This window comes from Gobio gobio (assembly GCF_949357685.1).
Source record: "Gobio gobio genome assembly, chromosome: 12".
In the NCBI taxonomy this organism is placed as follows: Eukaryota; Metazoa; Chordata; class Actinopteri; order Cypriniformes; family Gobionidae; genus Gobio; species Gobio gobio.
The window spans coordinates 31117308-31226924 of NC_137105.1; the positions used below are offsets into that span (position 1 = coordinate 31117308).

The following is a 109617-nucleotide window of genomic DNA, read 5'->3' on the forward strand; positions in this document are numbered from 1 at the left end:
AAGGTTTAGGTAACATTTTTAAACTGATTTTTATCCATTAATAACACAAGGACAAAAAAAATATATAACTCAATAGAGAAAAATAAAATACAGTTGATTCAAAACCTGTTCACATCGGGACGATTTTCGCACGCGTTTATCGCCGACGTTTAACGCCTCGGGACTAAACAATGTGCGCCAATGTGAGTGTTCACACCGACGCGCAAAACGCCAGGCGTAAAAGCGTCATTTTTTAAAAAACGCCTCGGGTTCGTTTTTTTATTTTAACGCGGCGCGTAAAAAAACTGGCCGACCAATGAGATCGGCGCTTTTGTTCACGTGCCTGGAGCTGCTGAAGTGACAGTAAAACATGACTTGGTGGCGCTCAAGCACAAAACGCTCTTGCCGAGCACACATTGATACGACGAAGAAGTAGTAAGAAGACAAAGAAGAAGATGAACTGCTAATGCTGCTTGCCAGTTAGCAAAAAGTGTGTGAATGGTTTTGTCCATATACATAATGTCTATGGTTTTGGCAAGCACGTAAATACGGTCTCTCTTCTCCTTCTGTGTGACAAGCGAGTGTCAGAGGCAGCACCATCTTGTGTACCGGGAGCGCATCTACTGAATGTGCACGTTCACTCGGCGCAGCGCCAGTGAAAATCGCTTGGGTGTGAACACTCAAGACGCGCTGAAAAACGTCACGAAAAACGCCGGCGATAAGCGCGTGCGATATTCGTCCCGGTGTGTACAGGCCAGTCTAATTGACTTGAATTTGTGATGTTAGACTTGAATAGTCAATATATTTCCCATATTTGTATATGTCTGATATTAACAATAGATATTATATAGAATTATATATAAAAAAATAAAATAAAAAAATAACTACGTGCTTGTTAGTAAAAAGGTTGTGAACTAGTGTTCAATACCGTGACAAGTCACGTGGCAAAAGAACGAATGACTCAAACGTCAAACCCGAAAGACTCGTAAGAACTAATCTTTTCTGTTTCCGTTACTGACAGCATAGACTCTATGGGACTGACAGGAAGAACGAAAGACTCAAACCCGAGCTCGAAAGAACAAATCTTTTCTGTTTCCGCTACTGACAGCATAGACTCTATGGGACTGACAGGAAGAACGAAAGACTCAAACCCGAACTCGAGACTCGAAAGATGAACTAATCATTTTTGTTCTTTCCAGTACAGATTCAGCGTAATGCGCATGCGCGGTCAACACAAAATGAACGAATCACTCTCTGAGACAACTCGGTAGTCCCGAGTCATATTAAAGATTCGTTCAAAATGAACGAATCGTTCATGAACGACACCACTATCAGGCATTAATAACAAGAGCGGTGAGGAGCAAAGTGAGTGTTTCAACTTTTCAATTAATTCTTATGAAAGTTAAGCTTCCATATGCGATCTGAAAACGCGCCAGACTGGACACGCGCCTTTCGTTCGGCTCACTCACACTTTATTGAAAAGACACGTTCAGTTTTTAATTGTAGTGTTTATTCTCTAACTGATGGAAATGATTGTATTACTATGGAGATCAAAACGACGTTGGGGGCAGTGCTTCCAAGTGATAACCAGTGGCCGTGGCTTTGGGAGTGGCCTCGTATGGCAGCGAAGCAAGCTCATTCTGGGAGTTGTTGTCTTTCATCCACATGAGACAAAAATAATTTTCTGTCTTTTCTTAGTCTAGAAGGCACCAAATTAAAAAATAATTTCACATTTCTACTACATAATTGACCCAGTTTAAATACACATTCATCTTCCCAGCGCTGAAATACCCCATTAAGGTCTTGACTCAGAGGTGCCAAAATGATTCTTCATGCTCCCTCCCAACCTTTCTTTCACAGTTTGAGCCTGATGAATCTTGACCTTGTCATCCTGGAATATGGCCATGATGTGTCTTCCTACATGGTTGTTTAAAAAAATTAAAAGCTATACACGCCATAGGGTTAGAAGAACTGTTGCCAAACATGCATGCTCGAAACATAATAATCACTGCAATAATGATCCAATCATTGACTTATAAGCATTTGCCTATTTAAAGGGTAACCTGCTCAGTGCTTAACAGAGACAGAGACTGGTATCTTATCAAATAAAACATGTTTCACTTGTTTAAAAATAAAGAATGTGTGTCTTTTAGTGTGTCAGAAGATTATCTTCCTTGGTCATTTAAAGAAGAAAGAAAAAACTATAGGATGTAGAAAACTATACAATCTCTATGGTGGAAACATGGGTCTATTGCACAACACATGCATTGGAGCTGTGCTGTTCTGAACTCAGCTGTGCCTCACATATGGCAGTCACACACGCCTGCTGCTCTTCTGCACCGTCTGCCCGCAGCATGAAGGTGCGTTTACTGTCCTTTGGTGTGATTGTCCAGCCTAATGCCCCACCATCACCCTCCAGCATCTCCACCTTTGCTCCAACCAGATTAATGGCCTTTTCTGCTGACTAGACAAAGATTACATAGGAGGGGGAGCAGTTAAAATGTCAGCGTGTAGCCTACCATTGGTTGATGGTAAAAGTAAAGCATTTTTTTCTATGTGTGCTAAAGGGATAGTTCACCCCAACATTTTAATTCTGTCATCATTTACTCAGCCTCATGTCATTTCAAACCTGTATAAATTTATTTTTCCTGCTGAACACAAAAGAAGATATTTCTTCCCCCCATACTATGGAAGTCAATGGGGACCAAAAGCATATTTTGGTTACATAAAAAAATATCTTCATTTGTGTTCCGAAGACGAAAGTCGGGTTTGGAAGGACATGAGGGTGAGTTATTATTCATTAATGACAGAAGTTTCATTTTGGGGTGAACTTCATAAGAGCGTCTCCTTAAGCATGTGTCGTCATGGTAACATAACAACAACATGGTGAGCAGAAACTCAATCCGTGGCATTTAACGTTACTTATTAATTATTTAACGTGCTAAAACAGTATCTGAACTAGACTGCGATCACACCTCTCTGGCAGGTGTAACTTACTTAAGTTTAATGCTGATAAGCTGAGCACTGTTAGAAGTTTCTTAAGAGCCTTAATGAGCAAATCGGCATCATTCACTCTTACCTTTTCATTACAACCATAGATAAGCTGCCCATCTCTGATATGAAACCACATCAATTTCCAGCGCCTACTGTAGAGTGTTTTCTTAAATAACCATCCTTCTTTCCACTTGTCTTTTTCTTCGGGATGGTTTTCATCAGTTGTGCCGTTAGAGGTCGCCGATTCTAACGCCATTACTCTGAAGACGCTCAAGATAGAATAAAAGTCATTTAGTTATTAGGACGAATATACAGTAGATTGAAGATAATAAAATAAATTAAAATATAGATAATTAAATTTATAAATAATGACAACAAATGGGCTGCTTTAATTAAATATTAAAACACTAACTTACATCATATGCTAAATGTCGTTTTTAAATTTGATAAAATATACACGACATGGGTGGACAAACGTTGTTTGTTTTACAGGGTTCTCACAGTCACAGTCATGCAAAATCTGGAGATATCAGGGAATTTTGATTCAAATGTCTAAACTCTAGTGTATTTATTTTTAGTTATGCTCTGCGATATTTAAATAAGCAATATGTAATCAAGTTAAGTTAACGTTACTCCTTGTGAGTTTAATCTCTATTGGATATCTATTCAAATTCTCACTGGAAAGGTAATGGACAAGTCCATTTATTTATTTGTTTTTGTTTGTATATGTTCAAAAAGTTACGCTATAGCCAATTACAACATTTTAAAGATACATTTTAATCTAACAAAATAGCTATTTTGGGATTAAATAAAATAAAAGTCTTTTGTGTACGTCAGCGTCCTGTCCAGCTGTTGAGGAAATGGCGGCCGCAGCGATGGCAGGGGCTGTGGCGGATCTTCCGCACGTCACGGAGGCCAAAAAACTGGAGTATTTCTCCTCCATCAACTCTATGGCCCGTAAGATTATGCAGGAGAGGGAGAAGATAAAGGAGACGTATGGTTCGGCTTGGGATCAGATGAGCCCGGTCGAACAGGACACGGCGATAGACAACGGGATGATGGATCCGCGGATCCGGGCTCGGTACGCCATGCACCGGGTGGACCGAGATGAGGTGATCTGCTACCCGAAACTACTTATCCAGACCGGACAGAAGACTGTACACTTCGGGGAAGAGGTGCTTGTGTTTTGTATTGACGTGTTCATTTAGAGCGCTTATTGTCGGTCTAGTGTTTACCTGCTTTATTTGATTTGCTTTAGAAATGTAACTTAGGGCTTATCAATCCCTAATAAAAGTTAACTTCTAAACACACTGTCCGCTATCAATTAATGTTCGTTTTATTTTCTTGTCTTTTATTATTCATGACAATTAATTTTCTTTATCTTTACAAAGTATGCCTGCTTACAAGAAAGTTTCTTTGTAGGTCTCCATTAAATTGTTTACAAGTAAACAAATACATTATAAACCAGCTAACGTTACTAACTAATTGTAAGCAAATTGTATATTCATTGTCAACTCAATTGAAGTCACATTTAAGGTAAATTTTGTTTATTAAACTTGTATATCATATACATACATATAAATTAAAGTTTACTTGACAAAACCCTCAGGAGATTTAGGATGAAGTTGAACTGTTTACGGAACAAATCTGTCAACTTTCAATAACATAAATTATTTAAAACCTCTCAAATTTCAGTGAATTAATCTGTCATGTGTTATTTATGTGTATACATTAAAACATATATATATATATATATATATATATATATATATATATATATATATATATATATATATATATATACACACACACACTTAGGTGTCAACTAAATAAATATCACATTTCTGTTGATTAAACAAATATCAATAAATTCAACAATTTTACTAAATATATATATAAATTAAACTTTTATTTAACAAATCTATGCCACAAGACATCTTAGGTTTTGTGATACAGTTAAACTGGCTTCTAAACTAATCTAATATGCAAGTGTCAACTAAATAAATGTCACATTTATATAAATGTTTTACTAAACAAGTCTGTACCGAATTTCTATCAATTAGGGTGTGTTCACACTTGCATTTATCCCAGCACACAGCATTGTTTTAGATGTTCGTAAGTTCCCTCACAAAATATACATAATAAAAAGCCGACCAATCAGGTTGTGAACATATCCATATGCCTTTAGGATTGGTGTTCAAATGACAATGTGAACGCTAAGTAGACCAGGTCCAGGACTAAATGTTTTGTTTTTGGTCCGGACCAAATGAACCAAGTAAACTGAACTACAAGTGTGAACACACCCTTAAAGTAAATTTACTATTTTACGTAGATTAAACTTTCTACTCAATATCTATCAACTATTTATTAAACAAATCTTTATGTATTAGATTTTCGGTTAGGCTTACAGCTTTTTTATTGAGTACTACATTTTTTTTTTTTTTTATCCCTACAGAAGCAGAAATAACATTAAACAAGTAATGACGCATCTTATTAACATCTCTGTCTCCTCTGTTTCAAGGACTTAACTTGGCAAGATGAGCACTCGGCTCCCTTCTCTTGGGAGACCAAGGCAAGTAGGCCACCTCTGCTAAAAATACATATTCAATTTGCAAGCAAAGTGTAAACAAATGTAATTTCCCTTCCTAACAGAGTCAGATGGAATTCAGCGTGATCTCCGGTGCAACAGAACCAGCTGTTCCCTCCTCCGTGAATGAATCCAAACCCAAGACCTCTCAGAGTAGCAAGCTGCCCAGCAATGACGAGTCCTCCTTCTGGAAGATCAGTGCTGAACGCTCTAGGCTAGAAGGCGAGAAGGCTGAATTTCAGTCTCTGACGCCCAGCCAGATCAAGTCTCTGGAGAAAGGCGAGAAGCCTTTGCCCTCGTACCTGAGGCCGGAGTCTGGGCCGAGGGAGTCGGAGGAAGCGCCCGCCCCACGGCCGGTTAAACAGAGAGCCCCCAAACCTCATGCTCCTCCTCCGCCCGTTCCCATCAGCGTGACCCCTGTGGCGATAAGTGTGACCCCAACACCTCCGGCTCCCGTGTCCTCATCAGAGGAAGGGTGGGAGAGGGCCCAGAGCACACTTCCTTCTGTAAGCAGCACTATGGATGATGTGTTCAGCCCTGGTCTGGTAACCAGGTCTTCCTCTCAGTCCAACAGCACAGTCAAAGATGCCTCGCCCACCTCCAGTCCTACATTCTCACAGGTTAGACCTTCATTTTTATATAGTTACAGGGCTCCAGTCTGTGACTAAATGGTCACATTTTAAGTGTTAAAGCCTTATGAATTCATTTGATTACTGTTGCTGATTACTGCTTTTGATAATAAATTTGTATTAAATCATAAAAAAAAGAATCCAGAAAAATTTAAACCGACAACACAAAATTTCAGGGGAAAAAAATTCATAGAGACCTATTATTTTTACATTTTTAACAAAAATTATTAAATTGTTATAATAGTCATAAATAGTCATTTCAATTAATCATTTTATTAGATTATTAAAATTTAATTCAACCTTTAAAAATGGAATCCAGAAACATTTAAATGGAAAACAATTTGGGGAAAAAACTAAATGAAATGTGGGGAAAATTAGATTTTTTAACGATGTTCTCAAAAAGAAATCCTTAAAGGGTAACTTCAGTGATTTTGCATTAAGCTTTGTATTTAAACTGGGTCATTTAAGCAGTAGAAATGTGAAATTATTTTTGATTTTGGTGCCTTCTAGACTGAGAAAAGACAGAAAATGTATTTTTGTCTCATGTGGATGAAAGACAACAACTCCCAGAATGCACTTGCTTCGCTGCCCTACGAGGCCACTCCGTACACCGTCGTTTTGATCTTCATAGTAATACAATAATTTTGTTCAGTTAGAGAATAAACACTACAATTACAAACTGAACGTGTCTTTTCAATAAAGTGTGAGTGAGCCGAACGAAAGTCACAGCACAGATGCAGCAGTGTCAGACTTCATTCATCACGAAGAGCTGAGCAGAGCTGAGGTAACGTTAAGCGCCAGTCTGGCACATTTTCAGATCACATATGGAAGTTAAACTATCACAGGAATTCATTGAAAAGTTGAAACACTCACTTTACTCTGCACCACGCTTCGATATTATGATTGTCCGTGCGGTCGTATGTGTCCCACATTCTGTGCGTGAGATCTCTCCCCTGTGGGCAGGTTGATAACATGCGGAACAGCTCTATCTAGTGGCTGTAGTTTTTGCCTCTTGCTCTAGGAATTTTTCCAGAAATAAAATGCATAATTCTCTCGTCTCTGGGGGATATGAGGGGGGAAAGTACCATAATTTGAATATACTACCGGGTTTCTACTGATACAAAGCCTAATGCTAAATCACTGAAGTTACCCTTTAAGTAGTTTGGCAGAATATTTCATAATTATTTCTTAGGAAAATGTTTCATATTTTAACAACTTGCACTGCTTATAAATATTCTATAATAATTAGTGCTGTCAAATCAATTAATCCCATCTAACATAAAAGCTTGTTTATATATACAGTATGTACACACACACACACACTTACTGTGCGTTCACACCACCGCCGGCAAGAGCGTCAAAGTGGCCGGAAGTCATTCATTCTCAATGGGAGCCCGGTGGCGAGCTCCGGCGAGAGCGGCGCGGCGCGTCTTGGACGATTTGGGCGTCGAGGAGAGTTGAAATCAGGTCAACTTTATGGTAATGAGCTACGACGCGCTTCGGCGGCAGCCGGCGGCAACCAATGGGAATGTAGAAGTGCTCCGCTTGAGATGATTCTAGAGAACGCAGCACTGTAAACTTTGGTTCCGACCACATTAGTTCCCAAGCAAAATAGAGGAGAGGTTGATCACTGCTGGTGCAGCGGGTTTGATAAGAAGTTGCGAAACATTATTTATACACCACACAAATGGCTTTTAATTGGTTTATTTCTTTAGCAAACATGTAACTATAATTGTTAAGTTCTTTCTAGGGCTGCTCGATTATGGAAAAAATCATAATCACGATTATTTTGGTCAATATTGAAATCACGATTATGTAACACGATTATTTCACATGACTTTGGGAATGTGTTGTATTTATTAAAAATACACCTTTCAACAATTCAATTGAAATTGTAACATTTGTTGTACTTTTTGAACTATTAAAATAAATAATATAACATATATTCAAATCAAAGTATAAAAGTATTCATGTAAAAATGATAATCACAAATAAATAAGATCAACAATATGGTTCGGCTAGATATGCTTTTCAGGTACGTCTAACCTTAGTTTTCAGGTACAGAAATGTCTCAAATGTAAAATAACATTGCATATTTGAGTGCATAAATTAAAGATGAATCCTATTAAACTTACAAAAGCTATTCAATCCGGATCGGATATGCGTCGTCTTTATCGACTGTATAAAGTTCACTTAAGGCATATACAGACTATGTCTGCTAGGATACTCATCAAGATGGACGTTGACATACGTTTTGTGTGAGTTTGTCCGTTCAAGAGCAAGACTTGAAAGAGAACTCAGTATTTGCGCGCTGAGAGACGTGTGCGCGCTCTCGGATGAGCGCACAGAGATACATTTCCTCACAGCGCGCGCGGCTTCTCATTCGCGTCTTCTGGCACTACACCCGGGTGATGACGGGCAAAACGACTGGTCATATTCAAACATACGGCAGCACTCGCATGCATTGAACAAGGTTTACAAAGAGAGAATTATTTGAAAAATATGAGGGGAAAAAAAGGACGTTTACACGGCACCCCTGCTCTCGTCAATTTTTGTTTCTTTATTAGATTGTCATAGGTCACTGTGTTTAATTTTCAAGTGGTTAAACAAATTCGTGATGTTCCCTTGCGTTGCAGCCACTGCCATGTAGCAAATCTTGCACGTAGCATGTTTCTGCTCGTCGTCTGATTCCTCAAAGCCAAACTGTTCCCAGACAACGGAGTTGGTTTTGCCTTTTTTGCTCACCAAACGCTGCTGTAACTGCCCTCCTTCTGCCATCTTTACTCGCGCAGAGTTTTTAAATTCCAGCGGATGATATGCACACGAGACTCCCGATCTGAGAAAGTTTGTGGCTTCGGGAGGGGCGGATGAGCGCATGCGCGTTTCATTCAGAACGCAAGGCAAAATAATCGTTTTTTCTCGATTGTACTATTTTGGTGATCGTTGGGAGGCAAAATCGAAATCGAAATCGAAATTCGATTAATTGCACAGCCCTAGTTCTTTCCATCGATCTGCTTTTTTTAACTTTCACATTTAAATGATTTCATGAGGTTATATTATACGGTTATAACCCACTTGTGGTCAGTCAGCACAAATGCCGATCAACATGAATGTTTGCTTTGCAGCCCCTTTAAATGCCGTTTCAAAAAAGACCAAGCATTCGATCTACGTCAGAGCGGCAGCGCGTCCACGAATCTTTCTACAGCGTCGATGGCAGGGCGGCCAGAGCGAAGTTTGACGCTCTCGCCGGCAGTTAAAGGGTTAGTTCACCCAAAAATGAAAATTCTGTCATTAATTACTTACCCTAATGTCGTTCAACACCCGTAAGACCTCCGTTCATCTTCGGAACACAAATGAAGATATTTTAGTTGAAATCCGATGGCTCAGAAAGGCCTCCATTGGCACAATGCACTGTACACTCTCAAGACCCTTAAAAAGTACTAAAGACGTCGTTACAAAGTCCATCTCACTACAGTGGTTCTACAATAACTTTATAAAGCGACGATAATAGTTTTTGTGCGCAAAAAAAACCGAAATAACGACTTCTATAGTGATGACCGATTTCAAAACAAGGCATCATGAAGCTTCGAAGCGTTATGAATCAGTGAGTCGATTCAGCGGTTTGGATCGCCAAAGTCATGTGATTTCAGCAGTTTGACACGCGATCCGAATCATGATTCGACTCGCTGATTCATAACGCTTCGAAGCTTCATGATGCAGTGTTTTGAAATCGGTCATCACTATATAAGTCGTTATTTAGGTTTTTTTTGCGCACAAAAATTATCGTTGCTTTATAAAGTTATTGTAGAACCACTGTCGTGAGATGGACTTTGTAACGACGTCTTTAGCACCTTTTATGGGTCTTGAGAATGTACAGTGCATTGTGCCAATGGAGGCCTTTCTGAGCCATCGGATTTCAACTACTGAGATGAACGGAGGTCTTACGGATGTCGAACGACATGAGGGTAAGTAATTAATGACAGAATTTTCATATTTGGGTGAACTAACCCTTTAAATGCTCAAAGCTTTATGGCAGAGCATTAAAGTCGACTAGTCGCTGAACATGGCCTATTGAGGGCGCAACAGGTTAAGAAATCTTTGAAGTCCACTTTTATGTTCTGTTTCCAAACAGTTAAATAACAAATAAATGCATACTCCGAGAGCTCTCCACAAGATGTGTTTGATTATACCATCTGGATGCTCAAAATTGATCAGGTGAATGCACGTTTTAAACAGCTTATTGTACAAGTAAAGTTAATCGCCATTCTAAACTAATGCGCTACTCCTGTATTGTAACATACAAACAGTAGCTCGCACATCACATGCAGATCACAGGCACAGAAACATTCAGTAGTGCAGAATTGTATTGTCAACACTGTTCTGTGATTTATCAATAAAATAGCTTAGAAACTGAAAGGTTCTAGCATATATTCCTTAGTAAATAAAACCCAAAGCTTCATGATTAGTAGAAACTAATCGTGAGGTGCCAGGTAAAAATTAATTCACGCAATCGCTCGCTCATTAATGCATTCATATAAATGTAATCTTTATTGTGCTGCTTTATCTGTATCTGATTTAGAGCGGGCAGAAATCGGTGAGAAATATAACGATCCAAAGACAAAAGAAGTGATAAAAATAAGCTGTTATGTAGCAGCAATAGCCTTGTGGGCAGCGCTGTGTCATATGTCATAGCTGTGCACGAGGCAACCCGCGTTCGAGGTTCAGGCTTATTTGTTTATTAATGACGTCGTCAGTGACTAGTCAACGTCAACTCAACTTTCTTCACGGAAATGTCGACTTTAAAAAAAATCTGAAGTTGTTAAACCCCTAACACACACACATATATAAACAAACTTTTATGTTAGATGCAATTAATCACGATTAATTGACTTGACAGCACTAATAATAAGACAAAGTCAAGTGATCTAAAACAGGAAGTCTTTGTTTTTCTGCCAATACCATATTAGCCATTGACAAACCATAAATAGTTTTTTTTTCACCTTTTAACAGTTCAACACAAGCAGCAGTGTCCTGAAGACTGGATTTGATTTCTTGGATAACTGGTAACGCTTGAAGAACCCATTCCAGATCACAGGACCTACAAGCACCATAAACACTACAGAACACTTTCCTTTTAAATCCATATGCTTTAGTAGTTTATTTATAGTACATCAATATCTCTACGATTGTATTCAAATCTTTCATCTGACCTCATCTCACTGGTTAGAAGTTACTGAATGCATGAGCTATGATACATTGGGAAATCTTCTATCCTTGTTTTTTTATGTCATTTTAACACTTGGTACATTTGTCCAAACCCATTGTCGAACTTCCCTGTTGGTTTGCTTTCCCATTGTTATGTTGTTGAACTGTGGTACATTTGCACAAATTTTCCCCATCAACATTTGTCTGGCTATCACCAGACCAAGCTCAATTTAAGATTGAACATTGGTCTGGGGAGTCTGCTATGTATTTTCTACTGCACAAGAGGCGTGATAAACAAGCATAATTCAAATGACTCTGTATGCAATTGGATAGTCCTTCAACCAATCAGACCACAAGAGGCGTGATAAACATGCATAATTCAAATGACTCTGATTGGTTGAAGGACTATCCAATTGCATACAAACCACAAGAGGCTTGCTCAATGGGCAACGACCCATCACTTCTCTATCCGTCATCGTGTTAAACCCGCCAATTAGCCAGTCTGTGATTGGTTCCCGCAAAGTGTAACAGAAGCAGTAGAAATGAATGTAATCAAATCGCCAGCAGATCAGACTGGGTTTACCCAGTCTAAATCAACATTAGAACTCCCTACAGCTTTTTAATATTGCAACCAGTAAACAAAGCTTGAAATCTTGAAGTTGCAGAACAATGTTCTGATTTTGTTTCGTGTTACTACCAAACTGGCACAATATATTTATTGGTACCAGCCCATTTATTAGTACACCAAACCCAAGACTCAAGTTTAAGAGGTTCGAAAGATGCATTAATCAAACAAGCCAGACATCATGAAGTCAAATTCAGATCCACACTAAAACCGTTAGTGTGAATGCCACGTCACCATCACTGCCATAAATTTGTATCTATATTTATCTAGACCTCGATACTAGTGTTAAGATGCTTCACTGTACATATTAATAAGGACCTAAACGAGATACCGTAGCACTAGCATAGTTTTGAGATGACTTGCGCCTTGCTTGTTTTGTAGACTTTTTATATGCGTGCTGCTTTCATTGTATGCTTTGAAGTGAATCATTTTTAATCATTTATCGTTTTCTTTCTCTCTCTTTCCTGTAGCCCAGCACACCAGAGTTGACTTAATAACTTTAAAGCAATAGTTAGAATTCCCATTCTTTGTTAGGCCCAAAACATACTCCATACAAGTATGCAAATGTAGTCCAGATTTAACATGCATTATGGTGTTACTGTGGCGGTAACAAACTCCAGTACTCAAGGGGGTGATAGTGTTACCTTCTGCACCATTAAAACTGAATGTGCTATTATTCAGGTAGCTTTCTAAAACATGTCGACAGTTGAAAACTTGCGTTTGATGATTTCAAACAGCTCGGTTTTTCAGAATGCAACAACTTGCATCGAGACTATATGGCCCTGTGCCAAATGGCACCCTAAACCCCTGCGATCTTCCTACGAGTCCGCACTTTCATGACGTAACGCTATTTGACTGTCGGGAAGAAGTCTTGACCAAGCGTGCTGCACACGTCCTGAAAAGTGAAGCCAAAGCGTCTCGATCGCCCCCCAGATGGCTGGTCCCAGTATAGCTTACAAATCCCACCCCTCCATGTATTCTAATGTGTCGCGAGACAAACTAAACAATCAAACTACACTTCAAGCTTCTCTAAGCGAAGTTGTCACTGAAGCACCAACTGATTTTTTCCGGGATTTTCGGGAGTAGATTGTAGCTTTAACTTTAATTTCTACATTTCCACAACTGATTTATTTCACACCAACATAATCAGTTGTTCAGCAGTAAACTGTACTAACAGATACTGTGGGAGTGTGGGCGGGGTTTTGATATCGCGGATACTTCCTAGACCCAGGTCCCGAGGTCACTACTGCGCAGACTTCGGTCCCAAATCAGCGCAAGATGTTGGTGGCTTCACTTTTTTTGGCGGCTAGAATCTTTTTTACAGTCTATGGTCTTGACCAGTGCGGGCTCTGCAAAAGTGCGCATCGATGGCGCATATCGACCGCAAAGGGGGCGCCCGCGAGCACCCTTCTGAAACCTAAAATGTCAAAAGAGACACCCCACGGTCTTGTGGACTTACAATGGCTGCCGTGTCCACAAGACCATGAAGTGTGCCATTTGGGACAGGGCCTATAAGCGTTTGCATTCACACACTTGCCTGCCGTATGATTCAGGGCTTAACTAATTAGGTTTCAAGGGTAGGAATCATTTTTGGAGCTTTGTTTTTTTTTGTTGCAAGATGTTTTCTCTTGAATACAAAATATCTTGAATACGTGGCCTGGAGCCAGTGTTTATGCATTCATACATATATCTGTAATGAAAAATAACTACAATAAAAGAAGGACACTAACTCATGTTGTTGGTCTCATTCTTCACTTGGTTGGTAGGGGGCAGTGTAGCACTAATTAAAAACAACTGCGGCAAAGATGGAGCTCTACTCATAAATCCCATGACGGTTTTCTGCCGTTTGTCAAATATTTAAAGAGGTCACTGTCAGCTGTGTTATTCATTTGAATAAAATATGACTGTTGGATGTGCGGTATAATTGGTCGCATATGTGGAATTTTCAAAATGCAACTAATATACTCTATTTTAAGAGTTTTATTCTCTGGGCAGTGATTTTTATTTTGGGGAATTGACGTTAATGCTTCACGTGTTCTGAAAAAAGGCATTGTTAGCATCTGACTGTAAAGTGCCCTGTGGTTTTCTAAGAGGTCTTTCAACATTCAAAGTTTTTTTTTTAAGGGCAATGTTTGGATTATTATAGCTGTAAAACAAGTTAGTTGATAGGTGGATTGGATCAGTCTAACGTAAATATCCTAGTTTTAAAGAGTTCTTTCCCTTACCCTTATTTATTAAAGGTAGATATCTAAGCTGTATATCTGTTTCTGGATATTTTTCTTGTACCATCAGACACAGTCATCTGGGAGAGTTTTGCTTAGTTAGAATTTGTTATGTAATGAACTGGATTCTTTTGGGCACAACTCCATTCTTACATCCTAATTCCCTTCCAAAGTCTCCTCCAGAGGAAGAGAAAAAGAAAGTGTCTTGTTTAGAGGACGAGAAGGCCAAATTCCTTCCATGTGTGGAGACAGAAGTCGGCTGGTAATGAGACGTTCGTCATTTTCCTGTCATTCGGCCACTGTTGACTTCCACAGAACAACATGTTCCCAAGGGACAAAAGCACAAGTTTAAGGAAGTTTAGTCTTAGGCAAGAAAATGAATACTTAGATAAATGTTTATCTAAGAGGGAGACAGAGCTGTGTCAGTAAAACTGCCATGTTAGCACAAAGAATAGAAGTGGGAGGAATGAAAAAAAAATCCTTGTGTTTAGTTACAAAACGCTCCGGATGAAGCGGCTGAAAGAAAGAAAACAGAGAAAGAAAGAAAAAGGAATCTTTCCGACAAGGTGAAAGGAGGAGGAAAAGTGTCCGACAGCTGCAGAGAGGGAGGAGGCTAAAACAAAACAGAGCCGTATAGAGGTGAACAGCAGAGCGAAAGAAAGCTAGAGTAGGTTGAAAGCAATGTGAAAAGAGGAGAGAAGGTTGCTGTTGAGTGAACATCAGAAGGGCTGGATATCTGGGTCTGTATATATACAAAAAGACAGAGAGCTGGCAGAAAGGAAGAAAGAGATTTATGAAGTGAAGTGATTTCAAGTGGAGATGATTCCAACAGTGATTCTGGCGGCTGTAGTGGGCTTCAGCGCTCTGTCCTCCTGTGACTCTGCCGACAGCACCACGAGATCGGCCATCACAACATCTGATCTGTCTCAGGTTAAGATTTTACATTTACTTTTTAGGTTTAATGATGGCCGCTTGTTTAAATATGAATACAATGAATGATTTCCATCAATATAATACTGCAACACTAGGGTTTTATACTTAGGGTTACTGTGTAGCTTTAGAATGATGTGCATGCAATACTGAGGGCAAATGTCAGGAGTATTAATACCTGGCCAGGACCTCCATTGTAATAATGTATGTGTATTCAGCATCAAGTAAAGGCTGGAATACACAATTTTTTAAATCTAAACATTTTAAACACTACGCATTCAACACTTTCCGACTTTAGAGTTACAGAGGAAAAACTGGGCATCGGGCAATTAACTACTGAGGATTACACACTACCACAGTTTCAAGTTGTTCCGGACATAAAATCACACAGCAACATGTGCCTTGTCGCTAGGAGACGCATGGCAAAAATAAAAACAATATGCTCTAAAATATCAGACATGCTCGCTATCCTCCGGCTGGATGGAATAATAAGCCACTTTTCATTACCATATCCATACCGGATTGGCACGGAATGGAACGGTTAAGTGATGAGAACGGTTTGACCCAACAGTGGAAAAGCGGCTATAGTTTGAAGCTAAATAATCAAAGTCTGAGCCCTTCATACACTATGCAATTTTCTGTGAAATCTGCGACTGCCCCAGACATCCTCTGACTTTTGGTACTTAGTTTTGAGTCTTCCAGACCATAAATCTGGGCAAAAGTAGTGTAAGAATATTCTTTAAAACTGGTTTTGATGGAGGTACTGTTGTCGTTTAATTCTACAGGCAAGAGTGTTCAATGAGGAGACGGTTATAGGGCGAGGGGACACTCCTGACATCATAGAACCTGAACCCACCACTGCCGTCTCTGACATGGAGAGCACTTACAACTACATATGTGCGTTACCCAATCACTCATTTCACTTGCGTCTGAAGTGCCATGAACGCAAGCCAAAACTGATGTAACGGAATGTGTATTAAATGCAAATATTCAACATGCACCCCATGTCTGGACTTGCGCAATTGAAGGCTTGTTATTGTGGTAGTATTTAATAGTCTGGGCATGTGAATTATATAATGAAACTTGAGCATGTTGTTTCTTTGTAATTTGATGAACTCAGTAAGATTCTATCTTAAAAAAGAAACCCTGCTATTGAAGGCTCTCCAAGAATCCAGACATTCTATATCATCAGCTACCTACCTTGTCAACCCCTTCCTCCTCCAAAACACAGTTTCTTAATATTTCTATTCATTCTCTGGTATGCAGCTGCATGGCTGACTAATGAAAGACTTGATTCACATTTGTCTATTTATACATTTCTGCAGTGTCTAGACTGGCAGCGATGGATCAGGCTATCCACAGGCTTAATGTGGGACATTACACATTGGACATTAAAGTGACACAACTGCTGGAAAGAGTGTCGCGCTTTGACAATAGACTAGGTGACACTGAGGATGCCATTCAACAGGTCTCATCCTACTGCAAGGAGAATCGCAAAGAGATTGGACGACTAGAGGGTCAGTGGGTCCAATTCTAAATTCTGACCTTTATCCTTTCATCCGACCCTATTCCTACCCTCTTTAACAAACCACTTCCAATCTGAAATATGAATGCTTTTCCCAATGTATCATAATCTATTATACCCGTAATCTCTAACAATTTCATCTAACCCAGGGCTGTCCAATCCTGCTCCAGGAGGACCACTTTCTTGCAGAGTTAAGGCCATTACATACTCCACGATAACAGATAAAAAAGTCCTCACAGCCCTGGTTTGGGAGTTCTCGTAGCTTGTTCTCGACACATCAGATCTGAGCAGAACTTTTTTCTTGTGGGTGTCCGAGAACGTTTGTGTGATTGGTCAGAAATTTAAAGTGGGCGGAGTTAATGCAGAGAAACGTAAATGTGCGGCACCTGCTTTTCTTGTGGAGTATGGAATGTCCTGGCCAGAACGAACTTCGTTCTTGTTCTTGCCACCAGGAGAAAACGAACAGATTTCTTTGTTCTTGCAGAGTATGTACCAAGCTTTATGCTCCAACACAGTTGCCTGGAAATTTCTAGGGATCCGAAAACCTTGATTAGTTGGTTCAGGTGTGTTTAATTAGGCCTAGAGCTAAACTCTGTTGGAAAACGGCACTCCTGGAGCAGGATTGGACACCCCTGCAGCCTACCTCCTTATCTCTAACTCCAGCCATGAACTTCCAATCTTAAAATTCTGACTCCAACTCTTAATTCAAACATTGACCTTATCTCTTATTGTAATTTCTGTTCTTTACCCACAATACCTTCATCCAATCTTCAGACCTAACCCCAATTCCTAATTTCCTACCTTAAACACTAATCCCAACCCTATGCTTATCTGTCAAAATCTTAACCTTTACCTAATCTCTAGTCCAGGGGTGTCCAATCCTGCTCCTGGAGGGCCACTGTCCAGCAAAGTTCAGCTTCACACCTGAACCTGCCAATCAAGGTCTTACTAGGCGTACTAGAAACTTCTAGGCAGGTGTGTTGAGGCAAGTTGGTGCTAAACTCTGCAGGACAGTGGCCCTCCAGGACCGGGTTTGGACACCCCTGCTCTATTCCCTATTTTCAAAACTTTCAAAACTTTTTTTGCCAGTCCCAAACCCAGATCTGAATCTCATAGAGGAAAAGTACACATGTTGCCAATGCTGGTTCTGATGTTTTGATTGGGGCCTAAAACTTAACAGTAAAATGTGATTGGGCAATAGTAATGTTCAAGGACCATAAAGATTGTTGGTCCAGGATTGTGTTCTACTTAAGCAAATCTTGATGGCTTCAAAGTACTCTACTTGAAACTCATAAACTGAATGTTTGTGTACTCTACTTTATTAAAACAATGAAAATGACTGATTCAATCAATTTATGTCGCTCCAGGCTGTCAGAAAGGCCGTAAAATTGGTTACAAATGCTTTCTGGCATACCGTGTGTATGAGACCTACGTAGACGCATCCCAGAAGTGCCAGGAGCGGGGAGGACGCATGGCTATGCCACGAGATCGCAAGGAACAGGAAGCTTTGGCTGAATATGTGAAATCAGTAATCCATGGAAACTGGCCTGTGTGGCTTGGGATTAACGACCAGCGATCCGAAGGCCTCTACCTATTTGAGGACACAACCCGTGTCACTTACTTCCAATGGAGGAAGCACTTCCTGTCAAGCCAGCCAGATGGTGGTAAACGAGAGAACTGTGTATCCATGTCCTCAGATGATGGAGACTGGTGGGATACCTACTGTGAAAGACGCATGTATTATCTGTGCGAGTTTGATGTTTGACCTTGATCAATTACTATACGATGCAGCTTTCTTCTAATTGATTTGATTTTTTTTTGGTATATCAAGAGCAGGTATTTACTGTAAAAAAAATGGAGAATTATGCACAAGTAGAATTAAGGCCAGTGAATTTAGAGATCCCTAAAGCAATTCCATTGGTTGAGACAACTTTTGTATAAGTGCTTTATTTGCTGCCTCACTAGAAATGATAGAAAATCATTTTACCCTGTATTTAGTCTTAATCATGTAAATGTTAATGCCTTTTAAATTAAATATCACATATCACCGAAGCTAAAAAAATGGTCAAATTAAAAATTTCCTTTTCTTTGTTTTCAGCTAGCCTTCGTTGACAAGCTAAATACATAGCCTACTAGCTTAACATAGCACTAAGAAAAGCTCTATTGATTAGCTGGAATAAGATATTATGATAATGCACCTCAAAAAAGTTTGAAACAACAGCCTCTTAAACGTCTACAAACACTCAAGTCTCAGTTAAGCTCAAAAAGGGCATAAGTAAACCAATATCTTTAAAAATAATGTGAACACCCTACAGTCTCATGGGCTGAATTCGACATCGCCCCCTAAACTCTCAATCACTATTCCCTACGTTAGTCCACTAATACAGTTCACTTGTAGGAAAGAATGGAAACGAGTGAGTGAATTCAGACAGCCGTTGCACGTACATCGGCTGTACACTCATTATTGCGGTGCAATGTGGAATTGAATGAGTGCACTCAATAATGGTCGAACACCACTACAAATGGCTGTCCCCTCAAATAATGCCCTATGTGAGGGTATAAGGGTATCGGATTCAGCTATGGACTTAACGGACACACGCACGCCCGTTAAGTCCATGAGACCGCAGGTTGTCCCATTTGTCATTTTAGGTTTCAGAAGGGTGCTCTCAAGCGCCCCCTTCGTGGTCGATATGTGCCCTCGATGCACACTTTTGCCAAGCCCGACTGAGGCACGCTCCGCAGTAGACTTCTTCAGGGGACTCGTAGGAAGACAGCGAGTGTTTAGGGTACCATTTGCGATAGGGCATCACACTCGCATAAAGTAGCCTTGTTGACAAGTTTGGGTGAATAAGGGCAAAAACGCACAAGATATAGTACTTTCAATGCCCTGTAGATGGCGATATCCTTCTTTTGAAGCAGAAATAAACTGCTGCAGAAAAAGTTAGGTGCCATGCAAAATGTAACGATTACTAATCACAAATGTATTGGAATAAAGAGTACATATAATTATTAATAATAATAGTAAAACTTATTAATATGATTAAAACTACAAAGTAGCCAAAAATATACTTAAGTGCACAAATTACATTTACTCAAATACTTTACTTGACTGAATTAAACCAGTATTTCCACCTGCCATTGTATAGCGTTTACTACAGTTGACTAAGTGGATCTGGTAGTCCAAGCTGGAGTGATTGGGTGGAGGAGGAGACTAATTTGTATATTCATATATCCGCATATACTAAATGAAGCAACGATGTAGAGTTAAGGCCTGTTCACACCGGGACGATTTTCGCGCGCGTTTATCGCCAACGTGTGAGTGTGCATACCGACGCACAAAACGGCAGGCGTAAAAGCGTAATAAAAAAAAAAAACGCATCGGGTTCGTTTTTTTGTTTTGACGAGGCACGTTAAAAACTGGCCTACCAATGAGATCGGCACTTTTGTTTACGTGCCTGGAGCTGCTGAAGTCACAGTAAAACACGACTTGGTGGCGCTCAAGCACAAAATGGTCTTGCCGAGCACACATTGATACGACGAAGAAGAAGTACGTACACTCAGGCCCTGTCCCAAATGGCACACTTCATGTGCACTTTCGGTCTTGTGGACTTATAATGGCCGCTGCATGCGCGTATCCGCTAAGTCCACGAGGCCCATTTGTTATTTTAGGTCTCAGAAGGGTGCTCACGAGCGCCCCCTTTGAGGTCGATATGCGCCCTTGATGCACACTTCTGCCGAGCCTGCACTGGTGCGGGTTGACGCAGCGGACTTCTTCCCGGCAGTCAAAGCGGTGTTACGTCGTGAAAGTGCGGACTCAGAGGAAGACCGCAAGGGTTTAGGGTGCCATTTGGGACAGGGCCAAAGAAGAAGATGAGCTGCTAATGCTGCTTGCCAGTTAGAAAAAAGGGTGTGAATGGTTTTGGCAAGCACGTAAATACTGTTTGTCTTCTTCTTCTGTGTGACAAGCGAGTGTCAGAAGCGTAAAGTGGCACAGCACCACCTTGTGTACCGGGAGCGCGATCTACTGAATTTGCACGTTGCCAGTGAAAATCGCTTGGGTGTGAACACTCAATACGCGCACAATATTCAGCCCGGTGTGTACAGGACTTTAAATTCAAGCCATATTAAGGCACAAAGAAATTATTTTCACAGGGAAAAAAAACAAACATTTAAATGTGTAATTTTATTTATCAATGATGAGTTCAAAACGGATACAATTATTGACTGCAGGGGGACTAAAAGTACAATAGCCTATAGATGGCTTTAAAGCTAATAGACTAAAATGCCACAAAACATGCACTGAAAAACGTGGACAAATGAAAACAGTGAAACATACTAAATTATTTCATCTTCTTGATGTTTAATGTTTACATTATTCCAAGGGTGGTCTACATTTGCCCTGGTTCTGACATTACATTAGTGCTGATTTTGACTTGTGTTCAAAACCGTAACAGAAATGTGTTTTCTTTTTGTTCTTCTAAAAAATTCTTTAGAATTATGGCTTGTTGTTTCAACCCTGTCAAGTATTTGTTTTAAAAGCTTGAATCACTTGGCAACTACTCAAACAGGTTTAAAGTGAAACAAGACTCTTGATCTATGCTGAAATGTGGATTAAAGTCCAGTCTTATTCTGGCTAACATCAAGCTCTTTATTCAATGTGGACTTTATTCAATTATCAAAGAAATTGCAACCTATATAAATCGTGTATATATATATCACAGTAAGTAGTAGTTAAACAACTTAAGATTATTTCATTTCATATGACTTTTTTTTTAAAAAGAAAGAAAAGTTAATCATCTGTTTTCATTTAATCAAGAGACTGGTTAATATGTGATGTAGGTGCTGACTCAACAGACGAGCAGCTGTGATGACCAGAGGGTGTAAATATCCATCAGAGATGACTCTTCATAAGTGTATGAGTTTGAGTCAGATCTTCATCCATACAACCTCTGGGGGAGCTGTCTATCTGTGGAGCCAACCTATAGCAACACATTTAAGGCCTTAAGTCAGTGACAGGAAACGTTCTGGCAAAGTTCTCTCAAAGTTATGAACAAACATTCTTGCAGTAACTTTAAGAGTTATCTGGGTAGGGTTGCACCAGCCATTCATAAGTTCTTACTTAAATTGTAACTATTGTAACGTCCACACTAGAGGCTAGTAACTACTAGCTAGTTTGTAACTAACTTTATTCGGTTGCACCATTTATTAAGGCAGAATGTAGCTAGTAGGTCACAAGCTCTCCGTAAAGTAATGTGCAGTCGCATAATTTGACGTTTACCCTCAATATTCCAATAGTAGCCTTCAAATATGTGAGCAGAAGTTGTGTTGAAATGCTGTGAATTTCAGTTTATCCTTCATTCTAACTTTTGCCTCACTTAACCAATGGTAGAAAAAATATATTACTATCAAATACAATGCTACTTAATCATTAATCACACAATAAGTGTTTTATATGTACAACCCCAAATCAGAAAAAGTTGGGACAGTATGGAAAACGCAAATAAAACAAAAAAAAAGTGATTTCTAAATTTACTTTGACTTGTATTTCATTGCAGACAATATAAACACAAAATATTTCATGTTTTGTCTGGTCAACTTCGTCATTTGTAAATATGCATCCTTTCCTGTCATTCAGACCTGCAACACATTTCAAAAAAAGTTGGGACAGGAGCAATTTAGGGCTAGTAATGAGGTAAAATGGTTAAATAATGATGTGATTTGAAACAGGTGATGTCAACAGGTGATTGTAATTATGATTTGGTACAAAAGCAGCATCCAAGAAAGGTCTAATCCTTTAGGAGCAAAGATGGGCCGAGGATCGCCAGTTTGCGAAAAAATATGTGAGAAAATTATTGAAATGTTTAAAAACAATGTTCCTCAAAGAAAGATAGGAAGAGATTTGGATATTACACATTCAACAGTGCATAACATAATTAAAAGATTCAAGGAATCTGGAGGAATTTCAGTGCGTAAAGGACAAGGGCGCAAGCCTAAGTTGAACAACCGTGATCTCTGATCCCTCAGGCGGCACTGCATCAAGAATCGTCATCTATAAGCGATATCACCACATGGGCTCAGGACTACTTTGGCAAACCTTTGTCAAGTACCACAATACGTAGTTACATCCACAAATGCCAGTTAAAACTGTACTGTGCCAAAAGGAAGCCCTATGTTAACAGTGTCCAGAAGCGCCGTCGACTTCTCTGGGCTCGGAGGCATCTGGGATGGACCATCACACAGTGGAAACGTGTACTGTGGTCAGATGAATCAGTATTTCAGGTATTTTTTGGGAGGATTGGACGCCATGTGCTCCGGACCAAAGAAGAAAAGGATCATCCAGACTGTTACCAGCAACAAGTCCAAAAGCCAGGGTCTGTCATGGTATGGGGTTGTGTCAGTGCCCTTGGCAAAGGTAACTTGCACTTCTGTGAAGGCACCATTAATGCTGAAAAGTACATAGAGATTTTAGAGCATAATATGCTGCCTTCAAGAAGACATCTTTTCCAGGGACGTCCATGCATATTTCAACAAGACAATGCAAAACCACATTCTGCACACATTACAAAGTCCTGGCTGCGGAGGAAGAGGGTACGGGTACTTGACTGGCCTGCCTGCAGTCCCGACCTGTCTCCAATAGAGAATGTGTGGCGCATTTTGAAGTGCAAAATGCGTCAACGAAGACCCCGTACTGTTGCCCACCTTAAGACTTGTTTGCAGGAAGAATGGGACAAAATTACACCTGAAACACTTCATCACTTGGTGTCTTCAGTCCCTAAACGTCTTTTAAGTGTTGTGAAAAGGAATGGCAACATTACAAAGTGGTAAATGCTTTACTGTCCCAACTTTTTTTGAAATGTGTTGCAGGTCTGAATGACAGGAAAGGATGCATATTTACAAATGACATGAAGTTGACCAGACAAAACATGAAATATTTTATGTTCATATTGTCTGCAATGAAATACAAGTCAAAGTAAATTTAGAAATAACTTCTTTTTTTTATTATTTGCGTTTTCCATACTGTCCCAACTTTTTCTGATTTGGGGTTGTAAATAACCTTCAGAAACTGTATTTGAGACTAAATTAATAAGGACAAATAAATAAATACTGCTACAAAAAAACATCAGAAACGACAATTATTGATTATGATCGAAAAATATTTTGTAGTGCGTAAGTTGTAACTTAGTACGGAGCCCTGCACATGACGTGCAAGAAAAAAAAAAGTAAATTGTGCGCACAATTTACTAATTCATTCCCTTGATTTATAAATAATGCACACAATTTACAATTTTGTTCCCTCGACTTGCTAAACCGTCCAAACGATTTACTAATTGGTCCCCTCAATTTACGTTTTAAATTGCGGGAACTAAATAGTAAATTGTGCACACGATTTAGCCTACAATTTTTTCCTGCATGTCATGTGCGGGGCTCCGTAACTTAGTGCTCATTTATGTCAAAACTAGACTAAGTTGTAACTTACACACAGCTGGTGCAACCGACCCCTGCGGTGCGTTCAAAATGGCGTACTGTCTGAGTAGGTACTACATTTGAATTTGAACCATGCGGCTGTTAAAATAATTTGTTCCATATAGTATGAATGTGTGTAGTAGGCTATGAATGAAATCCGGACATTCTACATCCGCCATGTTGTCATTATCATGTGATCTACCAGCGTCAGTTGCGTCGCTTTATTATTTACCTACATTGATAAACCGTAGCCACATGGGATAGTGACGTTAACATTGAATTGCGCCGCAAGTACATTATTAGTCTCGGGACTAATAATATATTTGACGCAAATGAATGCAAATATTGTTTGCAAATAGTCCCAAAAGGATTATTTACCAACTATAATTAGACAAGTCAAGTCATGGTTACGGTCTTGACTCTAAACTAAATGTATAAACTAAATATTTACAGAAGCCTCTGATCAGGAGTAACAGTTGGAATAACTGCATCAATAAGCTCTTATCCTTTAGACATATTTGATAATGATGACATTTACACTCGCTTACATTTTAAGAGAGTGAATAAAAACGGTCATAAAGAATATTTGTCATTTCTGAAGTTTTTTTGTAGCAGTATTTACTTATTTGTCCTTATTAATTTAGTTAAATTATATTAGTTTCCTTTTCATTTAGTGTGAGTCTCATAGTTAAACAGCAGCTTCACATTTTTACATTTCACAGATAAGTGAAATGATTTGGGGCAGACTTTCTTTGTAAAGAACAGAGTATAGTTGCTACTCCATGCCAAACCTAGTGTCTGGAATGGCTAATATTACAAACTTTATTCTGGCCATCTTTCTAAATGGAAGTCTGGCATGAACATGAATGAGTATAACTTTTCAGGAACTGGAACTTCTTATGAGGATGGCAAGGAAGCAAGTAATGCAGTTCAACATACCAGAAAGACCAAACCTGAAAGCTCTTTTTCTCCAGGACTTAAGAATGCTAAGAATGAGCAGAGATGGCAGCCAGAATCTGTGTAGATGATGGTCTGTCCACAGGGCTTTTACACCGGTAAGAAAATATCACTTTACCACCCTGGTCCAGCACAAAATCACCTCCCATCTGAGAGAGACAGAGAGAGGGCTTTTAATCCATTTTCAAGAGTCCTAGACTTCAGGGAGACAAATGTTTATTCTCTCGCTGAGTATTATGCAATATTTGGAATGAGTTTTTATGGATTCGGCACATTCTGCAAATAGTCGGAATCTCTTAAAAACATTATTTCTTCTCTTTCAGCAAATCAGTGAAGATGTCAAACGAAATACTATATCAGCTTTTATATTTTCTATTCTTGTTTTATTTTCTAGCACAATCTGGTGTTTAAATGCAGTTTAAGCCCTTATTTAGGGCCAGAGCACCAAGGTGCGATGACCGTCTTGGAATTGCTCTGTTTATTATTTTATGATTGTATTGTCATGCAATAAACATTAAATAAATCTTAATGGGGCAAATTATATGTTACTACACCAGAATTATTTACTTAGTTAGTTGTCTTGGCCATGCTGTGGAAAGGGTCCAAATGATTTCATTTCTTGTGTCACAATTTTAAGGAATGCTCCAGGAAAAAAATCATACAGTAACAAGGTGTAGGACATAAATATAATGTTTTGTATCTATTTAACAGATTATGTGACATACTATTTACATTTTTTGAGCACAGACAAGAAGGTAAACACCTTTGGACCAAAATGGGACATCAAAGTAGGGATGCACGGTATATCGGCAACATATCGTTATCGGCCGATAAATGATTATTTTTGATGTTATCGTTATCGGTCCAATAAGAAAATTTGACCGATATAGTCAAGCCGATAGATAATGTATTATTTCCTTCAGCTGAGACGGACGCGCTGTCCACCATGATGGGTTTGAATTGCTCTAAATATGTTTGGAATCACTTCGAAAAGGAAAATACAGTTATGTGCAACATGTGCAGCGCAAGTCTTCTATAATCTACATAAAATGATAATGAGAATAGAATAGGCTGTAAAAGAGCATTGTGTTTCAGCGCGTTTGTTGAGGGAAGAGCGCGCCCACGGAGTTACACCATCATGACGAGCACAGTCAAGTTCGCTTGTGCATTCACAGCCTTTTGTGCCATTGTAAGTTGTAATATTATATTTATTATTATTCTGTGTATGTAATATCATATAGGATGCGTTTGGTTGAGTTAATAAACGATGCAGTAAAGCACTTCATTGTACCGGTCTTTAGCTTCAGCGCGCGCCCACGGAGTTACACCTTCATGACGAGCACAGTCAAGTTTGCTTGTGCATTCACAGCCTTTTGTGCCATTGTAAGTTGTAATATTATATTTATTATTTTGTGTATATAATCCCATATAGGATGCGTTTGGTTGAGTTAATTAACGATGCAGTAAAGCACTTCATTGTACCGGCGCGCGCATTTCAAACAGAAATGCACAGCATTAATAACTACTGGGACTGTCCTATACATAACACTGCAATGAGAATATTTCTGTTATAAAACGTAGTGAATTCTCTGGGTTTAGTTGTTTTTCAGCGCGCTGTTGTGGGAAGCGTCAACAACGCATTCTGACCAGCACAGTCAAGTTCGCTTGTGCATTCGCGTCATTTTAAGCATATGTAAGTCGTAATATTACGTTTTTGTAGTATAAACATCTGATTAAAGTCATATAGGATGTGTTTGGTTAAGTCAATAACCTGCAGTGCTTCACTGTACCGGTGATCATCTTAAGTTTCAGCACGCTCTCAAACAGGGGAAGAGCATCCACAGGAGTTATAACCCTTCACCTATGCGTGATTTTGTGCTAATATAAGTTGTAATATTATATTTATTTTGTATAAATATCTGATTGTTCTCATATATGATGCGTTTAGTTGTTAATTAAACTTCTAAGCGCTTCAGTTTATGGTTGTTCGTTCATTCTCTCCAGCTTCAGCGCGCTCTCAAACAGCAACATTATTCCTACTAGACTAATATTACAGATGTTTACTATTACTGTAATATTAAACCTATTTTTTTTTCAAAAACACAGAAGCATTATTTTTTATAATTAGCACTTTTATTGTTCTCGTATCATTTCCATCAACAATATGGTTTGATTAAAACCATTTCTTTATCGTCTGTGCGGAGGTTATTTCATGCACTTGCATTCTGATTCTTTATTATGCAGCCTAAGTAATGCTGTTCAATTACTTGTTTGCATTATTTAGGTATATTATTTTTATTTTTTAGACAATATAATTTTTGGTAACATTTTACAAATAAGGTCTCATTTTATTAATGCATTAACTATCATGAACAAACAGAGAGCAATAACCTTTGTTTCTTTTAGTAATAAAATGTTTGTGTTTTGTAACAGTCCATTCACAGTTCATACCTAATGTTAAAAGACACAACTTTGGGTCTGAATATGTTGAGATTAACATGAACTAAAATTAATAAATCCTGTTGAAGTATTGTTCATTCATTGTTGGTTAACTAATACTAACAAAAATTAAACCTTATTGTAAAGTGTAAAAAAAAATAATTTGGCCATAGGAGTGTAAAATTAATTTGAAAAGGTAAGGAATCTCACACTGGTTCAAATAGGCTACTGTAGTGTATAGGTTTGATTTATGTTGAAGTGTTTGGGACATGGCTTTTAATGGTGAGCCTTTTGTTTTTGTAATCAGGCTCTCAGAGTTTATTAAAATTTGTATTTAGATTTATCGGCCAATATATCGTTATCGGCTTTCAAATATTAAGAATTATCGGTTATCGGTATCGGCCAAAATGTTCCTATCGATGCATCCCTACATCAAAGTATGTCCTATCTGTGGAAAATTGCATTAATATGACTCAAGTATATTGTATATCTAGACCAGCCTGCATTAATATGACTCAAGTATATTGTATATCTAGACCAGCCTGCAAAATACAGTTTTGTTGCATGATTTGCATATGCAGTCTGACAATCGTCCTTTTATTGCCCTTGTGCCATACAATCCAGGTACTTTCTCATGGGAAGAAATCCAATCCAATTTCAAGTCAGTGTTTCATTCTTATGTTTTGTACATAATATTTTCAGTAAATGTTCCGAGTCTCACCTGAAATAGATCATCGATGAACTGAGGTGGCACATCGGGTGACTGTTGGTTCATCGGCAGAATTTCAGAGTAGTGAAGCAATAACTTAAACTTCATCACCTTGGTGATGGATGAACCCAGACCGAAAGCTTGATACACCTGTAACCCATTATAAACAGCAACTGACCAAGGTCATCTACAACACAATTCAGCCAAATCTGGACAAAAAAATAATAAATAAATAAGGGGATACTTTTTAAAGCAATTACAATATAGTGTAGTGGCCAAAAGGGATGTCCGACTCCGGCATAGTAAAATTGACATCTTAACCCCTTATCAAATACAACTAAACTTGTGACCATATTGTGTAGTTGTGCTTGGAGTCAATTGTTTAGCCAAATTGTGCGGACATCATTTTTGGCCAGGCTGTCAAACAAAAAATTATGAACAACACATGCAAAAACAAGAGAGAACCAACAAAATATGTTGATTATGTTGAATAACTGATTATGTTGTAATCAATGTATGCGTTTTCCTGTGAGATTTTAGTTTTTCTATGCAGTTTTTTTACGAAGTAAAATGTAGAGTAACAGCAAAATTGTAGAGCACAGTAAAATTGCACAGTAACATGTAGCTGTAGTTTGCCCTTTTTTGGGCAATTTCTATATACAACGATCAGGCATAACATTATGACAGGTGAAGTGAATAACACTGATTATCCCTCCATAACAGCACCTGTTAGTGGGTGGGATATATTAGGCAGCAAGTGAACATTCTGTCCTCAAAGTTGATGTGTTAGAAGCAGGAAAAATAGGCAAGCGTAAGGATTTGAGCAAGTTTGATAAGGGCCAAATTGTGATGGCTAAACGACTGGGTCAGAGCATCTCCAAAAAAGAGTCAGTATCTATCAAAAGTGGTCCAAGGAAGGTGGTGAACCGGTGACAGGGTCATGGGTGGCCAAGGCTCATTGATGCACGTGGGGAGCGAAGGCTGTCAGAATACACAGTGCATCGCAGATGGGAAGAAGGCAAGCCGGTGGAGGCAGTGTGATGCTTTGGGCAATGTTCTGCTGGGAAACCTTGGGTCCTGCCATCCATGTGGATTTTACTTTGACACGTACCACCTACCTAAGCATTGCTGCAGACCATGAAACGGTATTCCCTGGTGGCTGTGGCCTCTTTCAGCAGGATAATGTGGGATGTGCTGAACAAACAAGTCTGATCCATGGAGGTCCAACCTCGCAACTTACAAGACTTAAAGGATCTGCTGCTAACATCTTGGAGCTAGATACCACAGCACACCTTCAGGGAGTGCATGACTCGACAGGTCAGGGCTTTTTTTCGCAGCAAAAGGGGAACCAACACAATATTAGGAAGATGGTCATAATGTTATGCCTGATCAGTGTACATTATCCAAGTTTAGTGTTTTGTTCTTCCCTCATATTTAAAAATATATATATTTTCATCATATTTTGATGGTTTAATCAAACTGAATATAGGGTCATTCAAAATCCCTTCAGACATACATTTTGGCCTCTACTGCTGTATATAAGAGCTTATAATTAAGCAAAGAAAGAACTAATAATGCTTTTGCACACTCAATAGTCCTCACCACTCTCTCTGCATCCAACAGCATGTCAAATTCATAGCCTGTCTGACCAAGCCAGAACGTTGCCCCTTCAAGAGAACCATACGAGACAATCAGTACCCGCAATGACTGAGCTTCCTGAAGTTTCTGCATGAGAAAGAACCAGAAACAGTGTTAATGATTCAAAGAACATTCTCTACAAAATCCAGCACAATATTTTGCCTTGCCAAGTCCACACAGCTGGGTCAACAAGCTTTCAAAAAATATTCTCCAAGCCAGAGTCCGTATGCAGAAATGGCTGAGGTCTGCTACTGACTGTGCTTGCAGCTGTGCAGTCTTCATCTTTATTAATGGCAGGCTGTCTTACCTTGCTGTTCTTCAACTCAGTCAGGTGGTCTCGTCACGGCTGTCATCCAAAATGCCGAAGCAGCACAAGGAGAAGATTCTCTCCCTTCCCCAAGTACTGACTCAGAGACACATTCCTGCAAAAGTACAGGACAACCACGATGTACATTACAGTTCACACATGTCATATCAATCATTGAGCTGGAATTTGAACTGAAATAGCCACAAACCGGCACAGGGCATTGCCGTTGGAATTGAATTTCAATTGGAATGAAATAAAGAGAAATTGCAATAAAAAAGAAATTCAAAAAAGTCACATGAAAGTTTAATTAGGGAATCAATCAAACAATTAATTAATCATGTCTGTTTCGTCCCTGATATATGTAACATACTTATCTCAGCTAAAACTTTTCTCTACTAAGTTCTCTACTCAACTTATAATACTAACATTTGGAGTAAATTAGAGAATGTATGAAGTTTTATGCCACCATGGTCCATAAAACATTTAAAAAGTTACTAAAAATGATCCATATTTTGTTTATTATTTATTTTTCACTATATCTTTGATCAAATAAATGCAGTCTTGGTGAGCATAAGACTTCTTAATACGACTTCTAACAGTATGCATAACCCTGATTGATAACTTTATTTCTTTTCACATTCACAAAACATTAATCATTAGATATAGACTATGGATTATCTATAAAACAAACCAAAAAAATAGCTGGGTTAAGTTTCAACCGATTAATAAAGTTATAATTTTCACATTTAAGGTACAAACACAAAAGTAACTGGCAAAACAACTGTAATACCTCTAAACAAATGGCTTTCACATTCAAAAATCTTATAGACTTTGAATAAATAACCAAGAGTTAAGCACTGATGTAGTTACAGTCATGATGTAGAGTGATAAACTCTTGCAACTGAAGGCCTTCATTTTGTTTCAACAGCGGAAGAACCCTGTTAGTAGTTCTGGATCGTGGCTTCCACTGAATATGAATAGTGATCATATCATGTGTTTATCTTACTCTTTAGTTTGGACGTGCTTAAACTGTGTATCTGAGCTGAGCGTCTGGGCTGCAGGACACTGGGAAAGAATTGTGTCGCTCATTTGCATCTGAACATCCAGGCGTTTCAAAAAAATATCCCACTCCACCTGTCAATCAAACAAACATCCATTCAGCACACTAAACTACTCACGCCCTTTATGGTAAGGTAAAATTATAAAACAATTTGTCGTTTGAAAACAAGCTGTCTACGGAGCGCCTAAGAGGACATGGTGATGGAAAAAATAGAACATAGGAGAAAATATTATATTTCAATGCTTTTGCGTTCACTTGCAAAACGCTGTGTCCATGATACATTACAGGCAACGAAGAATCCGTACTCTGTGCGAGTGTATACAAAGGCCACCTTAACATACTGTACTCTGTGGTGGTGCACGGGTACGGGGCAGTGCCGAGGGTGGAACAGAAGCTTGCGGGCTATCTCTCCGCCTCATCCGCATCATCGTGGAGTAAACCCGCCTTACCCACCAACCCAGTTCGGCCCTTGTGGGTAAGGCTTACGTTGCAACAGGTCAGGCTGGTGCAGGGAGCACACCATTGCGGTTTTTAAGGCTGACTTGCTTAAAGAATTTGACTATGGCAAGGGATTAGCCCCGGAGGCAGTCAAAGAATTTCGTAGGGCCATAGACCTCGCCCTCTGTGCAACCAAGCAGATGGCCTTCTCCATCGGCCATTCAGTGGCTGCTATGGACATTACGGAGCAGCATCTGTGGCTTAACTTCACAGGGATTAAGGAAAGAGACATGGCTTTACTGCTGGATGCCCCGATATTGCCTTCTGGCCTGTTCGGCGACGCAGTTGTCGACAGATACCAGGAGGCTAAAAAGCAGTTGGCAGCATTCAGAGAATTAATCCGTCGCCGTGTTCACAAGATTCTGCCTGGCTGGTCAATCAGTTGTTTTGCTTACATAAGGCTTACTTCCCTCCGCCTTATGAGATGTAAGAGCAAGAACGTCTGCACTTGTTATGTCTGGTCTGTGCTTTGAGGATCTACATCCACCGCTCAGGCCAGTGGGGTATGTCCTTTCAGCTCCTGGTCTGCTTTGGTGGCAGCAATAGAGGGAATGCAGTCACATCAAGCAGCACATCTCGCACTGGATCACTGACGCAATCTCCCTTTCCTATGAGCCACGTGGAATGGCTTTGCCCTTTGGGGGTTAAGGCTCACTCCACTAGGAGTGTCACATCTTTCAGAGCTCTTTCTAGGGGTGCACTATTGCAAGAGGTTTGTGCTGCAGAAGGCTGGTCCTCTCTGCACATATTCATCAGTTTTGTCTGGACACGGATTCAACTCCAGTGTTTTAGGTCCTATAGGGTTAAACCGGTCTTAGCCCACGTTCACAATTGTCTGTGCAGAAGCACAGCCTTGTGGGGCAGGCACTGTCCAGTGGCGTGGCGACATTGGCATTAAAGTTCTCATAGCATCAAGCCACAATGCAGTGTTGATTTCCACTCGAAATGGAAAGTCCCAGGTTATGTATCCTACCAGGTTCCATGAGAGGGGAATGAGACACTGCATCGAGCTGCTACGCCCTGGGCACACCTGCACGTCTTCTTCAGACAATTAGAATCTGGTCGTACTACACTACGTCGCTACGTGATCATGCTCAGCCAATCGCCAGTTGCCGTATGTAAACATGTTCTTCAGACACTGGCTAACACAGAGCATTCCCATAGCATCAAGCCATGACACGGCATCTTGTTCCCATCTCAGGGAACCAGGTTACATACATAACCTGAGACATTAGGTGCGTTTACATGGAGCACTGTAAGCGGTTTAAAAGTTCAATCTAGGGCTGCAACGACGCGTCGACGTGCGTGAAATGCGTCGACGCGTCTGCGGCACATTATTTACGTTCTAATGATCTAATGAAAATGATCATTTATCATATAAAGCCAGACCGCGACATTCAAAAGTGTGGGAGTACTTTAAACAGAAGCCGAATAAAACTGTGCTTTGTTCGCTCTGTAACGCCGGTTTCACACTGCGCGCGGTGGCAGAGCAGGAGCTGTGCGCGTGGAGAGCGGGAGCTTTCACACTGCCAGTCAGTGTTGCCAAGACCCGTTTTTTTCCGCGGAATTGGGCTACTTCTACACTGTTGCCGCGGGCTGTGTCTCATGTCCGCGGGTTGAAGCGATCCCAACTATGTGATATTTAGCCCCGGGAATGAGAATTTTAGCAGGCAGCCCTGCAAAAAAAACACACATATTTAACCCCCCGAACGCGATGTTTACCAGAGAACCTCCCCGAAACGCGATTGGGCTTGTTTTGGGCTAGTTTTGAGTAATGAACCTTTTGTTGTGAAAACCTGGCAACCCTGCAACTGGCAACTGGCAACTGGCAACCCTGGCAACTGGCAACCCTGCTGCCAGTGTTCTCTCGCGCAGCTGAACCATGGCGCGTGTATTGCAACAGACGGTCACATTTTCCGGGGTTCTTCTCCGACCCCAGTACGTCTCGTGCTTTTATTTATTATGGGCTGCTTATATCTCCTGTTAATGCGACCTAGTTCCCCTCTGTCCCAAACACATATGCATAATAACATGCTGTATATAGGTAGTTTACATGATTAAAGTAACATTAAAGTTAAGATATGCCTCTAGCTTTAATAATTTAAATGTGTCTTTGAAGTTTGGGCAAAAACTTCTGGCAGCTTTAGTCGTTGTTTATGCACATGTATCTTCAAAATAGACGACTAGTTATACTATATTAAAACTATGCTGAAAGCTCCTGTATGTGAACCTTTTGCAGATAAATACAAGTGCATTTTCGTTTACTATTGACAAATCAATAAGTAAATCATACTCAACTACTATAGTAAACAACTTTTCCTAATTAGGCCTACTCTGTATACATTTTATGATGAATAGTATCATTATATATTATGTTTAAAAAGCTTCTTGTGTTCATATATTTCATTATAAAATGGCATACTATGTACACTGCCCTTCCTGAAATACAATTAATATTGTCATCATTCATTGATTTCATGTTAAAATAATATACAAATTCACTACCCTCTTTGAAATACAATAATCAGTAAAAAAGAATCATAAGATTAATCCGGAAAAATAATCGTTAGATTAGTCGACTAATCGAAAAAAATAATCATTAGATTAGTCGACAGAAAAAAATAATCGTTAGTTGCAGCTCTAGTTCAATCCGAATGAAAATGCTCCATATAAACACCTCAATCGGAATTAAAATGGCCAAACCGAATGAAATTGTAATTGGTTTGAGAGGAGTGGGATAAACCTTTTTAAGAACCGATCTAACAAATAATTTCACCATGTAAACGACCTGATCCGATTACTTTGAGTGTACGTCTTTCTGTGACGTGATACAGCGCGAGCGCCTCCACAACTGAAGAGCGCACCCCGCGCTTACACCAGGCTGATGTTGACAAGAGAGGAAAGTAATTTTTTCTGAGGTATTAAATGTTTTATTTCGTAAGATGTTATGAACATGATGTTGGAATAATGACACCGACATAGCCTGGCTACACCATCTCATCTTGACAGCGTTTGTCCTATAGGCTTCAACTGCGCCTGACAGAATAATTTATTTTTCTGAGGTTATTCTTACACTTTACAACAAATAATATATAGCTTTTATAAAACTGTATAAGTCCTGGTGGCCGTTGAAAGTTACCATTTCAACGGGGAACATTCAAGCTGCTGGAGAGGACGCGTTGACATTTCTCAGTTTCTCGTAAGTTAGATATTAAAAAAAGTTCAACAACTGCTTCAAATTTTTTAAGTAACATTACCCACAGTCTACTTTACCAAATTACTTTTGTTAATATTTATACCTTTGTGATTATGGTATCTTTCCTTAATCATCTGAAATATCTATGCGTTTAGTACTAGTCTTGCTGAGCACGTCTTGAATGCTTTCATTCATGTTTCACCGTACTTCCTATGTTTTTATTAATAATTTGGGTGCATTTTATTGTTAATTTTGTGCTTTTCAAAATAAATTAATTGAATTAATTTTGATTCCGCATTCATCATTCACAGCTGTTGAAATAGCCATTGTATAGGACATAAATTAGTTTAAACTACTGCATATCTGCCCACAGAAAAATAAATAAATATAAAAATTACCAACACTTGATTGATCCACGAAACTAACGTTACGAATCTGAAGCGGCATACAAACTGTGTGCGCATGTCACAATTCCGGACACAGAACTAGAAAAAAAAAATCAGGGCTTAAATACATGGGGAGACATAATGATTGACAGGTGAACATAATCAGTAACCAAACTAAAGACCAAAACACCATAATAATAAAATACACAACAGTGTTTATCTTGCAAAAGTTTTGCAAGCGAATGCAAATTTTTCGAGAGAATGCAAATGTTTTGCGAGAAAACGCAAAAGCATTGAAATTTAGTATTTCCTCCCATCTCATTTTTATACCACCACCATGTTCCTTTAGTGGCTACATAGATATCTTATACATCAAAAAAAAAAAATTGTATAACTTACTTCCAGTTGCAGTAAACCTTCAACATTATCTCGGACCTCTGTGATTCTGTTAAATTAGGAATCAAACAATACTACTATTATCCTTATACTTTTATGCCATTGATACCTAATATGTTATGGATATTGTAAAGGACACAGATGAGTAGTGGATTGTTTATGACTATGTATTATTCTGTTTATTGCATTGCTGTTTATTACATTGGTACTTGCCAAATAAATGTGGGTTGCCAGGTACATCAGTCAATTAAACAGTTTAGCAGTTATTATGCTAAACATTTGACCACTGAATGCCACGAGTCAACTGACTAATCACAAAATCAAGTATTTCAGAGAATATTTCCATACTCACTGAAAAAAACGTTCCCATAAACGTTCTGCTTCCTTTTGGTTTTTCACACCCAGACTGAAAGAAAACATAATATAATGAAATAGTTTATATATCATAACAAAAGCAATATTTACACATTACACAATATTTAAAGACAAGTATAGGCTACACACCTGTTAAAAAACTTGGCCCCTGCTGACATCAGACCAAATAAAGGACGAATTTTCTTATTTACAATTTCTTGTGAAGAACCACCTAAACAACAATAAAACATATGTGAACTATGTCAATTCTGAAAATACAAGAGTAAATTATAATAATACAAGCCAATTCTAAAACAATGCAAATCAGAAACCTTTTTTTATAGACTCTTGGACCTTTGAACCCCATACAGTATACACATGCACAAATACTGATACAAATACTACCTACATTTGCGCACCCATTAAGAGGTTAATTATCAAATTGTTTAGGATACCTTTGGCCACATCTTTTTCCACATTATCCAACGATGTTCTACCAAATCTTTTCAGTTCTTTCAGAGCCCTTATAAGTGTGTTTTGGTCCACTTCAGTGGCCATGCTGAGCTTACAGCGAGTTACATTGTACTGACCATCATTCAGCAGATCAGGTGATTGCGCGATCACGCAACCTAAACGGTGATTGGTTGAACCCCATCAGCGCTGAGAAAAGAAACAGTTACCACGTGTCATTAGCCCAGCAATACCGGTAATTTATCAGTAAAGACTATGTCTGAAAGGGGCTACCGTCGTAGTATTTTTGGACAATATTTTACGTCTGAATAATGACTGAGAAACTTAAATAAAGATTGAATTGAAAATACAGCGACAAGTTTTAAAAATAAATGTATCCGACCAGCTTCCGGGACGCACGGAGCATTGAACATGTACCACTTAGTGGATGTACTGCATACTACAAGCTTCTTGGTCAGTACAATATTGTAAAACTTAAAATAATATTAGTAATAATAAAAATAAAATAAAGACAAGTATATGTTTTATTTTGCACCCCCCAAAGGGATTAAAAATGGAGTACCGGTAAATACATACAACAACACTGGTTTCTTTCAACTGATTTTATTTACTGTGGCTGTTCCATCAAATGAAGTCATAGATTTTCAATTTTTTCAAGTTTTTTTTTGTGCGTTAAAGAAACCGCCTTTATTTCCCCTCATGGAAAAAAGCCACTGTTGTTCTTACATTTTCACAGGAAAATAATAGAAATAAGTATTTTCCATAAAGCACCAACCAAGGCATGAATAAGAAAACCGAAAAGCTATTTAAAATGAGATGCTTAGAAGATGCTAAAAATAAAATGAGGGATTTATAAGATTAAAGAAATATAAGACTTTTTTTGCCTTTAGTCAACTGCAGATTGAGGTGCAACTGTTTCCAGTGTTTAAGATCACATGAACATCTCCAGATTCTCATCGCACATTATTCAGCTGAGCCATTACAGAACAAAAATAATTATAAACAAGCCAGTGTGGACAGTAAACATGGCAAAATCTGTCTTTCAAACAACAAAAACATTTGCAAACATCTTTCCCCACTGTGTTCAAGTATTCAGAAAAGAACTAAGAGCTGAAGAATATTGCTTGATAAACTCTTCAAAGGACATCTCTGCAACATGTCACAGATTCAATTCTAAAACCAAAACAGTCTCAAAAATGAACAATCAATTGAACGTAACTGATGAATAATAATTTAATAAAGATTTTTTAAATTATATTGTGCTACATTTCCTGCTGTTTTCTCCAACTCAGATTATGCTTGCAATTGCTGAACTTTAATGACACCGTAAACAGCAACACAAATGTATATTTAATTAAAAATTTGAATAAAGAGTCAACTCTCTTCTCCATGTTTGTGGAAATATAAAAGTTAAAATCAAAGAATTTGCACTGAAATTTGATCAGTAAAACTATGTAAAAGTAAGGACTGTGAGCAAAGATGCCCTGAGTAGAGACGCCCTTTGTTTGTATTTTGAATAGTTGGATGGTATTTCAAGTTTAGGATTTCTTGGGACAGTGCGAAGACGAGTCTGTATTTAGAACTTCAATCATGGTCCTCGTTAACTGGAACGTCTCTGAAACCGATGGAAGGTTCTGGTACCAACTCGGCAAACTAGTAAAGGAGAAAAAAGAGAAAGACGAATGTGTTACCAGTATGAATATGAGCATTAGTAATAGAATAGAAGCTTCTTGTCGTACCTTTTTAAATTCATCCAACTCTTGGCGGTCTTACTGAAGCGATCAGGATTGGCTGTAGTCATGGCCTCGAAGTCAAACAGCTGGGTGATAAACCAGAAAAAGTTATGCATTACAACAGATACTTATATAGTAACTGTAAGTGCAGTAACATTATTTATGTCTTCTTTACCTTTCCAGATGGGATTCGGCCCAGCACCTCTTTCCCACTGGCCATCAGAGCTCCCATGACGACAGAATACGCCACAACACTGGAAGAATAACAGCGATTTTAAACATGCAGGTATAACAAACACAAATTAAAGCTGATGTCTGTAACTTTTTTTGTGTTCAAGATTTACAAAAAATATATAATGACAATGTACAACATGAATCCATTGTCCAAACCGTGTTTTTGTCTTACCCTGAATCATTATGGCACACTTAGAATAAGTGTTTATATTGGGACTATTTCAGACCGGACTGGTAAGAACCACTGCGGAGGAGCACAGTCCTTGCGTGACTCGCCATAGACACAAACAAACAGAGCAAAGTAGCTCCGGCTGCAATGTTCTTCCGCAAGGCGCATGCAGTTGTGTTTATTAACTGCTAGAGCGCAAAAAGTTACGGACTGCAGCTTTAAATATAATTCTGAAATATAGTCTGCCATCACGGAAAGCTTTTTCAAGTCAGTATGACATGGAAATGTACAATATCCATTTTCTAGAAGCATCTTAATGATCTTAATGATCATCCACGCCAATTGCCAATGTGATTAATAGCTGGGTAATTCTTACATATAGCCCCTTTAAACCCAGCTCTGTTCTTACAATCAACTGCAAACGCACATTCTGATCTGCTTCCATCCAATCAACAAACAATGGACAGAACCAAGTACAATACGGTATAAATGTGATGCAAATTCACTTACATCACTAGTTTAATGTGCCTTAATCGGTGTTTTGCGTTTGATGGAGAAACTTGTCCAATCTTAGTAGGAGTAAAAACATACGCAATAAATGACCAATTTATTAAACCAAAGAAAAAATCTATTCACAAAGTAAAATCGACAAATCGACAGTTACAGTGAACACTTTTTAAAGGTGCACTATGTAATATTCAGGAGGATCTATTGTCAGAAATGCAATATTATATACATAACTATGTTTTCAGTGGTGTATAAAGACCTTACATTATGAAACGTTATGTTTTTTTTTTACCTTAGAATGAGCCATTCCTATCTACATACACCGTGGGTCCCCTTACACAGTGAAGTCACCATTTTGCGCCGCCATGTTTCTACAGAAACCCTAAACGGACAAACTGCTCTACAGAGTGCCAGCTATTCTCTGCTATCTCAGACGATGAAATCTTTGTCCTGTGTTGGCCACCGTAGCTTCTCTATGTGCTTCGAAAGGGAGGGGTGAGCGGTGGACGGTTGCAATTCGCAAACTTGCTGCTAAATGCTGCTTAAATTTACACAGTGCACATTTAAAATATATCTAAATACATCTTTTAAATAGTATTTTAAACATGTATTTGGCAAATGCTTTTCTTATTCCTTTTCAAACCAGTAAAATAATAATACACATGCAAAAAAAATAAACATGCTAAATTAATAAAAGCAATTCTCTTTTTTAAAAATGCTATGTAAAACTTGTATTGATTATGTATTATTTATTCATTCAACTTCCTAAATCCATAGCACCCACCTATTTATTTCATGATTTTTATAACTTGATATTTACCTTCAAACTCCAAGGAACAACGTTTAAACCAATTTTAAATGATAAACATTAATTCTGCCGTGACAAATCATGAATGTTTGTTTGAAGCAGTTTAAAAACTTTCAGGCTTTGTCAAAGGAGAATCAAAGATTATCATTATTTTTACCTACACATTAATTAAAAACATGTTTATCTTAAAATGAATAAATTGCCAACTGAAGAGTCTATGAGTGGTTTCTCATCCCTAATTCTCATGCAAGCATAAATATGCTCTAAACAGAGAAATTAAACGGTGTTCTTACCTGGAGCCTCTGGACAGTGGCATGAGGTTACAGAAGTAATACACCAGAGAAAGAATTAAATTACACACGGCATCTGCATCCTAGAGAGAGAGAGAAAGAAAAGCAATTAATACTACTATTATAACAATAAACTTTACAGTTGCACATTTGTTTATATCTAATTATTTTCATCCTTGCTTTTTCACTCTGACTGTGTTTTCTTGTGAAGTGTGTTCGGAAGTTATTAAATTGGAGAATTGCTGGTTCCACCTATCCGTAGGGATTTAATGGTGGTAATAATGATAACAAATCAGCAGGTTGACTTAAAGTGCCCCTATTATGCTATTTTAAAGTTTCCTAATTTAGTTTTGGAGGTCTCCAACAACAGGTTTATATGCATCAAAGATCAAAAAACTGTTTCATTTGCTCATAATATACATTGCACATCACCACAATGTTCTATGATTCTCAAACGACTTGATGGATGAATCAGTCTCTCTAAATCCCTCCTTTCCACGAGCCTGCTCTGCTCTGATTGGTCAGACGGCACAGTCTGTTGTGATTGGTCTACCGTGTACAATGCGTATTTCGAGATACAAACGTCCATTTCATAACTGATCTTCAGCTCCGGCTTCCTGTTTGCTCAGCGAGTGTATGCACTGTAAAGACAGTATTGATGATGTTGATTTTACATCAATCCTAGCACAAGTACGAATCGATGAAACATTGGAAGAACTAGTTATTCAACCCGAACCTTGAGCAGGACGTTTCTCAGTGATGCTACTCAGTTTGAGGTACATTATGAGATGTTTTAACTGTAATTCCTCACCATCAGCATTAACAAGTGTGCTTCCTTCAACAAACCTGTGTGTGTGTGTCTAATGTATCGCGGTGCACATGTGGGAATTGTATCAATAACAGTGCATATGTTAGCCCAGCTGATGTAAACATTAACGTTTGCAAAACAAATCTCCATCCTTTATCTTTACTCAAAGTAGTAAGAATGACAGACAATCTGCATTAATAGACTTGACCAATCGTAAACCTTCATTGGGACGATTGGGCGTGCCCTACAATATATATTTATAGTGGATGCATTGCTTATGAATTATAGATAGAAAAAAAAAGGTTTTGGTTCCTTGCCACCGTTGCCTCTGGCTTTGGCTTGCTCAGTTGGGGACACTATGATAATTGAAATGATCTGATCAGTAATTCAGTTGAATATTTAAAGTCATAATTAAGAGATAAAATGTTGAAAATATGATTTTAAATGTCATAATAGTGAGATAAAAAGTCAAAAATATGACATGCTAAGTCATTGTGAGATGAACAGTTGAAATTAGGGCTTTTAAAAATTCTGAGTTAAAAATCTAAATTATGATACGAGATAAAAAGCTGAAATTAGATTTAAAAAAAGTCTAAATTATGACCAAAACACACCAAGACATTTAAGAGATGAAATTATGCTTTTATTTTTTATTTTTATTTTTAATCTTCTCAATATTATTAACTTGTCTCTATCTCTGGGTCATGTCCCAAGACCTTTCAAGCTGACAGATATTAAACTTCTCATTAAACCAGAACTAAATCCAAATTCATTGGCAAATTACGGACCCATTTAAAATCTTCCATTTATGTCTAAAATACTAGAAAAATTGTGTCTGCTCAATTGTACGCCTTCCTGCAAAAAAAATATAATGAAAAATTCCAGTCAGGATTCAGGCTCCATTTAAAATTACAAATGACTTGCTTCTGACCAAGGCTATATCTCAAATACTAGTTTTGCCTGATCTTGGTGCTGCATTCGACACTGAAGATTATGACTCTTATGATTATGATTTTTATAACTTACTCTTGTTTTTTTTTTGTTTTTTTTTACACCGGTATTCAGGGACAGGCATTAGGGTGGTTTAGCTCGTACCTACCAGACCTTTACCATTTTGTTTATTTAAATTATCCAAGGGGAATTATCCAAGTTAACATCAGTAAATTATGGAGTGCCACAAGGGTCTGTTTGAGGCCCTCTGCTATTTTGAATGCACATGCTGACCCTTGGTAATATTATTAGAAAACATGGAATTAGTTTCCACTGATATGCTGATGATACATGACCCGATGAAATCTGTAAATTATCCAAGTTGACAGTGTGTTAAATATAAAATTTTGGATGACCAGTAATTTTCCTCTATTAAATTTGGACAAAACTGAGGTATTAGTTATTGGACCATTGGAGTTGCTAACCTATGGAACATGTCATCCGTTTCTGATGCAGAAAAGCTGCACTACTAGGTGGTTGTCCTGTATTCTCAATAAACAAGCTACAATTAGTCCAAAATGCAGCTGCTAGAGTTCTTACCAAGTCAAAAAAAATCACGGGCAAGTTCGTGAAAGGTCTGCCAGTGCCACGTAAACAAAGCAGATGTTAAATCTGTGCAAAATTCACAAATACCAAAACAACGCATCTACACCAAACACTATCGCCGCGGCACGGCAAAAGCAAATAGAACCCATTATAATCACTGATGCTATCTACTGGATGTGGCGCGACACGACAAATCCCTGATAGTAAACTGATACCCCATTCTATTTCGGATGTAGCCTACTCCAGCGCTCTGACACAAAGGAAAAATGGGTTTGCAATGTCCAGTAGACAACCTCTGTTGTGGCACGGCCGTTGTGTCTGGTGCGGTGATAAATCAAGAAAATATGAAGAGGCATATCTCACTCTCGGATTCACCAGTACAAGGGAGGGTAATGAAGAGAGACCACAGTGTTGTGTGCCTCAAAATATTAGCTTCTGACAATTTGAAGCCGAAAAAGTAGAAGAGGCCAAGTAGTTAAGTAGTAATGTATTAACTACAATATTTCAAATAAATCCTATAGAAATTTGCAAACAAGGTCATGTCTGGGAGTGTCTTTATGTGGGTGCATGTATATTCCTATTCTATTTTTTATTAAAAATAAACAAAAATGGTTTCATTGATAATAATCAGAAATGTTTCTTGATTGGCAAATCAGCATATTAGAATGATTTCTGAAGGATAATGTGATTGAAGAATGAAGTAATGAATAATTATATGTCAAAAACACACATTCAAATAGAAATGGTCTTTTTCCAGGTACATGTAGTTTGGGGATGGGGGGCTTGAAAATATTTTTCTCTACAAAAGGGGGTCCGGCAGAAAAAAAGTTGGAAATCACTTTGTTACCTATTAAATTCCGTATAGATTACTTTGAAACTGTCACCACTAATTACAGATTGTTATAAATAGATTATAGATTATATAAATTGCAGCATAAATTTACAAATTGCAAATATATGCTCTGTTTCTTATTAAAAAAAAAGTATATATAATATATATATATATATATATATATATATATATATATATATATATATATATATATATATATATATATATATATATATATATATATATATATATATATATATATCTGAAGTGTGATGTGATTTAGGGATACAGACAGAGAGAACTGGGTGTAACAGTGTAAGTGGGTCTATTAGTGTGTGTGTGTGTGTGGGCGAGAGAGACAAGGAACACAGGTCACAGAACTCCCATGATTCTCTGTGTAACAGGTCAGACAGGTGTAGATTCCAGAGCTGTGAGCACCACAGTGATATTCGTTTACGTGACACTGAATTAATTTGCTTTAAGAGACTTGACTAATGAACACACGCCAGCAGTCAAACGACAGGTTTAGCAGGAGACAGAGGAGCATGTGAAATCGGATGTTCTTCTCTGTACACCGCTGAACAGAGACTGACAGACACTCAAACAAACAGATGTTCTTACCCCTAATTCAGTGGAGAGCATCAGGGTTTTTCCTTTGGCAGTGAGATCTTTATAGAGCGCTTCAATTTCTGACTGATACTGCTGCGTCCTCTCATCTGTGGTTTGAGTCTCTACTGAAAACAGCATGTTTCCCACTCTAACACACACAACACATAATCATTAGCAAAAGACACAAAAAATCCTGGCCATAGCTGGTTTAACAGGCTGGATTTAGAGGGGTTTTGGAGAGAGAGACCAGCTTAAACCATCTATGACCAGCCAACCAGCTCTGGCTAGGTTTAGCTGGGTTTTTTTTTAGCAGGGTTTAAAGATAAACTCTGATGTTTGTCTTTAATGTTTTTTTATTGTTGTTGTTGTTTTTAAAAGCTAGTTTTAACACATTGCTAGCATGATTTAGCATAGTTTTTACATGGTGTCAGCATGTTTTACATGTTGCTAGCATGTTTAAGCACATTGCTAAAAGGACTTAGCATGTTGCTACCTTGTTTTAACATGTTGCTAACATGATTTAGCGTGATGATAGAATGTTTATAACATATTTTAGCACGTTTTCCTAGGCTAGTTGTTAGAGTTTGTTAGTGATGAGACCGCTTGAATACTCTATATACAAGTTATGTGAATGTTTTTACCCCCTCAAAGGAAGTAATTGGCAATTTGGTTTTGTTCGAAAGTCCAATACAGGAATTTTGCAAGTAGAAACCAGTTAGAAAAGATATGGCACACCAAATCAGAACAGCCTGAGTGTCTGTGTTGAGATTGGTGGTCATAACTCTAGGCCACATTAACTTTAGAAATTTGGTCTCAGTTAGCCGTGTTAGCCAACAAAAAGCTGCTTGGTTTGAAAGTGAGAGGCACTTCATACATTGCTACACTGGACAACAGACAATTAGCTCACACCTTTACCATAGTAAAGACCTCTACTAGAATCTGATCCCTTTTAAAGGCTAATGAAACCCTATGTTTTCAGGTGTAAGTTCTCACCGATCTCCAGTGATGGTGATGGTGAAACCGTCATATTCTTTCCCAGGATCCTTCATACTAGGTACTTTAGAATTTACTGTGAAGCCGTCTCTGGTTTTACTGTTGAACTGCTTCAGATGTACAAAACACACACAGAAAAATATCAGAGCAACTGTCTTCTTGTGGTTTATGAAAACTTGCATATATTTATAAATAAATGTGGCAATTCAAAAACATAAACTGTAAGTGTGAAATGTCAACCGTAATTATGAACAGGCAAATAAAAGCATGAGCAATCATTCCTCATGTGTTTATCAGCTGTTCATAATATGAATAGTGTACAAGAAAGGAAGAGAGAAAAAGGGATAGGGTGAGAAAGATGTTTTTAGACTTGTATACAGTCAGACCTTGTCTAACCAGAAAGATTTAAGATTTAATTTAGCACACAAATGATCCATTTAATGAATAAGATGATAATTAGGTACAGATAAGCAGCTGTAAAACTCTATATAAACTAAAAATGTTTAATACCTTCATGATGGGCAGCAGATCCTCCACTTTATTTACATTTTCTAGAGCCTGCTTTACTTCCTGAAGCCCCCGCGGGTTATACGCCCTGATGGAGAGAGGACACATTCATCAACATGAATATGGTGAATGAATAAATGGACAATCATTTTACAAGGTGAATCATTTATTTACCCGTTTGACTGGTGTGTGAATGAACGAATGAATGCATTTGTCATGATGCATTTGAATGGTTGATTATCATTTGTTTGAAATAAATGCTTTGTAACGTTATAAATGTCATTACGGTCAATTTGTATCAATTTCATGTGTCCTTGCTGAATAAAATATTTTTTTGTAAAAATAATAAATAAATAATAATACTAAAAAAGGTAGTGTATGTGAATGAATGAGATGTTTGAATTAATGAATTTATTAATGATTGTGCAAGTTGCGGGAATGAAGGAAGGTTGTGAATGAATGAATGAATGAATGAATGAATGAATGAATGAATGAAGATTGTGAATGAATGAATGAAGGAAGATTTTTGAATGAATGACTGAATGAATGAATGAAGGTAGGTTGTGAATAAATTAACGAAGGAATGAAGGTAGGTTGTGAATAAATTAGGGCTGACGATTTAACACGTTAATTAGATTCATTAGTTACAGTAAAAAAAAAAAAAATTATTAACGCATTTAACGCACTTGCCTCGCCCTGGACTTATTTAGGTCATCTTACATTCCATACAGTTGATTGATGAAGAATATTATGCAGGTCAACAACTCACTGTGTGATGAAGCCTATAGAATGCAGTTAGAATGTCCCTAAAATTCAAGATATGGGGTAAAAATGCCCGTGTTTGAGTTTTAGTCTCAGGGCATTTGTACACTGGGCACATTTGCTGTGGTCCGCGTCAGAGCGTGATTGTTCCCGCTGGTGCTATGCACAAATACACTGCAGGCTCGCTCTCGCTCGTATCCATGGTAAATCATCAACACTATCATCCCTTTATTAAACTAAATACTTCGTGATCTGATAAAACGCATGTGCAGGTTACTTTTCTTGCACCCGAGTCCGTGTTGCTTTCACATTCACGTGAATCGCGACACAGTTCGAGCGCAAGTTGCGTGACCGATCTCAGACCACCTCCTTCAGGTTTGGGTTCAGAATACCTGAGCTCAGCTCACCTGGGTCCGCTTGACAGCTTTCACATTACCAATTTCTCATGTGAACCGTCCCCCGTTTCGAACTAAACTGACAGTGTGAAAACGCCCTCACATTTACATCATGATATATAAGGAATATCACACGAGTAACGAGTACAAGATCACACAAGTTCGGTTGTTCTGTCCAGAATAGCACGAGAGTGCACATGCGATACTGATCTTATACAACAGTTTAATAAAATAAATAATTTTAGACCCAATATTGTCTGTTTTGCCAACGAAAATATAAAGACAGAGCAGAACTGTTTTGAACGATCGGGTGAACCAATGATTCAATGGACCATAAAGAGAACCATTTACTTCACTCCTGAATGAATCAGTCATGTGATCGAATCGAATGAATGAATGAATGACTCAATGACTTGGGCTACTCAATTAGAGATTTATTGCCACCTATTGGCAGTTTGAGTTTCTTATTTAGAGTATAATTTCATTAAAAATAATTTAATATTTCCATATTAATAAAAACAAACATTAAAAGGTATAGTTCGCCCAAAAATATTTTTCTTCTGAAGCTACTTTTTGTAATGTCTTAAATTATCTTTTGGGAGTAATTTCTTAGTCAAATTTGATGTGCGATTAATTCAATTAATGAATAGCCACATTGTGTAATTAATTAGATTACATTTTTTATTGCTTGACAGACCTAGACCAAATGAAAGAAGGTTGTGAATAAATGAATAAAGGTTGTGAATGAATTAATGAAGTGAATGAATGAATATGAATGAATGAATGAATGAATAAAGGTTGTGAATGAATGAATGGCTTTTGTCTGTATATTTTAAAAGTTCCTTTCAAAAAACAAACATAACTCACCCATGATAAACAAGTATTCTGTCCTTTACAAAGATGAGAATACTACTGAAATACTCCAGATATCTGATATTTATGATCTGCCCTCTGTGAAGCAACAGAAAAAGAGTTAAAACACTATAAAACAACCAAAGTAATTGTTTTAGTTTTATTTCATATGGAAGCCTATTTCCAACACATATGAAAAGAAAAAAAATCATGCTCTGATAAAAATTATGAAATAAAAAGACGAAACTCACTTAAAACGTCGAAAAAAGTCAATTAAAAAGTCAAAATTATTACATACTAAATAAAAATTATGACTTAAATTGATATGACATGTCGAAATTAATATTTAAAAGTCAAAATTGTCTTTTCTTAATTATGAAAAGTCTTAATTATGACACGCCAATTTTGATTTAAAAGGATAGGGATAGTTAGCCCCCCGCCCCCACAAAAAAAAAAAAAGTGCTGTAAATTTACTAAGATGTAGATGAGTTTTTGGTTACACTTTATTTTAAGGTGACATAGTTACATTACACCTACTCAAATAAGTACTGAGTAATATTAATGAATTACATGTTCTTACTATAGAGTTACAGTTAAGTTTAGGGTAAATTGTAAATGCGCATAATTTACTGTTATTACTATATTAAGTACATGTAGTACAGTGTAACTACGTCACCTTAAAATACAGTGTTACAGAATTTTTTTTCCTTCAGTTAAACAGTAAAGGTTTTTTATCTGAACCCGTGGTCCTTGATGATTTATATAATGCAAGTCAATGGCTACCGTCTTCTAATTATGTTTTCTTACTCTCAAAGTGATGGTAGCCCTTGACTTCCATTATATGAATGAAATGGACCACGGTTTCAGATAAAAACCTTTACTGTTCAACTGAAGAAAAAAATATTCCAAACTATCCTTTTAAGACATATTTTCGAGTTCTTAGTTAGTTAGTTCTTAGTATATTTTCTTCATAGTTTTGACTTTTTAATCTCATAATTTCGATTTTTTAAGTCATAATTATGACATACCAAGTTACCAGAGCATGATTTTTTTTCTTATGTGGCTGAAATGGGCTTCCATAGTTTCACATTACAAACATGAGCAGCACATATTTTTATTGGCACGCATTGTTGACAGGTTAGAGGGCTGTCAAACTTTCTGCCCGAGCCACATCAGCGTAATGTGTACCCTAAAAAAATGCATCACATTCCTATTTCCATGGCGGTATGCTAAGCTTGTCATGTGACACTTAACGCTGTATAACTTGTGTAGGTTATTGTTTTTTTTTCCTTTTTTTATATAATTCAAACATTGCTAAGTAGATTGTGACATATTTGATTTTCTGATTCTCAAATATGTTTTAAATACTTTCATAACGATTATGTTAGTTGCTCGATAAGTTATAACAGGCTATGTGCACCGCCATGTTTGTTTATGCAAATTCGAATTTACACACATTTACTTATGAATTCAAGACATGAAAGTTGGCGGCCAGTCAACTTGGAGAAAAACAGAGAAACCTGTATAGTTACAGCAAATAATACACAATGTGAAAGGATATTTGAAAAGCGATTTTCTCAATCGTTATTGCAGCTTCCAAAGACATCAGTGTATATTTTTACAAACTATGAATATTTTTGCTAGTAAAAAAAATTGTGGTTGAAAACACTGAACAGATGTGATATATGAGTAGTGCTGAGTCTGTCTCTGGATCAGCGCCAGCCAAAGCACGAGAGCACATTTGAATTTAGCAGTTAATCACGTGACATGCAAACTTTGAGTTTGACACTTGTGGGTTGGAGACTTGGAGTATTGACATCAAAAGCAGAAGCAGTGTATCAGAGCATCTACTTAGTTATTATTATTAATATGAATTTTGTATACTATTAAACAAACCAGACCCACTCCTGAACCATTTTATTATTTTGTAAGTTTTATTAACTTATACCTTATTTTATCATTTACTTTATAAGTTGTGATCTAAAAATATCACTTAATGCAGCGGAAACACTGCTTGAGGTGTGAAACTGCTTCTACTCACAGAGTATGTGTCTTCTCTGTGCAGAATTAATGATATCAGTACTGCTAATATTGGTATGGTATCAAGGCCTCTTTATACCAAGCAGCCGGGCATAAAACTAACTTTTTGCCACACCTGCCAATGGCCGGTGACTTAAGAAAATTTACCGGCCATAAATACTTTTTACCGTCAATGAAACTGTTTTTGCATAAACAGACAGTTAAGACACAGAAATGTTAGATACCAGTGAAAATTCACAATTCTCTATTACAATTTCGATACCACAGCTAAAACTACTAGCCTAACTAATATAAATGTAAAACATTATTAAAAGACAAGTAAACAGTCTAATCAAAAACAAATAATCAAATTACAAGCAACAAATAAATACAATATAACAATATAACAAAGACACAAAAGAAATGTGCTTTTCAGGTTTCTCAGGTAGGTCTAACAGCAGTGTTCAGGTGCAGAAATTGAATAAAGTAGCCAAATGTATAGCAAAATAACACTGCATAGTCTTTACTGTATAAATTAAGCATCCTTAGTAATTAATCCTTATTAAAGTTACAAAACAAGACAGCGAGTGATTTTTTCTTTGTCCTTTGTTGTTTGATTAACATTAAAAACACTATATTAGCACAATATAAGGCTGCTGTCATTTTAAGAGCGAATGTGTTTACTTTCTCAACTGTTCATGTTCAATTAAGACATAACCGACTATGTTTACTAGAATACTAGTAAACTATTACTAGTATTACTAGTAATACTGTGTTTTCTCATATTTATACTCCTGTGAAACAAGACGTCATAGCTAGACAATTTCATGTTCCTAGTCACCCTGGTGTGCTAAAAAAAATTTAAATATTAATGGGAATATACTTCAGAGATATTTTACTCATAAAAAAATTCTAGGGATGCCAATAATTGTGGCCAACGTGTTTTGGAGACAAACATTTATTTCATAATGTGATTTTCCCCCGACTTGCCATTCTTTTACTTCAATGAAAGGTTAGGTTTTTGCACTACATTTACAGTAACTATTTGAAGGAATTTGTTTTTGACGCTACTGTTATTGTTTGAAGCCATGACATTAAAGGCCTGTTCACATTAGGAACGATAAAGAGAACTATAACAACTATATTAGTGGACGGACGATAACTTTGTTTATTATAAGTGCACACTACAATTACTGTACATAGTCTGTTGAATTTAACCCTTTTATTATTGCAAAACATTTTTGAGTAGTCGGAAATACTGTTTAACCTAGGCTGTTTTTTTCTTGTGTGACTTTCTTATTTAGTGTTATGAACATGCCAGCAAATTTTCGACACAAGGGCTGCAACTAACGATTATTTTGATAATCGATTAGTTAGCTGATTCTTTTTTCGATTAATCGGATAAAAATAAATGTCTTACATTTTTATCCCATTTTTATTTAAAGTGAAGTTTGAAGTTTAACACAGACTGTCAGGACACGCTTTCATGCGAAATGAAAATACTTGCGTGAATTAGTAACATTTACAGATGAGGAAATAACCTGTAAAACTAACGTTTTGTGCTGAGGATGCAAACACATCTGTCAAAGAGCATAACAGGCATGTTAAACGCTAATGCATTCGCTTGAAGCTTAAAATAAAGAATTCTCATGTTCTGGGCACTTGGATCATGTACCTTTCCCGCAGCAGCTCACTGTTTACACTCCACTATTTTTAGATGCATTTTGTCCATAGAAATGCGTTATTCAGTGCTGTAATTTGGCCCGACAGGTGAAAGCTTTGCGTACAGAGAGCAGACCCGACTAATCGATAATGAGAATCGCTGCCGATGATTTTCATTATTGATTATTATCGATTTTATTGACTAGTTGTTGCAGCCCTATTCGACCCTCTTATGTGTTGTGGAATGCGTGTACAACATTTCAATTACGATTTTGATGTTAGCGGCTCAATTTGCCCCGAAATGTCATGGACAAGGCAGGTGCACAGAACCATAATTAAAAAAGAAAAAAAATATGTATTTTCCGTCAATTTCTAAACTATCCTCAGAGGGTATTTACATTTGCATTGGCAGAAATTTTATTCGAAGAAATTAACTTAAAAAGTTGATGCAAGTAAACTTTGCCAGGAATCGCAAATCTTGCCCCAGAATTTTAACATAATACAAATGCTTGAGCTCTTTAAAATCAGGTGAATTCTGATTGGCTGCCAATATCGTTCTGAAAGTGATTACAATGATATTGTTCCTTTTTTGTCATCATCATTATACTTGTGGCGTGGAGAATTAGAACTATTATTAAAACATGATCGTCTTTGGTGTGAACGGCCCTTAAAAGCCAAACAAAGTTGTTAAGCGATTAGGACTGGCATCTTTACACAACAAATGACACGTTGAGGGCAGATACAACACCTGATAAGGTTAATGTGGTTGTTAAATCCTCTGCTAAGACTTCTGGCAGGCATCTGATCCAACCACAGCACAGGCTGGTCTGGATCTGCAATCCTGCTCACATACGTGAAGACACACACACAAAACAGCAGAGATCAATCATCAAGCCTAACACTTGGTAACACCCTCAACAGAGCTGTGAGAAGAGCTCAGGCACGTTGGCTGGAATCTGACCTTCTCCATTTCACTGCGATGTCAAACATGTCTCTCCACTGCAGCTGTCTGGTCTTTCCGTTGACTCGAACCTTCGAGTTACTCCAGGTGCGCTGCATGGCCTGCATCACCTCTATGGTGGCCAAACCCATCGCTACACACAACACAACATTAAAAATGCAATTCATAAATACAAGGACTTGAATACATCTCTTCTATGACAAGTGTGTTTTTCATTTCTGAATTACACTCATTTTTATAGTTTTTGGAGGCATAGTCAAACATAGAAAGGTGAACTGTTTTGATATCATAATAGAGAATTAAAGAATGAAAACCTTATTAAGTAGTCTGGAATAATATTTTATCATTATTTCTAAGAAAAAAAAACTAAATCGCTTCACTGCTTATTATTATTATTATTTAAAAACATTTCTCCGCCCAAATCAGTCATGTATTGCAGTGTTTCCCAACCACGATCCTGGAGGCACACCAACACTGCAGATTTTGCATGTCTCCTTAATCAAACACACCTGATTCAAATGATCATCTTATTATCAGAGACTCCAAGACCTGAAATGGGCGTGTCGAATAAAGGAGACATGCAAAATGTGCAGTGTTGGTGTGCCTCCAGGATCGTGGTTGGGAAACACTGATGTAGTGTGATCAACAAAAATTTGGAGTACAACCAACAAACAAAAAAAAAAAAATACCCACACACACAAAACAGGAAATTACTGTCAATATGAAAATCAGTGAAAGTTAATAATTGTTTTTAAAACAACAGATACTCTGGACATTTTAACGACAGGCCAAGGTTAGTTCAGGTTATAAAAGATGTCATGTGGTTTGACTGAAATTTAATGAGATGTAAATTCATATTTCATGATATTTGAAAAAAAGGAACCCTGAAAATTATATTTAATTTACAAACTAACTTTATATTTTTATATAAAGTATTATTTATTTATTTTTCATATGTAAAAGTAAAAGAATGAGTAAGTTCACATGTATTCAAGGTGCAAAGAAAATATGTTATTCATTTTTATTTAAAGGTTGCACCACATGATATTTGATCATTTCTTTTAAACCTTTCTTTGAGAATTTGTGTAATTGTATTATTTGGTGGGTTTAAAGAGCTCTGACCTCAAATAAAAACAATCATGATTTTGTAAAATAAACAAACAAATAAACTAAAATAATAATATAAAATCAATTAAACCTGAAAATTAAATTTAAATGAAATAATGATTTTGTATTCAATGTACAAGAAAAAGTATGTTATTCATTCTTAATTGACGGTTGCACCACATGATATTTGATAGATTTTCTAGTCATTTACATTTTCTAGAAAATGTCGCTATAAGTGTATTATTTTCGTGATTTTCAAGAGCTCTGACCTCTGTGTATTCTGAGGTTTGGTAGGAACCCTAACGTGTCGTACTGCATCAGTGCGCCGAGGTGATCGGCTGTACAGATGAGCTTCTGAACTTCAGCAGAGTAACTGTCAAAGTTCTGAGGTAGAACATCTCTAAAAGACAAAGAGAGACAACGAGGGAATAAAAGAAAGTTACGACATGCAAAAATATACTGATATCCAGTTAAGCATATATGTATATAAATTAGATTCAAATGTGCCTGATTCCCAAAAACACAAAAAGTTTTTTTTAAAACTCACTTAATATGAGGCTGAAGTCCAGGCTGTTCTTCATAGTCCTCTATGAGGAAGGGAAGATTTTTGGCCCAGTGGTTCTTAAAGTTTCCAGGCAAATCCTGATCAACATTATACTCCGCAACAGGTACGTCCAGATGAGAATGTAAATAACGGGAGTATTCTATCACATAAGAGAGAAACAGAGGCATATTTCAACTCCAAATGGATTATTAGCCTGTATGTATGAACACATTTAATTTAGGATTTTATTTACAAATTAACATTCATCCACTTGATAAACAGAAGCTATGATAAACAGAAGCAAGCTTGAGCTTCCACAAGAACCAATGAGGTTCATTCTCGTGTTACGCAGCACGTTTGAGCTTCCGCAAGAACCAATGAGGTTCATTCTCGTGTTACACAGCACGTTTGAGCTTCCGCAAGAACCAATGAGGTTCATTCTCGTGTTACACAGCACGTTTGAGCTTCCACAAGAACCAATGAGGTTCATTCTCATGTTACACAGCACGTTTGAGCTTCCACAAGAACCAATGAGGTTCATTCTCATGTTACACAGCACGTTTGAGCTTCCACAAGAACCAATTAGGTTCATTCTCATGTTATGCAGCACGTTTGAGCCGGCTCTGGTTTGAGCTTCCACAAGAACCATGAGGTTCATTCTCGTGTTACGCAGCACGTTTGAGCTTCCACAAAAACAAATGAGATTCATTCTTGTGTGTTGCGCAGAACGTTTGAGCTTCTGCAAGAACCAGTGAATTTCATTCTCGTGTTACACAACACATTTGAGCTTCCACAACAACAAATGAGGTTTGTTCTCACGCGTCCAGATTGTTTCAGGCCAATCTTGCTGGCTAACACAGATACTGAAGCAACTGAGAACTACTGATCTGCTAAGCACTATGTCATGTTTATTAATGATATAATCAAGTTATTAAAGAGCTCTTATATCTCACCTCTGAGATATTTGACTTTGAGATATTCAGAGCTGGCTTTCTGTCCCAAGAGAGGGTCGTTGAGCATGACTTTAGTCTGAGCTTTAATGCCCTCGTAGAACTGACCCATGGCCACATGACTGAGACCCTTCATGTACTGACACACCTCATTATAGGGCTCCAGCTGCAGACATCTCTGAAAGACAAGAAGATAAAGACACTACTGAAACAAACAAACAACCACAAGACTCATGACAGCAGACAACACAAATCCACCCGTTAACTGTCAACATCTCACCAGAATAATTGAAAACGTGTTTGTTTTGTGATTCAAAACAAGAAATTCATAAAATAATACAAGAATGAAAAATACAGTGTTGAAATAAACAACCATGTATGAGTGACATAATGACAATGAACTTTTTGTCATCAATGTTATTGATGTTGCAAAGAGGGACTTTGGAATTGCACAACTCTACACAAGTCAGTCTGACTAAAGATAGTCTAGCTGATCTTCAATAAAGAGTCCTACTGACACAAGTGAATTACCCTTTAAATAAACAATGAGAGTTTGCAAAATAACTTAAAGTGACAGTTCACCCAAAAATTCGGTCATAATTTACTAACCCTCAAGTCATTCCAAAGCCATAAATCTTTAGTTCATCTTCAGATAACAACTGAAACTATTTCAACTGAAACATAATCTATGACAGAAGATCATTTTGACTCGTTGCGTAGTTAGTAAAAACACAATGTCTATGGTTCAAGGCATACCAGAGGCTTTTAAAGCAGAAATGTGAAGCTTGAATGTTTGTTAAAGCTTATATGAAATATTATTCTTCCTTATATTAATTCTACTGTAAAGTAACATTTCCAATTAAAAGTAAATATTTACTGGGAAATAACATTAAACAAGACTTGATTTTATCCATCATCGATATGTGACCATGGTTACATCAGCAGTGAAGAAATGGGTGTTTCAGAGGCATAACAATTCTATCATATTTGAATAGAAGATTATAAAATGTGCACTGATGAATTGTGAAAATGTATTAGAGTAAGTAAATAGTCCTCCAATTAAAACCTCAAATCAACTTGTAGTTCATGTTGTTCTCAAGGGCTAATATTGCCAACATAAAAGTAATTATTATTAAAACATTGATCTGTATTCATGCGCTGCTTTCATTGAAGTGCAAAAACCTACACACACAGAGATCGAAGATCGCGCTTCATACACAGAGAATTCATGAGCACAGAAACTTGTTATCAAAGCTGCTATTAATAAAATCAATACATTCTATTTCTCAGCAACAAGGGAGTAACATCGCTATTTTTGAAGTCATTAAACTCACAGCTTCATTGCTATTAGCGAGACGCTGTACAGATTAATTCAGGTAATTCACACGCATCTCTCATCTCTCAATAATTAATGCAAATAAATGCTATAATTAATTAATTCCTTCAAATAAATGTGATCTTACAGCACTACTTTATCTCTGTGTCTGATTCAAAATGAGTCGTAACTAACAAAAATAACCATCATTTTAACCCTTCCGGTCAAATAATGTGCTGCAAACTTCAATAACAGCTTTAACTTGTCAATGCTGGCAAATGACCATGGTAGAAGTGGGATTATCCATGGCTAGCGGTGCAGTAAACAATTTGAATGCTTTGCATCGTGCAGTTATTTGCCTCGATGTTGTACATTAAAATCGTATAAGGCACAGTTAGCCATGGATTATCACATTAATGATTGATTTACCTTAAAGTTGCCGATGGCCTCTTGCAGGCTGCCGTGGTGGTACAGCATCATTCCTCTGAGCTGGAGTGACTGGATGTGGTTCTGATCCAGTAACAGAGCTTTCTGGAAGCTCTCCATCGCATTCTCAAAATCACCCAACTCCCTGAACAACACACACACACACACGTAATTGGCTCCAAAGGAACATTTGGAAAGACTGACTGTTAAGATCATCATGTGTCAGTAGCACCACACCTGTAAGCCTGGCCCAAGCTTTTATATGCATCTATGAAGTCCGCCTTCAATTTGAGAGCTTCTTTAAACACCTCTATAGCCTCCTGCAAGCAGAAAATAACATTTTAGTAGTAGCTTAGACTGTAAATTTTGTCAATTACTGTAAATATAGTCTACTGCACAGTATATGGGGCAGGTCTCTTTAAACTTCAGTGCAGATCTTACATCTAAACTGCATAAGTGTTATGAATCAGGGTATTGTGTAGTGCAATAAGTGTTTTTTTTTTTTACTTTAAGGAGGCCCCTGTGGAAGAAGGTCAGCCCTTTATAGAGCATAGCAATGGGCTGGTTCTTCTTCAGCTCTAAAGACTGCTGGAAATCCTCCATGGCTGCCATATAATCCTGAAAATCAATCAGAGAAAGGAAGACACCTGTAAATCTTATTCATCAATGAGTTATTAAAATTACACTACCATTCAAAAGTTTGGGCTCAGTAAGATTTTTTTAAAGAAATTATTTTTATTTAGCAACAAATGTAGTTTGAGCGACTGAATTGAGCTCTAGCATAGTTCTGGCAGACCATGGCAGGACAGCAAGCAGCTGATACTCAGCTGATCCGTAACTCCTCCCACTACCGATTAATCAAGGCATAGGTTCATCCATACACTCACTTGCTTAAGTCTGTCACACAGACATGCACTTGCCACTTACCCCTCCCCAACTCCTTCTTATGCCAGCACATGATCGCTTAGCTGCTTGTCCAAGGAGATATATTTATCTTACCAGCTCATTGTTGCTCAATATTGTCCAATTTCATCACAGTACTTGTATTACTTCTGCGTGGAATTGTTTAACTGTTGCTTATAAAAATTCTGGTTAATTGTTTAGGTTCCGGGGGGGTTCAAACCTCAGGGAGGTTTGCTTGTGGACAGTTCAGAAGCTGAACCCTTCAAAGCAAAGTCTGCCGCAAAATAACATTTATAGCCTCTACAATAATCTTAATCAAACAGAGTGGTCCTGACAGAAGTACTTTTATTCAGCAAGGATTTGTTAAATTGATCAGAAGTGACAGTAAAGACATTTATATTGTTACAAAAACAATCCTATTTCAAACAAATGCTGTTATTTTGAACTGTATATTCTTTAAAGAATCTTGAAAAAACTGTATCATGATTTCCACAAAAATATCCAACATTGATAACTAGAAATGTTTCATGATCCTTCAGAAATCATTTTAACATGATACTGAAGACTAGAGTAATGATATTTCAGCTTTGCCAACACAGGAATACATTTTAAATTATAATACAAAACAGTTCATTCAAATTGTAATAATATCTTAACAATATTATCGTTTTTACTGTTTTAACAGACTTCTTTCAACAACTTAAAATCTTACCAACTCCAATCTTTTGAACAGTAGTGAAGAGCTCTATAATAATATAATAACTAAAATAATATAATAATGAATGTGCAAGATTTGACTGTTTGCAATAAAACCTGCACTTCAAATTTTCTTCTGTTATTATTATTATTATTATTATTTTTAAGTTTATTTCTATTATCAACTGGGTTTAGATTAAAATCTGAATTTAGGAATTGGCTCTTTTTCCAAATTCATAAGCTGGAATTTGAATTGACTGACAGGAACAGAAATTTATTGAACCACAATTCAAATTCACCACAGTCACACAATCAACATTTCATTATTCCAACAAATGTTTTGCAACAAAACAAAATTACATCATTAATTAAAACTCTCAAAGGTAGACAACCAAACAACAGCCAGTTTAATTCGCAAAAAACGTCTATTGTCAGCTTGATTTCAATAAATGCTATTTTTGAATTGGTGAGAAAGTTCTATGTTCTAAAAGTTTCAGTATGTTTTCATAGTACAATGAACTCTTACATCGTATCTACACCCGTCGCGAGAGCGGCGGGACGCAACGCTGCAAAAGACAATAGAACCCATTATAATCAGTGATGTTGTCTACACCGGATGCGGAGCGATGCAACAAATCCCAGACAGTAAATGGATGCTTCGTTCTATTTATGACATGCTAAAGTGAAGGACAAATGCTTTGCAACAGGCGCTTTGTCGCGTCCAGTATAGACGCGATGTTATCTCAAAAAATGCATTTGATTCCTTATGATAATATCCCTATAGTTAAAAAAAAATCTGTTATCTCTTTTTATATCATGTATCAATCAATTACTGTGAACTTGCATAACAAAAAATATCTTCACATGTGCTAAAGCTGACAAGCGTGATGTTCCTGGACTCCGTACCCACTCCACATAGCTACAACGCTATCTATGGGATAGACACTATATGAAGTGATCTATATGTTACAATAACACTTCAATCTATTAAAGCCAAAACCAAAGTGCATCATGACAGATAAGACGGCTGCTGTGTCATGTGTGTACCTCTGATATGAAGAGCAGTGTTCCTCTGTGCCTGTAGAGTCGAGCTGAAGGCTGCAGTTGTATGGCTTTAGTCAGGTCTGACAGAGCTTCACTTATGCGGCCCAAAGGAGACAGAATCTGAAATCACATGCTTCATTATTAACACTAAAACCTTGTTTGATTTCTTTCTAAATAAAAGTTTTTTTTTTTTTTTGTCAATCCCTTGTTCCTTACCTCCGCCCTCTGCTCATAAACTTCTGGTCTGTTGGGCTCCAGTGCAATCACTCTGCTCAACTCGTACAGAGCCAATTCTGCGTTCTTTATGTCCTTTAGAGAGAGTAAGAGCATCCTTAAAATGTTTGTTCACTTCAAAATTAAAATTAAGTCATCATTTACTTACCTTGGTATTGTTCGAATGCCATATGCCATTCTCTCTCTTTCGGACCACAAAAGGAGAAACAATGAAAATGTCCTCTTGCGCTCCTTTATTTACAAAATGGCAGTGACAGCATCAAGTTTTTTTTTTTTTTTTTTAAAGACGCAAAAGTGTTGCAGAATAATCCGATGTTACACGGGTTGTATACTCAACCAGAGTTTTCTGGGCGTATATGATGGGGTTTGTTTAAAAAATATTATATAATGATAATAATAAATATTATATAACTTAACCTTGCCCGTGACAGCTACGCAACATGCAAGTTCATGAGTACGTTCATGAGGAGAATATACACTAAATTGCGAAAAGTATTGGGACACCCCTCCAAATCATTGAATTCAGGTGTTCCAATCACTTCCATGGCCACAGGTGTATAAAAGCAAGCACCTAGGCGTGCAGATGCTTCTACGAACATTTGTGAAAGAATGGGTCGCTCTCAGGAGCTCAGTGACTTCAAGTGTGGTACCGTGATAGGTTGCCACCTGTGCAATAAGTCAATTTGTGAAATTTCCTCACTACTAAATATTCCACGGTCAACTATTAGTGGTATTATAACAAAGTGGAAGCAATTGGGAACAACAGCCACAAAGTGGTAGGCCACGTAAAATCACAGAGCGGGGTAAGCGCATGTTGAGTTCATGTTGCGCAGATGTCGCCAACTTTCTGCAGAGTCAATAGCTACAGACCTCCAAACTTTGTGTGGCCTTGAGATAAACTCAAAAACAGTGCGTAGAGAGCTTCATGGAATGGGTTTCCATGGCCGACGTGCTCTCTGGAGTGACGAATCACACTTCTCTGTCTGGCTATCTGATGGACGAGTCTGGGTTTGGCAGTTGCCAGAAGAACAGTACTTGCCTGACTGCATTGTGCCGAGTGTTAAGTTTGGTGGAGGGGGATTATGGTGTGGGGTTTTCAGGGGTTGGACTTGGCCCCTTAGTTCCAGTGAAAGGAACTCTTTAGAACATTTTAGACAATTTCATGCTCCCAACTTTGAGGGAATAGTTTGGGGATGGCCCCTTCCTGTTCCAGAATGACTGTGCACCAGTGCACAAAGCAAGGTCCATAAAGACATGGATAAGCGAGTTTGGTGTGGAGGAACTTGACTGGCCTGCACAGAGTCCTGACCTCAACCCAATAGAACAATTTTGGGATGAATTAGAGCAGGGACTGCAAGCCAGGCCTTCTCGTCCAACATCAATGCCTGACCTTACAAATCCGCTTCTAGAAGAATGGTCAAAAATTCCCATTCATGTGCATGTAAAGGCAGGCCTCCCAAAACTTTTGGCAATGTAGTGTATCTGTTGTTTTCATCACAACAAGAAGTTATCGCATTCACATCTGTCAACTGTCATTCTGACTGTCATCAGACAACTGGAGTTCTGGTCCAGAGATATTTAACTTTTTTTGGGATTTCTAGGCATATCACAGATTTCTTAATCTTGATTTCTCTTGAAAACTTGTGTTTTTTTCTGGGCAAGACGGAGTGAACTGTAGCACTAATAGAGCCTTTATTAACACCCCAGAGCCGCGTGGAGCAGTTATTTGAGGGACAGATGTGCTTTTTATGGACTTCAAAAACAGAGCAACTATGAATCCAGTTCAAATGCTTGGATTAGCCTGGACTTTTGTAATATACCTCAGATTTTATTCGTCTGAAAGAAGAATGTCATATACACCTAGGATGACTTGAGGTTGAGTAAATTATGGGCTAATTTAAATTTTTGGGTGAACTATCCCTTTAATACATCAAATTTCAGTCTTTCAACAAACCCTCATAAACCCCCAGAACACTTGGAATATACGACACGTGCCACATGGGATCATTGTGTGATACTTTTTAATCTTTTTTTAAAAGCTTGATGCTGGTCGCTATTCACTGCTATTATATGATATATATAATAGCAGTGAATAGCTGCTATTATATATATCGCAAGCAAAGCAAAGCGCAATATATAAGCGCAAGCAAAATTTTTGTTTTTTAATTTCTCCTTTTGTGGCAAAAGAAAGAATGGCACACTGGATTAGAACAACATCAGGTTGAGTAAATTATGACTTAATTTCAATATATGGGTGAACTGTGCCTTTAACTCTTTCCCCACCATTGACAAAATGTTCCAGCTTTTCGTGTTTTCACAGTTATACGGTATGGAGCGCCATTACACATCTTCTAACAGAGTACTGAATATCCAGATCAAAACACATGCGAAGAAGATGCAAAAACAAGTGATAGCATTCGTAATCATATGCATTTGTAAAATAACACATTCACCAACATTAAACGGCATATAAATCAAAACTGCCAAACATTATCAAATGAAATGTCAAACCTATGAAGAGCTATAGCATTGTGAAGCTTTGGGAGTGTTGATGGACTTGACCTACTCCATCTATGTTTTGATCATCTTTCTGATCAATCTGATCCAGATGCAGTCTTTGAAAAAAACTGATTTTCTCAGCCTTTTGCTCAAAATGTTGCTTTTTTTAATTAAACTTACCCACATAAGTGTTGATAAAAAAAAGAATGCATGAAGCTAGAATTTTTTTTTTATTTTTTTTTTAGTAGAGGACCTGTTCTTTCTTTTGATATATTGCATGTCTGGCAACTTTTCTTCAAAAACACTGGCAGGGAAAGAGTTCATTTGTACAGCTATCAATAGGGGCACGGATATATTTAGTGATGTTTGATGAGGCAACATGCCACACACTCTCGGTCAAAAGTTTGGAATAATTACAGTTTATGTTTTTGAAATAAGTCTTATGTTCTCCAAGGTTGAATTTATTTGATCAAAAACAGTATAAACTTTATGAAATATTATTACTATTTAAAATCGGATTATTATTTTTTTATTCAAATACATTTTAAAATGTAATTTATTCCTGTGATTAAAGCTTAATTTTCAGCATCATTACTCCAGTCTTCAGTGTCACATGACCCTTCTGAAATCATTCTAATATAATGATTTGATGCTTAATTATTATTGGTGCTCAATTAGTAATAATGGTTCTTATTTTGCTTAATATTCTTGTGCTTATTATTTTTGTGGAAACCATGATTTTTTTTCCAGGATTCTTTGATAAATAGAAAGTTCAATTACCAGCATTTTCCAATAGAAATCCTTCCTAATTTTTTTTGGCATTTGTTGTTAAGTCTTACTTACCCCAAACTTTTGAATGATAGTGCTATTCAAAAAAAATATTAAGTAACTGATTTAAACATTGATAATAATATGAAATATTTCTTCAGCAGCAAATGATTTCTGAAGGATCATGTGACAGTAATGATGCTGAAAATTCAGCTTTGCATCAGAGGAATAAATTACATTTTAAAATGTATTAAAATTGTTATTTTAAATGGTAATAATATTTTACAATATTACTGATTTTACTGTATTTTTGATCAAATACATACAGCCTTATTGAGCATAAGAGTCTTCTTTCAGAAACATTAAAACTTTTGACCAGTAGTTTAAAATAAGAGACTTACCTGCAGACTCTTTTTGCCGTATGCTATTCCCCTTCCATAGATGGCACTGACCAGTTCAGGATCTCCCTGTGGTGACAGAGGACAGACTATCACTGCACAATCATCGTCTTGTTAACCATTACTACTCAATCTTAGTTAGAATGTTTGTTGTTATACTCATATTCAACAGTATGCATAACTGATACAGTAATATTGCATGAATTGCCCTTCACAACGTTTACTTCTATAATGTGTGAATATAGGATAATCTTTTTAACTGATTGGATCATGAAAAGTGTCCAATAACCAGAAGGTTACCAAGATATAAGTGAGTAGTATTTGGCTGGTCATGTGACCTCAAAATGACGCATCCTATGAGCCAAGCTGTTGCATGTGAAACAGCTTATTGTGCGTTCACACCACTACAGACGTTCTACACAGACTAAGAAACTAATAACACTAAAATTAATCTGTGTAACTTCAGTAATCAAGAGACAAAACCACAATACAATAAGTAACAGTTGTTATGCAAATGTATTTTTAATAGGGATGCATGATATATCGGACGGCCACCATATCGGTATCTGCAATATATGTTAATTTTTAATGTTATCATTATTGGCACGATAAGAAAATTTGGCAGATACATTTAAGACGATAAATAACTTATTTCCTTCAGCTGAGACACTTCAGATGCACACGGTTCGCCATGATGGTTTAGAATAGCTTGAAATATGATTGAAATCACAAAAAGGAAAATACAGTTAAAGGGATAGTTCACCCAAAAATGAAAATACCCATTCACGAGAGACTGGCGTTCCAGTGTATGACTTAGGACACAGCATGCAGGCGTAGCGCAAGTTCTGGTGACGAACGCGGAAGCGCAGAGTATAGAGCAAAACAAAACTTGGTTCTCGCGAGAACCAGCATATTCTCACCGGAGAATCTTATGTCATATGCTCTGGAACGCAAGTCTCTCGTGAAAGCGCATACGAAAGTTAGCAGAAGTTAGAGATTACAGTTTGTAACGTTTTAAATATGGATATTTTTCTTACAAGCGCATCGCTTCACTTCAGAAGGCCTGTATTAACCCGCCGGAGCTGTGTGGAGCGGTTTTATGATGGATAGATGCACTTTTATGGACTTCAAAACAGAAATCAGCCATTCACTGCCATTATAAAGCTTGGAACAGCTAGGACATTTTTAATATAACTCTGAATTGATTTGTCTGAAAGAAGAATGTCATATACACCTAGGATGATTTGAGGGTGAGTAAATCATGGGGTAATTTTCATTTTTGGGTGAACTATCCCTTTAAGTGCAACATGTGCAGCACAAGTCTGTCACACAAGCTACATAAAATTATAATGAAAACATTATGATTGTGTGCTTGGTACATGGCTTTTAACAGTGATACTTTTGTTTTTGTAATCAGGTTCTCAAAAATTATATAAAAATGTGGATTTACATTTATCGGCCAATATATCGGCTTTCAAATAAAAAGATTTATCGGTATTGGCCAAATTTTCATATCGGTGCATCCCTAAATTTTTAAAGTTTATCGCATTTAGTAAGACATTAGACATGTCTTTTGATTATTTTCAGATTCATCTTGACATTAACAGAAGTCAATTATAGGAATTATTACACAGAAATATTACAAGATTACATACATTTTAAGCCATCGGCAAGTCTGAGCTGAGTTTCCAAGTTTACTAGTAGTTACAAGTTCTACGAGGATGTGTCAGAAACTGGAATTAAAGCGGTATAAACATCTTAATATTAGGCTACATGTATGATTTTAAGCATTTTAAGCATTTATTTTTTTGCTGCTAATAAAAGCAAATACCTGTTGTGTCTAAAATAATACCTAAATAGCTATTTGGCTATTAGTTAACATTAACCAATATTTTAAGTGACATTAGTTGAAAAGGTAAGTCTTTTTTTAGATGTGGAGCAGGTTATATTTTGATGAAAGATTACAAAGACCATTTTTTCTGGAATAATGCAACTACTGAATAATGCAAAATAAGACTACAAACGCTAATTAAGGAATTAAATGGCGACCATTTTGATTTCATGTTGATTTTAATGCCTAATAAACATTCTATCATTATGTTAACATCCGTCCCAACGAAACTGACCTGTAGCAGTAAGGAGAAGTGTTTGATAGCTTCATCATAGAGGCCATTTCCAATTAGAACGTAGCCTATAGCTGAAATAAAAACAAAAGAGCATTAGAGGTTTACATCAAATAAAAACATATGCAAAAGACACAAAGACCAAAATCAAAACAATGACAAACATATTTGACACACACCAAGTTCTTCATTGGTATTTTGATTTTCCACAGCGAAAGGAAACCGACGCTGTTCGACAAACAACTTTGCCTGATTCTGTGGTGACAGAAAAAAGAGAAAGAAAGAAAAACATGTCAGGAAGTCTGTCAACCTATTGCAATCAATCCAAACCAACCAGTGGTTACAAAAACAATGCAATATCCATAATTACAGAGGACGTTTTCGTGCTGAATAGGAAGTGTTTTGGTTTTGGCTCGACACTCTTCATTCATGTGTCTACTTACAGATGTTGAAAGAATAATTCACCTAAAAATGGGAATTCTGTCATCATTTACTCACCTCTGCATGTATGACTTTCTTTTTTCCATAAGACATAGAAGGAAAAAATTTACTAATATACCAGTGGCTCTTCTTCACACATTTACATGGAATGGGGATTGGAACTTGTAAAAGATGCAAAAAAACACAAAAGAATCATAAAAGCACATTTTATAGGATTTTTTGTGTTGTGTTCGAACCTCGGGGTCAAAACTTTCTGCCGCACAACAGGAAAAAGCAACAAATACCCAACACTAGGTTTCTTCTCATTTATTTTGAACAGACAGTAGTTCAAATTACAGTTTGTTCCACCTAGCAGCATTTAGTCCCCTAGTTAGTACAGTACAGTCTCCTTTAGTGTATCAAGCACTAAGCAGTAAACAGAATGCACTCTTGCATAGGTCATTTTTGTTGTTGTTGCAGAGATTTTTTCTCGTTTTCTCGCCAAACGATTTCTTCTCATTATAACAGCGGAAATAACTTGAAATACTCCGGCATTTATGGCCATACTGAGTCTATTAAGGGTCAATAAAGGGCCTATTTTTATTTGTTGATAAAAACAAAACATTGTATTTGTAAAATAAAGAAAACAAACAGGATGCTGCTTTCTGCCATCCCGGATTCCCTTCCTTGAAGTTTGTGGAGCGCGTCACAAAAAGTAATCGAAACTCAGCATAAACTCTACTAACAAGCCCTTGCATGCCATCTGGGGCCTGTACCATGATGGCCATGATCAGCTTTCTCTGTCAACTCAGGCTTTGACCCTGAGTTTAGGAGTTTAGCTGTGACATCAGTAGTGAACAGCCAAACATATGCCATGGATCAGTGAAACTGAGATTCACTTCTCGTGAACAAAGCAGCGAGATTCATTTCACTCTTCTGCATAATATTACATGATTGAAAAATATTACGAATTTAAACAAATTTACGCAGTAAGAAGAAAAGGGCCGTCCATGAAAAAGAACAACTTACAGGAAAAATCTTACTACGTCAATGCAAGTAAAAGTTATGAAGTTAGTTTAGCTGATATATAGAGAGAATTGAACATTTAACCTCACATTAAGTCTTTTTTATAGCTTTATTTATTGATTTTAAAGCTTATTTGTATGACCTTAATATAGGCTATTTATATTAATTTCAACTAAGAGCCTATTAATGATTGATTAACTAAAAGTATACATGTGTAATTGATTAAGGGTATAATAATTACATAAATTATATCTAAATCATTCAAAATAAAGATTATTATAAATAAACATTGTTAAAAGCCAGACGCTTTAGCCATTTGCTATGTAGTGACCTTTAATTTGGAGTAGAAACAGGGGGAGTGACTTTATTGCATCAGAGGTGTGTCACTTTGCTCACAGCTGATTGGTCAGTTTAAGATCTCTTATCCAGAACATAACCTGCCCTGGAGCCGGTTTGCCATGGAGAGGGAGTTACTATGGAGATGAACACAGCTAAAAGCCAAACCACTTTAATGGTACCTAAAACCCAGGATTGGCACAAATTAAGCTTAAACATATCTGGCTAGCCAGCTAAACCGGCTTCATGGTATAGGCCCCTGATCTCGTTTTGGTTGTGTTGGTGCGTAGATCGTCTCTTCCTTTCCTGCTCTTTTTCCTATTGTGGCGGTTAACAAACACCGTTGCATTACAGTGCGCGCCCATTTCTGGATTAGAGTGTTGATGGTCTGTGACTGACAGTATTCGTCGTCTGACTGTATGCACCGAACCATGACATCCGTACTGTGAAGGTTCGGGAATACACTTACCGTTACACCACTTATACATTAAGTGAACACGACACAAGTAAATAAATAATGAAAGAATTTTCAATTTGGACTGAACTATTTCTTTAAAAATGCCCCTATTATGCCTTTTCAAATATTAGCTTTCATGTATTGTGTGTATAAATGTCTGCAAAGTTTCAAAGACCAAAGTATACTATAAATGGAGTTATTTTCTCCCAAAAGAACCGATTCTGAACTGTCTGAAATGAGACATCACCAATTCCAGTCTTACTTCCTTCACAAACCTATGTAGGTTTGTAACTAATTTGCATAATGACCGCCTATGGTCTTCATTGGCCACCCGCAAGTGAATCAAATGGGCTTGAAACGACAATAGTAAATAAATAATGACCGAATTTTCATTTTGGACTGAACTATTCCTTTAACACGGTGCAATATAATGCAAATGCAACTCACAAGGATTTTCTCTGCATTGAGTGAAAAGATGGACTCGCAGGGCGGGTTGCTCCCCTCTTCACAGTCCGGATCCTCCAACTGCAGAATAGATGACTCTGAGGGATCAAAGAACAAAACAAAACAAAACGTTTTGAGAAAAATGTGGATGTGACAAAAAAAGACTAACCAAATGACTTTAGTTGTGTCTCTAATTACGCACTATATACTATGCACTATGTACTCAACTGTGAAGTATATTCATTTCATAAGTTTATTTTGTCATTCAACATCAGAGTCCCTCCCAGTCCCCCTCCTCTATTTCAGGAAAGCTGGGACAGTTGAGTGCATGAACATTCCACACTTAAGGTGCATCCGAAATCACACACTGTATGAGTAGGTTAAAACCGTTAAAAAGTATGTTCTATATGTACTTTATTCTCTATGTTGTTACTGTCACATGGTTGTGTTGTAGGAATTTTGAAGTATATTTTCTGCTCCCCTTGTTTCAGTTGCTGCGTCCAAAATACTATTTGAGTAGGTATTACATTTAAATTTGAATTTACTTTGCAGCTGTTAAAAAAGTATGTTCTAGTATGAATATGGTAGTTTGAATGAAATTTGGACATCCTACATCTTCCATGTTGTTACCGTCACGTGACCTACCAGCGTCAGTTACGTCGCTTCACTGCCACTCATAAATCCTTTATATCCACTTAACAATAGTAAAGTCAAGTGTCAATCGAATGCACACTTCAGAATCTCGCCGGAAGTAGTAGGTCATCCGGTGACTTTTCACTTACTGTTGATGTACTGTTTTTTCGCATACATTAGGGAAGTATTCGATTTTGGACGCAGCATTCGTTTTTTTGTTTGTTTAATTAGGTATATTCGTTTTGGTTGGATTACTTAGGATTGTGCATCATCCGGGTATTTAAAGTGCTCTTTTTCTTTTTGGAATTTTCAGTTTGACCACACTTCTCACACTACTCGTACTACAAAACAGCATAGAACAGTGCAGGAAATTATGCACTATTAAACATTCCACCAGCAAAAGTATTTTAGGTGTATTATGATTTTGGACACATAATCTCTTATTTGATAAGGATCAGACCTACTGTTAGTCTGGGCAAACTGAAGTGAGTACATCAAGTTATTTCATGATGGATTACTTAGGATTGTGTTTCATGGCCCACCTTTGGATCAAAACAAACCTGAAACAGAATCCCAAGTCACCATCCCCATGGTAAAAATAGTTTTTGACACAATACCAGTTACTTCCTACAGTTATTTTTAATTCTGAAATAGTGGACTTGTGCTATTTGAGTCCCAATTTTAAACCATGGTACCAACTTATTACCATATTCAAAAACCTTAGGATTGAAATACTCCTACGTGTTAGATACCATGATGATACCATAGTATCATGACCAAATCACCATGGTAATTCCAAACTACATCTGCTGAAACTAAGCAATTATGAACTCGGCGACACCCAATTAAAGTTTTCCTGCAGTATGTTTATATAGCATTAAGAAGAATGTGCATGAGGCACCAGAGTTTTGCATACATTATTTGAGTTTCTGTTTACATTAACAGAGTTCCTGCACGTATGCTGTAAGTTTTTGCATATATGATGTGAGTTTTTGCATGTATGATGCCAGTTTCTCCTGTATGATCGGCATCTATGACCACGTCAAGCTCGTGTCACTGTAAGCGGAAGAGAGTGAATCACATATAGATATCAGAAAGATCAGGACGTGGCAGAAGCTCACCGCAGTCTGCCGCATACTCCTCCCACTCGGCTGGAGAGCTGCAGCCGTGCTTGTGAAGGTCGCTGTTGAAGAAAGTCAAGGTGGAGAAATACTCGCTGGACAAAATAGCTCCGCATAAGTACAGAAGCGACAGAGCCGCCAGCACAACACCCCCGCCAGCAGGTGCCATGTTGTGAGTAATGTTATGAGCAGGTGAGGAACGGTGTAGTAGTCTGGGTAATGTAGTTACGTGGAACTAAATCCCCACTTCCGGCAGTGGCGATGGTGGTGAAAAAAAAACTACATTTCCCGTCAGTGGCGTCATAAGCCCCGCCTTTTATGGAGGATCAGGAAGCAGTAGGCGTGTTTTCATGCTGTCATATGGAGAATGGCACTGTTTAAATGCGTCGAGTGTAACGAAGATGCAACCGAACTGCATCGAGACTACAGCAACGGCATACTAAAGCTCACCATATGTGTGAGTACATCATCATTTCAACTTTAGTCTGGTTTTATCTGGTCTGTTGAGGTTAGCATGCTCACAATTTAGGCCTGTTGTAATGCAGGGAAGCCCGCTTATATATGTCACTATTTTACTAGTATTCCTGTATTATATTCGTGTTAAACACATCCATACGTTTAATTTACAACAAATATACGGCGAAAATTGTCGCATTGGGAACTGCTGTTTATTTGACAATGCTTGAAGAAGAGTCCTTATCTTTAAAAAAAAATTATTAATTCATTAAAATAAATTAAAAATGCGAAAATAACTGATGCTGTAACGGCACCTTCCACAGAATATCTGCATTTGAAATGCATTATAGGCTATTTAATGCCTTAAAAATAAGACATTATAAAATTTTGAAATTAATGTTTTGTCTAACATAAATTGTCATTAATAAATGAATCTGTAGATATGTTTTTGTAAATTAAAACAGTTTTTCCCCTTTGCAGAGTTCATGCAAGAAGCCAGTTGACAAATACATAGAATATGATCCAGTTATTATCCTGATAGATGCCACACTATGCAAAACCCAGGCCTTTAGACATATACTCTTCAACACTGAGATCAATGTGAGTAAAACTTATTTTTACACAGTTTTGGGGAAAACAATATGTGTACAAGTTACACCTTGCGTAGAATACAGACAGCATGTTGCATAAATAGTAGACATAGTATTCCATTGTAAACACAGCCTCTGTTAATCTCTTTTTAGATCCACTGGAAACTGTGTGTGTTCTGTCTGCTGTGTGAGGCGTATCTGCGCTGGTCCCTCCTGCAGGGGTCCCAGCCCAGCGATGACCCCGCTGACATCATCCGTTACACCAAAGAATGGGAGTTTTACTGCATGTTTGCACTGGCTGCACTGGGTAAATCATTGTGTTTAGTGAACTCAGGCACTGACTAATGGAATTGTTGAGATGGACTAATTGAGTTGTTGGGTAACAAAGTAGTGTACAAGTTATGCATATTTTTGAATGTATTATGACATATTTAAGGGGTTGTAGTTTATGTTTGTGCCCTTAGTGTCTTCAACATGATCTGTTCAAATTCAAAAGAAAAAAATGCATAAAGAAAATTGATTTTTTTTCTACAGTACACTACTTTTCAAAAGTTTGGGGTCAGTAAGTTTTTTTTTTTATATGGTTCTGAAAGAAGCTTCTTAAGACCTGTTCCCACCAAGGGAGATAACTATAAAGATAATGTTGATCTAGTTCAAAAAATTGTTCTCAATATTAAAGAATAGCAGAGTTCACACTACAGCTATTACGATAATGGCACAGAGAAACAATATTTATCAAGTATCCTGTATCACGCACGAATCGAACCCTCAGTCTTAAAATCACATGCTTGTTGCTTATCGCTGCCACTTGGAAGATATGCTTTCATCCACCTATGGGGGTTTAGTAGTAGCGGTTAGAATTAACTCAAAATTAGGATTTTGTATATAAATGCACCGTGTGTTATATTAAATAAATTCAGATTAGATCGTTCTTAGAAAGACGCAATGTCGGGAACCGAAGCAACTTTTACACCACTTCTGGCCACAGTACCTCAGGATTCAAACCCAAACTGAAAGGTTCGAGGCCTTTGGCTTAGCAGATTGCGCTACCCAGTTGACACCGTTTCGCCTGTCAGGCTGCCAAGGAAAGCCTTCAGTGTGAGATGAGCACACAAAAGCATTACTTGGCATGTTAATCAGATTGGTATGCTAACCTAACCTAATGTAGTTTAGGGTTAACCTAAAAGCTGAAGAGCCACATTAGAAAGAATGGCAACTGGTTAGCATGTTAACCAATTAGCACGCTAAGCTAACTACCAAAGACAACAAATACAGGCATGGTCAAATTCTTGGGAATATTCTTGGGAATATCAAAAATCTGTTCAGTCATTATTGTGTGGCTTGGTCCAAATATCATCTGATTAGATTTTGGACACAATTGGGCAACATTTGTTGGAGCAGTATCAAAAATAACAATTCACTTTAAAATGGCGGACAAACAAAATGATGGACAGTGAAAAATGACAATGTCAGAATCGGCAAGGACACAGAGAAAACTAATTTTAAACAATATTTTCAAAAGTTATAAGTGTAAACCCAAACTTATATCTCGGGAACACTAGGTGGCGCTGTGTTGAAACTTATCAGGTACCTTCAAATCATTTAAAAGATTTATGGCAAATTTCCAAATGGCAGACAGGTGATTCGTCAAATCCTGGCAAGATCATGATTATCTGACAAACTATTCAAAAGTTAAGAGCAAAAGTTTTTTTTTTTTAAGATATCATGATCTGTAGGTGGCACTGTTCCCAAATTCGGCATGGACCATCAGATTGTGTTTCCGATGACGTGTACCAATTTTGATTTCGATTGATCAAAGTTTTGCCAAGATACAGCCTCTGAACGAATTAATTTATGTTCCGTAATTTCTGTGCAGCTCGGTCCAAAGATTGATTAGAATCGAAGAATAAGATAAATATGTTGAATGTGATCAGCATGAAGAGATAAATCGTGTACTAAAGTTTCATTTTTCTAGAACAAAGGGTTCAAAAGTTATAACCTGTGGTGGTGCTATAGAGTTGGTGTACCAATTTTTCATAATTTTCCTACTCCCGTTTCATAGGGCAGCAATAGACACCCATTTGGAAAGTATAATAATAAAACTAACAATTCCTATAGGGGCTTGGCCCCTAATAATATACAGTAACAATTTTTTCAAAGCCTTCATGTATAGTGCATTTGTAAAGGTATTTATAATGCATTTCATTATATCTTTTCATAAATAATTGTCACCAAAGTTAAAATGCATTATAATATTTGCAGATTTCTTGTACATCTGAAATTGGTTGTTTGTCATGTGTTTTAATGCATTATACTTTTTTAAAGGTGTAACAATGAATAGATACAGTGCATCCGGAAAGTATTCACAGCGCTTCACTTTTTTCCAAATTTTATGTTACAGCCTTATTCCAAAATGGATTCAATTCATATTTTTTTTTCCTCAATTCTACAAACAATACCCCATAATGACAACGTGAAATAAGTTTGTTTGAAATCTTATAAAAAAATAAAATACGATAAAAAGCACATGAACATTGAACACTTGCTGCATCCCAATTCGCCTAATTATATTACGACCTAAAAGTATGTACTCTTTTTGTGAATAAAAAGTACATACTTTTGAGTGTGTAGCAGAAGAGTATGCAAGCTTTGGGACACACTACTTCGTCATCTATAACGGACTCTGTTGCTTAGTTACGTGCATCCCGTCACCGTTTAAACTGCCCTGTCAATCATCGTCACAGTTCTAATCCTCCTACCGTATCGGAGAGAAATGTAGTAGCATGTTGATCTGCCATTTGTGGGTATTTAATGCAGAGACTCCTCTCATGTGTTTGCAGTTTAAATATAATGATGCATTTAAAAGTTAATGGCCAAACGTATCATTACAAAAGTTCACAATGCTGCTGCAGGTGAAATATAATGTGGATATAATTTAATAAATATCTTTTCGTCAAGTTAAATACTGATAATTGCTCACTCAAACCCCTTTATCTAACCCTCTCTTCTTAACCGTCGGACTCGCATAACCGTCATGTTTGTAGTTCTTTAACACTTTTTTAATCTGCGTTTGTAGTTCTAATCGAATCCTTGTCCATCTCGCAATGGGTTGTGGGCTATATCACCTGTTAGAGTGCGCATCGATCTGCACTTCGAATTCTGACCGGAAATAGTAGACCATCCGGGAATCTTTGGAATACTCTTTTCAACATACTACGATTTGGGACATACTAATTCTTTTTTCGATTTTATTTAGTACGGATAGTATGCGAATTGGGACGCAGCGACAGTCTTTGTCATGACACTCAAAATTGAGCTCAGGTGCGTCCTGTTTCCACTGATCATCCTTGAGATGTTTCTACAACTTGATTGGTAAATTCAGTTGATTGGACGTGATTTGGAAAGGCACACACTTGTCTATATAAGGTCCCACAGTTAAAAGTGCTTGTCAAGATCGAGGGAAAGATGAATGCAGCATTGTACAGAGACATTCTTGATGAAAAGCTGCTCCAGAGCACTCTGGCCCTCAGATTGGGGTGAAGGTTCATCTTCTACCAGGACAACGACCCTAAGCACACAGCCAAGATAACAAAGGAGTGGCTATAGGACAACTCTGTGAATGTCCCTGAGTGGCCCGGCCAGAGCCCAGACTTGAACCCGATTGAACATCTCTGGACAGATCTGAAAATGGCTGTCCACCAACGCTCCCCATCCAACCTGATGGAGATTGAGAGAGAAACTGCCCAAAAATAGGTGTGCCAAGCTTGGAGCGTCATACTCAAAAAGACTTGAGGCTGTCATTTGTGCCAAAGGCACTTTAACAAAGTATTGTGCAAAGGTTGTAAATACTTATACAGTGAGGAAAATAAGTATTTGAACACCCTGCTATTTTGCAAGTTCTCCCACTTAGAAATCATGGAGGGGTCTGAAATTGTCATCATAGGTGCATGTCCACTGTGAGAGACATAATCTAAATTAAAAAAATCCAGAAATCACAATGTATGATTTTTTAACTATGTATTTGTATGATACAGCTGCAAATAAGTATTTGAACACCTGAGAAAATCAATGTTAATATTTGGTACAGTAGCCTTTGTTTGCAATTACAGAGGTCAAACGTTTCCTGTAGTTTTTCACCAGGTTTGCACACACTGCAGGAGGGATTTTGGCCCACTCCTCTATACAGATCTTCTCTAGATCAGTCAGGTTTCTGGCCTGTTAATGAGAAACACGCAGTTTGAGCTCCCTCCAAAGATTCTCTATTGGGTTTAGGTCTGGAGACTGGCTAGGCCACCCCAGAACCTTGAAATGCTTCTTACAGAGCCACTCCTTGGTTGTCCTGGCTGTGTGCTTCAGGTCATTGTCATGTTGGAAGACCCAGCCTCGACTCATCTTCAATGCTCTAACTGAGGGAAGGAGGTTGTTCCCCAAAATATCGCAATACATGGCCCCGGTCATCCTCTCCTTAATACAGTGCAGTCGCCCTGTCCCATGTGCAGAAAAACACCCCCAAAGCATGATGCTATCACCCCCATGCTTCACAGTAGGGATGGTGTTCTTGGGATGGTACTCATCATTCTTCTTCCTCCAAACACGTTTAGTGGAATTATGACCAAAAAGTTCTATTTTGGTCTCATCTGACCACATGATTTTCTCCCATGACTCCTCTGGATCATCCAAATGGTCATTGGCAAACTTAAGACGGGCTGGGCATGTGCTGGTTTAAGCAGGGGAACCTTCCGTGCCATGCATGATTTCAAACCATGATGTCTTGGTGTATTACCAACAGTAACCTTGGAAACGGTGGTCCCAGCTCTTTTCAGGTCATTGACCAGCTCCTCCCGTGTAGTTCTGGGCTGATTTCTCACCTTTCTTAGGATCATTGAGACCCCACGAGGTGAGATCTTGCATGGAGCCCCAGTCCGAGGGAGATTGACAGTCATGTTTAGCTTCTTCCATTTTCTGATGATTGCTCCAACAGTGGACCTTTTTTCACCAAGCTGCTTGGCAATTTCCCCGTAGCCCTTTCCTGCCTTGTGGAGGTGTACAATTTTGTCTCTAGTGTCTTTGGACAGCTCTTTGGTCTTGGCCATGTTAGTAGTTGGTCTTACTGATTGTATGGGGTGGACAGGTGTCTTAATGAGCACGACCTCAAACAGGTGCATCTAATTTAGGATAATAAATGGAGTGGAGGTGGACATTTTAAAGGCAGACTAACAGGTCTTTGAGGGTCAGAATTCTAGCTGATAGACAGGTGTTCAAATACTTATTTGCAGCTGTATCATACAAATAAATAGTTAAAAAAGCATACATTGTGATTTTCTGGATTTTTTTTTTTTAGATGATGTCTCTCACAGTGGACATGCTCCTACGGTGACAATTTCAGACCCCTCCATGATTTCTAAGTGGGAGAACTTGCAAAATAGCAGGGTGTTCAAATACTTATTTTCCTCACTGTATATGGGTTATTTAAAAAAAAATATATATATTTATATAAATAAATTTGCAAAGATTTCAAACAAACTTCTTTCATGTTGTCATTATGGGGTATTGTATGTAGAATTGAGGAAAAAATAATGAATAATGAAAAAATAAATAATGAATTTAATGGAATAAGGCTGTAACATAACAAAATGTGGAAAAAGTGAGGCGCTGTGATTAGTTTCCGGATGCACTTAAGTATTGTTTAGTATGATAACTTTGGTTACATTTATTCATGAGAACATACAAGGCATAATTAATGCATTAAAATACTTTTATAACTTTTATAATGCATTATATATCATATATATATATATATATATATATATGTATATGAGAATTATTTTTTTTTTTAGGGAAAATGTGCTTAATTGTCATTAAAATAATGTTATAATGCAGAGATTCACCCTGACAGCCTGTGCTTTGTGCATTTCTAGAGTTGGCCGTGTTCTGCATAGGTGTTTTGGTCATTCTGTGGATGGTGCAGCTCTTCTGTGGTGCTTCTTTAGAATTCACTCCACTGTTGAAGGCACTTCTGCTGTCCGGCTATGGCAAAGTGCTGTTAATTCCGGCTGTCATCTGGGAGCATGATTTCTCCCCGCTCTGCTTCAGCCTTATACGACTGTTTGTCCTGACCTCCAATTCTCAAGCCATAAGAGGTAAAGATCAACAAACACCTATATTTACGGAATAGCTACAGGTTAAACGCACTCATTGGCAGCATAAGATAAGCGTACACTCTCTTTCATTCACATAAACACCCAGAGGCAAAGTGAAATGTACGCATAACACTCACAGAACCAAAGTAAACACTTTCTCTCCCTCCCGCGTGCTCCGTTTCCCACATGCATGCGTTCACACAGAGGGTTATATTGTTTGCGTAAGGTCCTGGAGGTACAGGTCACTCCCAGCAGTTCCTGTAGTCTGCACAGATGTTTCACCAACACTGTTGTAGGGATTTCAAAGTACCAGTGTATTGGTTCCAAACTGAACCTGATAAATAGTCATGAGCTTTTCTTTTTAAGGTCAATGTGCCTGAAAATAACATATAATTTGAACCTTTTTATGACAGGACAAAGTTAGGCCATGTTGTAAACGGTGTTATTGTTGTAATGTTATTGCAACATTCCTAAAATGAGGAATGTTGCATTGGTAACTAACTGAAATAAGCTTAGGTTGATGTAGTAAAATTATTAAATAACATAATAAATATTATATATAATGAAAAATTAAATGAAACTGAAAAAGGAATAAATACTTTACAATAGTAAATATTGTAAATAAATGTAAACAAAGATTATTGGAGTACATTTTTTTTTTCCTAAAATTTATTGTGATTCTCGCCATTTCTTAAAAATTGCTAGTAAATTTCACAAATAATTCTATTTTTTAATAACTTTTTTTTTTTTTCTGTGTATTTAAATTATACTAAAATAACACTGGTTGTAAAATGTAATTTGGTGTAACTGTGAAAACCTAAATGATATTTTGTGAATGAATAATTCAGGTATTCGTCAAAAAACCTTTGAAAAATATATATTTTAAATCCTTTTTTAATTAAGATGTGTACACTCACATATTCAAGCTGCAAGGCACTTTATTGGTACACCAAATTACATTTCAACAGTCAATTTAAACTTATGTTTTGTTTTGTTTTGTTTTTCAAAACCATATCAAACCAACATGAATACTAATAACAGTATATTTAAGAACTTGGCACATGTTTTAAACTAGATTTAAAAAAATCATTTCCACTTTAATTTGTATTTTTCATGTTCCAGTGATTCTGAACTGCAGTCGTCGTCTGTCTCTCCTGGCGGTGTGTGGCGGCTTGCTGTTGGAGATGTGGGTTGCCCAGGCTTTAAAAACACTTCAAGTCTGTTCACAAGACTATCTGTCAATGCTCTAAATTAGAAGAACATGAGGACTTCACTCCAGGAGTCTGAAACCTCAGGATTTAAACGAATGTATCAAACAGTCCTGTCCAAAAATAAATGGATGCTCTGGATTCATGACCTCCTTGCAGTTAGTGAGACAGAAAGTTTGATTTATGAAACTGTTTACCTTGTTAAATCTCAGATGTGGATGTAGAGACATGCTTGTCATTACTTCAGAGATGTTTGATCAAGATGTTTTGTACAAAGGAATTTATTGTGAAACTAAATGAGGTCATAGAGAGCAAATTGTTCATCTTTACTATGGTTACCACATGGTTATGAGTTTTTACATGCATATATGTCTTGTATTTACTAAGCTAACTCATTTTAAGAACAGTGGTCTTTACTTGAGAATTCTCATACACAGAAACAAGTCTGGTCTATATAGGCAGAAAAAGAGCAGGCCTGCAGTTTTCACAAAATACTGTTTATAAAGACTTTGAAGGCACAGCTACACATTCCTGAGGTCATTTGTCAAATTCCTCAATTAGGTCTGCTGAGAGAAGACGTTAACTCCGATATACTACAGATGGCTGTGGACCTGTGTTGACATGATGCGTCTAAATACTGTAATGATCTGAACGTCTGTTTTATATTGGCCGGTTTATGTATGGACTTGAAAAACATGGACTTGTGTAATTTATCTCTGTTACATAAATGTGAAGTGTGGACTTTCAGTATGAACTTGTGCAACTTGTTCTGAACAAACTCAGGGAATAAATCCTGCACTTCTTTGTGAAACCTGTGCTTAATGTTTTTTAACGGTTTAGTGTTTCTGAGGCAGTGCTGAGATGGATTGTGGGTATTAAAGGGTAAGTAAAAAACAAACACATTCAGTGTGGTACTGCTTCAAAATCGGTGCCCGAAAAATGGTTCACCACTGAAAAAAATACTATGAAGTTATGCAGCAGAAATGGTTTAATATGTACAGCACGGAGTAAGAGTGCACTTCAAATATAATTATTTCAATGATGGATAGACGGGCAGGCAGACTTTTTTCAGTGTATGTTTAATCCACATTTCATATTTTGTCTTTTGAAGATTGTTAGGAATAAACACAGGTCAGTGTTGAATGTCCACAAGTCAGAACAGGTTTTTATCTTTGCTGAATGATCATACTCTGGTATTTTGTTGTGCTACCTGTCATGTGTGCAGTGCTGATCTGGTAATGGTCTGAAGGATCTCTGTGTGTCCACTTCACAGATCAGTATTGTCCAAGAGTAAAATGGCATGCTAAATAAATCCTGAAATGAAGTTATCCAATAAGTAGAGAATGCAAGGTTGGGCTCCACTCAAAAATGTTAAGTCAATTACTCTAAATGATTCTTTGAATACTTTTATTATGTTTTTCAGATCCTATCTGGGTACATTTAGTTAAAATCCAAGATCATTTTCAGTAGTGAGTATAAGTAAGAACTTAAAATATGGCTACATTCAATCCCACTCAGTCAGCCAGTCTCCCTATTACATTCGTATGTTATGAATTTGAATAATTTCCAGTACATTTTACATTTATTATATGCAATATATTTATACAATATATATTTAGAGGCCAACTACTAAACAATACAGGGACGGTATCTTCTAGAAACTAAAAATAAGAGGTAAGAAATAGAATCATTTAAATAACTCAACTGGTTTTGGTTCCTGTAATGTGTAAACCACAGTTCTATGCACAAGAAATCACTTAAAGGGATAGTTCAGCCAAAAATTAAATCTGTCATCATTTACTCACCTTCATGTTATTCCTAACCTCTATACGTTTCTTTCTTCTGCTGAACACATGAGAGGAATGTCTGTAACCAGACAATTGGTTGTTGCCATTGACTTCCATAGTATTTTTTTCTCCATATGGAAGTCAATGGGGTCCATAAAACTCTTTGGTCTATTATACACAATGCATCGCAGTTTGTTGCGTATGGGGTTGCATAGCTGCAGACAAGTTAGGGTATGACCCCATGCTGACCCCTGTTCACCACCAAAAGTGCCAACAGTGGGCACGTGAGAATCAGAACTAGACCATGGAGCAATGGATGAAGGTGGCCTAGTCTTATGAATCACGTTTTCTTTTACATCATGTGGATGGCCGGGTGTGTCGCTTACCTCGGGGAACACATGACAACAAGATGCACTATAGGAAGAAGGCAAGCCGGTGGAGGCAGTGTGACGCTTTGGGCAATGTTCTGCTGGGAAACCCTGGGTCCTGCCATCCATGTGGATGTGACTTTGACTGTGCCCTCCAAATTCCCCAGATCTCAATCCAATCGAGCATCTGTGGGATGTGCTGAACAAACAAGTCCGATCTATGAAGGCCCCACCCCGCAACTTACAGGGTTTAAAGGATCGGCTGCTAACATCTTGGTGCCAGATACCACAGCACACCTTCAGGGGTCTAGTGGAGTCGATGCCTTGGGTCAGGGCTGTTTTGGCAGCAAGAGTGGGACCAACACAATATTAATGTTATGCCTGATCAGTGTATATGATATAATGATAACAGCACAGAGAAACGATATTGTTGGAATCACTTTCAGAACGTTTTTTTCCCCAGCTGATGAACGATAAAAACATTGACAGCCAATCAGAATCTATCCTGCTTTAAAAAGCTTGAGTATTTAAAGCGACATGACGACATAAACTGCAGTGCATGCTTATAAAGAACGATATTGTGCATTGGTGTGGACCCTAATATAGTTATTATTCTTGGTGTAAATGGGCCTTTAGAATTAAAATGTGACCACAAAAAGCATGAATCATAAGTGTGCTAACTTATTTCACGTAAATGTAATACTGCACCACAAATGTCACTAAATGGAGCTGCAAAAGTTATCATTGATCTCAAACACTCTCCCCATATTCCATTGGTCAACCAAGCGGATAGACCCACCTCAAACACACACCATTGGTTGAGCCCATGTTGCTGTTTAGACATCAAAACATGATGTGGCCAGAATGCCATTAGAAATTAACGGGATAGTTCACCCAAAAATGAACAGTCAGTCATTACAAACCAATGAGGTTCATTCTTGCGTGTCACGGAAGCACGTCTGAGCTTCTTCTCACACCTCAAACATGGACATTTGAGCTTCTGTTTACCATATTAAATGAGCTCTATGTATGTGCGTTGATCAATGTTTGCATGTTGATCATATAAACCGATTAGAAGACTGCTTAAACTTCTTGATTCAAATGGATTACTTTTACAATGTCTTTATGAACTTTATTAAGCTTGAAAGTTTTTGTGGAATGGAGTTTCAATGGAGTGACGGAAATCTCTAAAAATATCTTCATTTGTGTTTCGAAGATGAATGAAAGTATAATGAGTTTGGAACTACATCAGATGACAGAATCTTAATTTTTTTAATGTGAATTATCCCTTTAAATCCTTGATCTCTTTAAAAAAAAAAATCCAATAGTTCTGTGAAAAAGGTCTGCATTCATTTGTTATTAGCATTTCAAGCTAATAACAGATGTAGTAATGGTTTCTTTACCACATTCGCTGCTGCATGGGCAACACATCCTTCCCTTGTTGCATTTTGAGCAGGAAAATCCCTGGTCAACGTGACGCGAACACATTCAATAAAGATTACAGTAATCCGACTCAATCTCCTGAACAGGTGCTTAGGCCCAAACTCAGAGGTGTGGATTTCCATTTAGAGATTAAGCGCACAGCAATAAAACACCCTCATTTGGAAACAATGAAGACCAACATCTAGCCTCCCTTTTGCTGAAGAACACTGTATAATTGTATGAATATTGACACAATATCCTATTGAATGTACTTGAGATATCAAGTTAAAGAAAGTGAGCGGTGGAATATCATCACTGGCCGGCCTTGCAGCTGTTTCTAGACCACTCAGACTCACAACTGTTATTCATCTCCTCAATATATGGGATGATTTTGTGATTTTTTTTTTTTTATCCCTTTATCAGTTTGTTCCTGCTAGATCAGGGTAAGAACTCTGTGTTCAGCCCATTAGTAATATGCCAATTAGTGCTGGACACTATTCAAACAGCAATTACACATGGTGACCGATGTCACTGTAGCATACAAGGCAGAGCATCTCTGGCTATGTTCTAGCATACTCTATAATTTACTATAGCTACGGCATATAGCCTGTGTTTATAGCATAAAGGCTAATAGAATACGTTTATGCTCTTTAAGTCCTATTATGCTCATTTGCAGGTTCATAATTAGTTTTTTGTGGTCTATCAGAATATGTCTACCCAAACTGTCAGTTAATGATTATACTAAGCATATACGAAAACACACTAGTGCATAATAAAACCAACAGAACACAATTTCTTACACTTGATTAACTGTTAATTAAAAATAGCCTATTAAGTGAATAATTGAATATCATCAATTTGTTTTATTTATAACTGAAATATTTGGGCATTTAACACTTAATTTAACATATCATTACATTAAAGATGTACGTGCAAATGTGTGAATAAACTAAGCTATCAGGCTAATCACTCATCTGTATGCTATAAGCTAACTAATACAGACATAAATGGTCATTAAAACGTAGTTGAAACAGCATTTATCATAACACAATTTTGTAGGAATTGTAATCAGGCGCTACTACACCGGCGAGTATCAGCTCCAGAGGCTTCTGAGGCACTCTAAACACTACTGTAACCACGCTAAATATGGCACAAGTTTTGCTGTGTCATTTTGAGCCAGAGCCCGATAATGACAGTTAAGAAGAAGACTGCGTCTGAAATCGTATACTCTCTTGAGTTTTCATGGTCATGTGACCTCTGCATCAGTTGAATCGCTTCACTTCACAAATCCTCTCCCATGGCCTAATGGGATAGTAAAGTGTCCATCATATGCACACTTCAGAATCTCACCAGATATAGCAGGTCATCCTGGTACTTTTTGCCTTCTCTTTTATGAGTACTAAATTTAGACACACTTATTTTGTCTCATGTTTATATAGTAGGAGAGTATGCGATTTTGGACATGGGTCAACACAACACAACGCAACACAACCTTTTTTTCTGTATGCCTTTAAGAATTATTTAATGACGAATATTGTGACGTGTTTGTTCCTGGAAGAAAACAAGGCATTTCAGGGAATTCAGAAACAGTGCTTACTGAAATAGAGAATAACCTTTGGAGTGATTTTGGAACATTTCTCAATCAACAACAGAAAGTTGAAAATGTAAAAAAGCATAATAAGCAAATAGTAGTGGGTCCCATTTTATAATAAGTGTCTTTCACTACTATGTACTTACATTTAAATTAATCAGTTTATGCAGTTATTGTGTACATTCATGTTTTTACATTGTACTTATATAAAAAAACGACCTGCATGTAATTACAGCTGTAATGAATTGAGCTATAATTACACAGTTATTACTGTGTAATTACATATAATTACACAGTTGTCCCTTCCCTTAATCCTTAAACCTATAACCACACCACCAAACCTGTCCTTAACCTTACCCGTATCACACCTCAATAGCAGCAAGCAAGCGTTTTGCAATACAACATGAACACAAGTACATTGTACCTCTTTTTTTTTTTTTACGCAAGTACATCGTTAAAAATACTTAATAGTATGGGAAACCAGCATTATTCCACGTAAACGTTTCAAACAGTAATATTCTACATGTCCAAAACATGACTTCATTATGTTGCATGTGTTAGTTTTTATTTAACTTTTCTTATAAACAGAGCACTTTTTAATAACATTTACATAGAATATTAATCATGTAAAGTAAATAAATGAATAAATACACAACATTTTGCATTATTGACGACGATATTCCACACAGTAAGCTAATGTTTATTTAGGCAGATGTAGGTCAACCTGATATTCTATGCATACAGAAAATTAGCATACTGTGCTGCACAGTACGATAAACTGTAATCATAATAAGTAGGCTACACTATGCACAGCATTAAGATGCAAATTAAACAAGAGAACTGAATTAAGCAGTCTGAAACATGTATTGCAGGGTTTTTCTTTTACTATATCTATACAGTTGCAAGAAAAAGTGAACCGCTTGCAGAATCTGAAAATGTGAATAATTTTAACAAAATAAGAGAGATCATACAAAATGCGTTATTTTTTATTTAGTCCTGTCCTGAATAAGATATTTTACATAAAGATTGTTTACATATAGTCCACAAGACAAAAAAAATAGCTGAATTTATTAAAATGACCCTGTTCAAAAGTTTATGAACCATTGATTCTTAATACTGTGTCGTTCCCTGGATGATCCACAGCTGTTTTTTGTTGTTGTTGTTGTTGTTGTTGTGTGATGCTTGTTCTTGAGTCCTTTGTTTGAACTGCCCAATGTTCCTCAGAAAAATCCTCCAGGTCCTGCAAATTTTTCAGTTTTCCAGCATTTTTTGCATGTTTGAACCCTCTCTAGTTTAACTGCTCGGGACAAACAAGGGATTCAAGAACAACCACCACAAAACAAAAAACAGCCGTGAATCATCCAGGGATCAACACACACTTTAAGAATCAAGTGTACATAAACTTTTGAATGGGGTCATTTTAATAAATTAAGCTTTTTTTTTTTGTCTTGTGGACTACATGTAAACATTTTTTATGTAAAATATCTTATTCAGGACAGTACAAAAAAATAACGCATTTTATATATATATATATATATATATATATATATATATATATATATATATATATATATATATATATATATATATAGTGACAGAAAAGTAGCAGCAACAACAAAAAACAGGACATTATTATATTTATTTTATATAGCTAACACACACAACAAAACATACAAAAGGGATCATTCCTGTATCAATGATCAATTCATACACATCTGACAACTTTGAGAAAACATTTGAGAACATGGACTGACCAAAAACATCAAAGTCAAACACACAAAAGCCTTCTAACATATTAACGTAGCATCTTTGCATACAAAACTGCAGAAATCATTTCACGACCAACCACAGAGATCAAACGGGCCAATAATTACTTTTACTGACTTCTATGCAAATTACGAAATCCGAGAGGGAATTTCCAAGCAGGATCACAGCAATAAATCACGGCAGGGTAAAAATAATGAGACGTTTTTCAGGGAGGATGATGCTGGATGTAGATATGCAATTACATGATAACAGAGGGCCAGCAATGGCTAAAACACCCGGATTCAAAGCCGAGGTGCGTCAAGGCACGATGTGTGAAGTTCAGTGCTGCTTTTGGTCAAAGCACCTAAAGCCTCGTGGTTGCATAACAAGATCCTTGTTTAATTTTTCTCAGAATCGTGAAAAGAAGGTTGCAAAATCGGAAGTGTTAAAATTAAATCAGGCTGGGAATGAAAAGCGGCTTGATTGTGTCTGCTGGTGCGAGAAAAAAACATTTCAGAGCTCAAACACACAAGAGGTAGAACAGACTCTCTCTCTCTGCTGATATTAATATTCTTGTAGATGAAACTTCTCTGAAGATTGTCAGTTCTCAGTCAGAATTAAGATGATCCATAAAGATGCACTTTTTGAATTCCAGGCATTTGATTCTCCAACACATCAAGAAAAAGCTTACATTATGGCATGCTGATAACATTCACAATATGTATACTGTTATTTTTTTTTTTTTGGTGGATTAATGGCCATATGTACTTGCTAAAACAAAGTTTATTACCTCACATTTTGAATATAGGTGACCTCATGTCACTTGACATTTGAGCAAAAAGAGACACAATGATTCTCCCATGATATGCACTGAAAGTGCAATGAAAGACTGAATCCAAGCAGCAATTATAAGGAAATAAATAAAACATCTACAATACATGATCTAGCATAGGTTTATATAAGGCGGGAAGGAAGCTATGGAAATGTTATGGAGCTGGTTATCGATTTACTAATACAGTATATAGATATGTTCATAATGAGTTACGCAATACATAATACAATAAGTAAATTGGAAGATTGAGTTTTGTTTTGGTGATGCTGTCACAAGCTCTTTGTGCTGGTTATACCCTGGATTACATTTCAGCGAAGAATAGGTAGCATTTCCAGCATACTCAGAATTCATATTTTCAATAAAAACAAACCCCTGTCAGGTAAGCACCCGGTGAGCGACTGCTCAGCAAGAAATATGAAATTTCTAAATCCAAAGGGGTGAAGCGTCAAACCAGCGTCTATAAATTCACCAACGCAAGTTTAAACATGATTTACTGTAAACATCATTATGAAATGATATGCTTCTCCCCTTATAAAAATGATCTTATAAAATTTCCGATGTTGATTAAATCAGGAAAAAAAAAAATACTATGTTGTATATTATACAATAAATAATAATCCTCATTTATATTTCCTATAGAAAGAGTCTGCTGTAAAACTAACCAATGCCAGCAAACTAAATTATGGCACAGCTTGTTTCCATTAACGCAAAAAAAAAAAAAAGTAAAGCGTTTTATATTGTGATATGGAACGAGTCATGTATCCAGCTGTCCTTGGATGTCCCATTTTTAGGAGATGTATCATTTCCATCTGGCGTTTCGGTTGGCGTCATACCGGATTCAGTATAATACTCCTCATCTTCGTCGAAATAGCCGTTCTCCATCCCGTACGGTCCATCTGCACTGGACACGGCGGCGAGGTCCTGGCAGCTGCCTTTGTACTCCTGGATGGACTCATGAAGGGACCAGAGCTGACAGAGCAGGGACATGTCCTGCTGCCGCAAACCCACCTGCGCAAACACAAACTGTAATGAGTACCCACAGAAAGATCAAAGGGACAACAGATTGCATACTAGAACAAACATTTACTTTGAAATCTACCTGTGGTATTTAGCAAAGTCATATAATGTATATTTTGTGCTTGCATTCCAAGCCTTATGTTATACCTTTGTTCTGACATTGTAATGCTTTGATCTATTCTCAGTGATCGTGATCAAGTGTTACAGCAAGAGCTAATGCAATGCATTCAAAAATAGCCGAATCTGTTGTTTTTAAAGGGATAGGCTAGTTTATCCAAAAATGGAAATTACCCCATGATTTACTCACTCTCGAGCTATATGACATTCTTCTTTCAGACGAATACAATCAGAGTTATATTAAAAAATGTCCTGGCTAATCCAAGCATTTTAATGGCAGCCCCAAAAAGTGGATCCATCCATTATATATTTATATAAAAGTAATCCACACGGCTCCGGGGGGTTAATAAAGGCCCTTTGAAGCGAATTGGTGGGTATTAAGCCAGATATTTTACCTTATATAGTTTTAAATATGGATATTTTTCTCAAACAAACCCCATCGATTCGCTTCAGAAGGCCTTTTCCACTTTTATAATTGATGGATGCACTTTTTTGGGCTGCCATTAAAATGCTTGGATTAGCCAGGACATTTTTTTATACAACTCAGATTGTATTCATCTAAAAGAAGTATGTCATATACACCTAGGATGGCTTGAGAGGGTGATTCAAGATTCAAGATTCAAGAGTTTTATTTGTCACATACACAGTTATATACACAATATACAACTGGCAGTGAAATGTAAACAGGTCCGCTCCATGGACAGTGCAAATAACAGTTACAAGAAATTAAATAGAAATAGAATAAAGTTAGAATAAAAAGTATTAACATAAGTAGAATTATAAATAAATCAAGTAAAAGATAAAAATAGGAAATAAGATAAAAATAAAAATATAAAAAATATGTGGATGATAAGTGAGATAAACTGTAGACTTAAAAATAAGTGGTTAACATAAAATATATAATATGTATATATAAAGAAGTATAATGTGCAAGGTTTATTACAGGTTGTTACGCAGTAACAATAGGGACGTAAAGTAAAGTGCAGTGCAATTGCAGTATGTGGATGTTAATGTTGAAAGACCGTATGTTTATGCGTGTGCGGGGGTGAAGTGAGTCACGTGACTGAGTTCAGGAGTCTGATGGCCTGGGGGAAGAAACTCCTCCTGAGTCTTTCAGTCTTTGCCATCAGGCTACGGAAGCGCTTACCAGATGGCAGCAGGGTGAAGTGAGAGTTTGCAGGGTGATTAATGTCTCTGATGATTTTAGAGGTAATCAAGAGGTAATTTTCATTTTTGGGTGATCTATCCCTTTAAGTAACATGTCTAAATCAAACATTTCTAGGCGTCACAGTTCAGAACATGGGAACCAAGCATTTTTTGTTTATCGCAGGCGCATTTTAAACATTCAAACTGAACCTTTTTAGGCATCACGGAAAGTTCTGAATGTACGAACCGAACATTTGAACCGATCGTTGTTGGATATCACAAAAGTGTTCTAATAATTTAAATAAAAAAATTGAGCATCACGGTCTTGTTCAAAGCATATAAAAGCAAACATTTTCGGGTATCACAGACTAGTTCCGAACATTCGAATAGGACATTTTGGGCATCAGAGGGAAGTTAAAAATGTACCCACCAAAGTTATGTTCATCACAGGGCGATCGGAACATACAAATTGAACATTGTTGGGAATTTACAGGAGTGTTCGAAACATTCAAATAATAAAAACATATCAGGGTGATGTTAAAAACACTTGAAGCTAAGATTTTTGGGCAAAGTTACGAAAGCAAACATTTGTGTTAGACACAGGAGCGATCGGAATCAAACATACTCTGAGAATCACAGGATGTTCAAAACATTCTAATCATATGGGGTTTTTTTTTCAGGATCATTAGAAACAAACATTGTTTGGCATCACATGCGTTTAAAACATTTCCGAAGCAAGTCATAATGTACCGGTCCGACCATTCGAATCGAACATTATTGGAAATGAGTGTTCAAATCATTCAAGGTCAAAAATTATTGAGGATCACGGTCACGTTCAAAACAATCGAAGAAAACATTTTTGGCATCAGACTCTAAACGAAACGAAATCTTCTAAACGAAAACTCACAGGCGTATTTGAGTATTTCGAAATAAACATCAAGTTCGTCAGTGAACTTTTGAATCTATTCGCGTTCCAATTTTTTTTCGATTCGCTCCTATGATGCCCAAACATGCTGTCTCGAGTCGGTCGGGAGCTCACAAGCACTGACAAGTTAAATGTAAGCCTGCAGTCAGGAGAACAGCTGTTGCTATTCTGTCCCCTTACCATCTCTTTTCTAAGCAAAGCCAGTGCGGCATCCAGGTTTGCTGGTTTATTCGCCAGCAGATTGTCCGCGTTATTCCTTCCTCGACTTAAGTCATCCTGAATCATGGTCTTCTTCACATACATCCTCTCCATCTCTCTCCACGACCCGCCGCTGGAGTTGAGCAGTCCGCTCAGGCTCTTGGGCAGCGGCGGCAGACCCTCAATACAGGCCAGCATACCGCCCGCTGCTCCATTCCCAACCTTACCATTCATACTAACATTCACAAATAACACGCTCTGCTTACAGTCGAATGTACAGTAACGGCATGTGATAATTTTCTTAAAGACCTTTACACTCCGACGTCGAAAAACCCATGTAACGGCCACCGCTTCGAACAACACCTATAATCTGTGGGGCTGGAACTCGCACTTCCTGTCGCTTTAAAGAGACCAGCGCAGACTGGGCGTGGCCGCCAATGACGGACAGGAGGGTCATTGAATATTCATGAGAATTAAGTTCTGATTTAATCTTCTGATCAAAGCGCAGCGAGCTATTGTGTGGTAACCTACATTTTCATCACATGTATAATATTTGGATTTGCTACTGATCGGTTTAAATAATAATAATGCAAAATATATGATCATTATCCACTGTTAAAATATAAACATTTATTAGCACAAATGTGTTGCATGTATGCTGTTATATTCTAATTTAGAATTGGAATTGTGATTACTGGGTTAAATCCAGATCACAGTCCTCTAATGGCAGCTCAGACCTTGGCTTGAAGAACACATGGGCAGGAAATGGCCAGATGAATTGACTCAGGGTGAGGTCAGGGCCGGAATCCCAACACGGAACAAAGGTGTCAGTAGCGGGCAGATGGTGACCACGATCAGCCACGGATCCGCCCCTCTGACACAACACACCCTGCTGCAGCTGGACACAAAGCATTGACATGAGGCCATTACAAAGACAGCATGTGCACACACACACAAAGACAGCTCAGATGCTGCTAAACTTCCCTGCCTCCTTTACCAATGAATATCCACAATCTGGCTAAAAATGTTATCAGTGTTTGAGACTCTTGAGAATGGTGAGGTGCGATAAAGATCTGGCCACAAGGACATGTTGTCATATTAAAAAACAATGTGGACCCAAACAAATCCAAAGTATCCTTTCTTTATCGGTTCTTGTGTCATTTCTCTGTTTTGTACCACATCAACAAAGTGCCTTATTATAAATGTTATCACTTAAATTAAGTCATTATATCTAGCAATTTACAGTACGTCCCATCATGCCCTAATGTAATGCAATCATCCTCCAGGAAGTGATCATATTTTTAGGTGGGGGAAAAAAAGAATCATAGACATGATTTTGTTTGAGTTATTAGCCGATCTGTTCCATCCTGTTTGACAATATACAAAATATACAGAAATAAGTCTGATAATATGCATTTCCGAAGATTAAATTGAAGGGACAGTTCATCCAAAAATGAAAATTATGTCATTTACTCATCCTCAAGTAGTTCAAACCTGTGTATATTTTGTAATATTTGGAAGAATGTTTGTAACCAAGCATATCTCGCCCCGACTGACAACTATAGTATTTTTCCTCCTACTATTCAATGGGGGGCGAGATCTGCTTGGTTACAAACATTCTTCCAAGTATCTTCCTTTGTGTACATCCGAAAAAAAGAAATCTATACAGGTTTGGAACAACTTGAGGGTGAGTAAATGATGACAACATTTACATTTTTGGGTGAACTATCCCTTTAACACCCATACTCAGTGCTTAATCTTTAAAAACCTTAGCTATTACTTTGAGAGACTTTCAATGGGTGGAGTTTGACGTCCACCTAGAAGTTCCAACAACACCTTAAAGGGATAGTTCACCCAAAAATGTAAATTCTGTCATCATTTACTCACCCTCAAGTTGTTCCAAACCTGTATGAGTTTCTTTGTTCTGCTGAACACAAAAGAAGATATTTTGAAGAATGTGTGTAACAAAGCAGATTGAGCAACCATTGACTACCATAGTATTTTTCCCCTACTATGGTAGTCAATGGTTGCTCTATCTGCTTTGTTACACACATTATTCAAAATATCTTCTTTTGTGTTCAGCAGAACAAAGAAACTCATACAGGTTTGGAACAACTTGAGGGTGAGTAAATGATAACAGAATTTTCATTTTTGGGTGAACTATCTCTTTAACTCTATGCCAAAACCTAATTAAGCTAAGCTCCAGCCCTTAGATCCACAGAGTTGGGGCCTATACCGTGAAGCCGGTTTAGCTGGCTAACCAGATATGTTCAAGCTTAGTTTGTGCCCATCCTGGGTTTTAGGTACCATTAAAGTGGATTGGCTTTTAGCAGTGTTCATCTCCATAGTAATTTACGCCGGAAATTGGACCAATCAGCTGTGAGCAAAGTGACACACCTCTGATGCAATAAAGTCACTTCCCCTGTTTCTACTCCAAATCACAGGTCACTATAGCAAATGTTTTTTAAAGACTAAAGCTCTGGCTTTTAACAATGCTTATTTATAATAATAATTTTGAATGGTTTATTTATCATTTATGTAATTATTATACCCTTAATTACACATGTATCATTTTAGTTAATCAATCATTAATAGGCACTTAGTTAAATGAATATAAATAGCCTATATAAAGGTCATACAAATAAGCTTTAAAATCAATAAATAAAGCTATAAAAATGACTACACGTGAGCTTAAATGTTCAATTTTCTCTATATATCAATTAAACTAACTTCATAACTTTTACTTGCATTGAGTTGTCCTCTTTCATAGACAGCTCTTTTCCTCTTGCTGTGTAAATTTATTTAAATGCTTAATATGTTTCAATCATGTAATATTCTGCAGAAGAGAGAAATGAATCTCAGTTTCACTGATACACAGCGTGTGATTGGCTGTTCACTACTGATGTAAAATATGACAGCTAGGATCAAAGCCTGAGTTGACAGAGAAAGCTGATGATCAGCATCATGGGACCAACAAAGCCTGAATAGATTGGTTTGGTTTTGTCAACTCGAAACTAATCCTGTAACCCTGAGTTTGTTAAACTACCATCATGGCACAGGCCCCTGGACAAGATCAAATTATTTACACAATGATATGTAATTGTAATTAATAACGTAATTAATAACTAATAGTGTCTGAACTTGACCAGATCTTATTTTGTAAGGGTCCGTACACACAGAACGCGTTTTCGTATTTCACTGTCACTTTTCTATTGTTTTTCTATGCAAGCGCACTAAATGGACATGATTTACAGTTGTGCTGATTTTGCAGCATCTTGCCCATGACACAGGGTTCTAAAAAAGCAGCGGTCAAGGTAAAAGTAGTCTTTTTTTTTTTGTTGCGTTTTTGCATTCCACTGCACTGCTTGTTCCACTAGAATAGATGGACGTCTTTGACCGTTGTGTTTGCGTATTTTTCCGCGTCTCACACACATGATGTTATATTAAAGTTCGGTAGGAACATGTTCAGATAATTAATCTAATTAACACAGGAGGAGCACATTCAGTTAATTAATTCAATTAGCGAGATAAGATATATACTTAGCAGACTTACCTCGGTTCCATGACAGTTTCCAGCATCCCTCTACCACCCCATCTCCTCACTTGTAACTACTCATATCCCAACCTCATATGGGGGAAATACTCTGGGTTCAGGCCAAATTCCGAGCTCGGATCCCTCCCCTCGGACAGCATCAAATATGCACAACCTTTAAAGGATTAGTTCAGTTTCAAATTAAAATTACCCTTTGATTTACTCACCCTCAAGCCTCCAGGTGTATATGACTTTCTTCAATCGCATGGTCCAAGTCTTTATCCTATAAAAATACTTTTTTTTAAATTATATTACAAACAAGTCTATTTATTTTTTAATTTTACCAGAATTGTCCATATTTTAATTCAAAATGTTAAAAAAAACTTGGTATAAATGAAAATAAATACCATCTTGAGCATTTCAAATTAATTAATTGAACATTTATTTCAACAACAGGGTTAACAAAGTCAACAGGCTTAAAACCCGATAGAAAATCCACTTAACATTTTCATAACAAAAACAACACACAAACATTTAAAACTACGTAAAGGGATAGTTCACCCAAAAATGAAAATGTTGTCATCATTTACTCACCCTCGTGTTGTTCCAACCCTGTATACGTTTCTTTCTTCTATTGAACACAAAAGAAGATATTTTGAAGAATGTTGGTACCCAGACAGTTGACGGGCCCCCATTGACTTCCATAGTATTCCATAACAGTCAAACTGTTTGATTGCCATCATTTTTCAAAATATCCTCTTTTGTGTTCAATAGAAGAAAGAAACGTATACAGGGTTGGAACAACACGAGGGTGAGTAAACGATGACAACATTTACATTTTTGGGTGAACTATCCCTTTAATAAACTTATACTTTTTTTTATTAAGACAGTATGAATCAATATAAAACCATTTTTAAAACAAAACATCTGGCCCTAAATCGGCCCAACAGTAAATTGTGCAAAGTTTTCACTCCCAACAGAGCATGATGCATTACCATCACAGTTTGCCTTTATCAGAACCTGTAGTGCATGTTAAAACCGCATGCATACATTACGAATGACCTCACTGCCTGGAGCATGACGAACACAAATCACAGTGTCCTGCAGGTAAATCAATATTATGTGCTTGGGCCTATAAGTGAACCACGCCAAAAGTAACATCTGCGTGTTCTAGGTGTAACATGAGTAGCGTCACCTCGTCATCAGGCATTGTTTCCTTCTAAGGCGGGTCGCTGAATTTGAAACACAACAATACATTGTGACTATTCTTACATCAGGAGGTGTTAGCCTGCACACCTTAATATTCACATCGGGGTGGGGTTCATTTTTGAATGTGTGCATTCCTCTAAGGCACCAAGTATAAGTGAAATTATTATGCGGAAGGTGGAACAGGCTCCACCCCCACTCATGGGACAACCTGACAGAGCTGTTATTGATGACACCGAGATGAAAGCGACCTTGCAAAGCCTGATCCGGCAGAAAAGCTAAGCACATCTAAATCCCACAGCGGACAGCCAACACGTGCAAAATTCAGTAGTGCTGAATCAACATGAACCGTGGACATCAACCCACACAAGGACAGTGACGTCTCTTTAGACCACTCACTCAGTTTCAACTAAGCTGTCAATCAGTGCTGACTGTGCCCAACATTCCTCCCGTGATGTAAAAAGGCTCTCTTTTTACAAAAATGAGGTAGAGTAAGTCTTGGAGCAATAGAATAATTGGAGTAGTACAAAAGGAAATGTGGCATGTTTTGTGGGCTATTACGCTGCTAACAACTTCTAAATATATTTTAAGAACTGTGACTTAATAATACTTACATAATTACTGCATTTACAGCTATACCTGAGTTTTGAGAAAAGGAATACCATAGAAAACACCTCTCCTAGCTTTAGTAAAGCCCTATGGCCTGTACTTCATGTTATCAAAGATTACAACAGACAGGAATCTAAATGTTCATTAACTGTAGACTCAGGCACTTTGATGTGGCACACAGGGCAGTGGACGGTGATTTGGACTGGAGGATTGTTAGCTTGCGGATTCCAGACTACAGGTAGAAAGTCGTCTTCGTCCTCATCGCTCTGCTGCACTGTGGACGTGGCGGACTCACCGATTGTCCGCTTGAAGTAATCAAAGATATGTTCAGAGTTATGCTCTTCCCATGATCTTTTCTTGGCTCCTGAAGGCGTAGTCCCTGATGTCCGGGGGCTGCCAATGTTTCTAGGGCTCGGAAAGTTGGATTCAGGTTTTCCAGAGCCTCCAAAGTGCTTGGAACTGGACCCTGAAGTAGTTGAAGTACGTGAACTTTGGGGACTGCCAGTGTTTCGGAATCCTGAGCTTGAAGCATCTGACCCTACTTTTTGGTTACTTCCGAAGAGCTTAGAAATGTAACCTGGTGTGCTAGTTGCAGACTTTTGGGGGCTTCCGGAAGCTTTCGACTTTGAATCTGGGAATTCCGTTTTAGCACTGCTTCCAAAATATTTGGAGAGCTGGGACTCTGCAGAGCCAGGCTTTGGCCCTGTGGTGGTGGATGAATGAAGGTTGTTGATCAGGCTTGTTTTCCCGAAAGGTTTTTTGTCTAAGGCACTAGGGTTTGCTGTCGCAGCATCTGTGGCAGGCTTGGAGGAACTGGCAGCGCTGGTTGCTCTCTCTGGAGATTTGAGGACTATGGCCTGGAAGAGATCTTGCACTGACCTCTGCTTGCCTCTTAAGTCTTTGACTTTGGAAATTCTCACAGGCGAACCGTTGACGTTGATAAAAGCACTAGTGTTGCTAACCGACTTTTTGCGGGGAACATTCGAAGTACCTGAGCTGACTCTTTTGTGCAAGTTTGATTCAAAGGGCCTTAGTCTCGGAAGGAGCAGAGAGTCAGGGGGAGAGACCAGAGGTTCGGGTTGCGCTTTGGGAGGACTCTGACTCTGCTTGTTTGTGTAAGTCTGCGTGTTCCGTCCAAGAATAAACCCTTTCCCACTGAATGGAATGATATTTCTGATGTCTTGTGAACCAGAGCCTGCAACACAATACATATAATTTGATTGTCCAGAAAAGCATACAATGTGGCACTATCAAAACAATGGTATTTGTTTCTTCAAGCACCTTGACATAGCATCACTGGCTCAACCAATGGCATTAGTTTTGAGTGGGAAACCTGAGGTGTGCGTTCCCGGCATGTAGGAATTAGTGCAATTAAAAGATTCTGACTTGTTAAAAGTACTCATGCCCTCGTCGAGATTGTAATAACAACTGTAAACTTCTATTTTCTGAGAGTGTGGAAACACTGTAATAAAATGTAGTTAAGCCACTGATCGATATTTATTATAGATCAGTGAGTCAAAATACTTGTTTAATAATTCCTATAATGTTGTCTGCTAACATTAATATTACTTAGAAAGAACAAACCTACAAATAAATCTAATAAAGTAATGAAATGTAAAGTAATACTGCATAGTTTTCACTGTATAAATTGATAGATTAATGCTTATTAAAGCTAAAGTTATTCATTCAAGAGATGTGAATATTTTCTATTTGTCTTTTGTTCGATTCGAATTAATGGCTCAATCGTCAGCAGATTTATTAGACGCTGCCCCTTTAAGACCAAATGCAGAACTAATAATATCATACTCTCCTATTTCCCCAAACTATTTACGCCCATTTAAGATATAAACTGTTAAAGTAACTACTCTCCAATCCGGTCATTTTGACACAGGCTATTTGTTGTTTATTTGATGGTATAGACGCGCAAACGAAGCCTAAAATATAAAGTGCAAGTCGGTCCATTTCGCAGCACACACACATAAGCCGCCTTGAAGTTGGAAACAGCGTCCCTTGCACGGATTATTGTGCATTTAATAGCTCTTTATTATCAAACACATCCCGCAGTTTAGCAACAGTAGAGACTGCGGTTTACAACAATCACTGATTCGGACGTTGCGTTTAGGTTTAGGGAGAAATGACATCGCACAGCTGTGAAGGGAAGGATGTCGCGCTCGACGGAACACGGCTATAGGAATAGTTTTCCCTCATATCATCTTTTTATAATTCTTGGAAGCCGAAATCGAAAATAAAATAAAATTAATTAATAGATTAATATCACAGCACATCCCTAAAGTTTAAGCAGACTAAACTTTTGTTTAGTTCTCTTGGCCATCGTCACTCATTAAGCTGACTGTGGTGTTGTGTGCGCTGTAGCTCCACGTGAGAGAGCTCGCTCGCTTTCTCTCTCTTCTGAATAGCAAAAATGCATTACGGACAAATGGTTTAATATTATCTCATATAGAAACGGCTGGCAAAGATAGAATTATCCAGATATAACGTCTATCAATTATAAATAGTAAGTGTATTTTCTTAATTTCTCCAGTACCGACAGCAGGCAAATTTACTTGTCGCACATGTGCGACTGGATGTAAAATTCAGTCGCACACTCAAATTTTTGTCGCAAAATGCAACCATTTGGGGGAAGAGACGGGACGAGAGGGAACGGGAAGAGACGGGACGAGAAGAGACGGGACGAGAAGAGACGGGACTGTCTTCCTTAGATTAATCCTTATTAAACCTACTGAAGTTACTCAGTCAAGATCAGTGAGTGATTTTCTTTTTTTCCCCTTTGTTTGTTTGTATTAAGATTAAGGGCTCAGGCAGCAGGTTTATTAGGCTACTATCACTTTAAGAACTAATGCACAAATCCACGATTTTCTTCTCTCAGCTGTTTACTTTCACTTAAGACTTAACGACTGTTTAAATGTCACATGCCAAAATGGGCAGTTTGAGTTTGAATTGAGTTCTTTTGCATCTTGCGCTTAAATTGTTTAAAATTGCTTTGTTGTTGAAATTGGCAAAACACGTGCAAATACATAATACAAATTTTTGTCAGTTCTTTCAACTGTCCCAGCTCCCAGGCCATTGTGCAGTCCTTATTGTCAAGCCCAGTAATTTGTATTGTAAATTTCTTTGTGTTTTCCGATGTCTACAGTGAAACATTGCGATGGACGATGACATCGGGGGGTTGTGTTTGAGCGTTAAGCTCCGTTAATGTGGCTCGGATCTGGAGAAAGAGAGTGCACGGAGCTGAAAGGGCTTGAATGAAGCGCGTTTGGCTTTAGATAAAACTATTAAGAGGATATAGTGCTGAAATATCATTACCACAAATGATCCTGAGTGCTTGTGGTGTGATCCGCACCACTGTTTTGTCGCTCTGCTCACTTCAACTAAAACAGGAAAATGGTGCTACCGTTCTGTCTCACAGTCCAGATACGGACCACGGTCCGCCATTTGAACATCATTGGTTTGGTTTGTGTAAAACATCTAGTATACTAACATAACATACTATAGTTTGTTTTCTGTTTTTTTCACAATAAAAGTGTTTAAATTGTGTTCAATTAACTGTTTTAAATTTAATTTGCATTGTGATTGGGAACAACTTCATTATTTGCGGGAGGGGATGGGGAAAAAAATCACGATCTATCGGCCCAACCCTACTCTCAGGTAGATCAGTATGTTACCATTCAAATATGCGCATCTACCCTCCCTACCATGTAAAGAGATTCATTGTGATTTAATATTTTCCCAAATCGTCCCTCCCTAACATTTTCGTCTCGTACTTATTGACGAAAAGGTCATTATAATCTCGTTATAATTTTTGTCATCACAAGCGTTTTTTTATTTAGTTATCGTCTCGTTTTCATCAGTGAAAAAAATGTTGTTGACAAAAAATAAGACGAAAATTATTAAATCAAAGAAATTAACAGTCAGCGCACACGCCTTTCAAAGTACGCTCCTTTGAATATTAGCGTGGATAGATGCGTTCGGCACACTATCTAGTGGACCGTTATTTCCGAGTGCTCAAATCACTTGCACGTGCGCTGTTGTCCACGCGAACACAAAAACGTGGCTGCACATGGACGGTGTGTGACAATAATGTGGTCATAGCGAATGGATCACCTGTTGTGCTGCTGGGAGGCTTTGAATTCTTGGAAATCCCATTGGAAGGATTCTTGTCTTTCTTTTTGTCGCTTTTGTTTGTTTTCCCATAGTTTTCTGGCTCTTTGATTTTGGTGTATGTTCCACCGCAGGTCCTTTGGTGCTCAGCCCACCAGGGGTCTCTGGCCGAGGGAGGTCTGTTCATCGCACGCTTTACGTATCCAAAGAATGGTCGGCGATTCTGACAGGGTCCGCCACAGCGCCACCAGTGCTGCCTGTACACGTCGACCTCATCGTGAAACGAGTGATATATCTGTGAAAAGAGATGCAATACAGCACAAAGATTGTCATAATGTCTGCTATTTAAGTCATGATGTCTGCTTTCCCGCAGCATCTCAGAATCGACCAATACATTTCTGAATCAAAGACGGTAGCGGCCGGTAACCCTGGTGTACTTTGGATGGGAGCGGGCAGTCTGATAATAGCCCGGCTGCTCCCGGCACCCTTTTTACAACAGCAAATCCACGCTTGAACTTGAAGTGAACAAAACGTTCTGCAGTGGTGACGTTCACACAGTTCCCAGTTCCCTGCCCTGAGCAACCTGGCAATATATGTTCTTTGCATCCCGTCCATGAGAGCACCTTACGAGAGAACATTCAGCCTTTGTGGTCGGATTTTGGAGGAGAGACGTTCGGTACTGAAACCATCGTCAGTCAGCGACATTCTGTTCTTGCATGGATGTTAAAAAACAATTTATTGGGCAGTATAGCTAATAAGCCAACAGTTTTAGTTTATTTGTATTTTTGGCGTATAGTTTTGAGAGACAGATGTCGTATTTGATTTAGCCTATTTTTCTCGGTGACATTTTTTTACAGCGCTGACATAAATAACAAATAAACGTATTGTGTATCCAACATTTTATATTTCTTATACTAGTCACTCTCTTTCTTTAGGGGAAATTTAAATGTACGATTCTGGAAACGAGATCTAAATTTAGCGGGATCAGTCATGTCGGGAAGAAAATCATTCTAAGCGGAAAGCGGGTGAACAAAGAGTGAATTTTAAGTGGGAGCGGGTGGGTGCGGAATAGAACCTAGCAGGACAAAAAAAAAAACAGTCCTGCGCAGACCTCTAATGCATAGAATACTGTTCACTGTGATGAACCCCCGTCTGGTCAACTGAGAGTTTGGTATGGAAATAAAAGTTTGATCGTGATTTTTTGCCAATGTATATTGGCACCGTTTGTTGTTTGCTTTTGGGATCTAAAAGAGCATTTGGACCTGGAAACTGTGATGCATGACATTAGACTGGATTTTGTTTAATAATCTGATCTGAATATTAGAAATGTGTCTTACAGTGATGTTGGTGCCGCTTGCTTGGTTGATTCTGTCCATGTGTTTGCAGAACTCTGGTCCGTGACCATCTCGATCTCTGTTGTTTTGAGTCACAAAGAGAAGAGCGTGGATCATCTCATGAAGAAGAGTCTGTGGAAAAGAAACAGTAACATTAAAATCAAACTGCAACTGATCATGAAATACATTTAGGGCACTTCATCTTAAATTGTGGGCACTTAATCTTATATGGTGGAACAAGTTATTAGATTAATGAAACAAACCTTTTTCTCTTTAGAATAGGGTGCATTGTTGAATTGTGCACAATAAGACCAAATGCATGTATTAATAACCCTGTAAAGCCTGACATATGAAATATATATATATATTTTTTTTTTTAATGGAAGAGTTAATTGAACCTTTAGACAAAATATAAAAAAAGATTTGCATATGTGTTTTATGTTGAGTATCATATTTGATACAATCAGTCTTTTATGGCTCTTATAGTACATATGATATAGTGAGAATACTTGACTCGACGAGGAAAAATAACACCTCAATTTTAATCAGAGGCTTAAGCTAAGCAAACATATGTAATTTGTTATTTATATGGCCAAAAAGTAATGAAATTATGATTGTAAGGTAAATCAAAGGCATTATTATAACTGTATGGCAGACTACTTGCATAAAATGCATATAAATATCAGTCGTCACTCTTTATCTCCCAATAATATAATTAGTAAGATGACATTTAAAGGTGCAGTGTGTAGTATTTAGGGGGATCTATTGACAGAAATGCAATATAATATACATGTTTTCGGTGGTTTATAAAGACCTTACATAATGTACCGTTGTGTTTTATTACCTTAGAATGAGCCATTTCTATCTACATACACCGCGGGTCCCCTTACAGTGAAATCGCCATTTTGCGCCGCCATGTTTCTACAGTAGCCCTAAACGGACAAACTGCTCTACAGAGCGTCACTCTCTGCTTTCTCCGATGACGAACTTTTTGTCCTGTGTCGGTCTCCGTAGCTTCTCTATGTGCTTCGAAAGGAGCACATGCATTCTATTATTTCATATATATATTAAAAGTCGCTGTCTGGATTTAAATAGGCAAATACTTAAGAGTCTATGACTGGATCATTATTGTGGTGATTATTATGTTTCTAGCATGTTATATGTTTAGCAACCTTCTAACCATAATTGATGAAGTGTGTAACTTTTCATTTCTTAAATTACCAAGTAGGAAGACACATTATGGCCATATTCCAATGTGAAAATGTCAAGATTCATCCGGCTCAAATAGACCCTTCACATTTCTGGGTTTCTCAGAAGAGGAAGTCGCCATAGTAGGGTAAACTTTTATAGCGGTGAATAAGAGACTATATGATTAAATATATCTTTTTGTGTTTCCATTTGCTAAAATAGCAAAAGAAAAACTCCACAATAGTGTTTTACAACTTTCAAAAAGAGGAAAAAAAAGAGAGAGATTGAAAACGGCAGTAAGAAGAGAGACTCCCACAGCCGCTGTATTAGAAACACTCTCACACTCAAGCGTTAACTAATTTTTTGTAATTTGATGCAAAAGGTAATATAAAAAAAAAGTATAGTGTTATTAATAGACATATATTTGTAAAACAAAATTTAAATATAAAACACTTTGCAGGATTTACGATGCTGATGACTGTTAAAACGTGTCATCACATTCTGTGAGAAGGGTCCATTATGGAGAATGAAGGGAGCATGAAGAATCATTTTCATACATGAATTGGTACCTCTGAGTCCAGACCTTAAATTAATCGTAATTACAATTACATGGCGATCAGTAGTATATGCTGCTCCATCTTAAAGCACAGTGAGTTTGAGTCTCTTATGACGTGCATTTGACAAAGCAACATGCTTCAACCATCTTTCTAAACATAAGAAGCATTTATGAACCTCTTGTCCAAAAAAAGACAGTTTGAAAGCATCCTTCTGTGAGATGATGTGGCTTCTAACACAGAATAAGGCACATTATTTCATATTCACCACATATTAATATCAACATATATTATTTCAAAGTATTCTATACAGTGATAAAGGCTATGTAGATTAGCAGTGAAGAATATGCTCTATTATCATGAAAATACCAGAGAAGGCTTGAAGAACTCAGATAAACCATGTATTGTAGTTGTGTGTTTATCAATCAAAGCGTTTTAAACTTATTTTCTGTTTATGCAGCTAAGTATGATGCCCATAGTGATTTCAATGCATTATCTACTTATGCGGGGCATATTTGTAGTTTCTGCGCGAGAGCGCCCCCTAGCTTTCCGATGGAGCAGCGTTTACTGCTGATAATAGAGCCATGCTTCACCGACAAGCTGCGCATAGAGAGAAATATAAAATAAAAATTAAATTAAATAAAAAAAATAAACAAATGTGCAGCCTTTGTGTGGTTTAACTTCGATTAAAATGAAAGCCTTTGAGTTGTGCTAGAGTAGACTTTACAGAGTTGTGATGTTATTTCCATCACGACATGCATACATTTTTGATCCAGATTTGTATTGATGATGCAAGAGTTGAGCACTCTGTAAAGTCTCCTCCAGCACATCTTAAAGACTTTCAATGAATTTAAGGCCATCTGAAGCGAATCAAAGGGTTTTTGTAAGAAAAATATCCATATTTAACACGTTATTAAGTAAAATATCTAGCTTCCAGCGGACTGCCTTTATTCAACTTACGGAAAAATCGTAACTGCCGCAACGATGACGTCGGACGTAGCTTAAGTGTTTTCAGCGGCGAGGGGCGTTACACTTTCTTCATAAGTTGAATACGGAAGGAGGTTTTAATTTTTGGCCTGTTTTTGGTCACATTTAACCAACCTGTACAAGATCCTTGCGGGGTCTGAGCTTCAGGAGTGGTTCACTGAGGCGAATGGAACACAAGCCTCCTCTTCCCTCATAAGAGCAAACACCAGCACATCTGAGGGAGTCAAACATTAGCCAGTAATTAACACAAGTTCAACTCATCCATCCATCTATCCATCTATCTATCTATCTATCTATCTATCTATCTATCTATCTATCTATCTATCTATCTATCTATCTGTCTATCTACTTATCTATCTCTATCCATCTAAGTTATCTGTCTGTTTTTGTCGTCTATCTGTCAGAATGTCTATCTCTCTGTCAATCTTTCAGAATGTCTATCTATCTAGCTATCTGTCAGAACGTATATCTATTTATCTATCTATCATCTCTCTGTCTATCTGTCAGAATGTCTATCTCTTTGTCTGTCAGTCCTGTTTATTCATCTAACTAGCTGTCTCTCTCTATCTGTCAGTCTGTCTGTCTTTCAGAATGTCTATCTATCTAGCTATCTGTCAGAATGTATATCTATTTATCTATCTATCATCTCTCTGTCTATATTTCAGAATGTCTATCTATCTAGCTATCTGTCAGAATGTATATCTATTTATCTATCTATCATCTCTCTGTCTATCTGTCAGAATGTCTATCTCTTTGCCTTTCAGTCCTGTTTATCCATCTATCGAGCTGTCTCTCTCTATCTGTCAGAATGTATATCTATTTATCATCTGTCTGTCAGTCCTGCCCTTATGAAAATGAACCATGGTTTTACTACAAATAAAACAAAAAAACTATGGTTATTATAGTTAAACCATGGTAAACACAAATAAACCATGGCTTTACTACTCTAACCATAGTTTAGCCATGGCATTTGTGGTAAAACTGTGGTTGTATAAATGGTAATCAATTAGCCAAAACAACATGGTTACTACACTTTTACTGTAATAAAACCATGGTTAATTTCCGTAAGAGTGTCTATCCATCTATCTGTCTATATAAAAATGGATAGACTTTGTGTTTGTGTGTCTATCTGTCAGTCTATGTATCTATCTGTAAGTTTTGTAAAACATCTGACAGAATCCTGTCCGTTGTGTTTGTGACTCTTACAGTGTCATCCGCGGACTCCACTTCACCTCCACACCGCTGAGTTTCCCCCAGAAGAACTTGTCATTAAACTGCAGGAACATGGCTCTTGCGTCTGGATTGGGGTCCAGCGTCTCCCACGACTCATCCACGATGGACAGCGGTCTCTCTGGTCTGGGCTGAGAGTAGGGAATCACATCCATCAGACCAGAGGAGTCAATCTTACGCTTTTTACTGGATGGAAAGTCTTCATCACTCCATCTATCAGCCGATGACTGCTGATCAAACTGCTCTTGTAAACGAAGAGCGAGTAAAAAGTCTTCATCCTCCATCTTCTTTCTGCTTTAGTAAGAACAGATCAACTGGATGACACCACTAACCAGCACAAAACCTCAACATAAAACATTAATCACGACCAACGAAACTCCCGCCTTATAGTTCGGGCTAATCGTAGGTTTTCATGGGTGTGATGATATAACGTCTCAAATCTTTTCTGAAAATATACTGTCAGTGCATTTCCACTAGAGCCCAAAATGAAAAAATAATTGTTGGCCAATCATAAAGTCACACGGTGTGGGGGGAAGGCTGGGAAATGTATTTCTATTTTTAGATTTTATAATGTTGCGTTATATGCATGGACAAAAAAACATTGGCGATATCTGTATATTACAACATGCAATATACAAACAGGTAAAATAAAGTAAAAAAAATAAATAAATGCTGTTTTACGTAATTCTTATTGAAAATGTTGACCATTCAAATCAGTTGCACGGAGTTGATATAGCTGCACAACAACAACAACAAATGATTAATAATTTGATATTTCATTATTCACTCTGATATTGAAATTTGGAGTCTTCAGATATTCTTCTCCCTTATCAACAAGGGGGTTTCATCTAGGATAATTTATACATTTTACTCTGTTAAACACTTCCTATAAAGGAGGTCTTGCTGTTTTACTCAAATGGGCATAATGACACATTTAAAAATCTGAATATACTTTATATTTGTGAGCTATGTTTGCAATAAAGTGTATGACTGAACATATGCATGGTGAATGTGTGTTTTTTTAATCAAAATTCGTTTATTATAGGCATATTATTAACATGGACAACAAAAGACATGTACCACACACCGAATGCAAACAACAACGTTTTACTAGACGCACATGTTATTATTATTAAATTATTCAAACATATTAATACGTGCGTGAATCTTGGTTGTTGTGTATTTTGAAACGTTCACTCTTCACGTGATATGACTGACGTCACGGGGAGGTGCCGCGCGTTTCCTGTTGAGGAAGCGGGTCTCTCTGCAGCTGTACTGCAATGACGGACTGATTTTTACACAATTATATCCATATTTGTGTTTCTTTTGTACATTTTCTTTTTCCGTAACATCCAAAAAAAATGGCAGACACTGGAAATCGCTTGCGTAAGTTGCTGGAATCCCCTAATTTCGATCCTCAGTCGTACGTGAAGCAGCTCTCGCAGCAGTCGGACGGTGACAGAGATTTACAAGAACACCGTCAGAAAATACAAACACTCGCCGACGAGACCGCACAAAACCTGAAGAAAAATGTTTATAAAAACTACAGACAGTTTATTGAGACAGCCAAGGAGATTTCTTACCTGGAAAGTGAGATGTATCAGCTCAGTCACATTCTCACTGAGCAGAAGAGCATAATGGAGAGCATTACACAGTCTCTCCTGTCCACAGATAAAGATGAAACAGCCAAAGAGATGCTCACAGCCTTCCCAAAGGAAACAGAAGAGGTCAAACAAAGAACCTTAACCACGCTTTTGGAAAAAGTGGAGGGATGCAAGAACCTCATGGAAACCCCAGGCAGATATCTGGTCTACAATGGTGATCTTTTGGAGTATGACGCAGACAACATGTCCCAGATCCAAAAGGTCCATGCGTTTCTGATGAATGATTGCCTGCTAATTGCAACCTGGTTGGCAAACAGACGCGGGGCTGTGAAATACAAGTACAGTGCATTGTATGATCTGGAAAGCTTTGCGGTTGTAAACGTAAAAGACAACCCTCCAATCAAAGATATGTTCAAAATCCTCATGTTCCCAGATAGCCGCATCTTCAAAGCTGAGAACAGCAAGATCAAGAAAGAGTGGCTCGAGATCCTGGAGGAAACAAAGAAAAACAAAGTGGCGAAAGACAAGCACATAAAAGAAGAGGAGGTGCCAACGTCGCCAGTCAGGCAGGAAGTCTCCACAAACCCGTTTGAAGATGACGAACCGCTGGATTCAGAGGAACTGGTGGATCTGAGTCCCGAATGGATCCAGGAGCTTCCAGAAGACCTTGACGTGTGCATCGCTCAGAGAGACTTTGAGGGTGCTGTTGATCTTCTGGACAAACTAAACGAATATCTGAAGGAGCAACCAGTGAGCCCACGGGTGAAGGAGCTCAGGGGGAAGGTGGATGAGCGGGTTCGACAGCTGACGGAGGTTCTGGTGTTTGAGCTCTCGCCAGATCGCTCTCTGCGTGGAGGACCTAAAGCCACACGGCGAGCCGTGTCCCAGCTCATTCGGCTGGGCCAGTCCACCAAGGCCTGTGAGCTCTTTTTGAAAAACAGAGCAGCGGCCGTCCAAACCGCCATCCGACAGCTTCGCATCGAAGGAGCCACGCTGCTCTACATCCAAAAGCTCTGTAACATCTTCTTCACGAGCCTACTGGAAACTGCCAGGGAGTTTGAGACCGATTTTGCCGGCAACACTGGCTGCTACTCTGCTTTTGTGGTCTGGTCTCGTTCGGTGATGAAGATGTTCGTAGATGCCTTTAGCACGCAGGTGTTTGACAGCAAAGAGAGCTTGTCCACCGCTGCAGAATGCGTGAAATTCGCAAGCGAGCACTGCAAGCAGCTGAGCGAGATTGGCTTGGATCTGACCTTCATTTTACAGTCCTTGCTTGTGAAAGACATCAGGGCTGCGCTACAAAGCCAGAAGGACGTCATCATAGAAGCAACGAAGCATCGTAACTCTGAGGAGATGTGGCGTAGGATGAACCTGATGACTCCCGAAGCTCTGGCCAAACTCAAGGATGAAATGCGGAGCTGCGGGATAGGCAGTTTTGACCAGTATACGGGAGAAGACTGCTGGGTCAACCTGAGCTACACCATTGTGGCCTTCACCAAGCAGATGATGGCCTTCCTGGAGGAAGGACTGAAGCTATACTTCCCAGAGCTGCACATGGTGTTTCTGGAGAGCCTGCGGGAGATCATACTGGTGGCGGTGCAGCATGTGGACTACAGCCTGCGCTGCGAGCAGGAGACAGAGAAAAAGGCCTTCATTCTACAGAACGCATCGTTCCTGCATGAGACGGTGCTTCCTGTTGTGGAGAGGAGGTTTGAGGAGGGAGTGGGGAAACCAGCCAAACAGCTCCAGGATCTGAGGAAGAGCTCTCGGCCTGTCAGAGTCAACCCTGACAGCACCGTGTCCTTTGTTTAAATGTGAATTAATGAGACTGCTAATGCACTACCCACAGAGGTCATAAAATCTTAATGCATTTCACTAAGTACACTCATATGAATCATTTTTGGTGTCGTGATGCACTCTCAACTCTCACTGAATAGCTCACTGAAAATAAAAATTCTGTCATTATTTACTTACCTTCATGACATTTTTTTTTTTTTTTAATCTTATACTTTTCAAATGGGTCTCTTGAGCTTCAAAAAAATTACAAAAAAGCATTGATTTTCCCCCCCCATATAGTTGTAAAACAACAGCGTATGAGTTTGAAATAAAATGAGGGAAGATAGGGAGTAAATAATGACAGAATCAAACCACAAATAGCAACTATATAACACTTGCATTTCATAATTTTATTCATTTAGCTTTTTGGTTCTTTAATCATTTATAATAAGCTGTATATTATTAAAGTAAAGGGAATTTAATATTGCCCTACATGTTAAAATATGAAAAAATACACTTCATTTGTTATTTCAGTCAACTGCTTTTTTGCTCTTTTTTTTTTTGACTGCGTTTATAAAAATACATTGTTTTGCTTAAAAATGCAAAGTGCATTAAACTTGCTTAAAGGGGTTCACCCAAAAAATGAAAATTCTGTCATAATTTACTCACCCTTATGTTGTTCCAAGCCTGTATGAGTTTCTTCTGTTGAACACAAAAGAAGATATTTTGAAGAATGTTGTCAGCTGTGGGGCACCATTGACTTCCATAGTATTTTTTCAATGGTGCCCCACAACTGTTTGGTTACCCATATTCTTTTGTGTCCAACAGAAGAAAGAAACTCGTACAGATTTGGAACAACACGAGGGTGAGTAAATGATGACAGAATTAAAAAATTTTGGGTGAACTATCCCTTTAACATGAATATATTGTATTGGTTTAATCCTGTGCTCCAGATGTCTCAGCTTTTAAATGTAGTGCCCCCTGGTGTACAGGGAATTGTTCAATAAAAGTAAGGCTCGGTTAAAAATCCCAAAGGCCACAGTCTTGACAACAACCCAGAGTTATTAAAAATATTCCCCTTTCATCTGTTTCTCTTTCATACTTGCTGTTTCTGTTCTCTGTCAGACTGCCTACCCTTGATCATATATTGACAAGATCTTTTTGTATTATGTTTTTGTTGTTTTTAAACCCTCCTGACACAGACATGATAATATGAGGAAAAGGTTGGATGTTCATGAGACTTTGATGGATTTAATACAAAAACTATAATGTATTAAAAAAAACGAACTTCATTATTTGATACTGTCTGGTTTGCACTCACACACATATAACATGCACGCTAGTTAACATGCATGCTAGATTTTCAGTTATGCATCACCCTCTGGGTTATGACAGGAGTTCATTTTTCTCTTGGCAGACCCCAGGCATAATCTCCTGGATCAGTCTCGCGCCTCTGAACAACACGACAAGCGTGTGTGAAAGAACAATAGTGTCTGCCATTGCTGCCCTGATTGTCAAACCAAATACTCTGCACTGGCCTACTATTATATTAGATTAGACTGGACATTAGTTCATCGAAAATTATTTATATATATATATATATATATATATATATATATATATATATATATATATATATATATATATATATATATATATAAAATATTATAGCCTATATATATGTTTTTTGTATTTTTACTAGTGGGTGTAGGACACTATAGTTAATTTATGTAAATGAGGATAGCAAAATAAAGTAAACTGACCAGTCACTTTGACCTGACCATGTTTTGCATAAGTGTTTTTTCTTTAATTGCTAATGTGACCTTTTACACTACAGACTGAACAAAATTAAGCATTCCTCTATAATCGTTTGACCTAAATTGGTATTATCTAATTGTGAACTTAAATTTAATATTCGTGATTGGTCGCTTGTAATCCATTACCTTTTATCAAAGTTATCTCACATTATCAAGATGAATTTATTCTGACACAGTTTAGCTTGAGTTCTTGTCATATTTTATTACCATTTTCTAAACTATAGCGAATAAACTGTGATAATGTGAGAAAATGTTGAAGGTGTCTATATACATATATATATATGTATATATATATATATATATATATATATATATATATATATATATATATATATATATATATATATATATATACTGCATATATACATGTGTGTGTGCCCGCATGTCTGTGTGTACACACACATATATACACATATATAGTGTAAA

General features: G+C 37.6%; 8 protein-coding genes across 14 annotated transcripts; 4 read left to right on the forward strand and 4 right to left on the reverse strand.

The window, feature by feature from the left end:
* Positions 1-3805: 3805 nt before the first annotated feature.
* On the forward strand, positions 3806-13747 carry cUnh1orf198 (chromosome Un C1orf198 homolog). 3 transcript variants are annotated; one of them, XM_079831578.1, is made up of 5 exons: positions 3806-4148; positions 5495-5545; positions 5626-6180; positions 11200-11670; positions 11798-13746. In XM_079831578.1, exons 1-4 carry the CDS (start codon positions 3834-3836, stop codon positions 11254-11256), a joined length of 978 nt encoding a protein of 325 aa, XP_079687704.1. In that variant the 5' UTR covers positions 3806-3833; the 3' UTR covers positions 11257-11670; positions 11798-13746. The 3 variants fall into 3 exon arrangements, with proteins under 3 accessions (XP_079687704.1, XP_079687703.1, XP_079687702.1); XM_079831577.1 differs by having other exon boundaries at positions 3823-4148; positions 11200-11681; positions 11798-13747; XM_079831576.1 differs by having other exon boundaries at positions 3823-4148; positions 11200-11711.
* An 823-nt stretch (positions 13748-14570) lies between these two features.
* On the forward strand, positions 14571-21337 carry clec11a (C-type lectin domain containing 11A). Its single transcript, XM_079831582.1, has 4 exons — positions 14571-15171; positions 15957-16068; positions 16497-16688; positions 18064-21337. Exons 1-4 carry the CDS (start codon positions 15061-15063, stop codon positions 18459-18461), a joined length of 813 nt encoding a protein of 270 aa, XP_079687708.1. The 5' UTR covers positions 14571-15060; the 3' UTR covers positions 18462-21337.
* On the reverse strand, positions 20861-37214 carry selenol (selenoprotein L). Of its 3 annotated transcripts, none has more exons than XM_079831580.1 (10): positions 36556-37214; positions 36251-36332; positions 36099-36152; positions 35750-35795; positions 31217-31344; positions 30211-30325; positions 29868-29990; positions 28278-28415; positions 25100-25266; positions 20861-21675 (listed from the first exon to the last, which is right to left on the reverse strand). In XM_079831580.1, exons 1-9 carry the CDS (start codon positions 36656-36658, stop codon positions 25147-25149), a joined length of 909 nt encoding a protein of 302 aa, XP_079687706.1. In that variant the 5' UTR covers positions 36659-37214; the 3' UTR covers positions 20861-21675; positions 25100-25146. The 3 variants fall into 3 exon arrangements, 2 of the variants coding, with proteins under 2 accessions (XP_079687706.1, XP_079687707.1); XM_079831581.1 differs by having other exon boundaries at positions 36691-36927; XR_013817654.1 differs by lacking the exons at positions 20861-21675; positions 25100-25266 and adding an exon at positions 25508-26040 and having other exon boundaries at positions 27988-28415; positions 36556-36710.
* Positions 37082-69982, reverse strand: ttc13 (tetratricopeptide repeat domain 13). 2 transcript variants are annotated; one of them, XR_013817653.1, is made up of 24 exons: positions 69693-69887; positions 67942-68036; positions 65435-65510; positions 65259-65329; positions 63136-63201; positions 59450-59542; positions 59237-59353; positions 57098-57208; positions 56828-56910; positions 56594-56735; positions 54853-55027; positions 53903-54059; positions 53625-53755; positions 52249-52381; positions 52036-52128; positions 47622-47705; positions 45601-45685; positions 45091-45200; positions 44110-44245; positions 40316-40395; positions 39218-39276; positions 38480-38558; positions 38311-38390; positions 37166-38224 (listed from the first exon to the last, which is right to left on the reverse strand). XR_013817653.1 is itself a non-coding variant. In XM_079831571.1 (23 exons), the coding sequence occupies exons 1-23, from the start codon at positions 69859-69861 to the stop codon at positions 38110-38112; spliced, it is 2481 nt and encodes an 826-aa protein (XP_079687697.1). In that variant the 5' UTR covers positions 69862-69982; the 3' UTR covers positions 37082-38109. The 2 variants fall into 2 exon arrangements, 1 of the variants encoding a protein (XP_079687697.1); XM_079831571.1 differs by lacking the exon at positions 39218-39276 and having other exon boundaries at positions 37082-38224; positions 69693-69982.
* arv1 (ARV1 homolog, fatty acid homeostasis modulator) lies at positions 69725-79417 on the forward strand. The gene is made up of 5 exons (XM_079831583.1): positions 69725-70149; positions 70629-70748; positions 70892-71045; positions 76657-76878; positions 78001-79417. Exons 1-5 carry the CDS (start codon positions 70060-70062, stop codon positions 78126-78128), a joined length of 714 nt encoding a protein of 237 aa, XP_079687709.1. The 5' UTR covers positions 69725-70059; the 3' UTR covers positions 78129-79417.
* A 5457-nt stretch (positions 79418-84874) lies between these two features.
* fam89a (family with sequence similarity 89 member A) lies at positions 84875-90133 on the reverse strand. 2 transcript variants are annotated; one of them, XM_079831903.1, is made up of 3 exons: positions 89545-89639; positions 89218-89470; positions 84875-86840 (listed from the first exon to the last, which is right to left on the reverse strand). In XM_079831903.1, the coding sequence occupies exons 2-3, from the start codon at positions 89467-89469 to the stop codon at positions 86565-86567; spliced, it is 528 nt and encodes a 175-aa protein (XP_079688029.1). In that variant the 5' UTR covers position 89470; positions 89545-89639; the 3' UTR covers positions 84875-86564. The 2 variants fall into 2 exon arrangements, with proteins under 2 accessions (XP_079688029.1, XP_079688028.1); XM_079831902.1 differs by having other exon boundaries at positions 89218-90133.
* Positions 90134-93188: 3055 nt separating this feature from the next.
* On the reverse strand, positions 93189-105185 carry sprtn (SprT-like N-terminal domain). The gene is made up of 5 exons (XM_079831905.1): positions 103971-105185; positions 102879-102978; positions 100039-100167; positions 98705-98996; positions 93189-95777 (listed from the first exon to the last, which is right to left on the reverse strand). Exons 1-5 carry the CDS (start codon positions 104276-104278, stop codon positions 94699-94701), a joined length of 1908 nt encoding a protein of 635 aa, XP_079688031.1. The 5' UTR covers positions 104279-105185; the 3' UTR covers positions 93189-94698.
* A 30-nt stretch (positions 105186-105215) lies between these two features.
* exoc8 (exocyst complex component 8) lies at positions 105216-108735 on the forward strand. The gene has a single exon (XM_079831169.1). It carries the CDS (start codon positions 105356-105358, stop codon positions 107408-107410), a length of 2055 nt encoding a protein of 684 aa, XP_079687295.1. The 5' UTR covers positions 105216-105355; the 3' UTR covers positions 107411-108735.
* Positions 108736-109617: the final 882 nt, after the last annotated feature.

Excerpts from the sequence above, each read along its gene's own strand:
- exoc8 (XM_079831169.1), top strand. The coding sequence starts at position 105,356 with ATGGCAGACACTGGAAATCGCTTGCGTAAGTTGCTGGAATCCCCTAAT.
- fam89a (XM_079831902.1), bottom strand. The coding sequence starts at position 89,469 with ATGAATGGTAAGGTTGGGAATGGAGCAGCGGGCGGTATGCTGGCCTGT. Across the intron at positions 86,841-89,217 it reads CTTTGCTTAGAAAAGAGATG|GTGGGTTTGCGGCAGCAGGA; the intron begins GTAAGGGGACAG and ends GTGTTTGCGCAG.
- sprtn (XM_079831905.1), bottom strand. The coding sequence starts at position 104,278 with ATGGAGGATGAAGACTTTTTACTCGCTCTTCGTTTACAAGAGCAGTTT. Across the intron at positions 100,168-102,878 it reads CCCGCAAGGATCTTGTACAG|ACTCTTCTTCATGAGATGAT; the intron begins GTTGGTTAAATG and ends TCTTTTCCACAG. Across the intron at positions 95,778-98,704 it reads GCCTCCCAGCAGCACAACAG|GCTCTGGTTCACAAGACATC; the intron begins GTGATCCATTCG and ends ATTGTGTTGCAG.
- clec11a (XM_079831582.1), top strand. The coding sequence starts at position 15,061 with ATGATTCCAACAGTGATTCTGGCGGCTGTAGTGGGCTTCAGCGCTCTG. Across the intron at positions 15,172-15,956 it reads CAACATCTGATCTGTCTCAG|GCAAGAGTGTTCAATGAGGA; the intron begins GTTAAGATTTTA and ends TTAATTCTACAG. Across the intron at positions 16,689-18,063 it reads AGAGATTGGACGACTAGAGG|GCTGTCAGAAAGGCCGTAAA; the intron begins GTCAGTGGGTCC and ends ATGTCGCTCCAG.
- arv1 (XM_079831583.1), top strand. The coding sequence starts at position 70,060 with ATGGCACTGTTTAAATGCGTCGAGTGTAACGAAGATGCAACCGAACTG. Across the intron at positions 70,150-70,628 it reads TACTAAAGCTCACCATATGT|AGTTCATGCAAGAAGCCAGT; the intron begins GTGAGTACATCA and ends TCCCCTTTGCAG. Across the intron at positions 71,046-76,656 it reads GTTTGCACTGGCTGCACTGG|AGTTGGCCGTGTTCTGCATA; the intron begins GTAAATCATTGT and ends GTGCATTTCTAG.
- ttc13 (XM_079831571.1), bottom strand. The coding sequence starts at position 69,861 with ATGGCACCTGCTGGCGGGGGTGTTGTGCTGGCGGCTCTGTCGCTTCTG. Across the intron at positions 54,060-54,852 it reads CAAAGTCAAATATCTCAGAG|AATACTCCCGTTATTTACAT; the intron begins GTGAGATATAAG and ends CTTATGTGATAG. Across the intron at positions 47,706-52,035 it reads AACCACATTAACCTTATCAG|AGGGCAGATCATAAATATCA; the intron begins GTGTTGTATCTG and ends GTTGCTTCACAG.
- cUnh1orf198 (XM_079831578.1), top strand. The coding sequence starts at position 3,834 with ATGGCGGCCGCAGCGATGGCAGGGGCTGTGGCGGATCTTCCGCACGTC. Across the intron at positions 4,149-5,494 it reads CTGTACACTTCGGGGAAGAG|GACTTAACTTGGCAAGATGA; the intron begins GTGCTTGTGTTT and ends CTCTGTTTCAAG. Across the intron at positions 6,181-11,199 it reads CCAGTCCTACATTCTCACAG|TTCAACACAAGCAGCAGTGT; the intron begins GTTAGACCTTCA and ends ACCTTTTAACAG.